Below are 144,179 nucleotides of genomic sequence, written 5' to 3' on the forward strand. Positions count from 1 at the left end.
ACGAAGAGAAGAACAGGAAGCAAAGGATACACAGGCAGGGGTAGAGGTAACAAGAGAAAACTGTGGACCTGGGCGCTGATCTCTAAGTTCCTGCTTGGTCTCTTTTGGAGACCTTTGCTACTTCGCGTATTCACCTTTGAAACTTTCTCCGGATTGCTTCTTTTAAAAAGGGCAGTCTCTTTTCAAAACAAGACATACAGACAGCCAACAATCATATGAAAAAAAGCTCAACATCACTGATCATTAGACCAATGCAAATCAAAAACCACAATGAGATACCATCTTACACCAATCAGAATGGTCATTATTAAAAAGTCCAAAAATAATAGATGCTGGTGAGGTTGTGGAGAAAAGAGAATGCTTATACACCGCTGGTGAGAGTATAAATTGTTTCAACTATTGTGGAAGACAGTGCGATGATTCCTCAAAGACCTGAAAAACAGAAACACCATTGGACCTAGCAATCCCATTACTGGGTATATACCCAAAGAAATAGAAACCGTTCTATTATAAAGACACACACACATGTATGTTCACTGCAGCACTATTCACAATAGCAAAGACATGGAATCTGCCTAAATGCTCATCAATGATAGACTGGAAAGAAAATGAGGTACATATACACAATGGAATACTATGCAGCCATAAAAAAGAACAAGATCATGTCCTTTGCAGGGACATGGATGGAGCTGGAAGCCATTATCCTCAGCAAACTAACTCAGGAACAGAAGACCAAATACCACATGTTTTCACTTGTAAGTGGGAGCTAAATGATGAGAACACATGGACACAGAGAGGGTAACAGCAGACACCAAGGCCTACTGGAGGGTGAAAGGTGAGAGAAGGGAAAAGATCAGGAAAAGTAACTAATGGGTACTAAGCTTAATACATGGGTAATGAAAAAGTGTGTACAACAAACCCCCATAATGCATGTTTACCTATACAACAAACCTGTACATGTACCCCTGAACTTAAAATAAAAGTTAAAAAAAACAAATAAATATAAACAGCAATTGTGTTGTAGATGCAGGTGGTTCTCTCTGACCTCACACAGCTCCTGTGTTTTGTTGATATTGATTCCCATAACTCAAGAACAGCCTTCAGTAGCCAGCATAAGCTCATTAGTCATCATTTCATATATTTACTCTTCCTTTCTTGTTTTCTATCAGAACCTGTACCATGATTGTCAAGTCATTTACTTTAACAAATCTTTATATATTTACCTTTGAAAAGAGCACCATCAAAAATCTTAATTTCAAGTTCCACTCAGTCACTTCACTGTATGGCTACAACCAAATCACCCAACTTCTCAGAGCCTTACCTTTTTCCTCTGTAAAACTGGAAAATTTATGCCGGATCTGCTACTCTGATGAGATAAAGGGGGAGGTGCTTGTTATTTTTTGGTAATTGTGGTAGGCAAAATTCAAAGATGGGCCCCGAGATTCCCAACCCCTGGTATATGCCCTGTGTAATCTTTTCCCTTTGAATTTGGGTGAGACCTTAAGTGAATATGATGGAATCTCACTCCTATGATTTGGTGGGTAATCAATCAGCTGACTATGAGCAAGAGGGAGAAAATCCCAGGAAGGCGTGACCTAATGAAAGGAACACTTAAAAAGGAACTGGACCTTACTTGACAAAAGACGTGAAACCAGGGAGATACTCCTGTATCTCTGAAGAAGGAAACTGCCTTCTTGTGAATTACCTACTGAGGGGTGCACCTGTGAATGAGGGACGGGTCTGAGTGTGGAGCTGAGAGTAGTCTCCAGCTGAGAGCTGGCAAGAAAGTAGGGACCTCAGACAGGTAGCTGAGCATGAATAAATTCTACGACCACTTTATGGAGCTTGGAAACAGACTCTTCCCCAGTCAAGCCTCCAGATGAGAAAATAGCCCTGCTGAGGCTGTGCTGGAATTCTGACTCACAAGAACTGTGAGATAATAAATTTGTGTTGTTTTAAGCTGCTAAGTTTGTGGCAGTTTATTATGCAGCAATATAAAACTAATACACTGAGTGCAGTGGTGGGTGCCTCTAGTCTCAGCTACTTAGGAGGCTGAAGCAGGTGGATCAGTTGAGGCCAGGAGTTGGAGGCTAGCCAGGGAGACATAGCAAGACCTCATCTCAGATAAATAAATAAATACAACTTAAAATATGCACAATAGCCTAAAAATAAACAAATAGAAATCTTATATAGTTATCCAGTACTGCATGCCAAGGCGTGAGGGGTAAAGAAAGTGTATATTCTTTCTTCTCACCTCCCAGCAACTAGAGGACAGACTTGTTCAATGAGATATGCCCAACTAGAACTATGAATCTGGAAGGAGGAACATCCAGACCCAGAGACCAGTGGCAGTGGCAGCAGTGGCAGATGCTAGTGGTGCTGGAGGTTGGGGTAGCTTTCAGGTCAGATGTGACTATGGCATGACTTTGTGCCGCACAGGACCAGGTTCCCTTAGTTCCTGAGTGTTCTCTACGCTCTTGGGCTTACATAAATTCTGTGAACTATTCATCCTTTTCCCAATACATTTATTTCTGCTGCAATTAATCAGACTTGGCTTCTCTTGTTTGACTCTAAGAACTTGGATTATTATGGACCATATATGTAAGAGTGCCTTGTAAACTGTGACATACTATACTATAAATGTAATGCACTATTTTAATTTTTTCTCTGCTCTTATTTTCCTTTATGCTCATATGTGTGACTTTAAGCCCTCTCTGAGCTGTTATAATTCTTGGTGTTATCCTGCATGCTGATATTCCCATAAATAAGTGTACCTTTATTCCAATAAATACACGAAAATAACATGTGAATTTATGTAAAAATGAAAAGCTTATTGACAGATCAGATAAGTGAGAACATTTAAGGACTCAAAGTAGAGACCACTTCCTGAAGGGCTTGTTTAGGTTTAACATACTTGCTTTCAGCTGAACTCAAAGGTCAAACAAAGCAATCTCTGTTTCTGTCTTAAACCATTGAGAAAACAAATGTCTGCTACCATGAGTGTCTCCGGGGAAGAGGTCTCCTTGACCATTCTTTAGAATGAACTGGAGTCTCAGGAGTATGTATTCTGACGGGTTTAGATTCACATCTTCACTTGCCAGGAACCAGAACAGAGGTCTGTATGTGTCTTTCCAGACCTCTTACAAATTCCTTTTATGAAAGGTACAGAACAGCGAATAAATGCAATGAAAAGTTTCATCTTTGAAACTTAATTGCAAAGCACAGTTAAAAGCAAGACAAAACAAAAACCACTGTGTTCATCAGAGCCATCTCAGGAGCCTTGCAGGTGATGGGGAAAAGAAGGAGCGAAGCTTTGGCAAGTAACTATACTTAATCCTTGCAGCTGTGCTCTTAGATTTGCATGTTGAGGTTTTGAGCCTCTAAAAACTTTGAGAGTACCTGCTAGCAGATCTATTTGTTTTGATTATCTAAACCCAGAGCCATTGAGTAAATTTACATATGGTCACTGTGGCTCTGTAAGGCAAAAGACTATAACGATGACTTCCTCCAGTCACTCCATTTGCATCTAGTCTTCAGCAAGGGAAAATACGTTGTTGCCTCTGATTCCCGGGAGGAGACCTCCAGTGAAGCAGAAGGCTGAGGTTCTGTCAGAGAACACGCATTTTCTGAAGCACAGGGAAGGAGGTAGGAAAAAGAGGAATTACAATGGCGTATGGTGCTTTGCTGAATAGCTTCCCCAGGGCAATGATATGAGGACTTCATTTAAGTTCCTAAATACAGAAAAATGCTGTCAACACAACCTCAGTAGAGAAAGATACAAAAGCTAATGAATACAGCTAATAAATACGAGCAGTTTACTTGTAGCACTTGGAACAGAAATGATGAATGCACCAGAAAGTCAGCTGCCATGTGGCAGTGGGAGGGTCAGAGTGCATTGGTAGTCAAAGCTGCTGCTGCAGAGAGGCAGAGCAAGGCCAACTGACCTCATGGGTATCAGAGCCAAACTGGAGAGGACTCCCCTGGGAGCTGTCCCTGGCCTGCCTATGTCATGGAGGAACCTGTTGCGCTGATGTTCCTTAAGTTGATTTAACTTTAATGGTATATCCTTCAACACGGAGGGCTGAGTGTGGCCAAGGGACTTGGTAGTCTTAGAGTCCTATGTCATCTATGTGGTCTGATATGGTTTGGCTCTTTGTCCCCACCCAGATCTCATGTCGAATGTAATTCACACGTGTTGGGGGAGTGGCCTTGTGGGAAGTGATTGAATCATGCAGACGGACTTCCTTCCTGCTGTTTCCTTGATCGAGGTCTCATGGGATCTAGTTGTTTGATAAGTGTCTGGCACTTTCCCCTTCTCTCTCTCTCTGTCTCTCCTGCTGCAGTGTAAGACATGCTTGCTTCCCCTTGGCCTTCCACCATGATCGTACATTTCCTGAAGCCTCCTACCCATGCTTCCTGTTAAGCCTGTGGAACTGTGAGTCAATTAAACCACTTCTCTTTATAAATTACCCAGTCTCAAGTAGTTCTTTATAGCAGTGTGAAAAGGCATTTGAGACTTTCATTTCAGAAGCACAGGCTTTGCTGGAAATAAGGATTGTGTACCACTTGATGCAGCAGAATCCACCTGGTAATCAGCTCCTTTTGGTTGATACAAGGCCAGAAAATCTGTGCCTGTGTCCCTTCAGTCTGCATTTATGAACATGGGCTGTGATTTAGTGAAACCTTGTAACTTCTAAATTCCCTGTAGACATGGTGCCTCCAGTGAAGGATAGTATCATTTCAGAATTTCAAGGCTCAAAAGATAATAAAGCAGAGCTGAACAAAGCTTAAATTATATCTCCTTGTTCATATAAAAATGAATATGGCTATCAGTGAGGCACTTGATGTGTAGAAAAATTGATCACCAATTTATACACATTGTTCACTTTATTCACATTACTGGAAAATCAGAGCTGCAACTTTTAAACTAAAAAGCTTAAAGTTATATGAGAGAATAAGGAACGCTGATATTTGGAATTTCTTTGACTTATTGCTGGAACCCAGTGTGATCAAGACATCTTCAATGGGTGTTCTAATTGGTTGCTTTGGCCAAAGTTTTGATGTGACTGAAAGAATGGGGATGATGAAGCCTAGTTAGGAGCTCTCCTACCTACCAGGGAGTGACAACGTGTCCCGGAGTGAAAATATGAACAAGAACCGTGATGTAACAGACCAAGGTCAATAGCAGTGGCAGCTCTGTATTGAACATTTATTCAGTGTTAACTATTGCGCTGGGCTTACCTTCACAAGACAGTGAGTATTACCATCACCATTTTACCAGTTAACAGTTACCTACCTAAGGTCATACTGCTAGTAAGTGGTCGAACAATAATGATGATGATATTAACAATCATCATGAGAACTTACCTGGCATTGTGCTTTTCTGTTTACAGAAGGAATTTAAATAAATACTTGCATTTGATCCTTATAGTATGTTTGTGATGTTGGCGTTGCTATTATGATTTTCATTCTTTGTGTGGAAAAACTTGGACTGAAAATTGCCTTAAAAAATAGCACATATTAAAATAGTAAGTCAAAATTCTTTCTTTATATCCATTGAAAGTATACCAACTTTCAGCTGTGTGACACTAAGCAAGTTATTTAACTTATTTAAGCCTTGTTTTCCTTGTATTGACTACTCAAGAGTAGAAAGAATGAATGCAATGATTGTCTTAAATTGTTTGGTGTTGTTGGGGCTCAATAAATATTAGCCATTTTAATATTATTATTATGAGAGTTTCAGATTTTCTTGGGAACTTTCCATGGGACTTATTTTACAAAACCATCAAAAGAACTTTTTAATAAGGTGCTCATATCCTTGAAACAGTATCCTAGTGTAACCAAGGACAAACTGGATGGAAGATGTATTGTTTACTTATGTCTTTTTCTTAAAGAATATTTTCTCCTCAATATATTGATTCAAGAAATGCATAGTTAATGCCTCTTGTGTGTCCTTTATTGTGCAAGACATTGAAGATAAGCCAATAAACCAAACCTGGTCCCTGTTTTCAAAGGGCTTTCATTCCAGTGGAGCAGCCATTTATATGGATAACACCAACACACTGTGGTGAGTGCATTTCAGTGCAAGTGTTTCACTTCTAGGTATTTCCTCTAGAGAAGAGAAAACATATATCCAGTAAAGGCCTTGTAAAGGAATATTCATAAAAGCTTTATTAATAATGAATTGAACTGAAATTTACCCAAATGTCTAAAAAGAAGGAAATGGATTTACAGATTGTGATGTATCCATACATACTAAAGCAATAAAAATGATGAAACATGAATGCCAAGATATGAATGAGTCTTTAAAACATCATGCCTATACCAAGGTAAAGAAGTCAGACTATGTTTATCCTATACAACTTATATGAAATTCTATAATGACATTAATCTGTGGTGAAAGGAATCAGAACAGAAGTTGCCTGGAGTTGGAGGTGAAACAGGGATTTACCAGGAAGTGGCATGGGAGCTTTCTGGAGTGATGAAAGTGTTTCATATCTTGACAAGGAGAAAGGGACATGGCATAGGATACAAGGTGTATGCATTTGTCAAAACTCATCAGACTGAGCACATGAGATCTGTGTATTTCACTGTATGCAAATCCTACCTTAATTAAAAAATTTCTGAATGTTTTTTGTTTTTATACTATTGTAAATTGTATTTTTGGACATTTTATTTTCCAAATCTTTGCTGTTAATATGAAGCAATACAATTGATTTTTGTATATGAACCTTGCATTTTCAGACACTGATAAATTCACTAATTATTTCTAGCAATCAGTTTTTAAAAATATAACTTTTTTTGGATGCTGCATGGTAGACTTCCTTCAATCTTTCATGTCTCTTAGCTATTCCCTTATGTTTCCCATCTTTTGTCTCTCTGTGCTACCCTTAATATAATTTCTTTTAATATTTTAGTTCTCTCTATTTTTGTCCTTTCTTCTCTCAAACACATCTGTTAGGTTTTTTATTTCTATATTTGTATTTATTTATTTAATTTATTTATTTATTTTGAGACACAGTTTCACACTTGTTGCCCAGGCTGGAGTACAATGGCACAATTTTGGCTCACCTCTGCCTCCAGGGTTCAAATGAATCTTCTGCTTTAGCATCCCAAGTAGCTGGGATTATAAGCATGCACCACCACGCTTGCCTAATTTTTGTATTTTTAGTAGAGATGGGGTTTTGCCATGTTGGTCAGGCTGGTCTCAAAAGTCCTGACTTCAGGTGATCCACCCGCCTTGGCCTCCTGAAGTGTTGGGATTACAGGCGTGAGCCACTGCTCCCCGCCTGTATTTGTATTTGTATTTCTAGAAATTTTACTTGGTTATTTTTCATATCTGCTGGGTCACTTTTTTTTTTTTTTTTTTTTTAACAATTTCCTATTTGCTGCAAATATTTTCGATCTTTATTTCTTTAAATACAGCTATTTTGTAGCTTGCATCTAATTGTTCCTATACCTGAAGTCTTTCAGGATTTGTTCATGTAGTCTATTATTGCTGCTGTTTCTTTCTCATCATAACTTACTTTCTTGTGACTTGGTTACCACGAACTGCACTGCTCATTGTCTAGAAGACATGATTTCTGGTAATTCCTGTGACTTGGGTGAAGATATCCTTCTCCAAATAGTTTTGCCTTTGCTTCTGCAAGACATTTAGGAGCACTAACTCTCTGTAACCAATTTATATTAAAGTTATGGCTTGAAGTTTTCTGGTCCACCCTTGGGTTTCAGATTTAGGCTAACAATTCTCAGAAGTTAATCTCTAGACAGACTACTCAGGGACAGGTTATGTGTTGTTGTTGTTTTTCTCCTTTATTTAGCGTTAAGACACTGCTATCTTGGGACTTTCTTAAACAAGAGGAACCGGCACTTTTTACTTACTGAAAGTTTTACCTTTGGGATTCCAGGTTAATGTAAGTGGGGGTCTAATATTAACATTCCAATTTGGGTGGGCTCTAGGCTTTTGACTTTTGTCCCTCTTACTTTGTGAGTTCTCCATATATTCTTAGGACAAAAGGCTTTGTTTGCCTGCATCCCCACCAAAATCTCATATGATATGGTTTGGCTGTGTCCCCACCCAAATCTCTTCTTGAATTCCCACGTGTTGTGGGAGGTAATTGAATCATGGGGGCAGATCTTTCCTGTGCTGTTTGCGTGGTACTGAATAAGTCTCACAAGATCTGATGATTATATAAGGATATAAGGGTGAAGGATATCTTCACCCAAGTCACAGGAATTACCAGAAATCATGTCTTTCTCTGCATAAGCTCTCTTCTCTTGTCTGCCGCCATGTGAGACCTATCTTTCACCTTACACCATGATTTTGAGGCATCCCCAGCCATGTGGAACTCTGAGTCTATTAAACCTTTTTTTCTTCCCAGTCTTGGGTATGTCTTTATCAACAGTGTGAAAATGGACTAATACAGTTTCTCTTCTAGGTAACTGGAATCTCTTAGATCTTGTCTGACAATTCTTTATTATCTTGTCAGTTTCTTGATGCTTTAAAGGATACTATAAAATTATTGTATTCATTATTTTTAGTTGATTTTGGAAGGAGAGTTGACCAAGGCGGCCTAGCTCTTTATTATTAGAAATGGACGAAAATAAAATTTGGAATTTTTTATAGTCTCTCCTTCATCATTTCTAAGTATAAAAGTAATCCCTCAAGTTGATAAATTTCACTATGTAAATTTTTTAAAAAATCTGCTTGACAAAAAAGAAAATTAAAAAAAAAAGAAAGAAAAGAAATCACAAAGAGGACTAATAGATACTCAACAAGCAAGAAAAAGCATTTAAAATTCTAATCAAGAAACTCAAACTCAAGAGAAAGAGACCGATTTTCTTTCTTTTTAAAAACTTTACCATTTTATTTATTTAATTCATTCATTCTTTTTTTTTTTTTTTTTTTTGAGATGGAGTCTCGCTCTGTCGCCCAGGCTGGAGTGCAGTGGCTGGATCTCAGCTCACTGCAAGCTCCGCCTCCCGGGTTCACGCCATTCTCCTGCCTCAGCCTCCCGAGTAGCTGGGACTACAGGCACCCGCCACCTCGCCCGGCTAGTTTTTTGTATTTTTTAGTAGAGACGGGGTTTCACCGTGTTAGCCAGGATGGTCTCGATCTCCTGACCTCGTGATCCCCCCGTCTCGGCCTCCCAAAGTGCTGGGATTACAGGCTTGAGCCACCACGCCCGGCCCATTCATTCTTAGAGATGAAGTCTCACTATGTTGCCCAGGCCAGACTCGACCTCCTGGGCTCAAGTGATCCTCCTGCCTCAGCCTCCCAAGTAGATAGGACCATAGGCACACATCACTACACTTGACTTAGTTTTCTTAATATATCAAAAACTCTATATTATTATCAAATTGTATCATTATCTACTCTATATTATCGATTTACACTATTTTATCAAGTGTAAAATATTGCCTCAAAACTTAGTACCCTAGGGCAACAAATATTTATAATCTCAAAGTTCCTGCGGGTCAAGAGTCTGGGAGCAGATTAACTGAGTGATTCCAGCTCAAGGTCTCTCAAGATGTTGCAGTGGAAACATCAGTCAGGGCTGGGTCCTTCTAAGGCTTGCCCAAGGCTGAAGAACCACGGCAAAGGTCATTCATGAGACTCTCAAAAGAGCCTCTGCTTCTCACCACGTGGTCTTCTTTATCCAGGGCTGCTCAAGACTTGGCTACTAGTGTACTCCAGAGCAAGTGAACTTGAGAGAGCCACCAAGACAGAAGCTGATTGTCTTTTATGAACTAATCTTGGGAATGACATACCATCTCTGCTGCCATATTTTATTGGTCACACAGAGCAACCGTGGGAATGTGGGAGGGGGAGGTATGTCAGCGTGTGAGTACCACGAGGTGGGGTTCATCTGGGGCCATCTTGGAAGCTGCCTGCCACAAACTCCTACAGTTCAATAAAACAAACCAAAAACAAACCCCAAGCAGAAAAATGAACAAGAGATATACGGAGACACATATAAATAAATACATGTATAGTAAAGATAAAGACAAAGGTATATCTTTATGTTAAAATATATTTTAAACATAAAAAGATGCTCGACCTCACTCAAATTAAGAATAATGTAACTTAAAACTGTATTGGGACACCATTTCTACCCACAAGATTTGTAAAGATAAAACACAAAGTTCTAACTCACCGTATAGTTGAGAATTTGGGGAAACAGAACCTCATATTTTTTCAGCGAGCGTAGACTTTGGTAAAACCTCTATGAAGAATAATTTGGCAATAACTATCAAAAGTAAAAATATACATATCCTTTGATCCAATAATTTCACTTCTAGGAATTTATTCTAAGTACATTCTGGCACATGTGCAAAAATGATGTCTGCATGAAGATATTTATTGCAGCACTGACTTGTAATAGCTAAAGATTGGAAGCCATCTGAATTTCTATCAATAGAGAATTGATTAAATAAATTATGATAATATACATATAATAGAATTCTATGCATCTCTTGAAAAAGAATGAAGCAGCTCTCTTTACACTGATTTAGAATTTTCTCCAATATGTACTGAAAGATGTAAAAGCAAGGCATGGAACTGCATGTCATCATTTGTGGGAAAAATATGTACATGCTGGTATGTGAACCGAATATCTCTACTAGTATATCCAAAGGGTTGAGACGTGTAGCAGTTTTTGTAGAAGGGAATCAGGTGGTTAGGGTGTAGGAGTGTGAGGGAGACTTACCTGTTATGCATTTGTAATTGTATATGTTGAATTCTATACTATGCACATGTATTAACCACTCAAAAATAACTTAAAAATACATTTTTAAAAAGCATACTGTAAGCCTGGGCAACACAGGGAGTACCCTGTCTCTACAAAAAATTTAAAAATTAGCCCGGTGTGGTGGCACATGCCTGTAGTCCCAGCTACGGAGGAGGCTGAGGCTAGAGGATTGTTTGAGCCCAGGAGGTTGAGGCTGCAGTGAGCTGTGATTGTTCCACTGCACTCCACAATCACTGATAGAGAAAGACCTTGTCTCAGAATAAATAAATAAATAATAAATAATAAATAAAATAAATAAAAGGATATAGTAATGTCCTGAAATTTAGGTGCCCTAATCTAAGTTGGCCTCAATAGAAATAAAGAGAAGTAGAGTCGGCAGGACATGGTGAATCATGGGATTGGAGAGTGTGTGAAGGAAGAGTTCAACTTGATGATCCAATTTCTGCTACAGGCACCCGAGAAGATGGAAGATAGGGAGACCAGGAGAATGCCTCTGATAAGAAAACTTATGTATTTGATAAAATGACTAAAGTTTATAGAAAAAAACCACATTTTTAAAAAGTCCAGGCTATTCTTTTTTGTACTCTACTATCAGCTTCTTGCAACTAGATATTATATTATAAATTTTCTTATAGCTCCTACAGTACTTAGAATGGTGTCTTACTTGTTATAGGTGCCCAATAAATATTTGTTAGATGAGTGTCTGAAAATCAAATTTCTAAAACACTGTTTTATCTTTTCAGAATGTGGATTAAATATTTGCTTAAATGCAAAATGTGAGCATCAAAGAGGTTGAAAATGTTATATCTCATTATCTCTTTACTCAAGGGTGAGGGGGCATAAGTGGAGAAAAGATGAAGTTTATGCAACAAATTACTAACTGGAACAAGGCATAGGATTTTCAAAACACAAGATAATTAGTTTTACTATCTCTTAAAAAAAAAGAAGAGCCCATTTAGCCACCAGAGGGCTCTCATCTTCCCATTAAATAGCAGGCCTAGACCCAAACGAGCTAATGTAAAAATGCAGTTGAAAACCAGAAGAGAATATATATATATATGTTCAACTGCATTTTTTCATTTTATATTTTGCATATATATATAAAATACACACACATATATAGGTATTTCCTTTCCTCCCCATGAAATGTATACTACAATTATAAAAACATCCTGCCAAGCCTTCTTATTACAACATAAGAAGATAGACATTCATCAAAAGTGCTTCAAATACTCTACCTCCAAATATCAAGGAGGGCCTCCTTGTCTTTTGTTAATTTCTAAATGAGGCCAGGTGCAGTGGCTCACGCCTACAATCCCAACAATTTGGGAGGCCTAGAAGGGTGGATCACTTGAGGTCAGGAGTTTGAAACCAGCCTGACCAACATGACGAAATCCCGTTTCTACTAAAAATACAAAAATTAGCCAGGTGTGGTGGCGAGTGCCTGTAATACCAGCTACTCTGGAGGCTGAGGCATAAGAATTGCTTGAACCCAGGAGGTAGAGGTTGCAGCGAGCTGAGATCGCGCCCAGGGTGACAGAGCAATACTCCATCTCAAATAATAAAACAAAAAAGCAAAATGAATTTGTCTCTAGGGCTCTATAAGACCATGACTGCTTGGGAGGCATTCCTATACACCCGTAGGAAGAAGGAGGGTGCTACAATGGACTGCTTTCCCTTTGCGCAAGTCTCCTGAAATTGGGTTATGTGTTGAAATGTTAATGCTTTACATAGACTTAGAGGGTTCTAAAATCTAGGATTTCTAGACTCCATTGCATTTACAATATTTCATTGCCTTCCTTTATTTTTATTGTGTTTGAACTTCAAGTTGGGGAATGGGTGCTGGAACATGGGATTTGGAACCCTCTTGTTGATGCTGTGAAGCCAAGCGGACAGTAAGTGAGCTTCCCTTCCACGAACGCCGTCTGCATCCTAGTGCTGCCATCAGCTCCTCTATACTATAATTTCACACAACATCTCCCAGGCGTTCAAATTATAACCCATAAGTAGCCTCCATTGGATTAGCAGAGCCTTTTAGTTAAGAGAACAGAGAAAGAAATGGGTGTTTATTGGATGCTGACACTGGGTTGAATGTCCTCAGCCTATTATTATTATCAACATCATCATCCTTCTTCTCAGTAGCACTAACACAAAGCAGGTATTGGGTTCTTCCTCTATATATGAGGAAACCAAGCTCTGAAAGGTTGAATGAGTCACCCAAGATGGTAAATGCTGTGGAAATGGGACTAACCGAATTTAGAGTATCTGTAAACTTTGTGTTCTTTCATTCTGATGCTGTAGTACCACCGTGATGTGAACGTATACTTTGGGCTTTCTTTGTCCCTGGGATACCACCCCCTGTCGATGGCATTCAGGGGTCTCTGGGGCCATAGCTTGTAGGTGGAGCTTTGAGGCAGAATGTCCCATGGCTCTGCAATGTCCACTGAGAATGTCACTTCATGGTGGTTGCAGCAACACGACAGGGGCCCCTCGATGTGTGTGGTAGGAGGGGAAAGATAGTGGCTCCTCAATCCTTCATCCTTCACAGGAAGAAGACATGGTGGCCCACAGCTGAGAGAACACACGCTCAGAGATTTTCCCTGACTGCTCCTTGCCTTAAGCAATGTCATAAGAACAGGGTGGTGGCATAGGGTTGGTTGTGAAATCTGTAGCCATGCAGGACAGTGGCCTTCAGTAGCTTGTTCAGGAGGCCACGCCCCAGACCACCATCTTGTAGGCATCACTAGCCACATAAGACCACGTGCCAAATGCAGACCTGTGCAGAGCAGAGGGAGCCCTGGAGTCTGTGGAACACCAAGTCCCCTCACTGTCACGCGTGGAACAGTCTCCAATATGAATTTTCAAAGGAACACTCACACAGACAGAGTTTTCTTTCTGGAATCTGCTCCACTGAATGGCTTCATCCTAGGGAGGAGAGACTGTTGTTTCCTTGATGGGATGATGTGGGATTTGGGGAGACTCTTGAATGAAGAGAGGAGAGTTTGGCAAGCCGAAGCGGAAGGATTATTACAGGCCTATGAGTCACAGACACTGCAGGCAAACGACGCAGAGAGCGGAGGGTGGGCGGATCCAGAGAAAGGAGGTGAGGCCAGGGGAGCCAAGGAAGAGGAGTGTAGCAGTCAGCGATCTCCAGAGAAGCTGGATCAATGGGATGTGTACATACCTAGAAAGAGATTTATTTTAAGGGCTTGGTTCACGTGATGATGGAGGCTGGCAAGTCCCAAATTATCAGGGCAGGCCAGCAGGCTGGAGACCGAGGGGAGAGCCCAGGCCACAGTTTAAGTCTAAAGGTCATTTGTTGGCACAGTTCCCACAAGGTGCCTTCCCGGTTCCAGTAGTCTGGGCTCTTGCTAGGGAAGTGCACTGAGGCCTCAGGGAGACAGGAGACAGCCCCACCAGAAAGCTTTGCAGAGGCATCTGAGCCGTTCCCAGAGTCTGGCTCCACCCTCCACCTCAAAGTCTGTTGCACCCAAAGGGACCAGGCAGTTGGTCAAGCCACAAAATGTGCTGGGCACTTGCATGGCTGGGCAGTAGCTTTGCAAGGAAGCTAGGAACAAAGGCAGTGGCTCTCTCAGATGATGTTCAAAACAACCTGAAGACCTCAGCTGCTGCCATAGGCGAGGAAAATGGACAAGAATTCCCATACGTCAGGAATCCAGGCGGCCTCCAACCTTGGCTGCACATGGAAATAACCTGGAGGTGCTTTTAAGATTCCCAGTGCCCAATCTGCAGCCCAGACCAATTCAGAATCTCTGGAGGAGACATCTGGGCATAAGTACTTTTAGAAGGTCCCCAGGTGGCTCCGAAACTGCAGGCAAGGCTGAATGGCTCTGCCATATACTCTTAGTAGTAATTCGTAATTTCCCTTTCCCTTTAAGGTCTCCTTCTGTCCATTTACCCACTCGTATGTCTGTTAAGGCTCAGGCTCAGGAAAGAGGGCGTTTCCACAATAACACTGGTCCCCAAGCCTGTACCCTTCCCACAGTGCCTCGGAAGATTTGAAATGAAAATGTTTAATGTTTTGACCTTGAGGAGACAGAAGGAAGGTCTGGTGTTCCAGACATTGTGAAGGGAACAGAAGCAGGATTTGGTAGAAGTTGTGTGGTTTAATGGAAAGGGGGTCGGTGTCAGAGCCAGCCAGAATGAGCTCTGTGCTGTCACTGGGTAATTCTTTGTTGACAGAAAAATCTGTCAACCTTGCTGAGCTTCAGTTTCTTTATCCTTAATATTGAGAGAATGATGCCTGAATCCCTGAGCATGGTGAGGCCTAGAGATAATGAACTGCAAACGCCTGTCCTGTAGTGGGCACTCAACAGATGGTATAAATTACTGGTAACTCCTTGAACCAGGAAAGACACGTGAGAAGAGTTAAAAGCAGGAATTTAGCATCTCAATCCCCTCATTTGTCAAATAGGGATAATGTATTGGGTTGAATATGGTCTCACCCCTTTCACCCCCAATACGCGTGTCCACCTAAAACCTCAGAATGTGACCTTATTTGGAAATAGGGTATTTGTAGATGCGATTAGTTTAGGATCCTGAAATAAATGATCCTAGACTTACAGTAGACTCTAAATCGGTGACTAGCATCCTTATAAAAGAAAGGACAGGGAGATTTGAACACAGATTCCAGATTCTCTGTAAGGTAAGAGGTGCAGAGACACACAGGGAAGAATGCTATGTGGAAACAGGCAGATATTGGAGTGATGTGGCCACAAACCAAAGATTTGTGGGAGCCACCAGGAAGAAAGATTCTTCCTCAGAAGCTTCAGAGGAAGCATAGTACTACTGACACCTTGATTTCAGACTGCTGGCTAGCAGAACGGTGAGAGGATACATTTCTATTATTTATTTATTTATTCATTCATTTATTTATTTATTTATTTTTAGACAGAGTCTAGTTCTGTCACCCAGGCTGGAGTGCAGTTGCATGATCTCAGCTCACTGCAACCTCTGCCTTCTGGGTTCAAGCGATTCTGCTGCCTCAGCCTCCCGAGTAGCTGAGATTACAGGTGCCCGCCCCTATGCTCAGCTAATTTTTGTAGTTTTAGTAGAGACGTTTCAAGGGGTTTCACTGTGTTGTCCAGGCTGGTCTCGAACTCCTGACCTCGTGATCCACCCGCCTTGGCCTCCGAAAGTGCTGGGATTACAGGCGTGAGTCACCACGCCCAGCCACATTTCTATTATTTTTAAGCCACCTAGTTTGTGATATTTGGCTGTAGTAGCTCCAGGAAACTAAAACAGATAATAATCATAACTATACTACTTCTAGGTTATTGTAACTAAAATAAATTTATATTGCAAATATAACTGAATTTAGTAATAGTGAAATTTTAGTTAAATATGAATTGGAATTATTTAGATGCTAGGTAAGCAGTCTAAGGTGATGATTTCTGTGCTAGGAACAAAGGCCACTGGCACTTGGAGGGTCTTTCAAGTGTGATGGTGTGAGGGATACAGTGAAATGGCAAGGGTTGAGTTTAGGAAGGGAGAAGGTGAGACGCAGTAAGTCAACACCAAAGAGTGCCCTCTCGGGCACCTCCACTCACCAACCAGGGAGGAGCGCCTGGCTATCCTTTGATCTCTATCTCACAAGCACCTCATACTCAAATAGCTTAGCATCTTCTTGGCTCTCATCTTGGGGATCTCCCTTAAAGTTATGCTTTCAATCCCATCCCCAATAAGCAACTGCAGAACCACGATTCATGCAGCTGTGGCATTTTCGTTAAGCCCTAGAATGAATGGGTAAGTTTACCTTTGTCATTGTGTATATAGTCATGCCAATAATCCCTGTCTTCCACGCTTAGGGTCTAAAATGGTTCCCAAGTGGACTTAGAGGTGTTCACCTGTGAATTGGAAGGACGTTTTGGAATGGTTCTTTCCTTTTCCTTGATTTGAGGATTGCATAGAAATCCACATTGCTGAGTGGGAAAACTATGAATTGGTGTCCAGCGGTTCTTTTGGCCTCTTCCTCTTAGTTTGGTGATATGTGAGGGTAACAAAAAGTCATGATGGCAGGATGAGTCTGGAAGAGGAAAAATACTGGCAGTGATAATGCAATCTATTTTACAAGAAAGAGAATTTTATTTAACTACATGATTTTAAAAATTGGCAAACTTGCTGGGTGCGGTGCCTCATGCCTTGGGAGGCCAAGGTGGGTGGATCATCTGAGGTCAGGAGTTTGAGATCAGCCTGACCAACACAGTGAAACCCCATCTGTACTAAAAATACAAAATTAGCCAGGCATGGTGGCACACGCCTGTAATCCCAGCTACTCGGGAGGCTGAGGCAGGAGAATCACTTGAACCCAGGAGGCAGAGGTTGCAGTGAGCCGAGATCATGCCATTGTACTCTAGCCTGGGAAAGAAGAGCAAAACTCCATCTCAAAAAAAGAAAAAAAAAAAAATGGCAAAGTTGAGTTAATGCATATATATAAAATGGCAACATCAGTGCATTTTAGAATATAGTTAGAAAAATTTTCATGAGGAATAAAACATGTCTAGATTTGGAGTCTTCAGAATCATGCACCAGATTCCTGGCAAGGTATTGTAAAAGTCATACAGTACATATTTTCCTAACTCTACGTCATCTAACTGCATTATTAGAATCTTAATAAAATTTAGTGTTGAGTGAAAACAAATCCCTAAAGTGTAACCAAATATATTTGCTCAGGCCAGACTTAAGCCTCAGCGGAAGGTTTTGTAAGCTCTTATGGTGGAAGGGATCCTTTTCTTCTTCCTGTTAGCATCTCAGAGGAGCTGAGTCTAGCGGAGCAGCTGCTAACAGAGGAAGCTGGGAAAGCCAGGCTTGGCTTCTCAAAGGAGAGGCAAGATGAAAGCATGCGAGCCTCCGACACAGGCCTGCAAATGCCAGGCGGATGACCACCATGTCCCTATCCTCAGGCCATGGCATGCATATGGCCAGGGACATACACATAGTAGGCACTTCATAATGATTTGTATAATGAATGAACAAATCCTACAGTATGGTGGAGTGGAGTGTTGTCCAACTTACTGAACTAAGTTGAACCCTATTATTATTATTATTGGTTTAAGAAATTCATTATTTTTGGCCAGGCGTGGTGGCTCATGCCTGTAATCCCAGCACTTTGGGAGGCTTAGGCCAGCAGATCACGAGCTCGGGAGATCGAGACCATCCTGACTAACACGGTGAAACCCCGTCTCTACTAAAAATACAAAAAACTAGCCGGGCGAGGTGGCGGGCACCTGTAGTCCCAGCTACTCCGGAGGCTGAGGCAGGAGAATGGCGTGACTCGGGAGGCGGAGCTTGCAGTGAGCTGAGATCGCGCCACTGTACTCCAGCCTGGGCGACAGAGCAAGACTCCGTCCATCTCAAAAAAGAAAAAAAAAAAAAAGAAATTCATTATTTTTAATAACACTATTATTGCATTAAGAAATCAATTTCATTGTCATGACATATTTTAATGGAATAGGAAACATCATAGAAAATAAAGTGGCATGTCACCCATATTAAAATCGAGTATGAGTTTATGAAACTTTTCACAGAAGTGTGTGTGTTGTATGTGTGTGTGTCTACTGGATTATGATGTAAAATGTATTTCTGAGCATATCAGTCAAGAAATACTTCTCTCAGAAGTATTATATGTTAAATCTGGCTCTCCATATGAAATGGGCAGCTTTATTGGTGAAATTTTTTTTTTTTTGTATATTAGCAAGATATTTAGGGTGGCAGTGAGAACAGAGGCCCTTTTCATGGCCCCGAAATAACTACACCATGTAAGAGGCTGACAACATTATGGTGATGATGATGTGCTGGTCAGACTAGACCAGGCCTTAATGATAAGCACTTGCCATCTGTCAGGAAGGGGTGAGAAGTCACCTAAGGTAAAATGAATTCTGATGTAAACAAGGTTTGTCTTCAACATCCCCCCACCTCCTGTTTAAGGATCAGTCTTCTGACTGGGACCCTAGTAGCCTGTAGGCTCGAGTCATCAGGGCCATCTAATCGTCCATTCTAGAGCTTCCCTGCATGCAAGCCATTTATCCTCCAGGCCATTCCTCATCTCTTTCTCCTTTTCATCAAATGTATCTGCTATGCGTCCTATTCTATCAATGTTCGTTCACTACCAGGTCACATGAAACTGTAATTTGCTCGTCACTGTAAATAGATTTGCGGTATGTAAGATGGAGAGAGTATCTGAAATGAAACAATGACTCTAATGTTGAGACTATCAGCTTCCAGGGAAGCCTAGGGTGGAAAATAACTGGTGATGATGCCTCTAAGGTTAAGAAGCTATAAGGAATCCCCAAGTCCATCTGTATATTTGAGTACTTTCTAATGGTGCAGAGTTAGGCTTTGTGGAGATATAAAGAGGAAGACATGGCCCCTAGTCCCAGGAGTTTGCAATCAAGCAGGTGGGATGGTGAATTAGGCCATTCTTGCATTGCTATAAAACAAATACCCAAAGCTAGGTAATTTATAAAGAAAAGAGGTTTGATTGGTTCACAGTTCTGCAGGCTTTACAGGAAGAATGGTGCTGGCATCTCCTAGGCTTCTGGGGAGGCCTCAGGAAGCTTACAATCACGGCAGAAGGTGCAGTGGGAGCAGGCACGTTATATAGTGAGAACAGGAGCAAGAGAGATGGGGGAAGGAGGTGCCACACACTTTTAGACAACCAGATCTTGCCAGAACTCACTATGACGAGGCCAGCCCTAAGAAGATGGCATTAAATCATTCATGAGAAATCCACTCCCATGACCCAAACACCTCCCACCAGGCCCCACCTCCAACACTGGGGATCATGATTCAACATGAGGTTTCGAGGAGACAACACCCAAACTATATCAGATGGAGATCTTGGGTGCCAGGCACTTGCATCCACCACTTTAAATTACCTTATTTAATTGTGGTGGTGTCATCATCTAATTTTGCAGACAAGGAACCAAGGCTCAGAGGAGTAAACTATTTTTATCCAAGGTGAGTCCCTATCCAAGGGGCTGACCAGTGCCCCTCTTAGGACAGTAGCAAGTTGGAATAAAATTGGGCATGCCTAAGGTCTTTAAGGAACAGGGGATGCTTACTTCCTTTGCATTCCTTTGGCCACCTACATAGCATACTTAAGCGCCTTCTGGATAGACTGTGTCCTCTTATTCACATGCTGAAATTGTTATACATTTTTAACCAATAAGCGAATAATATATTTTTCTAAAAAGTAACTGATTTTTCTCTAGGTTCAGTATAGATAGCCAGCCATGGGAGTCAGAATTTGAACTCAGATCTGGTCTGGTTCTGAAGGCTCTGTTCTTTCCAGCTTTGAGACAAAGGAGCAAATGTGAGAAGCGCCTTTTACTCACTTCTGCTTGCCAGCAGAATTTCACAAAAGCCCCGGACTGTGAAGATGTGCAGTTCTTTGGAAAGATGCTTTGAAGACGAAACCTTTAACAGGGTTAGTGCCTAAGCCTCTGTAATCTACAACCAGATGCACTCTTATACCCAAGCCTTGATGGGATTCTGCTGCGATGTAACTTCTGAGCAAATTTGATGTGATTGTGCAGTTCCTGAAACTCCACTTCCTGTCTGTAAGCAGTGGACTGAAATCCTGGGCTGGAGCAGTCTCATAGGATCTCTCTGAAAGGCTGTTCCCAGGCTGTAGGCCTTGGTCTGTAGTCCACAGTAAGACTTCTGAATACAACTAACTTTGATTCTTTAAAAGCTTGACTGTTTTCTTTAGTCAGTATGGCATTCCATACCATTCCAGAAACAGAAGCCAGAGGGATATGCGGAGAGAGCGATGGCGTAGTGTGTGGAGCTGCTTAGCTGTTAACTAGCGGAGTTGAGAGAAGGCAGCCGGCCAAATGCCGTGGAGGGGCAAGGAAAAGCTTTTCAGAGAGCTGGGAAGTGGCACTCCAGTGAGTTCTGAAGCCATGAAGGATGACTTATTTATCCCGCAGTAGCTAGAAGAAGAAGAAGACGGGTCTTTCCAGGGAGTGTGACCAGTTTAAGCAAAGGCTTGGGAGCAGGAATAAAAATGTGCTGGGCCGGGCACGGTGGCTCACGCCTGTAATCCCGGCACTTTGGGAGGCTGAGGCGGGCAGATCACCAGGTCAGGAGATCGAGACCATCCTGGCTAACACGGTGAAACCCCGTCTCTAGTAAAAATACAAAAAATTAGCTGGGCGTGGTGGCGGGTGCCTGTATTCCCAGCTACTCGGGAGGCTGAGAAGGGAGAATGGCGTGAACCTGAGAGGCGGAACTTGCAGTGAGCCTAGATCCTGCCACTGCACTCCAGCCTGGGCTACAGAGCAAGACTCCATCTCAAAAAAAAAAAAAAAAAAATTGTGCTGGAAGTGGGAAAGGGGAGCTGGTGAAGGGACTAAAAGTTATTCCTTGTGGACCACCTTCTCATCACACGCTCTTTGACCTCATTGTAGTTCAATGGAAGGAAAGAGAGTCAAAAGCAGGAGGGAAGTTTCTCTCCAAGCGGACAGGGGCTCAGCAAACCCAGCCTTCCCCGCAGTCTTACCTGGAGCTATTGCCTGGGGAAGAGGGTGTTCAGGGCACAGTAGCCCAAGGCTGGGGGCACCTTTGGTCAGAAGCCCCTGTGGTGCTGCTCCTCGTGAGCCTCCTGGGAGGAAAGGCCAGGGAGTCAGGCGCTTCTCCCATCCCCTTCTGGAATCCTGGCCAGTTTCCATGTACATAACCCAGCTTAATCCATAGAAACAGGAGCTGCAAGGCATGTTCTTTCTCTTTTTTTCCTCTCCAAGACACGGAAACCTTTATTTTCTCCCTACACCACAAACCGGTACTGTTAAATAATATTGGATAATTGCACCTGTCGTACTCCCCATATTGTGCTGAGGAAAAATAATTGCTGGTTTTCTGCTTTGCCGTTTAGCTGTGACTCCGTCATTTGACTCGGAGCATGTCATTTTCTCCCATTTTAGACTGTGTACAGTCAAACCCTGTGAAAGGACTCACAGACAGCGGCCCTGCGTGTGTGAGTGGGCGCGGGCCTCATTCAGCAACGATTTCTAATTTATACAGCATTGAAAATCCACAGCTATAAATAAACAGTTCTGACTGGCTTTGCTGCCTACTCAAATGCTTTATTAAAAAAAAAAAAAAAAAAGTCACCAGCAACTGCATGAGAAAGGAAAACAAGAATGTCTGGAGGTGGATTCTGGCTTCTGAATCCTGGGCTTGGGAGGGGGAACGCCCCACTTTGGGACCGGCTCAGTGCTCAGCCCCTCCAGTTTTTGGAAGGCCTGGCCTCCTCGCTCCTTGCTCAGCCCCTCACGCTCCCCACGTGTGGGTGCAATGTGTTTGGGGATTACAGTATATGAAACTGGCTTCCTGTTATGACAAGCATTGCAAGTGAGTAGGTGCGGAGGAACTGAAAATAGCTTAAGAAATGTAGGACCCTTCTGGGGAGAGAATGGGGTTAAGGCATTGTTTAGGCAACAAGACAAGTCTTCTACCCAAATTCAGAATTGGTTTCAAATATGAGACAGCAACACTGGAACAGAAGCACGAGTATAGGCCAGTCCCTGGGGTAGCGGTGGCAGTGTCCTTCCTCCTCCTGTAATGGGGACAGTTTCCACCAATTTGGGATCTCTTGACCACCTTCTTTTGTCCAGTTCTGCAAGATGTGGACATGTTTTTGTTTTGTTTTTTAAATAAAGGTTTTTGGATGACCCGGTACTGCTTTGCTCTGTAAGAAAGAGGAAGGAAACTGGGCTCAGGAGGCAACTATCTGTGTGACCTTGGAGTTGTCATTTCCCTGCTCCGAACGAGAGGTGTGCTGGAGCCAGTCTGCACAGGCTCTTGAGGACTGAGTGGTTGTGCACATCTCTTCCCAACTCTACATTCAGCAGCATGCTGCCAGCTTGAAAAAGGCCATGGTGAGAGTGTTTACACCATGGAAATGAGCACACGTTATCAATCAGAGCCTGACATCTTTTCCCCAGAGAGCTGGTTGTTAAACATTTCCCAGCACACCACCATCAGAAACTCAGTTTGCTCATTTGTAAAATGAGAACGTAACTCATCTCCTACTTACAAAGTTTCCGTGGGCTAAAATAAGTGAGAGTGGTGATAAATTACTTGACACTATACAAATATTGCTAGAATCATCATGTGGTTGCTATAGTTGTCATCTTCTATTAAGGGCCTAACATAGTGCTATGTAATTTGCAAATACCATGTGCCTTACAGTAAACGTTTAATCAGTGTGTTATTGTTTTGTTGTTGATCCTTTCTTAAGCCACTGCAGCACCCAGCATGCTCTTGTGTGCTTAGGTATGTGCTCAATGGGAAATGGTTCCGAGACATTTCTAGCATTGGAAGAGACACCGCACAATGGCCAGGCATGCTGTGATCAAGGTTTAATTTGGTCCTAGGCCCAGTAAATCCACAAATAGAAACTTGCAGGCTCGTCCCCACCAAGAGCTTACTGTGACTGCGAGTTTACACAGCCCGAGTCACCTTTGGGGTGTGGAAAATTTGGGTGATCCCCCGAGGGCCTCACGTTTGGGGAATTTCCACTGTGGCAACTGCTTCTGAGCTCCTGCTGAGACCAGGTGCTTGGAGCAGTGAAGAGGCTGCAGAGATGTGGGGAAAGAGGTGGTATTCCCAGCTCCCTCTGGAAAAGACTTGAGGCCCATATTAACAGAACAGTAGAAAAAGAAGTGGGGATTAAGCAGGTTTCTTGGTGCCTGTCCTGGTCTTCCCTTGGGCTGCCTTCCTCCCTGAGATATTCTATCCTCTTCTGTAACCCTTCAAGACCACTCTTGCTCATTTTTACCAAATTTTTCCTATATAATGTTAGGTTGGGAAGTCCAAGTGCAATTTTCTTCAGTGTCCACACCCCAACCCATATAAGCCTAGTGACATACTAGTAGACTCAAATATGTTTACCCACCAATAGACATTTGCCATTTGTGCCAGGAAAATAACACTAGGAAAATCACAGGAGGGATCATGAATCCTTGTTAAGCATCTGAAAATCAGCTTTGTTAAAACACACATTCATTCAGAAAAGTGTTTTGTAGCAAAGCAATCTCAACAGCTCTCATAATTCTATCACTTCCCATCCAGATTCTTCTGCAAGTAAAAGTATTAATACACCATTTATTTGATGAATTAATCAATGTTCAAATGGAGGAGGTTTTGACAATGTCACTAACACCTGCCCTGAATGCTTGCTTAGAAGAGAAACAGATTTCCCAGTATTTTTTATAACTTACTTTCCCATTGTCTCCAATTAATTTGCTATTATCCCAAGTTGACAGACAACTTCAGTAGTAGCCATTGCCCTACATTTTTAGATCATTGAAAAAAAATGGATGAGCAACCCATGAAAATAACTAGCTTACTGAATTGCTTGGTTTTTAAAGGAAAGTTGGGATTATTTAAAAAAAAAAAAAAAGGCCCAGGACTGGTAGCTAGGAGATCCGGGAGACAGAAGCCATTGCCCTGGTTCTGACACTAAGTAACCCTTTTGCCTTGTGCAGGTAACTTCTCATTTAGGTCCTCAGCATCCTCCTCTGTAAACTGAAGAGTTTAAATGACTCTAAGTTCCTCTCTCTCTCTCTAGATGTTCTCTAACACCAAGTTTATGTGAGTTTCTTTGGCCAGGTTTTAACCAGAGACCATCCTCCATGAAGGTCAAAAGTCATCAATTCTGAGATGGCAGGAGTTGTTTTTGGCATGTGCAGTCAACCTTTCAAAAAACCAAGAGTTCTCATGTTAAGCTCCCTTCACGAACCTCTTATTAAATTTAAGTATCACTCTCTTTCCCTCCTGATTTCCTATGTTGCTCCACCACCTCCCTCCATCAGAAAAAAAAAAAAAAAAAAAAAAGATGAGAAAAATCTCTTGTGTTTTCTTCCTTCTTGGTTCTTGGAAAACGGTGTGCAATCACTTCCTCTTCTTCTGTGGCTGCCTCATGTCACCTGTACAAACAAGAACAGAGACAGACCTCAGGCTTCAGGCTTTCCCTAATGGGTATTTTTGCTGTGGGTAAAGATTCACTCTGATTTGGGGCAGTGGAAAGTCGAACACACTTTTCCCAAGGTGACAAGATACAGTTTAGGGAGTTATGAAAAATAGCTGCCATGACGACAGGGGCAGAGAACAACTCTGCCGTCCTCCCTCCGTGCTGGGTTCACAGTTAGCCAGGCACCCGTGATGCTGTTTGCCTTCAGGTGCTCTGCATAGCTAAGAGGAGGCATATTGCTGTGGTTCTGTGTGAGTGTTTGCAGGCTACACACAATCCATCAGCAAACTTTGAGACTTTGCAGATGGAGATGAAGAGACCACATCAAATTAGAGAGGAAATAGAAGGGTGGATGTTCACCTAATTGGGGTCATTCTGTGACCTCTTAGCAAACGAATTCATCAGCCTGGTGGAAAAGTACTGGCATATGGATTAGGTCTGAGTAAGCTCATTAGAGGGGCATTATTCTACTGAAATTATAGCATTAGATTTGTAGAATGACTTCTATTCAGCCAACAAGTTGGTACTCCATATTTAATGATCATAAATCTTTGTGTAAGCTCTGCAATTTATGAAATTTCATTAGCTCATTATCCTTTGCGCTTGTTGCCAAATACTATCAATCCTACTTTAAAAACTTCTCCATTCCAGAACTTAGAGCCCTGGTAGTTCTGGCTTGATATTCCTGTAGCAAATCCATGCTCCTAATTCCACAGTTCACCCTTCAGACCTTGCCACCTTCATCAATTCTATCCTTAACAGTAAACACTAGATATCTTATACTAATTCCATTCTGCTGGAACTCCACTTCTTAAAGGCTATCGTGACTGGTGACTTTTGAAGTCCTATTTGTGGCCCCTTAATCACACTGAGTTCCTAGGATGGCCACCTCTTGATCATGCAGTCCTCATAGCTATCCTTGTATTCATCTCATGCAAGATTTTCAAGATCAAAACTCTCTCTTCTTCATCTGCTTCTCATCAATCTAGACTACCCCAGTCATCAGCCAAGTCTTATTGTTTATCAAGCTTTATGGGTTTCACATTGTTTTCATTGGTGTGTCTACTTTTTTCTCTTCTGTTTCAATTTTTTTTTTTTTGAGACAAGGTCTTTGCCCAGGCTGTAATACGGTGTTGAACTCCTGGGCTGGAGTCCTCCAACTTCAGTCTCCTGACTAGTTGGGACTATAGGTACACATCACCATGCCCAGCTTTTTTTGTTTGTTTGTTTTTTGTTTTGCTTTTTTACTAGATACAAGGTTTCGCTATGTTGCTCAGGATGATCTTGAACTCCTGGCCTCACCATGAGAGATCCTCCCATCTCAGCCTCCCAGAATGCTAGGATTACAGGCAAGAGCCACCACCCTCAGCCTTATTTTCCATTTTTGATGTGAATTCTCTCCTCCCTAGTTAGGCCTTCTTCTCTACATTAGGTCTATACGTACAAGCACAGTACCACCTCTTTCTGTAGAGTATACTCTGGGCCTTTAATGAATTCTTTTTCAATTAAATAACCAGCTTACATACAACAGGGACAACATAAACTTGGTCCATATAAACTTCTCAAATTTCAACCCCTGGAGTCACTCTGAGGGTTCCTAAAACTTTCTTTTATCCGTGTCGTTTACCATTCCTCAGGCCCTCAAGCCTAACTGTAATCATAACCTCAGTCCTTCCACCCCAGGTGTCAAGGACTGAAGTCTCCCTTCTCCATTTAAGAAACGCAACAGAACCCGAAGGTCTGGAGAAAGGCCACCCAGGAGCGGACGTGGTGGCGTGAAGCTCTGCTGGGGGAGGAGAGCAGGTGGCTCCTTCCATTGGATTAGAGTCCTCTGTCCAAAACCAAGCAGCTAGGAGGAACACTAAGAAATGCCCACATACCCATCTACATGCTAAAGAGAACGGACTGTCCCCAAATGGGTCTCTGTGGTGCTCACAAAGTCATTTTATTCTGTAGGGACTCACACGGCGTGAACATTGCAAAAATCGTGTTTCTTTTCGCTTCTAGCAGCTGGGAATGGCGAGTGGGGCCTTAGTCTTGAATTCTCACAGAGCTAAGCAGTTTCTAGGCTTCTTTAAGTCTTTGGAATTTATCCCTGATGGTGCTTTTTTTTTTTTTTTTGAGACAGGGTCTTGCTGTCACCAGGCTGGAATGCAGTGGTGTGACCTTGGCTCACTGCAACCTCCGCTTCCCAGATTCAAGCGTTTCTGCCACCTCTTAGCCTCCCGAGTAGCCGGGACTACAGATGTGCGCCACCACACCTAGTTTTTTTTTTTTTTTTTTTTTTTTTTTTGTATTTTTAGTAGAGACGGAGTTTTACCATGTTATCCAGGCTACTCTTGAACTCCTGAGCTCAAGTGATCCACCTGCCTCAGCCTCCCAAAGTGTGAGCCACTGCGCCTGGCCCTCTGACCATGCTTCTATAATACATAGCTGGAAATAAGGAAACTGTTGACTTAATAATAGATCATATATCTTACCCAAACCAAATTCGCAAAATGGATTTTAAGTTGTAATTGGAAAATTATGTTTATTATAAATATTTTCTTGATTGAGAAGCATTTTTCCCAGTCAAAAGTATCCTAGTTGGCAGACAGTAAGTTAGATTCACCCTGACTTGTTTTATTCCTTTATCCTCTATCAGATAGTACCAAGGGCTAGAAATATTTTTATAACCCTGATATTTCGCCTGATATTCTTGACCACTTGGTGCTTGGCTGGTGACTTCCAATCAGGCCACTGGAAGCAGAGATTCCAGCTGTGTCTCAGTATTTCAGAAGCAGAGATTCCAACAGATTCTAGCTTCCATCTTTGCAAGATCTGAACATTTCCTGCAGGCATGGCCAAGAAACTATTGTTTCAATCAACATCACCGTCGGTACCATATATAATTATATACCTTATTATTCCAATAGTTAGAACTCAGGATAAATAAAAACATAGTATTCCCAAAGATTTACACCTATGTATCTACAACCACAGAAATGAATGCCAGGAATTGAAAATTTGAAGAACATTGGCCTGGTTTCAGTGGCCTGACTCAGAAAAGGGCAAGAAGGTTGATTAGCAGGCGTTAGAGAAATGAGGTCTGAGCACTGATAATCCTACGTTCACACTGCAGAAGTCCAGGGAGGAGAGGGAGCTGAGGGCTGGCTGGAGAAACCCCTATGGGAAACAGACTGAGGAAGAGGGAGGAATGGTAATCCAGAGCGGGCTCTTTTTGAGTTTAGGGAGATGAAGTTAGGACAAGAAAGGCAAAATGGAGATCAATTTTTGTCATTGACTAAATGCTGCCTCAGCAGGACCATGCTTTAAAGTACCTGTGGAGTCATTGCATGATAAAATTTTTCTGTTATGGAATAAGCAGAGTTAATAAGACAAATCTCATCCAATTCCTTCGTGAATAAAACAAAGAGGTGGGCTAGATGGCCTCTAGGCAGCTTTCATCAAGAAAATCTCCCTTTTAAAAAGCTGGTATATGGCAAATAATATTAAAAGCAAGCTTCAATATCATTCTTTCCGAGACACAATACCAGCGCCACTTAGCCAGGCTGGAATTTTCAGCTTACAATCTGTCCTTAGGATGAGAAGGACCTATGGTCTTAGGGGCCCTGACAAAGGACAGCCTGACCCGTGGCATGTGTCCATCAGGGGCATAGGGAGAGGGGTCGCAGGCCCTGGGTAAGCTGACTGTCTCTCCAGCCACCCCCACATAGCAGAGGCCCTGCCATTTGGGCCTAAGGTGCTTAGCCCCTTTCTGTGCCCCATATCTCTTGTAGGATGATCTTCTCTTCCCAAGGGGCTTGTGTCCTGGTGTCAGTATCCTTGAGTGCTGTCAATCATCCAGGGGGGAAAAAAAAAAAGAAAAAGAAAATTAAGCATGTAAGGGGCAGAGAAGGGAGCCTTTGATAGGATGTCCTGATTGCCTCTTGCCCCCAGTCAATATGGAAGAGAACCTGCCCCGGGCATGCCTGGGTGTTCAGTCATAGTCATGGTGAGCCAAGCTCACAATGTCCTGCCAGAGACAGCTTCTCCTGCCTGCTTCTATCATGGTTTGAAGTTAACATTCCATCTAACTCCTCCCAAAAAGTAGAAATTGAATCTTTCTGGGGGGATGACTGGTCCCAGTAACTGACTCTGTGCTTGCCCAACCCTCTGCCTCATGACACAGAAAGGCTAGCACAGGGCAGGGAGTGAGATGGTGACAGGTCAGGCCAGGGAGCCCTGTGGAACCTCTTGTGAGCTTTTTGACCCTCAGTGCATTCTTGAAGGACCTTCCTGTGGGCCACGACAACAACTGCCTCCCTGATGCTCAAAGCCAGTTCCCTGTCACTGCGCGCCCTGGGAGGACCTCATCATACACTTTCCAAGTTAACATGTGATTCTCAGTATTGTTTCCTATTGCTGTCCTTCTTGCTCTCCTGTCCATATTCACCCACTGATGTGGTACAGGAGGAGGGAGAAAGGGAGTAGATATTCAGCTATCGTGACCATCACCACCAACACCCTTCTCAGTCCAGCAGCCCACTCAGGACAGACCACACTGCACAAGGATGCCGTAGACAGAATTATCCGCACTGGGAAGAGACCAGGGTCCTGAGATGTAATAGAGTCTTGTCCTCACACCAGCAGCATCGGTATGTCTGGAGTATGCGTTAGAAGGGCAGAATCTCAAACTGCACCCCAGATCCACTAAACCAGAATCCACACTTTAACAAGATCTCCGGGTTCCCCAAGAGCCTCATTTTGATGAGAATCAGTGGCCCAGGTTTGAGAAGCAAAGCTCTGTAACGGCGGCTCTGGATCCTGATTGCAAGTTAAAATAACTGGGAAGCTTTAAAAAATACCCATGTCAAGTCACCATCTCTAGAGATATGGATCTAATTGGTCTAAGGTGGGCCTGAGAATTATTATTTTTCAAACTCCCCTAGTGTTTCTGTGATGTAAAAAGCCAAGGTAGAGAACTACTGCTAGAGAGATCCTGTCACATTGAATGACTCTTGACTGATACTTCGCCTGATATTCTTGACCACATGGTGCTTGGCTGGTGACTTCCAATCGGGCCACTGGAAGCAGAGATTCCAATTTTGTCTCAGGATTTCAGAAGCAGAGATTCCAACAGATTCTAGCCTCCAATAGCCTGACCTCCTATTCGCTGTAAGTACCTGAGGACGTACTTCATCTCTGTCCATCTGCTGTCAGGTAGCTGTTACCTTTATTCACTTTCAGCTGGGAAACTGGTAATTTATACATCAACTCGAAGGGGAGAACGAGGGAGAATAAGAAGACCAGCAGCAGTGACTAATGCTGTATGCCAGGTCCTGCTGTAGGCGCTAGATCCTCAGCAAGTCATCTGAGGTTCTCCGTGAGCCCAGGAGGAGGTCACCAGCATTATTTCCACTAGGACAAGAGAAAGCTGGGGCACAGAGACCTTTAGTGACTTACTCAGTCTCACAGGTACAAGTGGCAGGGCCAAGATAGAAACTGAGGCAGTTTGGCACCAGAACTTTTCTTCTAACCACAGCCCCCAACTGCCTCCCTGAAGCATTCGTTTGAATTTCTGCTCTCACTGAAGGGGGCTCAGGCTATGGAAGGAGAGAAAACATAGCTTAGCTCTGGCTTTGGACAGAATATGTGGCTATCTATGTTTCCAGAACCGAAGATCTGGAGAAAGGCTCCCAGGTAGGGGAACCAGAGAGCGGAGTGCCCAAGCCAAGATGACATCAAACTTTATGAACACTGGCCCAGCAGGCACAGACAGGGACCATCTCAGGCCTCCTGGGCTTGGTGGCCACTCTACTTAGAGGCTGCCTGATCACGGAGGAATTGAAGTGCATTGCCATAGGATACGTGGTTGGTTTGCGGCCAGATGAGGGACATACCCTGGCTTTCTTGATTCCTACTCCAGTGCTCTTTCCCCTGTTTAATACTTTCTGCCCTAACATGCATGTCTTCAGCAACTCTCTAACTGGTACACCTGGTCGTCACCCTCCTATACTCCTTAAACTCCCCGCCCAATACTCTACAGTCATTAGAGTCACTCCTTATCTGCCATCTCCAGAACACCTTTGCAAAAAGTTCTACTTTACACCTTGGGAAAAAAGTCCTTGGATATCCTATTGTCTGCACTGATTGATGCAATGAGAAAGCTAATGCAAATGAGGGATTTTAAGATGAACAAGACATATCCCTAATCCGTAAGACACCTGAGGTCTAGTGGAAAAACAAATCCCTAAAGCAGTCATGATAAAGTGGTAAGTCTAGTGATTGGGAGATAAAGGGGGATGCACTGGGAAGGACATGAAGTCCAACCTGGGCTGACCAGGGAAGGCTTCCTGGAAGAGGTGAGTGTTGAAATGAATGAATATGAGCCAGGCAAAGACTGAAGGATAGGAGACACAGAATCCCATGGACATAAGAAACAACATCAATGTGGAGGGAAAACCAGCAGTTTGGTGCCACTGGGGCACAAATATAGAAGAGCAAAAGCCAAAGCAGGGACTGGGTCACAGAGGCCCTTGTGTGTCATTCCAAGGGTGTGGATTTTCTTCAGTAAATTGAGGAAAGCCTTAAAGTGTTTTCAGTAGAATAGGACATGGGGAAATGTGTTCACATAGGTTGTTTAGCTTTCAGCAATGTAAAAGTGTTCACTGCATTGCAACTTTAACAAATCTAATTTTTCTTTTAATTCTTATTAAATCATTCATAATTAATAAAGATCTGTTCAAGATTTAATACATTTATGATCTTATTCTGATGTTAAATAGGACCTTTTACTCATTCTCTTCTTTAAAAAGTTACAAATCTAGAAAGAGCTCGAGAGATGAGCACAGTCATTTACAATTGTCTCTTTCACTTACGTGAAAACTTGCATGCACAGGAGGTAATTGAGGGACTATATGTTGATGCCGGCTTATCTATTTATTGGGACTTAATTATAGTTAAAAATTGGATGCAGTCCTTAAACAATGAGGCTTGTTAAGCACTTTGTGTTGAGAATAGTAATTTCAATAATAACAAATATGATGATAATTTTGTTTTTTAGTTCAATAGATGTTTAAAATTCACCGTAGAGTAACAATTTAAAAATTAACTCAATACATTATTGAACTCAATACATTATTGAACAATTGATTTTAAAAGTTGTTGTTCTCTAAGCTCTAAGTAATCAAGTTTTTCTCTGTACTTCTAATATCTTAAAGCTTCTTTAAATATATATATATATATATAGAGAGAGAGAGAGAGAGAGAGAGAGATTTGGGGAAGGCATCAGAAATCTTTACCCAGAACTTCAAGGAGCCAAAACTAGTTAGAATTATATGTCAACACATCTGAAATGTCAACACATTTTTTTTTTTTTTGGCGATAATTTTCTGTGATTTGGAATCCTGATTGGGAAGTAATTTTTAGTATTCCATTTTTTTAAGTGTTTGCTTTCAAAGAGAATTTTGCCCTTGAGAGTTTCTTAAACTAGTCAAATTCTCCAAGAGTAGAAAACACGTGATACATCCAAGTTGCATGCTTATTTCTCCAGGGTCTCAGCTTCCTCTCAGAAACACACACTCTGGTACTGAACCTTCTGAAACTGTCAGGTTTTTTTGCATACACGGGCTTATGTTTTCACACCAGTTCATAGATTGGGCGGAAGATGGCACTTCTGCCATCTCTATTTTGATAGAACAGAATGGCATGTGGGCGAGTGATGTGGGGGATTGGGTGTGACTCTTTGCCTTCCTTATATACAGAATCAGGGTAGAGTTCCTGCGCTTCTCCTGGGGTAGGGAAATAAGTCATGGGTGTTTTGCAGCCTGACTTTCTGGTAGTTACTTTTCCAACAATAAAAAAATATTCTGGGGTGGGGTGGGGAGAGAGGAAGCAGGAAGGAGAATGAAATCTTCCATTTCAAAAGTAACTAAGATGATTTTTTTTTTCTTAGGAAGAAGCAACAGGATTCTACCCACCTATAATGAGAAAGTTTAACTTACTGACATATTCTCATGGCTGAAGACTCTGTCTGAATGAGGATTTCAGTCTCAAGTCTAGGATGTGATTTCATCTGGTAAATGTCTTATGGAAGGCTGAGGAGCAGCCTAATGAGGCACTGCTGAGGTGGGAGGAGGTGGGAGGAGCTGAGAGGACTATCTGGACTTACTTCCTTCAGAATGAAATCTTAATATTTTCAAAGCTTGTGTCCCTGGAACCCTCACTTGGATTAGGGGGAGACCCCTGATTTTATTTATTCATGCTAGGGATGGTAATACCTTGTTCTCTAGGTCCCGGGCTTTCTAAAGAAGATTTTTTTCAGCTTTAAAGTTAAATGATGCATTGTTTGGGGGAGGAGAGGAGATCCTTTGATGAGGTCCTTTAAAAGAGTACCTCACCCCCAACGCTGTCCTCTTGCCTGCCTTGGCACAAACTGTCTGAGTCCTTTGGACAAAGATAGTAAGCATCATTGCTTCTGTTTGGGGTTAGTTTTTCTTTCTGTTTCCAGGTGAAGTGGAGACGCGGGCACGGAAGAAGCGCATCTGTAGCTAAGAAAGAAATCCACTGACCCCATTTCCAGTGGTTGAGCTTCTCTCCAAGTAGGTAGATGCTGGCGATGAAGATGTGGCTGAGAGAGAAGAAAGCTGCTAGACCCACGGGGCTGAGTTTGGCAAACACAGGATACACCCAGGTACCTGTCTCAAAGTAGAGCCTCAGGATGCTGCAGGAAATAAGAAATCATGCTGATTAGAGCAGGAGGAGAAAAACAAGCCATTTTCTCATCAAGATCAATGAGGTACTGGAACCTAGGCAGGGGAAAAGAATCCATATCAGGGACATTTGTCAACAGCTGTAGTATTCCCACAAACCTAAGTAAGTGAGGCTTTTCTGGGTAAGTCAACTTGATTCCATAAGACATGCTGTTTGATGGGCTGGGCTGGGTTGTTTTACCTAACCCATTAACATTCAACATTGGTGAAAAAATAGAAGAGAACATAGGGTTGGGCACCGTGGCTCCCACCTGTAATCTGAGCACTTGGGGAGGCTGAGACAAATGGATCACCTGAAGTCAGGAGTTCAAGACAAGCCTGGCCAACATGATGAAACCCTGTCTCTACTAAAAATACAAAAAATTAACTGGGAATGGTGGCTCGGGCCTGTAGTCCCAGCTGCTTGGGAGGCTGAGGCAGGAGAATCACTTGAACCTGGGAGGAAGAGGTTGCAGTGAGCCAAGATCATGCCACTGCACTTCAGCCTGGGGGACAAGAGTGAAACTTCATCTCAAAAAAAAGAAAAAAAAAGAGAGCGAGAACATAGAACACATTGTTAGCTAAAGGGAGTATGTGGGAACATGAATGATCCCTTTCCTTGAGAGGTATGGCCTTCTGAGACATCAAACCTGCTATTAAGGAATTCATTTTGCTGGCTCTGAGCAAGAGAAGTGGGGTTTGCTTTTTTGGATCTAAGAATCAGGTGCAGCTTTCCATTAGCTCTCCAAGTCTGCTGGGTTGAGGGAGCAGAGACGGAGCGTTATTGCCCTAATACAACATGCCTAGGATTTAACTGTTGGCCCTGATTTTCACTCATGCATATAGTCATAAATAGAGTGTTAAGCAGGAATGCATGGATTTGCAGGGAGACTCAGATCTTGCTTATGTGAGGATAGGCTGTAAGTCATTTCTGGAAGCCAAGAGAAGAAAAAGAAATGCTAGGAGAAGAGCCATGATGTCTAAGTGAAGCCTAAAAATGCAGTTTGCTGGAAACCAACTGCACTGGAAGGTGCCAAAGTCTGAAATAACTTTTAAAAATTAAATGTGGGGAAGCTGATGCATCAGCTACAGTTCCTCATTGGTTAGGAGCACAGAATCTGAAACCGGGCTTCTGTGATTCAAATCCTAGCTCTGCCACCTAGTAGCTATGTTACCTCCAGCAATTTCGTCAACCTTTCTGTCCCCATCCCCTCAACGTGTAAAGTGAAGATCCAAATAGCATACACCTTCTAAGGCTGTTGTAAGGATTGCAGGAGTTAACACATGTAAAGGATACAGAACAGTGCTTGGCATATTGTAATATTTGACAAGAGTTCAAAAGCTTCCGTCTCCACTGAGGGATGGCACAATGGGAGTGCTCTCAGAAAACCTTCTTTGAAGCTGCTGATCTCTTGTAACAATTAGGATAGGCCGGGTTATGCTTCAAAAACAACTTTTAAATTTGAATCTCCCGTGTTGTCAAAGGAATTCAGATGGAAGAATGAAATTCTGTGCTTAAACTTTCAGAAACCCAAGGGTGATCTCTGTCATTTCAAATACTTGAAGTTTATGAAATGTTTTGTGGAAGAGGCAAGGGCTATATTCAGGGCCAGGAGTAGGGTGAAGCAAGAGAGGCCCTAGGGTGTAAAATTTAAGGGATTATCTCTGTGCATCAAAGGACGCAATAAACAGTGTGAAAAGGCAATCCATGGAATGGGAAACAATATTTCTAATAAGGGGTTAATATCCAAAATATGTAAAATATTCCTGTAACTCAACAATAACAACAAACCCAAATAACCCAATTAAAAATGGACAAAGGACTTGAATAGACATTTTACAGAGAAGATACATGAAAGGCCAACAAATGCATGAAAGAATGTTCAACATCACTAATAACTAGAAGAAATGCAAATCAAAATGACAGTGAGATATTGTCTTACACTCATTGGGATGGATACTATATTTTTTTTAAAAAAAAAAAGACAAGATAACAAGTGTTAGTAAGGACAGAGAGAAATTGGAACTCTTGTTCATTGTTGGTAGGAATGGAAGATGGTACATCTGCCTTGGAAAACTATATGGTGGTTCCCCCCAAAATTAAAATAGAATTACCATCTGATCCAACAATTCCACTTCTGGGTACACACCCAAAAGAACTGAAAACATGGCTAACACAGTGAATCCCCATCTCTACTAAATATACAAAAAATTAGCCAGGCATGGTGGCGGGCAACCTGTAGTCCCAGCTACTTGGGAGGCTGAGGCAGGAGAATGGTGTGAACCTGGAGGCAGAGCTTGCAGTGAGCAGAGATCACGCCACTGCACTCAAGCCACTCCAGCCTGGGCAACAGAGCGAGACTCTCTCTCAAAAAAGAAAAAAAAGAATTGAAAACAAGGATCTGAAGAGACATTTGTACACCCATGTTTATAGCAGCATTATTCACAATAGCCTAAAAGTGGAAGCTACCCACTGATAGATGAATGGATACATAAAATGTGGCCTATACATAGGCATTAAGAATGAAGAAAATTCTGATGCATTCTACCACACGGATCAACTTTGAAGACATTTTATGCTAAGTGAAATAAACCAGTTGTAAAAAGACAAATACTGCATAATTCCATTTACTTGAGAAACCTAGAAGGTCAAATTCATAGAGGGAGAAAGCAGAATGGTGCTTGCCATGTGGTTGGGGGAGGAGGCAGTGGGGAATGCAATGGTTTCAATATGGTTTGTTTGTTCCTACCGAAACTCATGTTGAAATTTGGTCCTGTGTGTGTTGGTGTCGGGAGTGGGAGCCTAGTGGGAGGTGTTTGGGTCATGAGGATGGATCTCCTGAGAATGGTTTGATGCTGTTCTTGTGACAGTAAGCTCTAGAAATGGATTTTTTCCATGAGAATGGCTTGTTATAAATCTAGGATGGCCCTCGGGTTTTGCCCTTTTCACACATGTCCATTTCCCCTTTGACCGTCTCTGCCACATTGTGAGGCAGCAGTGATGCCCTTACCAGGAGCCAGGGCCATGCCCTTGAACTTCTCAGAATATGAGCTAAATAAACTTCTTTTCTTTATAAATTACCCAATATCTGAAATTCTTTTACAGGAACACAAAATGGACTAAGCCAGGGAGCTATTGTTTAACGGGTAGACTTTCAGTTTGGGAAGATGTCAAAGTTCTGGAGACGGACGGTGGTGATGGAGGCACAACAAGGTAAATGTACAACATGCTACAGAGCTTAAAAATGATCAAAATGGTAAGTCACTTAAAATGGTTAAAATTGTAAATGTTGTGTACCTTTTACCACACTTTAAATGTGTCTAGGGAGGTGTCAATTTTAGGGTCATATAAATGTAGGGTTGGCATTGAGTTCCTCGCCTGGGCCCTGCTGGTATCACTCTGCTTTCCCAAACTTGTCTGGATGTTCCTCCCAGATTGAGAATGAGGTGACTAGAACAAACAATAATTATCATCATTATTACTAATATTAGAATTCTTTTTTTTTTTAGACGGAGTCTCGCTCTGTCCCTCAGGCTGGAGTGCAGTGGTGCAATCTCGGCTCACTGCAACCACCGCTTCCTGGGTTCAAGTATTCTCCTGCCTTGCCCACCACTTCCTGGGTTCAAGTGATTCTCCTGCCTTGCCCTCCTGAGTAGCTGGGATTACAGGCATGTGCCACCATGCCCAGCTAATTTTTGTATTTTTAGTAGAGACAGGCTTTCACCATGTTGGTAAGGATAGTCTCAAACTCCTGATCTTGTGATCCGCCCGCCTCGGCCTCCCAAAGTGCTGGGATTACAAGTGTGAGCCACTGCACCTGGCCTAGAATTCTTTAAGATATGCATTCCATGGATGCATTACAGGATACCCACAGTGATTCTTACCTGCATGGCGACTTCTCATGGCAGAACAAAGAAGGTATATAGCATAGAAAATAAATAGTTTGAAGTAGATAGGGCTAGGAGTTTGGAGTCAGTGAGGAGTTCTGAATATACCCCAAACAAGTTGCATCACTTAGTTCACTTTGTTTACTTTATATCCTTGAAGTTAGAGCTTCTAAATTCCCATGCACATTTATGTAAGATAGTCTATAAATAAGGACATCCCTCCAGAGGCTTGGAAAATTTCTGTTTACTTCATGTTTGTTTCCTTCAGCATAAGGCTTGTAAGGGAAAGTTCCCGCGGTAAGCTAATGAATTGTGTACTTTCATAGAGAAAGTGCAAGGAAAGTTATAGGTGTGGTACCTGATAGTGGGAAAGTAACAGAGATACAGAGTATGAGGCAAGATGACAGTAATTTACCAAGGGTACTCAGCAGAGAGGCACGAGTGAGGACAGAGTCACACTGTTAGTTGACATCACTTCTTTATGGCTTGCCTGAATATGAGGGGAAGGTGGGAAGAGAGAGGGGAACGAAGAAGAAAGAAAGGAAGGCAGGAAGGAAGGGAGGGAGGGAGGGAAGGAGAAAAGGAGGGAGGAGAGAAGGAGGGAGGAGGGAGGGAGGGAGGGAGGAAACTTTGCATTCAACATGTCTTCTATTTCAGTCAATGTCAGCCCTCCCTTCAATCTTGCCCCCACATTTGAGCCCATGAAATCATATCTATACTAAACTTCCTTATAAATGTTTCCTCAGTCCCCCCATTTCACAATCTTCCTTCAGCCTCCTTCATTCCATCTGGGTTTCTGTCACTGTCTACCAACTAGGCTTTCTTGCTCTTTTCAACCCACTTCCCCTACTGCAAGCCACCAATAATCCGGTAATCTTTCTAAAAGTGGTCTCTGTCCACAGCCCTTGCCTGTCTGCAGTGAATCCCAGGATCCTAGCTGCTTACCCCAGCCGACCTGCCTGGCCGTGCCCACCCTCCATCCGTAGATCTGCGGTCCCTCCATATTGAACCCCTTTGTTTCTTGAATGAACTGAGCTCTGCAGTTTCTTGGCTTTCACACCTGCTGTTGTCTTTGCTGACCTTTTTGCTTCCTGGAACCTGCTTCTCTTTGCCCTGTGTCTGGCTAAATCTTACTCATGCTTCAAATCTCAGCTTAAAAGTCTATTTCTCTAGAAAAGATTTCCTGAAGCTTTCTCCCCCAACCCTGATTCAGTTAAATGCTTAGGCCAGTTGCTTCCTCCACCCTGGAACTTATCTTTGTTACTTATTTGATTGTTTTTCTCACTAGCTTGAACACTCTGCAGGGGCAGGGACTGTGTCTGTCATGCACATTTATTTGCCAAGTGCCCAAAAATGCAACAGGTTCTTTGTATTTTGAAATGAATTGCTGTGTTGGGTGGCTCTGTAGGACGCTGCTATGGACAGCTGTCAGTTGCCTGACTCACCAAGACCACCACAGGCTCTGAAAATTTGGAAATATACCAGTGGCCTTTCAAGTTTTGGTTAATCTCACTTTTACTAATACTTTGAAGAGGCCAATGACATTGCCCCTCAGTTCAAAGAGCAATTTCACATCTTTCCTGAGCCATCTGCTATGTGAACCTTTGTGAGTTGGACCAGGTGGGCACTAAATGGCAGCCAAAAATTAATTTTTTAGGGTCTTCTTATCCTAAATCTTAGAGGATTAAAATGGCTATCAAGAAATGCATAACTTCTGCATCTTATCAGTAGGGAAATGCAGACGTCTGTGGGTGGCAGATAAGCAGATAACAGAGTTTTGTGGGCTTTGGGCATATAATTCTTTCTTTTGGTGTTAACCCTCATGTCACATCTTTCCAACCCAGGAAGAATAAATGAAATAGAAAGAGTCAGGAGAAACTGTAGAGCTAGAGTGTTAGTCAAATAGTTTACCTAGATGATGATATGTCGGCAATGATGAGAGTTATTGGGGTGGCAACCTCATCGTGGCATTTAAAGCTGTTGCCTGACCCCTCCCTGAGACACCGCCTTCCAGTTTGAAGTCTCTCCACCCTCAGGGCCCATGGTTTTCTATCTTCCTGCCCTTCTACCACCTGGTCATTCCTTGCTACCTTTGCTGCTCCTTCTCCCTCCCGTCCCTGAGAGGAGGGCCTTTCCCTGGTGTTGGCCTCTTACTTATTTATCTTCCCTCTCTTCTCTCTCTTTCCAGCAACCTTGTCACTCCATGAGGGTTCAACTAGCTGCATCTCCTCAGCCCTACCTTTCTTGAGACTGCAAGGTCTGAATTTCTGAATGCAAATTCCTCCAGGCAGGTGATTCTCAATCTTGGCTGAAAATTAGAATTGACTTGGGGGCCTTAAAAGTTCCAATGCTGAGGGCACATCCAGAACCATTTAAATCAGAATATTTTTGAAATGAGACCCGCTATGGGATATGAAACTCACTGTTTTACTTATACCCAAAACTATTTCTTTCACAATTCATTTTCATCTACCAATGGAATCACCATTTTTCTCGTCTACTAACTTAAAATTTTTAGAATTATCCTAATTTTTTCCTCTTCATTTGTGTGGTACATGTCAATCAATCCATAAAACCTATTCTGTTATTTCAACAATGTGTCTCAGGCATGTCTCTCATTTCTTATTCCACAGTTTTACTCTTTTCATGCTGTCATTATTTCTGATTTCTGTTACAGGCATTTTGGTTGAACAAGAACTAAGGTTTGAACAGGAAAGATAAGAACAGGAGATGAGATACCCTTTCCTCTCCTAGCCCTCCACCTCCATCCCTCTTCAGTTTGGATCCTGGCTGGGCTGGACCCCACATGTTGACAATAAGGGTGTGTTGTGTGGCATCTTTTTTTTAAAATTAATTTTCATATAATAATTTACAGGCAGGGTAAGGATTTCTTCTGTGGAAAATGGTGCTGAGATTCCAATCCCTGCTGACAGTTGAGGCTATAAAGCTATGGTTGACCTGGACGGTCCCAGTTGAAGATCATATTTTAGGAAAGGGTAACAGTGGCTCTGGGAGGGAGTTCACCCTAACACTCTGGAAAGAGAAAGAGAGAACTGCTGATTCTGGAAATGGCAAGGTGGCTAGTACCGGAACTGAGCTTAGTCCACCCCTTGGCAGCTTTTAATGTATTCTCAGGGTAAGATGTGTACGTGTATTTGTAAATGAGGCATGAATTTAAAGAACTGGTACTTCTGGGAACCCAGGAAGCTTTGCTCAGGGATCTTACCCTGGCGAGCACAGTATAAAAGAAAGTAATTCTCTCTCTTGCTTCATAGGAACTACTTTGGGGAAGCGACTTTCCAAACATCTGCCCCAAGGCTGGGTGATGGTTGCATATCTGTGCAGTGCTGGTACGGGGCATGTAATACCTTATACACTAGCAGAGACACCTGCAGCATCAGTAGGTTTCTGGTCTACCAAGAGCAGTGTGATGATGCACTCCAGACCAGCTGGGTTGGTTGCTGTGGCGAGTAACATTGTTAATTCTACCAACACAGGGGGTTGATGGGTAATGACAATGTTGGCACCCGCAGTGGGTACGGTGTGTTAACCCTTAACACTGTGCCAGGTGGGGATGTTGGGCCTGGTGGGGATTATGGTTCTGCCATCTGTGTGTAAGAACAATGCTCAGAACAGTGTACAGCATGGGTTGTGCAGCGCACAACAGGGGCATGTGTGAGCACTCAGCAGATTACCGGAACTCCAATTTTCCAAGACCTCCAAAGCAGAAGGGTGTTTGGGGGTATCACTGGAACTATGAAATAACCATTCATAAAAAATAAGACACTGTGATCAAACTACATAATATGCTGGCTAGTTTTTATTTTTATATTGGTTTATATTTTATTTTGTTTCCCATCTCTTGTCACTCCAAATTATTTGAAGCGCTATTGTCAAGAATGACATGTTAAAGCATAATTTGCTGGCCAAGTCACTAATACTGCTCACCCTTGCTTTCACTCCAAACAAACAAACAAACAACAGCAACAACAAATGCTCCCATTGTCTATACTACGTCCAACCTCCTGTAGTCTGCCATCTGCAAGCCTCCACGAGTGGATAGTTCCAGGGATATTTCTCATTAGTCTCTTTCACAAACAGGTCCAGCAAAAAGAGTTACTGACCCCTGCTCTCATACTTTCTGCACTCTCCTGGCCTTGGGACTGTGCTCCTGTTGTTTACTTTCTCTCACTTTTTCTAGCTCTAATCCTGCCGGTCCTTCAGGGCTCAGATCCAATGCATGCCTTCCACAGCGCCCTTCCCACACTGCTCAGCTGGATGCAAACTCTTCCTTTTTTGTCACTCCTTGTTTTTTTTTAGTTTTTTTGTTTTTTTTTTGTTTTTTTTTTAATGATGTTTTACCACTTTCTGTCTTCTGTACTTATAATTTGTATGCATGGGTTACCTCCACTTATTAAGGATAAACCCCCTGCAGGCTGAAGCTTGGCCTTATATAACATTGCTTTTCTGAGCAGGACCAACCATGTGTTAGGGAAAATATTTATTCAATAAAAGAATGATAAAAACCAGCAGAAGAAACATTTCTTTTTTTTTTGCTCCTCACCACTGCCGCAGGGAGAACTAGGTGAGGTGTTTTGGGGTAAGAGAGAAGGGAGGAATAAGCGAGCTACCATATTTAAAGGTGACTAATGCTTTCCAAAGGAAACGAAAGATTTGCAGTCATTACTATTTTGCAAAGCTTTATTTTCCCACTTAAGGGACGGCTCTTCAATTTTGCAATCTGAAAAAGAACTAAAAGCAACCACCACATGTAAGGCGGTCCCCTCGGTCTCAGGGACTATTTTTAGGTCATTGTAACATGGTTTCGGCAGTGAAATGCTTCTCCAGCTCAGCTTCAGTGCCGTTTTCCTGACTCATGTTCATTTCTCACGCTCCCTCTGGCCCGAACCCATGCTCTTTACCTCATTCGTGCTATGCCATTTCCCCATTTGACCATCTAAACTGGCACATCTGACAGCAGGCCCATAGCCACTTCCCTAAAACATCTCCATGGGTATCCGCAGTTTGTAGAACTTCATGGCCATCTGTGGCTGTGAGGAGCCAGGGGCCCTGGAACCTGCATAAGGGTGCGGATGGCAGGCACCAAAGAGTCTGAGCTCCTCTAACCGGGGCGTGGACAGAAATAGAGATGCTTCCATCAACAGGACAACATCAAAAACCCTCCTTTAAGTGTCTATATTTGATTTGTTCTAGCAAAAATGGGGCTTAATGGACCAAACACCAACTTAGTATTTCTCATGAAGGATGAAATCCCAAACCACCTCAGCTCCCCACTGGGCACTGGAGCCTACCCAGTCACATTCCTTCTGGTGACGGGTCTCCATTCCTTCCTCCACTCCCTTCATTACCAGTACTTTACTGTCTAATCCAAGAATAGAGCTGGGAACAACACGTGAAAGATTTCAGAGGCTGGGCGTGGTGGTTCACGCCTGTAATCCCAGCACTTTGGGAGGCTGAGGTGGGTGGATCACCTAAGGTTGGGAGTTCAAGACCAGCCCGACCAACAAGGAGAAACTCCATCTCCACTAAAAATACAAAATGAGCTGCGTGTGGTGGCATATGCCCGTAATCCCAGCTACTCCGGAGGTCGAGACAGGAGAATTGCTTGAACCCAGGAGGCGGAGGTTGCGGTGAGCCGAGATTGTGCCATTGCACTCTAGCCTGGGCAACAAGAGCGAAACTCCATCTCAAAAAAAAAAAAAAAGAAAAGAAAGAAAGAAAAAGAAAAAGAAAGATTTCAGAGTGCAGAGCTAGGTCAAGCTTTGTGCATGCCCATCCACCCAGCATTTAGCTGAATGGTTTTGCACACACTGGGAACTGAACAAATACCTGGCCATATAAACACAGTGGAAAGACAACTGGATTTGGAAACAGAAGACTTCAGTTTTAGTTGGCTCAAGTACCAGCTTTGCATCTCCACTGCACCTCTGCCATATGACCACGGGCGTGTCATCTACCCTACTGGAGATTTAGTTTTCCAGTGCTAAGTCATCTTTAAGTCGCCTCCCATTGCTCACACTCTCTGACTTTATTTGTGGATTGACTGATGTTTTCATCAGTTGGCTAACATCAGCTCCCCTGAGTTACCAGCAATGCCACCAACTGGTCTACCTGTCTTGTTCCTCTTCAGTCTGATGGCCACACTTCAGCCAGAATCGTCTTTCTAATCAGCTTTCTTACATAAACCACATCATTTCATTCCTCTGATTATAATACTTTTCTACAGAAAAGCACTTGGTTTAAAAGTCCAAACTCACTGATGTGGATTTACAACCTGGCTTTACCCTGTCCCCCAATTCAGCCACACCCTCAGCTCCTCTAGCCCTTTGCAGATGCTGTTTCTTCTGCCTGAAGGTCTTTTCCACATCTCTTTTGACCTATTCTTACTCATTACTTGGGCCTCAGCTTAGGCCGTGCTTCCCTTTATGAAGCCAGACCTGCACACCTCTCTGCGTGCCTGTAGCATCCTGGGCTTATGCCTATTACAGTCCTATCACCTGTCTCCCACTGTCTGATATGCTCCTCTTTCCCCGGCAGCCTCTAAAGGTAGCAGGTTTCCTGAACATCACTGTATCCTCCATATTTTAGCATAGTGCCTGGAGCTGGTGAACGACTGAATGGATAAAGGATGCACTTGTACCTGGTTCCCATCTTGTCACATTTCTTTCTTCAACCTCCTAATTAACTCATGGTGACACCTGCCCAGGTACTGACAAACCAACCTCCTGGCTACTACTTCTCATTATAGCCACTGCAATTTTCCCCAATAACAGCAGTGGCCTTAGGTGCTTTTTATCTTCTTGGTCCCCAAAAAGGAAAAGAACAACAGGGGTCAGATATGTGAACTGATAATCAACTTACAAGTCCTTAGGTAGAAGATATTAGTAAGTAAAAGGTAATAACTTATATATATGAACTACAAAATTTACACTTTGCAATAAAGAGTAAGTTAAACACCACCAAAAAAGATACAGCATACGAATTCATGTGTATAATCAGCTAGCTTCTCCTTTGCTTCTCTTCAACACACACAAGAACAACAACAAAAAAATCTTTATGTGTCTATACTCTTACCCCAATCCAGGTCCCAGATACTCTGTCTTCAGGGATATATTCCTTTGGGTGAAGCCAGATATGGCAAACACATAGCATATATCTTACCACTGTCCATTGTCATGCTATTGAAAGTCATTGCCTAATAATCAAGCCAATTTTTCTTGGTAGTGCCTCAGAATCCTTCTCAACAGAGTGCTCCAGACATCAACTATCAGTAGGTCCCAAGCTTACGCTTCGTTCTCTGAAAGTTCCTTTGTTAAAATGTAAAGGCTTCAGAGGCTGAAGAACAACATAGAGCACCGGAGTCTTGGGGTAGATTTATTGAGCAAGTGCTTTCTTCAAGATGGGAGAAGAAAGATTTGGGTACTCGGGGAAAGAGGGGCACAGAAGGGTGGGAGGGGTAGACACCACAACAGGGAAGGAAGGGTTAGGGAGAAAACAGCAGATGAGGTCTGGACACCAAGTTTGTTTGCTCTAAGAAAGAGGCTGGTTGAGTCCATAAAACAGGCACTGCTAGAGCCCAGGGTCTTTGAAATGCACTCTCTCTCGGCTTCTGTCCCTGACAGAGCACTGAACTGAACTAAACTTCCTCGCATATAGGGATCGGAGGGTTGTCCAGATTGTCACATATGAATAGCTTGTGAGTCTAGAGAAGGAACACTGATTAGCTTCCAATCTGCAGGTCTTGTGTTCAGCAAGCCTCTTTCTTTCAGTAGGAACAAAAGCATGGTACCAGATGAGAAGGTTATAGAATGGAAGAAAAGTTTCTCAGTCACTGGGTGAAAGGCCAAGCACGTTCCCTTGATTATAGACTATTGGGTAGCATTTCTGAAAATGAGTGTTGCCAGGTGGTTGAATGATGAAATCTAGGCCAGCTACTGAAATCGTCTCCCATGCATTGCCCAAATGTGTTCTAGGAGCTCTGATGCCAGCTGCTGATGCAAACAAGCCCATAATGAAACAGGCAACAGGAGTGGACAAACCTAGCCCGCTCTGCCCACTAAATGCCTTTTTAGGTAGAATATAGTTAGATGCCTCAGATCCCTCAGCCATTCGAACATGTTCACCGAAGATAGAACCAAGGAGCAACATTTCCTTGGGAAAGCAAGGTGCGTGGCTTTGCAATGATTAACCCTTCATGAGAGAGAGAGGGGAAGTTGTGACTTGCTGTGTGTGTGTGTGCACACCTACGTGTTTCTGTGCATGGGAGGTTTCCATGAGCATTAAAATCAAACAATAAGAATCCTTCTTACCTGGAAATGTAAACATGATTAAATCCTTATTAAACCAAGATAAAGGGATTCTGACAGAAGAGTACACATTTCTGGAACTTCCCTCGGGGCCTTGAATGACAAGCCTGCGTTGACTTTCTCCATGTGATTCTTACCAGATGATGTAAGTAATGCTGGCGGCAGCCAGCAAGGTGAGTCCGGTCTTCTTTGATGGATAGGAGTGAGGCCTGAGGACGACTTCAACCAATGTGATGGGGAATATGAAAGTGTGCTGGAGGAGAGAAAACGGCAAATCAGAATGGCAGGGTGTCCGGGGTGCCCATAGTGCCCATAATTCTCTGTTCCCTTCCAGTCTACCTCTTCCACACTGCTAGATGAACCTTTCCAGGCCATGCTCCCTAGATGCCCAAGGACCGACAGTGGCTCCCTCTTGCCTACCACATTAGTCCAAATTCCTCTGTCTGGGTACCAAGGTCTTTGTAATGTGTCTTACCCTCTCTCTGATCCTGCTTATTGCCCACTGCCCCCCGTCCCCACTTTTTTTTTGCAGGGTGGGGCGGAGATGCAGTCTTGCTCTGTCACTCACCCAGGCTGGAGTGCAGTGGCATGATCTCAGCTCACTGCAGCCTCTGCCTCTTAGGTTCAAGTGATTCTTCTGCCTCAGCCTCCTGAGTAGCTGGGATTATAGTCATGTGCCACCAAGGCTGGCCAATTCCTGACTTCAAGTGATCTGCCTGCCTTGGCCTCCCAAGGCGCTGGGTTTACAGGCATAAGCCACTGTGCCTGGCCCTCTCCTAAAACACACACACGCATGCACACACTCATGCATACTCTCACACACATTCACACATTCATGCACAAACATGCGCACTCACACTCCTGTATACATACATTCATGCACATCCATGCACATGCACACACAGGTTCATGCATATTCTCACAGATATTCACACATTCGTGCACAAACACGCACACTCACGCATACACTTAGGCATATTCTCACACATTTGTGCACACACATGCACATGGACACATCCATACTCTTTCATACTCTCACACACATTCATACATTTGTGCACACATACACACACCCATGTGCACACACACCCCTCCTCCGTTAGACCGAGGCCGTCTCCTTCACCCTCCGTTGTGTCTCTTTCACCCTTCGTTGTGCTCGGCATGCTCACTCACACTTCCAGCCTCCTGTGCCTGCTTCCTCTCCCTGTGTGGACTGTGCCTTCTCTCCCTGGGATTCAAATCCTCTATGTTCTTGCAGCCAGTGCAATCTTCCATGATACTGTCTCTGAATTTTCCTCTTGGTAATTTCTCTCACTCAACTCGACTGCATTTATATCCTGTGCCATGTAGTCTAGCACTTATGGTGTATATTCGTAAGCTCTGGGGGGCTGGAGAACACGTTCCACCCATCTTTGCGTTTCCTATTGCATTTAGCATGGTGTAACCGAGCTCAGTCCTGCTGAGGGTGGTAAGTGTGTGGGGTATGCGTGAGCCTCCCTCTGAAACCCCTATGTCCTCCCCCTCCTTCCCTGCATCACCCCCTCCTTATAACCATCTGTTTTCTTACATCCTCCAAACCCTTAACAGTAGATTTTTTTAAATGACATAATCAAGGAAATAACTTTAGGAATGGTGGTGTTTTCACATGCAAGGACTGCTGCAGCCTACTCCCATCTTGATTATAGAAGCTGACCTGGGAAAGGTCACTGGAGTATGTGTGCCATGTCTTTTCCTTTATTGATAACATTTTGAAGTCCTTCTGCCATCCTCTGAGCTTATTGAGAACATCTAGTAGTGCTAGTATTTTGCGTTTTTTGTAGTTCCAGCTGTCATTCCTCCTTCACTCCTGCTCGCCAATTTCCTCAGCTCGTGGCTGCCTCTTTCACCCACAGTCTCCACCTGCAAGCTCCAGCCCCATCTTGTTCCTGAGCCCCAGGGCAGCTATGTTGGCCCCTTAGTTAGGGTAGTCTCTGGAGCTTGGGAATGTCACTGTGTTTTCATGCCCAGTAGTGCAGTTGGAACTCTGGGTGCTGGCTCTGGGCAGTCCTTGTGCTGCCATTCACAAAAGTCTTGTGCTCAGGAGGCATCCCCAGGAGGCAGTAGCTTCCTCCCATCTGAGCTGAGCTGGCTACGGCAGTTGGAGATCACGATGACCCACAGATGACCAGAAATGGGTCAAGTTTTGGTGAGGCAGGAGAAGAGGGTGAGAAGGACTAAGCTATAAGTACAGGGCAGCATGGGGTGAAGAGGACCTCTCAGGGTGTCCCGGTCAAGGCCACAGTGGGGTGGCCCAGAGCACCTGGGCATCTCAAGGGCCCTGGGCACCCTGAATTTTAGTGACAACGCCTAGAGAAACAGCATTGCAGACAAGCCATAGCTTTTACATGATTTGCTCAGGGCTGCTCCTGAACACACTGACTGGTTGGAGAAACAAATGGAAAGGCTCCCAGGCCCTCATCACACCTTGCGTCTTCCTTCAGTCTGATTTTAGGCTGCAGCTTCTGTGTCTCTCCCTCTAATAAAAGAGCGTGGCGTCTCAAGGCACACAGTTTCTAATCTAACCCTGGGCTAGTGACCAAATCTCTCTGAACTTCAGATTCCCCAGTTATAAAATGGGTTCAATAAATAGTACATATCTCTGGGGAGGCTGCTATGGGGATTGAGGTGAGTGCATGGAATATGCTTGGTCTCTGGCCCTGGAGAGCTTCCGTGAGCATTTGCTAGGGTTGTCACTATTATCAGTGTGACTGCTGTCCTTCATCTCATTGGTGGGCCCAGGGTGGGGTGCAAGCAAGGGTCCGGGATATCCATGGCTTCAGGTGTTTAGATGGACTCTGGCCTGGGTCTGCAAGAGGCTATGGCGTGCCAGCTACTGGAGTATGGCTGTCCCCGGGGCTCCCTCCCCAGCCCACAGCTGGTGCCTATGTTCCCAGCCAAGGCCACCTCAGAGCCCTGCTGATGCTCAGTGACCAACAGGGATGCTCTCTTCATCCAGAGGCCACCTCAGCAGGCAGGAGATGGAGCTGTCTCCCTGCACAGCCACTTGCCTCTCTCTCCCAGCCTTCACTCTGCTGCAGCCAGGAAGATCCAACCTCTATTAAAAACCATTAACAAGCCCATTATACTGGCCATTGATCTGACGAATTTTATTAACCCTGCCCACAATCAGCAGCTCCCGTCCTCTACATTAACAATCATTTGGAACAGAATTCCTGTGGAATAATGTACTGTGTTCGCGTTAGGAGTAAATGAGTTCGCGGTGATTAATGCTTTTACAACAAACAACTCAGGAATGCATGACTGGTCACCTCTTTCAGGAGGCTGCCCTTTGCAAGTGACATTCAATTGGATTTCCAAATGAATTCTCCCTGATGGCTTCTGGGAAATTTACTTCAGTGATGTCATTAGTGATGGGCCATATACCTCGACTTCATCCTAGCTAAAAGGTCTTTGCAAGAATCACATTTTCCGGTTGGGGCTGGGAGTAGCAATGAGGAAAAGAGCCTTCTAAATATTGAACTGCAGTGAAGAGCCAAACATGATGCAATAAGCCTTCCGGTGTTTCAAATGTATGGGTAGTTCACCTCACTTTGACATAAATCATATGACCTTTGTCAGACAGCACATATTTCAATAAAAAAAGGAAGAACAAATTCAGTAAGAGAAAAATCAAATATGCTTTTTGCTTCCAAAAAAATCTAATAATTAGGCTGGGATTGACACAAATTAGAATGCTGCCAAAAATTACTGGAAACACTGACTCATTCTGTATTTCAATTAACAGTTTCTCAGTTTCCCTTATAAACAGTGAAGCTGACAAAAATTAATTATCTCAGAGGGGGTAAAATATTTCCTTCCAAAGTAAACAAAACATCATGGGCTGAAACAATAGCATGTGTAAACAGAGGGGATCTAGTGGAGCTATCTTTCCTTGTCATTAAAGTCATCATTTTGGTAGATTTTCCTTTAAATGTCTCTTTCCAAATGCAATGGTTATAAGGACAGTGTTGTTCTTCTCCCGTCCTTTTCTATTCAATTATACCTTCCCCACCATTCTCCATATAATGCCAACTTTCACCTGAATATCTTGGAGTGAGAACTACAAGCATGAAGTATCGATTTAAGTATTAGTGTAATAATCACACTAGATTTGCTGCTTACAAAATAGCCTTGCAGATAAGTACTAAGATTTACCAGCCCACAGAAAATTTTTGCAAGGTTGCATGAGTGACAACATGGAAAATAATGATAATGATTTGAGCACTTGTTTGTACTCACCCCATACAGGTAGATAAGTGGCTCTATTAAACAATTTCCCTGCATATGAGGCTAAACTTACAGTAGGATGAAGTTTGCCTGACCTTTGAGAAAGAAGCAAGCCTTAATCACTGAGATAACACATGGAGCCAACAGGTCTTTATCACTGTCATAGAGGCTCCAGAGACTGAATCTTTAAGGCTAGGTTGATCACACTCTTATCCTAAGGTTCTTACAGGGCCCAAGAGCACTTAATTTTCTCCAGTGAAAAAAATTCGGAGAGCCTACATATTATAAAATCAGATGATAACATTAAAAAATCTAATCTCCACTTCTTTCCTCTATTTCATTTCTCTTCTGGACTATCTCTTGTGTTGAGTTTGAGTTGACCAAGATAAATAAACTGACTTCTACCCTCTCAGATGGGTCATCAAGAGCTTTCTCCTGCAGATGCTGTTTCTATATCACCTGCTGCATATGTGCCTCAATACTCTCTTCCTCTCCTCTATTCAAGCCACATTCTGATCTGAGAATTAGTTCCTCATATTGGCTCTTCCCAAACTGAGGTCCTTTCCTCCAAGTCTCTACAATGATACCTTTGGTTTGCTTATGGTACTAATGGATAAATACTTTTAAGTGAAGTTTTAGTGCACTAACAAGATTTCATTTCTGGGTACATTAAGGAGGATTTCTTTTGTTTACAATATATAAAATATATCGTTTTTTAATTTTAAAAAATGGAAGCCTTCACAAAATCTCTTTGGGGAAAACACATGACCAAAATATCAATTAAAACATAAACGTAAATACAATAGACATAGAAATGGAGGCAAAACAAACCTTAATCGAATGCCATCATATCCAAGCTTATTATTACACTGCTGGATCACATTTCTTAAGCTTGAAAATTGCATGCAATAAAGGCATGCAGTAATAGTTGTTTTGTAAATTCCAGCAAGGCAATCTCTGGTTTTGATAATACCACCCATTTGCAGGCTAAAAACTTTTACCTCCCTCCTCACTAACTTCCTGTGCTACAATTTCTGCCTCTAACTCCCTACAGGTAGAGACAATGGTGATGGTCCGTGACTTTTTTTTAGGAATATTTTGTATCTGAAAGCAGAGACCATTTGTATTCTCTATGTTCCTTACATCATTAAAGGTATAGTTTTGCTTTAAGTAAATCTGATATCTGGAAATCTGGAAACGTGCACATAGGCTATAGAGCTTATATCTCTACGGGACTTAAAAAAACAACTTCCAACTATGCTACCTGTAGAAGTCTTTTCAGTCTCAAAGGCTGAAGTTTTTAAAGAGAATTGGGTTTGTAAAAATTCTCTTTTCTACTTTCTAGGAACTCAAGTGCACAGGCCAGACACCACTGTCATTAAGGGTCAACATTAAAATTTGTCAGGAGGAAGGGATTGGGGAGATAAACCACCCACAGAAAGAGCCACTGACTTCTCTTTGATCTCCACTGTCAACCTAGGTGGGCTAACACACGTTCCCCAGCCTGCAAACGCAAGTTATATGGCAAAGAGTAGTTATGTTTGCAATTTACTCTGAAATGCACCAAAAACAAGATGAATCATGCACAGGTGGAGAGATCTATGAGAAAGCAAAAAGAGCAAACTATTAACAGTGGACTCTAAGTAGTGGGTGACCCAGCTATTCATTGTAAAATTCTTTCAACCTTGATTTATGTTTGAAATTTGTCATAATAAAACGTTGGGGGAAACATGAATAGTCTTTACTGATCCGGAAAGAGAAATGAATGCCCCATTGGGCCAAGGAAGAAAAGCACACTGTTGTTTATGAACTCTTATGTGACTTGAACAGATGGTTAAATGACAACTCTATGAATCTTCTGAAGAGAATTTTTAAGGGATCTTTTACTTACTACACTGCTGTCCTTTGGGTTAATCTGTAGTTTGACCAGTATTTCAAAGCACCATTCTATTACAAAACTAGTTGGCTTTGAAGGAATCCGGCCTGGTGAAGAAGTGGCAATTTGGATTCTATCCAGTTAAGGATAAGATTTTTTTTTTTTTTTTTTTTTTTAAAGATATGGGATCTTAAGACCCTACAATCAGGAATCAGGAATATATCCGCCTCTTCCTGCCCCCATCCCCTCTCTCTCCAGCCCTCTAAAGTATCCAAATCCCTTCTTCCTACTGAGCTCTCTCTGGCAATAATAACACCCTACACACCTGCTGTCAGTGCTGACTGACTCCTTTACTCCTCACATTCAAACTTCATTCACTTTTCTACCAAAATGCTTTCCATAGCTGCTTATTCTTTTATCTTCCCAGGCATCACTTCCTTAGCTTTTCCCTATTTTGGTACATACAATCACTTAGCTTTTCCCTATTTTGGTACATACAATCACTTAGCTTTTCCCTATTTTGGTACATATAATCAGGTGCATAGTCTGGTACATTGCAATCAGGCAAACCTAAAAAACAAGTTTTAATGTTGCTACTCCCCAGCTCAAAAACCTTCGGTGGCTCTCTATTGCCTCTGTCCACTATCTATACACCTTCCCTCATCTCATCTCTTATTTCTCAGAGCATCTCAGCAGGCTCACTCTCTTCTCCTCAGTCTCCTTATTATCCTTTTGTTTCAACCCATTTTTCTTTTCTAGTATTCTTCCTTTTTTTTTCAGTTTTTAACTCTTTATTTTCTCCTCTCCCAACTAGCCCCATACATCTTTGAGATACCTTACCCAAAAAGCCCATTTATTAACATGAGAAGACAGAAATGAAAATTAGAACTCAGAAGAACACTGAAACACAAATACACCAACCAGAAAGCTTACTGGGCTTCTATTGTTGAGATTCAAGTTTAGCAATATGCTTCCAGACAGATAAAGTAAAAAGAGAAAGATGAAATGTACACACTTCCTATTTTTTGTTTTTTGGAGAAATTAAAGTTTTCCTCTAGGCATTAGGCCTGAAAGAAATTACTACCATTGTATTTTCATTTTAGCGGGACTAAGCCTCATAGTGGCCTCAACAGTGTCCTCACAACAAACAGTTCACAGGTCTAGATTCCATAAACTGATAACATCTGAAGGCAAAATAACGAAGCTCAATCAAGTGAAGGAGATGCTGCCAGTGAGGAGGTAATATTTTATATTTTCATAGCCTTATGTGATCTGAGCAGTAGATGAACTCCAGAAGTACCATTTTCCCCATGGGTGTTTTGTTTGTTTTTGTTCCAATTGTGAATCGGACACCAGCCAGGATTTTATTCTTTGTTTAAAGCCTGTAGTGCAGGCATTACCACTGTTGATAACACAGAGATCTAAACACTTGGAGAAATTAAAGGAGTCAATGCTAATGTTGAACCCTTTTACTGCAAATAAGAAGGCTCACCAAGGAAACCATCCCCATCCTTTCCATATTTGTGAGGCTGTGGCCCGTCCTGCCTTCTCATGGGATGCTAACTCTTCCGTCTGTTCTGCAGCTCCGTTGGTCTGCACTCAATGCTTCACTGCTTAACAACATTCCAATTTGTTTTTTACACTGTCAATGTCATGTGTTTTTTTCCCTTCCTTTTCTCAAAGAGATGATAAACTCTTTGAGGGCAAAGCTCTCATTTATTTTTTCAGGACTCCCCTCCAGCCTCTCCTTAACACATATTTTGACTGTTTCTCTTGTGCACCTGTCCACTGTAGAATCGAGTGCTTAATGAGGTCTGCAGAGGTCCCAGGGATCTGTCTTTCTTCCCATGCCCACCCTCTAATTACTCTGCACTCCCATGTGAAGACCAGGTTTCCCCTCTCACTGTGGATACGGCACTCATCTGTGTCTCCCTCACTCAGCCCCCTTGGCCTTCACATCACCTTACAGGGCTCAGTGACCCTCAGCTGAACCCCGAAACTCCAGCAGGTGCCCTTTCTTGGCAGAACTGAAGGCTCCTGTGCTCATTCCCATCATGATATAACACTCGTACATTCACCTAATACTGACCAAAGTCTTCCAGAGATGGAAGCAACTCAAGACTTGGGGTCACCATTTTCTCTCTAGTGCCTACAGTGTTTAACCTATTCTGGCCACTTAACATCAGTGACATTAATGAACGAGTCAATGAAACGAAGTGGGGCAGAAGAGGAAGAGAGGTCTTCTGCATAGCCTGGGAAGCCAACCCAGACTTGCTTCACTGGACTCCAGCACCCACATAGCAGGCTGCGTCCAGGATGGGAGGGTTGCAGAATCAACCCCACTTCCAGCTGGTGACCTTAAGGCTTTCTCACAGCTGTAAATGGCACCCCAAAGCTTGGAAATGGGTGTTGGGGATCAATATACTTTGGATATTTGTCCTCTCCAAATCTCATGTTGAAATTTGATCTTCAGTATTGAAGGTGGGGCCCAGTGGGAGGTTTTTGGGTCATAGGGGCGGATCCCCTATGAACAGCTTGGTGTGTTTGAGTAATGAGCGAGTTCTCACTCTTAGTTCCCATGAGATCTGATTCTTAAAAAGAGTCTGGCACCTCCTCCCCCCTCTCTTGCCTCTTCCTCTCTTGCCATGTGACATGACATCTCCCTTGCCTTCTGCCATGAGTAAAAGCTCACCAGAAGCCAAGCATGCTTCCTGTACAGCCTGCAGAACTGTCAGCCAAATAAACCTCTTTTCTTTGTAAATTACCCAGTCTCAAGTATTTCTTTACAGCAATGCAAAATGGACTAACACGGGAGCTACAGAAAAGCCTGTGAACAAGTATGACTCTTAGAAACAATCAATGAGTGCCCACTCTATAGTCACTAAATGGTAGACTCAATGAAAAGGCACCACTGAATAGGAGCTGGCAGCCCTGCAGGAAGTCAGAAGATATGGAGCCAGCAGAGACTGTCCTTTGTTCATCTTGAGACTCACTGGTCTGTGGCTCTACATTCCGAGATGGGGCCAGGTAGAAAGGCCCCCGGGTTTTGCTTGGTATCTCCTCCATGCCCCTCCTCTTCATCAATCTGTAATTCACCCTCCTCCATGCTTCTTTGCCTGGCTTCACATGGTGCACATGGAGACTTGTTTTAAAGACAGAAACAGATGGGCAGCTCTATGGAAAGCTGCTCCAAGTTGGAGGAAGGAGATTGTTCTTTTAAAGAAAGAGGAAGTTTAGGAAGCATGGGGATCTACTCTCACTTTTGGGAAACTGTGTCTCAGGGCACCATCCCTTCCTTTCCGATATCTCATCACAATGTCAAGTAAGGGCTCAGAGTGTGTAAGCAGCTGGTTTCCCTGGGAGATAATAGTGGTTCTGGAAAGCACCCTGTAAGCACAAACTCTGGGGCACAGTTCCAAACCTTCCGCATGACTGATCCCATGACAGATGTTTCCACACTTTCTCCTTCCTGCCTCTGGCCTTCCCTCCCTTGCTGACCTATCAGCGTTTTCGAAAGGGATGTGCAGGCTGTTTTGTGAGAATGGCATCTACTCATTGGTGATTTTCCTAAATGCACATAATCAGTTGATTTAGGGTTAGTCAATCTCTCTCTCTCTCTCTCTCTCTCTCTCTGTCTGTCTCTGTGTGTGTGTGTGTGTGTACCTCTTGCCAGCGGAGAAGGAAATGGCTAACAAGTAGGGCCTAAAGGTAAAAGATAAGAAGTTGTTTTCCCAGGAAATGCCTTCATTCAATACCTGTCAAATATCTCTTGAGAAGCAGGTCTGCTTCAGCATTCTAGGTAACTGAAAGGTATATAAGATATGGTCTTTGAACTAAAAAAAAATTAATGAATTTCAACTTATTAATCTATTGTAACCCTACAGTGTCAATCTAGGACTAGGCTAGTCCTAAGGCATTATGTAAAGGAGGCTCTGAAAGTGTTAGACAACAGTAGGCAGCACCACATCAAGCCTTTGGTGTCCACAATGAAAGACAATAAGTTCTTGTTTAAATCAAAGAAAGAGTTATGGCAAAATCTTCCTATTCTAAAAGACTCAAGGATTTCCCTTCAACAGCTTTTGTGACATTCCCAAGCTGTATCTAATGATCTCAGAATGTGCCACTATATTGTGTTTTGTTATTTCAAAATAAAAATTAATTTTAATTCCCTATTAATAAAAACATATAACTACATGTCAGAGGTTATTTTTTCAATTATGAACATTTTTTTCTTTCTTTCCTTTTTTTTTTTTGAGACAGAGTCTTACTCTGTCACCCAGGCTGGAGCGCAGTGACATGATCTCAGCTCACTGCAACCTCTGCTGCCTGGGTTCAAGCGATTCTCCTGCCTCAGACTCCCAGGTAGCTGGGATTACAGGTATGCGCCATCACACCTGGCTAATTTTTGTATTTTTAGTAGAGATGGGGTTTTACCATGTTGGCCAGACTGGTCTCGAATTCCTGACTTTAAGTGATCTGCCTGCCTTGGCCTCCCAAAGTGCTGGGATTATAGGCATGAGTCACCCTGCCCGTCCATGAACTTTTTTTTCTTTCTGAGAATCCAAGAGCAAAACAAAACAAAAGCAGAAGGTCATTTATAGAAGGTCAAGCTAAAGATGTCCAGTAGCTTAGTAGATTTATTAATTTGACACTCAGAGGAGAAATCTCAGAGGAGACAGAGGTTTGGGAGCCATCAGAGTATCGACATCACTGTATTAAGTGGTAGTAGTTGAGATAACTCAAAGAGTGTATGAGTTGGAGGAAGAATAAAGCATATAGGAGAAAGCACTGTGGAGATACACCAGTTGAGTCAGAGTTTCTAAACCTCTGTACTGTCGATGTTTTAGAATCCATAAGTCTTTGTAGTGGGGGGTAGGCCGACTTGCACATTGCAGGATGTTAAGCAGCATCCTTGGCTTCTACCTAGTAGCATGCCTTCCCCATCCCGCAAAGTTGTGACAATTAAAGTTGTCTCTAGACATTGCCAAATGTCCCCTGCAGGGCACAATCCATCCTGGTTGAGAATCCTTGATTTGAAAGATAGGCAAAACAAAAACATTTTGCAAGGTTGATTGACAGGAGTGGTCAGAAATTCCAGAGGTAAGGAAAAGAGGGAAAGAACTATTTCAGGAGAGATGTGTCCAATGTTTTGGAGAGGTAGTCAGGCATGAGCACCAAATCTACTGGGTTTCCAGACAAGAAGGCTGTTGGTAAGCATGCAGGCCAGGAGCTTGCCCCTTGTGTTTCCAATGAGCCTGTCCTTCCTTCCAGGCTAAGTCCTCCATTTCTTGTTGAGTGTCTGGGACTTTGAGGGTTCAACCTCCTGCTAAGCGGATTCTTGGATGTGGAGCTAGGAGCCTGAACACTGAAGGAAAGTCAGTATAGAGATGTTCCCCAGAGGCCACTGCCGTCAATTCCACAACCCTGAGGATGGCTGGGAATCTTAACAAGTTTGTAAGTGTAAAATTTAGGCATCTGCCATGCAGGACCAGTTGGCGACAAGCCCACTTGCTTAGAACCCTCTACACTCCTGAGAACACAAGCCTGGGGCATTGGGACAAACTTCCCATGGCCAAGAAATGTGGCTCACTTCCTTATCATGGTCTTCTTAGGAAAAACTGAAACAAAATTTCTCCAAAGGTCACAAAATTCCTTCTCACCACAGAATAATACAATGTGGCTTTTAGGAGTTCCTACTTGTGTTTAGAGAGAGATGCTGAAAACACACACACGCTTTTATTCGTAACCAATTTGTACCAGGCGAGCTCTCCAGAATATCCCTCTGAAATGATTGTACACTTTTTGGTTTCCAAATTCAGAAGACATAAAAAGCACAAGGGTTTGTTTTGTTTGTTTGTGTAGTGCACTTTAGCTTTCAAGCTGAATTTTCACGGGTTAATTAGTTTCTAATAAAAGGAAGAGAAATGCTGAAATCTTCTCTGCCTTTACGAGGCTTCTCTTTTTATTCTGCCCTCAACATAAGAAGAAACTTGATTACTATTGGACTGTTAAAACTTCAAGTTCCATAGCAGCCATGAAAGAACTTGTTCTGTTTCTATTTGTGGAGTTCCACAGGCATGGATTTACTTTTCACGTGGACAACGAATGAACCTCATTCCCAGCTTTTTTGCCCATCAAGAGGAACCCCTGGTTTGGTAGTATCAAGTATGTCTCCCAGGGCCAGCAGCAGCCCAGCAATAGTGATAAGGAGGGAAACTGACCTATCACAGGCTTTCACAGAGATAGAAAGGGGCTGTCCCTTTTTTCAACCGTTTCTCCTCTTCCCCTGATGGCCTCTCTTTCATCTGGTTACCGCCATGATCATGTCCTTATTCCTCTGCTTAATTTCAGACTCTGCCACCTTTTCTCTTTGATTCACTAATTCTTTGGAGACATGAATACACAGTTACCTAATTAACATCTGACCACGGTGGATGTAGAGAGGAAAGGATCAGCCTAGAAAACTTTCTGCCAGATAGTATATGCTTTGAGCTATAGCACCAATCAGAACAGACATTGTTTCTCCTCAAGCAAAATATATGTAATTATGACTCTATGCATCTCTTTGAAGATAAGTCAGTCATGATTAGACCACATGTCTCAGATATAACAACCAAAAGCCCTATAGATATTTCAAGGCATCAGTAAGCTTCCTGGCAGTGTCCTCATTTACAACTTTCTGTATAAAAGAACACTCCAAAGTTTCCAAATATACAGTGTCAGCTATAGACACTGACACTGTGGGTCGCTAAAGGCTTTCCCTCTCCCTCTAATGCTCCTTGGCCCCACCACACCCCACTCTACCCCAAAGGAAGAAGAACTCTGGGGTCAGTCAAGGTCACAGAGAAACTACTAAAGTAAGAGACGAAGTCTTCATTCATCCTCTCGTGCCATAATCATTCAGTGCCTACTACATGCCAGGCACTGTGTGGGGTGCTAAGGATCGGGAGGTGGACAGATGTGGTCCCTGGCCTTGCAGACCTTACAGTCCATGGGCAACATTTCCTATGAGCAAGTAAGCAAAGATACCAACCGCAATATGTGCTGTGAAGGAAACCAAACAGGAATCTACGTACCAGAACACAAGTGGAGGAATAAACTTCATGGAAGGCAGTCAGGGAAGGCCATTCTCAGAAGACCATGTCTAAGATGAGACCTAAAGGTGAGCCATGGGAGAGCAGCCAGGGAGTGTCTTGGGCAAGGGGGCAGTACGTGCTAAGGTGCGAGAAAGAACTTCAAGGGCTGCAGGGCACAGTAAAGCCTGGAATGGCTGGAACATGGAGTGCCAGGGGGAGAGAAGCTCAATCTGCATCTGCAGCATGAAGCAGGGCCCAGGATTACCAGGTTTTGTTGGTCATAGGAAGGAGTTCAGTTTTATTCTAAGTGAAGCAGGAAGCCACTGCTGAGTATCAAAAAGGGAAATAACATTTTCCAATTGATTTTGCCGTGGTCTGTAGAGGCCTGAAAATGAAAGCAAGAGGACCAGTTTGGTGATGTTGTATTTAGGTGAGAAATAAACGTGGCCACGAGGGTGTTGGCAGTGGAGCCAGAAAGTGAACAGATTTGCTACCTATTTTGGAGGTAGAATGGATAAGAGTAGCTAATGGAATGGATAGAGTGGAGGGAGGTGGCAGGGTCAATGCTGGTTTTTGTCTTGGGCAATTGGGAGGATGATGGTTCCATTTCCTGAGATGGAGATGCTCAGAACAGATGAGAATATAATATACTCAGTGAGATTTTATAATATAATATAATATAATATAATATATTCAGTGAGAATATAATATATTCAGCTCTGTACATGTTGATTCAGAGATACCTGTGAGATGCCTACTGATGTATACAGTAGCAAGGTCAGGTAGCAGCTGGCTATGCAAATCTGGAACTCAAGGGAGATCTGAGCTGGACACTCAGCACATTGAGAGAACAAAAGCCATGGGAATGAATGGATGCCAGTTACTGGGGAAAGGGCATTAGCAAAGCAGAGGTCCTATGGGAAGCCTGGAAGAACACCATCCTTTAGAGAGAAAGCAGGGGATGCAAGCAGAAACCGAGGTAGGAGAAGAACAAGGGAGTGTGGCATCAAAGGGTTAAGGAAGCAGAGTTTCAAGGAGAGAGAGGTGCCCAGTGCTGCTGAGAGGTGAGGAAGATGGGGGCAAAAACAGGTCCCCAGAATTTGGTGACATGGAGATAATTGGTGACTAGAATATGACGAATGAGCAGAATAAGAATAGATCCTAAGTACAGGTCTGAGGGCAACACTCTTGGGCTACGTTCCATTCCAAGAAGCGCACTTGTGTGCTCGAGTGACAGTGTCTGCCCCAAAGGAACTCCCAATTAGCCAACTCTTCTCCCACCTCTGAAAATCTTTGTAAGAAACAGTGCAGGGCTCAGGAAAATGAAGCTATGACTTGAGGTTTGCCTCTGCTTCGGGTGGTAGGAAGAAGGGTTCTTTCCACTTGCCACATCTTTACTTTCATCTTATGGAGCAGTCAGTTCCAAAGACTGAAGGCCAGAGAACAGGACTCAGAAAATTGCTCAAGCAGCAGGTGCCATTCTGCTTTCAGTAAGGCCAACAGGACAAAAGGCCCCAGTATGATTCACAAGAATAAAAGGGGTTGGAAAATTGGGGGAAAATTTAAAAACAGCCGCTATGTTGGAAGAATTTACACCTCGGTGCATTAGGCAGCCAGTGCAGGCCTGGGGCACATCTGAGAGTTTGGTTTGTGGTTAAATCCCTGATGGCAGAAAATCCCAGTTAACAAATAGGACTTGCATTTCACCTCTCCCCTCCTGGCGAGGCCCAGGTAGTCCTGCAGGCTTGTGTGCCTAACTTCCATGCTGACCCTAACAGCCAAGTAGATCAGGCAATCCTGGGTGCATTAAAACCCAATCCTGAGACTTTAATAATATGCAAACTAAATAAACAGTATGCACCAAGAAACAAATACAAACTCATCCTTCATTGTCACATTGCCTAGCCTAAGAGGCAGGCAATTTGAACACCTCAAGCAATCACGTTATGATCAAGAGCCTTTCCTTAATTGCCAGAAACCCTATGGGTCTCTCCTCCAGGAGAGGATCAGAAAGGACCACACTCCAGCAAATTCATCTATAATCACAATTTAGCATTATTACATAGCAGCCTGTCCCTAATCAAGCGATGAACAAAATGAATTCTTTAATCACTAGTTCTCTTTCTTTGCTGATGCCTGTCCCTTTAAAATGAGCGTTCTAGAAACTTTGCATTTTCCTCTGAAATGTACTCTGACCTCCTGCACATGATCCTCCCCAATCTGACTGTGTTATTTAATTAATTTATTTACTTTGAGATAAGAACCTTGCTTAATCGCCCAGGCTGGAGTGCAACGGCACGATCTTGGCTCATTACAACCTCTGCCTCTCAGGCTTAAGTAATTCTCCTGCCTCAAGCTCTCAAGTAGCTGAGACTACGGGCATGCATCACCACACCTGGCTAATTTTTGTATTTTTTGTAGAGATGGGGTTTCGCCACGTTGCCCACGCTGGTCTCGAACTTCTGGGCTCAAGCAATCCACCCGGCTCAGCCTCCCAAAGTGTTGGGATTACAGGCATGAACCACTGATCCTGGCTCTGACTACATTATTAGCTGGAATTAGCGATTAGTTGCATAGTGTAGAAATCCGTGCCTTCAAGAACAGTAGAGATGCTTCCAGCAGGAAGGAACATAAGCTTGCACAAAAGGCCTTTTCACTATGTCGTCTCCCATCTCCCACATGAATTGGTTCTAATCTACCCCATACCACTTCCAATGTATTCCTATATGTCAGGATAATTTCTCATCATGGATTCAAATTCCTATTAATATTTTTTCTAGTCAATATTTCCTCTTCTGCTGACATGGAGGTCATACCCTTCATGCGTACGTATTATAAGAGTGGTTATTTTAGAAATTATAACATGCATATTTAACCTGGTCACGGCTGACATAGGTCACTGTCTCTAGCCCCTCACCCTCCAACAGTCCAACGGGACCTTAGAATACCTCTATTCCAATCACCCCCTCTTGATTTACACTCTATTTTTGCTCAGCATTTTAGCTCATTTTGGAGGATTTTTTGTATTTTTAATCACTACACATTGGACAAATTCTTTTCCATTGCTTTTAGTATCCAAACCTCCATTCTGAGATCCTATTTCTTCTTTCTAGAGTATTCCCTTTAGCATCTCCTTCAGAGAAGATTTGTGGGTGGGGAAATCTGCTCTAGTGTGTCCGAAAATGTCTTTATGTTGCCTCTATTGTAAAAGACACTTTCAGTGAGTAAATAGGTTGACAGTTTTTTCCTTCAACACTTTGGAGCTATTATTCTATCCCTGGCTTTGCTATTGCTATTAAGAAATCAGCTATCAGTTTAACCATAGTTTCTTTTTAGGAAATCCATCCTATTACTCTGGTTAATTTTTGGATCTTCTTTTTTGTCTGCAGTTCCTGTAGTGTCACACAGTAGGTAGATGAGAGTGGTTTCAGTCCAGCCTTAGTCCTGTATGGAATTTATGTTGCACTTCTTGAATCTGAGGATTACTTTTGCATACGTTCTGGGAAATAATCAATGTTTATCTCTTCAAATATTGACTTTACCTCACTCTTCTTGGTACCTTTTATTCTGCTTTATTTTAGCTTTTGGGAATTTCCATAACTTTCTTGTTGGTAAGCCAAGCATTTTAAAAAGGTTTTTAAGAAATATTTTTATTCAATGTTTTGGGTGTCTTATGAAATTTTTTTTTTCAAGTTACTGTTTCACTATATGGCCAGAAACGAAATCATTCAGAACTTTTTTTCCTTTGAATGAATAACTTTCTCCTCATGTTAAAGATCATAGGCATGATTCAGAAGGAAGCTATTGATCCATGAATTTTAAGGTCATGGATCAACAGGGTTCACTTGGGAAAACAGAAGCCCATCCAGGGATTCCAAAGAGGAAGGGTTTCAAGGCTTAGGAAGCTGTTGAAAAGGGAAGGGCAGTGAAAAATAAAGGAAATTTCAACCAGATGGGGGTGATTCATGGGAGCTCACCAGGAAGCCGCTACAAACGTCAAAAGTCTTCATGAACTGCTACCATTGATCTCAGCTACTTGCACGATGAAATGTGTGATTCCTAGGTGCTTTTCCAGAAGCCATTACTAGCCTCATGTCTGCAATCTTCCCACATATCTATTTGAAACTGCCACTAGGGAATAATGGCTTCTCTTCCTCCACATCTCATGAGAATGCCTCTCATTGGCTGACTGTTGCCTGGAACCATATGGAGAAAGGGGTTCTAGCAACAGTGGGTGGCTCCGGGTTTATCCCCTGCAATGCAGTGGAGAATGGAGAAGAGGCGATGGTGACTCCAAGTCAGTAACAGTTTGCGTGGGTCATTAATGTATCACTGATAGCATTTTATATTGCACATGTAACATATTTGTTTCTTCTAACAATGCAGAGAATTAAGGATGATAAACATGCCTTGCCTGTTTAAAGGAACCCAATATCAAGAGAGGTTTATTAATTTTTCTGAAACCACACAGCAAGGCAATGGCAGAAATGGAATCAGAGTTGAGGTTTTCTGGTACTTAATTCTTTTCATGAAGTGAAAACAAACTTGTCAATTATTTTTACAACTTGGACATACAGCTAAGAAATTTTGCTTCTCCTCATACCAGTCTGACTTTTAGGGATCAAGCTCTAACATTTTCATTTCTAGTAGCTTATACCTTTCAACTTTTTAGCCCAAGTAGACATTTTTAAAATGTGAAGGGGCATTTGTGAATAGGATTTGAGTTATGAGATGGTCCATTTCCTGATGACCTGTACCTGAAGATCATTAGATTATATGCATTGTGCTCTAAAAGTTGCCATCTAAAAAAAAAAGAAGCCACTAAATCTAAGGGTCATTCTCATTGGACATGCAACTCAATTTTCCAGTTGTCAAATATTCAACAAATATTTCTGAAGTGCCTTTTTTTTTTTGCCAGACTTACAATTTCTGTGATCCTGATGATATTTTAAAGCTTCTGACTCTGACATTAGGTTAGTGAAGTATTATTTTAAAATATGTCAGTAAGAGTATGCATATTAATTAAAATGTTCCCATATATAAGCCTTAAATTAAACTCTCTGTGCCAATTGGAGACAAAAGACCTTTATTAAATACTGTTAGATAGGTTAAGTATTTTACTATGTCTGCCAATCACTGCTAAAAAATAATACTCATTGTCAAGCATGAAATGGGTAAAAAAGGAAATCTCATCTTATGATTGTCTCTTCGAGTCACATATCTTAAGATGATAGCAAAACCAGCATTTGCAAGCAACGGCCACATCCTACTGCCCCTGATCAGTAGGCCTGTTATCATGAGGGTTGAATTCTGTTTCAATGCCTTCATAATTCCACCGCTGGTTCTCTGAGCAGGTAGAGGCAGGATGCACCAACACACCTAGAGATTTTTAGTTAATCAAGGTGCTCTGAAATGGCATCTGGGGCCATTTTAGGTGTCAGCCACTGTTAAAAGTTTGCAAGTACACACTCTGCACTCAGCGTAGAATTCCTGAGATCAGTGATCTGAGTGAGAATCAACAGAATCCCAAATTTGAGCAGACATTTTACTCACACTTCAATAGATACTGCCGGGTGCCCCTGTCTCTCACATGGCTTAACATGCATGAGCTTCCTAGAGACAGAGCTCTTTCTTGTCCTCATTCCCGCACCCCTCTTTAGCTTTACTCCAGTGTAAAGTTTTAGAGGAAATGATAAATCCATCAAATGCATGAGAGTGACAGAAAGGGGATGAAGCCAGGGTAAGCAGGCCGATGACAGGTTGTGAGAGTTGATGAGATTCAGGAGGGAGATGGCAAAACAAGGACCTTCTATATAAATGGACTTGGATCTTGGATTGGGAGAGAAAGATAAAGGGCAGAGTTGAAAATTCAGAAACTCAAGATGAGAAATATCTAAGAGCTAAGGATCCATGTGACAGACGTGTAATACATGGGCAAGTGTAATTATCACATCAAGAAGACTACCAGGAAATGCCCTGCAGAATTATTCCACTGACTGGTAATCCAAGGACCTGGAGGTGGGAGGAAGACAGAGGAACTGGACAAATTCAAATTTCCAATTAGGCACAAGCGGCTTCTTAGCAGGCAGAGAAGATGATGAGACTAGGAACAAGGTGTGGGGGCTGGTTGAGAACCTGTCAGCAGCTCCCTATTCAAGGCAAGGACGGAACTCCACAGCCTACAGTGTGTCTGCCTCTGGGGTTATTAAGCAACTAGAAGCATGACAGGGCCTTTTCCGTGCTGGCTATTTAATCAGGAAGAGGAGTGTCGGTTCTAACCTGGCAGAGAAGGCGCTCTCATCCGCCCAGTAGGCTGCTCTTGGGGATGTTTCATGTCTGTCTTGAGATCAAGGGAGTTTGGCTCTTTCCTTCCACTTAGATTTTTAGTTTTTGCTCTTAGTATTTCAGAGAGATTTAGGATCTTCTGTTATGAGTTTCTCCAGCCTGGTTATTCTCCAGCATCAAGTCATTCTTCCCGTTGGGGTGTTACATATGGTTGCCATGGAAGTGAGCACTGGTTGATTCACACAGGAGAGGGACTCACCAGCAAGCCCTCAGGGGGTACTGAATAATTTTAATTACTAAAATTCCTAGTAACTTCTCAGAAGACATCTATACTTTTTTGGTCACTAAAAACCTTTGACCTTGAATGAGAAATTAGAATTTTTTTTTTTAGTGTTTAAAAAGCAGCCTGTTGATATGTTGATAATAGGAAATCACTGAATAATGGAATTTTTAAAATATGCTATTCTTGAGCATACATTGGAAGTTCTCTGAATTGGGATTAAAAGGAGGGAAAAAAAATCGCGCTTTCTTCATCCTGGTCCCTGCTCTCCAGAGATGAAGAAAGCAGACACAGTGAGTGCCCAGTTCTAGCTATGGAAACCCACCAATGGACTGGTTGTCCTCTGGAAGTGTTCACTATTAGACTTTCCTCTGTTTAGCTTAAGATTTCTTGAGAGGCAAAATGGCTTTATGGTGGTTATGCAGGTACCTATGCTTCCTAATCCCAGTTTAGCTTCTGATTTCACTGTGGCATTTAAGGCATTCAACGTCTCAGTGTTTCCCAGGTGAATGACAGAAAAGATTCTAACCTACTCTAGGTTAGGAAGTTAATGGAATGATTTTTGTTAAAAAGGGTGGCTAGAAAGTTGTTTCAAAACAAGGAACCACCCATCAATAACACTGTAGTGCTAAAACCTGAATTGATATTCAAGTAAATATATGGGTGTGGTTAATGATTCCACTTTATTTCTGCTGGGGAGCTTTGGTACATGTTCAGCAACGCTCTGAACAAGGGCCTTTCTCTCGGGATGCCATGGAGACATTCATACATTGGCTTAATTTATGTGTCTCCACTCTCCCTAGACTCACATGAGAAGTTATTTCCCAATACTATTTCCTGGTCATTGTTGCCAGTCATGTTTTCTCTTTTTCATATAGACCTGGTCTAGAATACGGCCAGAGCACATTTTAGAATTTAATAGTACAAGGGGGCTGGACACAGTGGCTCACGTCTGTAATCCCAACACTTTGAGAGGCTGAGGCAGGTGGATCACTTGAGCTCAGGAGTTCAACACGGTGAAACCCCATCTCTAATAAAACACAAAAAATTAGCCAGGCATGGCATGTGCCCATGTGCCTGTAAATCCAGCTACTCAGGAGGCTGAGGCTGCAGTGAGTGATTATGCCACTGCACTCCAGCCTAGGTGACAAAGCGAGACTCTGTCTCAAATAATAATAATAAATAATAATAATTTAATGGTACAAGGGATGGAAAATCACAGTTGGGTGACTTGATGTGAAACAGTTGCTTTTGAGATTGTGATTTTAAAGACATTTCATAGGCCCTACCTTGGAAAAGTGTCATTTAAAAAATGTATTGAGAGGTTACCATTGGGGGAAGCTGGGCAAAGAGTACACAGGACTGCTATGATTTCTTATACTTACATGTAAATCTACAATCATCTCAAAAAAAAAGTTTAATTAACAGTGAGTTAAGGAATAAAGTAAAGGAAAACTATGCAGATAGTAGATGCTGGATATGTGTTTATACAAAGATTACAGAGGAAGAAATTTATTTTTTTCTGACTAGGGGACTGGACTTGCCTTGAGTAATGGATGTATTAAATACATGAGTATTAGAGAAAACACAGGTTTATGACTTTGGATCATATTCTAGACCCAGCTCTATCACTAATCAGTTCTGTGGTCTTGGGAAAGTTGAATAAACTACTCAAACCTCAGTTTCCTCTTCTGCAAGGTGAGTGGTTTGTAGCGATTGAGACATTTCGGCTCTACAATTCTGGGTTGACATTTATGTCTCCAGGAAACAACACAAGGGAAGATGAATTAGGGCTCACTATTTGATAGCAACTAACACTGACTCAGATCACTACTGACACAGATTACAAGCAATTTACAAAGACAATGAATGTTGTATTAAACAACAGAACCAAAATGGGCATTTTAAGAATGTATTAGAAATATATTTTTACTCTCTTCTTTCACCTGGAAAACAGAATAAAGGAAAACTAATATACAGTATAATCCCAGTGTTTCCCTACAAAAGAAATGTAGAGTCTGAAATTCAGGGAGAGCTTTTGATTTTTTCAGTAAATCATGGAAATGATTCCAACGCTAATCCCCCCATATGACGGCAACATCTCTTAAATTCCCCCAATCTTTTACTCTCTAATCTAATTATGAGCACTTGAAGGTAGAGACTATACCAAGTTCAAAACCTTCAATCAATTTCCTTTGCCTACAGAACAGAAACAAAATCCTTAGCATTCATGCCCTTCAACATCTGACCCCACGTCTCTTTCCACACGAATCTCCTGCTTTTCCCCTCTTTGATACCTTTGTTCTTGCCAAACTAACTGTACTAAGTTAAATAGTGTCCTCAAAATTCATGTTATTCCTGAAATCTCAGAATGTTACCTTATTTGGAAACAAATGCAAATGTAATTAATTAAGATGAGGTCATACTGGAGTAGGGGGCCTTAAATCAACCTGGCTGATATCCTTGTTAAAGAGGAGAAGAGGCACATATCTGCAAGGAGAGAGAGGTAAAGACAGACACACAAACAGGGGAAACGTCATGTGATGACAAGGCAGAGACTGCAGTGATGTGTCTACAAGCCAAGGACCACTGGCAACACCAGAAACTGAGGAAGGCATGCAGCAGATTCTCCTCTGGAGCCTTCTGAGAGAGTACGGCTCTGCCAGCACCTTGATTTTGGACATCTAGCCTCCAGAATTGTGTGAGAATGCGTCTCTGTTAATTTAAATCACCCAATTTGTGGTGCTTTGTTATGGCAGCCTAGGAAACAAATACACTGATCTACTTACTCATGGTGCCCTGAGCCTGCCTTGGGCTCAGACATTTCTCTCCTTTGGCTCATTATTCCTTATACTTGGACATCACTTGCTGTCTTTTCTATCCAACCTTTGAACCCCAGCTCAAATCTCCAATTCATTCATCACCTGTTCTAACCTGTACAGTGGGAATGACTTTCCCTTTAGAAGTATGCTCATGGCATTCGTTGGACCTTATCCTGCACTCTTTGATAGCACCGTGTGGCTTATTCTTTGACTTTTTACTATTTTTATGATGGGAATATTATCTTTTATCCCCTGCTAGCCCAAATGGTGCCCACTCTATGCTCAGCACATGATGAGATTTTAATGAATATTGGCTGTTGTGTTAATGCTTTGGCAGTGATGCAGCATCACTCTTTAAAACGAGAATCCCATATGTGTAGCTACCTGAAACACACAGCCTCCAGGTTTTCTCCATGGTCTCTAAAGAGAGTGGCTTTTTAATACCCTACATGAAGCACTTCCGGGTGGTGTTGGTACATTGAGAAGGTGGGGCAAGGTGGGGCATTGATTCTGGCTGCAAAAAGGAACATCTGGTCATGATCCATTAGTCTGCTCTGTGATAGTTCAGAAAGCATGTTCTCCCACATCTTGAGGTAAATAAAGCCTTTACTCGCTTGCTTCTCTTCTTCTGATCAACTTGCCCTGCTTATGTTCTAGGCCAGTGTTGCAGAGAATGTAATTGAGGCCAATATTTCTTTAGGCAGTACAGAGGAAGGGCAATCCTGCTCACCCAGCAGGGAGTGAGATGGGGCTGGTGTAGTGACTCATATCATTGACATTTGCAAAGGGAGGCCTACTGTTCACTAGCGAGATGCCAAGCAGAGTCTCTTTGTTGGGCCCCTTGTAAGACTGACATTTAGCCAGCAATTCTCTTTGAGGGAACAGGGGCAGAGAGGGGAAGTGGAAGGAAAGAGGAAGAGAAGAACCTTTTGGAAAAACCTGATTTGACATTGTCAATATTTGGCAATGTGCTGTCACCTTTATCAATGTCCTACTCATCACTACTTATCAATATCCTTTGAGATCTGATCTCCTTCTCTGACCAGCCATTCTGAGCTTTACCTTTTCTACTGTTACCACACTTTGTCTCTGTATCATACAATCTCTATCAAATTATATATGTAGTGTCTTACTTTTTCTATTGATAGGTAACTGCACAACATTTTTTTTAAAAAAGAAAATACTTAGAATAGAGGTCACTATTACATGAGCTTAAATAATTTATTACCACTTTTATGCAACAGAACAAATGGAATCTTTTGCTGTACCTAGTATAAGATAGCCTTTTCGAAATTGGGGTGGAAAGGGTTATAATTCAGAGACCTAGGTTTGTATTCAATGGTGTTATCTTATAGCACAAGAGGCTGAATAATGGTCCCCAAAGATGTCTACATCCTAATACCTGGAACCTGTGAATATGTTAATATGTTACCTTGCATGGCAAAAGAGACATTGAAGATGTAATTAAATTAAAGATTTTAAGATTAAGAGGCTAACTTGAGTTATCTGGATGAGCCCATTGTAATCACAGGGATCCTCATAAGAAGGAGGTGGGAACAGCAGAGGCAGAAAAAAAGGTGATATGAAGATGGTGGAAGCAGAGGCTGGAGTGATGTGCTCTGGAGGAGGAGGAAAGAGCTATGAGCCAAGGAAGGTAAGTGGTCTGCTTGGAAGAAGTAAGGAAACGGAGTCTCCTCCAGAGACTCTAGAACGAATGCAACTCTGCTAGTACCTGAATTTTCTCCCATGCAACCCATTTTGAACTTCTGACCTCCAAACGTTAAGATAACACATTTGTACTGTGTTCAGCTATGAAATTTGCATTAATTTGTAATAGCAACAAGCACATCACTCTGCTCTCTCACCCTGTTTATTTATTGTGTGTTTACTGCTTATCTTCCCCACTGGGATGTGTATATAGTCCATAAGGAGAGAGCATAACCAAGGCTCTATCTTCTCCCCACACACTCTCAAAACTGCCCTTGAACAGGTCACAGCAAGTACCAAATTGCCAAGTCCAGTGGAAAGGTCTGACTCGAGTCCTCTTACAAGGTCATCATATTCACCTCTCAGCAGCTTTGGACATAAAATACTTCCTCCTTCTTGAAATATTTTTACACTGAGTTCCAGGAGACTACACTGCATTGGGTTTTTCGTCCCGGCTCACTGGCACCTCCTTCTCGGTGTCCTTCGCTGAATCCGTCTCCCTTTCCTCCCAACCACGAAGGCTGGAGTATTCCAAGACTTAGTCTCCTGTAATATCTTATCTAACCATAACTACTCCCCAGGTGATTTTATTAAATTTAACTTTAAAAACAATCTGCATAATGAAGATAATCAGATGTATGTCACCATCCCAGAAAGCTACCCTACACATGTCCAAGCTAGAGCAGTATGTCAAGCTGCCTGTTCCATATTTTGACGTCATTATCTAATAGGTGTCTCAAACTCACATGTCTAAATGGAACAATTGATTTCCTTGTTCATAATCCTTGCACCTCCCTAGCCTCTGTATCCACATTCCTTCCCTGCGGCTTAGGCTAAACATCTTCTATCTTTCTTTTTGCTATATGGATTATTAAGTATATATATGTATGTCAGGGAGGTACAAAGAAGGCGTCCCTGAAGAGGTGACTTTTTCTATCATACTCAGAATAAAATGCCAACTCCTTGCAAGTCACATGAGGCATAATCTGAACCCTGGCTACACCCTCTCATCTCCTCCCTCCTCATTCTGAACCAGCCACGCTGGCCTTCTTGTTTTCTAGAGATGCCAGTATTTCCTTGGAGGCTTTTTAAACTTGCTGCTCTGTCTGCCTGAGCCTTTCTTCTGCCAGAATGTCCTGTGGCTGTTTCCTTCACCCTATCCAAATTTTTATTAAAATATCAGCTCATCATAGAGGCATCCCTTGGCCACCATGATTTCCCTGTACCCTGTTAAACCTGCTTTTTTTCCACACATACACCCACTCACAGCGCTCTGTTCTCTCACTCTGTTTATTTATTGTGTGTTTACTGCTTATCTTCCCCACTGGGATGTGTGTATAGTCCACAAGGACAGATCTTTTCGATGGTCTTGTTCATTGCTGCATCTTCAGCTCTTAGAAGAGGGCCTTGTACATAGCAAGCATCTGATAAATACCTTTTAGCACTTCCTTATGTTAAAATCAAATGTCTTGCTTATTATTATACATCTTAGCTATATTGCATATTAGATTAGGTATGTAATATCTCTTTTAAATTTCTTAAGATTAGGGACCATATTTGATGTTTTTCTTGTCACCCACATAAGGACACAACACAAAGCAGATGAGAGTGATTTTCTTCAAATGCATGATTCTTCATTTTGTCTTTTTGATTTGAACTCAGCAATGGAAATCATCTGGGGGCCTTCTTTTCAAGTGTATGTTCAGTTATGTCAGGTGTTCTAGGTAAGAGGCCCATAAATGGAATTTGGAGGGCTCATGAGCCTCCTAAAATTGTACACAAAATTTTATGGGTATTTGTGTTTTCCTGGAAAAACAGTCTATAGATCTCTTCAGGTTCACAGAGGAGCCTCTTCCGTAAAGGTTAAAAACCACTGAGTTGGACCAAGATACGCAGACTGGGTGACCTATGCCCAGGGCTGGGGCTGAATTGAGGGTGAGGAATCAGGAAGGGTGGGAGGAGTTTGCAATGCTTGGGATGAAGGGTGGCTGACCTTACTCACCCCTACTTAGAAGCCCAACAATTTCACACCAAGCTTGTGGGTGGCAGAGAAAACTCTGTGTTTGGGTCTGAATGCTAATAACAACATCTTGCATGCTATGACTGAGGAAGAAAGTAGAAGATTTTAAGTTTTACTCCCTGGGCATTTTGACTTCCCAGCACATCCATGGGAGAGGGCTCAAAGGCCATCCAGGCCAACTAGCCATGCCTTGCTCATGAGTTACAGCCAGGCCAGGACACGTAGGGCACAGAAGCCCTCCTGTCCATGTTCTTCCTTCAGCAATAACCATGTCCCTCCGCATAACACTACCTATGCCACTGCCTTGTATTAGCATTAAGTCAGTATTTCAACTTTGTGTGTGTACATTAGACTCAACCAGATTTAAGACTGCCAGATGTCAAAACCCTCATTCAATATCAATCATAGTGTCACACATGTAGGGGTGCTTAACTACTCTTTTTCTAGTGAATAAATGACAACGTATTAAATAATTAGGTGGCTGTATTTGGGACTTTCTCCAATTTTAAGAGCCAGGGAAAGTCCTGTCTCTCAATAGCAGATTGTTTTGAAACCCCCATTAACATCAATGAAACTTTTTTAGTTCTAGGACTCTGTGATCATGGATTTAGAATAATCCAGTGGATCTTGGCTGGGAGTTCTTAAGTTTTACATGAGAATACCTTATATTCATGCAGTCCTTGACAGTTGTTAAAGTTTGCACACACATTCTCAATAATCATGTACTATTTTCAAAGATAGAAGGGGCTCTGAGGAGTTCTCTGATCTATTTCACCTCTCCTTTGGGGCAACCCGAACAATTTAGGTTGATTTCCAGAGAAATAAGTCCCCCAGCTCCCCTCCAGTTAGGATCTGATAATTTTCTCAGTTACTGGGAGTCCGCTTACTGCTATTTAAATCTGTCTGCTCTGATTCTATCTTTAGTAGGCATTTAGGTAAGACCTGAGGAGTTAATGTTTTCCTGGCAAAACCTGAAGGAATACTTTGCTGTTCTTTCCCTTGTTTTATGAAGATTGGAGAACTGTTTAGCACTAAAACAGTCAGATTGATCTACTTTAATTAAGGTGCCCTGTCCACGGTGGATGCAAATATCTCACTGATGTTTCTATTTAGTCTGAATACACAACAAAGGCAGGAAAATGTCTGTTAGAGACACAGTCCGCTTAGAATAGTCCTGCTGCAATGACAAGTTTCCAAGGAGCTACAAGGGTTGAGCTGGGAGCGGTCCAAAGACTTGATTACTTATGAAGGTCCTACAACCACACGGTGTCCGAGGGGAGAGTGGTATTTCTTACTTTGACAGATACTACTCATAACAACTGGGGCAGCATCATAAATGGCAATGGGGAAAATATTCCAAAGCTAAGGCTAAAATAGCAAACATAGGGAGTGTTGAGAAATGAAAGAAGCTTTCAGGACCGCATGGCGCTGGTGACCGAAGGCAATTGTTCTACTGTGGAAAGGAAAAAGGAGCCATACAGGGAACAGGGCCAGCCCCACGCAGAAGCACTTAGTACCAAATGTCCAGCCGGACTGCCCATCATTACTCTGGCTGCCATAGTGGCGATTTCCCAGAATTGTATTCCTTCCTTTGGACCATCATGGACAGGCACTGGCAAAATGTGGGAAGTGTTAACAAACTGACATAGTAGCAGCCATTTCTACCATGAGTTCACACTAGTATTTAAGAATTTGGCAGAGAACATTCCTTGAAGCAATAGGCCAAGAAGATTTAATAGTGAGGACAGAAAATGTCCAGAACAAGGAACACAGTCTAGAAGACAGAGATGAGATATAGTTATTAGGACACTTAATTTGGAGCAGACGTCAAAAGAAGGCAGGAAGTTTGGGGATGACTGCATTAGGGACACCCAAGGCCAGTTTTGCTGATACCAACATTTTTCCTAGAGATGGATCTGTTGAGAGTTTCTTCAATCAAATTAAGAGAAACACAGAAACGTCTGTACATGACCTAGGGTAGCTTCCTCCTCCTCTTCTCTCCTTGTCACCATTGTTCCACTTCCTTTGACCCTTGCTCCTTTTCTCTGAGGGATTCAGGTTACTTGAATGACCAAAGGGCAAAGGATAAGGTCCACGGCACCCCTCAGCTTGTGAGGCACAAAAATATTTACGGATCTCTGTTGCACAGTATTTGCCTTGCTAATTAGCTTATGGATGTGATGTATGTTATCCAGCCCTCTGCTTCCAAAATTATCACAAATCCATATGGCTGTTTACTTAGCAAGGTCACAAATATTGGGCACCATCATCATAACTATTTGAAAGAAATCCAACTTTCTATCAACCCTAAAGTGTTGCGGGGGAGATGGTAGTCATTGTGAAAAAAAAAAAAACTACAAGATAAGCACACAAACCTTGAGAAGGTGTTTGACAGGTGCATTTGGCCCCACATAAAAGATACTTACAAGATTCTGCCTTTTTATTATTTTAGTAACATTTAGCTCAGCCAGTAGTTTCAAATCCCTTCATTTTCTTAGAATTTTGGCTTAGCAGCATACAGATGAGGATTCGGGATTTTTTTTTTTTTTTTTTTTTAAGTAAGAATTCACACTTTGCTATATTGATCAAGCAAAGTGAGGTCCTTTTGACTGCCTGGTAAATTATGAAACAAAACCAAATCGAATCACAAGTTCTGGACTTACTGTAGCAAAAGGCAACAAAGGGTGCATTAGCCTCAGATTTCCATCCTAGCTGTGCTTCCTATGAATTCAGTGGCCTCAGGCACGTCACTTATCCTCTCCGAGCTTTTATTTTATTTTTTTATTTGTAAAAATCAGGATTATAGTAGTTCTCTAAAGAAGGCTGTGTGAATTAAATGAGCCCATAGCTGAGAAACATGCTTTGTACAATATAAAGTACCATTTCTTATTTAAAAAAAAAAAAAAAAGGCAGGAATATTCACAACATCAGTGTTTCAGATTAACATTCATGGGAAACTGGGAAGGTGAAGAGTTTGACAAGAAAAAGTTGAGAGGAGGAGGGTTCCTGAGAGGTCAGACTTAGTTAACGCAGTTCTGGTCCTAAACTCTGAAAGAGTTCAGAGCTGTAGTCTGTTACTCAGTCAATCATCAATAACTCACTGAGCACAAAATTTAGGCTGAAATTAGTTTTTTTCTGGAGACCGGGGCTCGTGGCAGGGGCAGTGTTAGTGGACTGAATTGTTTTTCTGAGTTGGTCATCTTGTGAGTTTTAAGACCATGGAAAGGTGGGCAAGAGTGAGGGTAGAAGAAAGTCTGTGAGTGAACCTTTGAGGAGTCTTGACATGCCACTTCCTTGTGCCTTTCCCCTGTTTTTTTTGTTTGTTTCTGGTTTTTTTTGGCGGGGGTGGAGGGGGTGGAGTTTCACTCTTGTCGCCCAGGCTGAAGTGCAATAGTGTGATCTTGGCTCACTGCAACCTTCGCCTCCCGGGTTCAAGCAATTCTCCTGCCTCAGCCTCTTGAGTAGCTGGGATTATAGGCGTCCGCCACCACGCCCGGCTATCCCCTGGATTTTTAAATGTCATTAGCTTTACAGAATCTGAGACCTTTTTATAATCTCCTGATTGATGTGGAAATACATTTGTAAGTATTGAGAAGCTGAGTTAGGTCTTTGAACAATTACTTTGTTCACATTGTGCCAATGACTCAGTTATCCTCCTGCAACCGAGACCTGGACAACCTCATGCCAACCCTGCTCGTCTGGGTCCCTGTTACTGATATTCAGGTTCTAGTGACCTAAAAATCTCAGAACAGGCTCTGTTTACTATTCAGCCTCTCCAAAACACAAGCCTGAATAAAAAACCAAATGGAAATGTATTCCTAGAAATATGTAAATGCTAATCCCATTTGTGATGCAGAATCATGACAAAGCGTGTTACTTAAGTAACTGCTGCTCAGCTATGAGATATTCTTTGGATGTTGGGGTGGGCTTTTTTTTTTAAAGCTTGCTTGATTCCATCCATACATTGGAAGTTTATGACATATTTGCAGAAATCGCTTCTCTTTCAGGCCTGCCCTCTCAGAACTGTGTGTTTTCAATGACTTCCTAAGCAACATGGCAGACTCTCGCCTGGACATCTCCTGTGTTCTCAGTAGACTCACTGTAATTATAGCACTGGCTTGTGTTCATTTTGTACCTTCAATATGCCCTTTAAATAAATAGTGATGGGGTGGAGAGAGAGGGTGAATTGGATGCTGAGAATTGAGACATTTGGAAACATAAATAAGGCACTTTGGAGTTTTCAATACAGAGGCTATTGGTGTTCTACGTTCACTGAATTTTCCCCTCACTCACCATTGCATGATTAAGCCACGCTGGGATGACAGTATCTAGGACCTTGGGGTAAATGAGATCTCGATTGTAGAGAAAGAGGATCCAGAATGCCAAAAATACAAACTGGAAAATAAAACACAAAAAATAGCATCATTAGGCTTGGCTTTCTAAGATAATCAAGGAAACACAGTTAAATAAAAACAGATAACCATTTTAAAGATATCTTACATATACCTTATAGGAATGTAGAACATATACATTATAGAAATTCTACAATAAGCATTCTTCCCTTCATTTCATTGCTATATCTGCTCTTTCTGGGGATTCCTCAATGTGCCAGAGAGTTAGAGATCAATTGTTTGTCATCGTGGCAGGCAGAGAAGATATGAATAAACAGGATTCCCAGACCATTAGTCATTTATTTTAACCAATAACTTCTTTTTCTAAACTTTCACCAGGAATGCTGAGAGTAGGCACATGGAGTGGCTTGAGTCATACATGTTCCTTGTCCACCCTCTAAATAGGCATGGCTAGGGGAAGCAGGAAGGCTGAGAACCATAAGTGCCAAGCTCCCAGGAAAATGCACAAGCTAGTTGACTAAGGGCTAGATCTCCCTGGTGCTCAGAACTTTGAATTGATCTCCTCTTGTACTCCTTGACTCTCTTGTCAAACCATCGATCCTCTATGCTACAAAGTCAACGCAAAGATAAGGAAGTTAAAAACTATTAAACTTCTGATCTTCCTATCTTCTGACATTTCAAAGGCTCCATTTCTAAGCCTTAAAAAAATAAACAGACTTCATTGTTGATTTTAAAACTTGACTGTAGCCAGACTTGGTGGTTCATGCCTGTAATCCCAGCACTTTGGGAGGTCAAGGTGGGCAGATCACTTGAACTCAGGAGTTCGAGATCAGCCTGGGCGACATGGCAAAACCATGTCTCTACCAAAAATACAAAAACGTAGCCAGGTATGATAGCACACACCTGTAGTACCAGCTACTTGGGAATGTGAGACAGGAGGATCGCTTGAGCCTGGGAGGTTGAGGTTTCAGTGAATCGAGATCACACCACTGCACTCCAGTCTGGTCAACAGAGTGAGACTGTCTCAAAACAAAACAAAACCCCCCAAAACCAAAAAGCTTGGTCATTAGAAGATTTTACATGGGCAGAGGTAGAGGTATCCTGCAAAGTAACAGGTATCCATGCTCTGTTATCAGAGAACTCATTAGTGCTTGGAGAGTTGCATTTTGCATTTAAGTTTGAAGTCTCCGTACTATAGGAAGCAGGACAGGTAGAAGAAGGTAGTCATTTCTAATTATAGACCCTGCTGGGCAGCTGGCATGCCTGATCTCTGTTTGTTTCCATTCTAGCTAATGAATGGAAAACATGAACAATGTCATAGAAATGTGGACAGCATCAGCATACAAGCTTACTGTCCCTGGCATATGTCTCACTTCTTCCTGACATCCATCCACTCAGCAACATCAATGAGGCACCCACTGTGTACCCCATACCAGGCTGTCTTTCTCTCCTCGGTTGTCTTTTCCATGTGCCACCTTTGAAGGTCTCATATCTTTTTTCAAAAAAAAAAATTACTTGATGGTTTTCCACTTGCAGAAGTAACATATGCTTATCGTAGCAAGTGAAACAAGATGTATAAAAGGGGAAAATTAGTCATCTCCTCTCCTAGGGCTCTCCATTCCCATCACCCTGATGGAACCAAGGTTGTCTCAGTTGTATTTTGATTAAGAAAGGTCTTTCAAACTTCCCCATTAGATAGCAATAATGGTGTTGTGCCAAGCCTTTGCAGAGGTACAAAAGCTAGTGATAAATCTGATCACTAATGTGCCTTATTTCCTAAAGACACTGGGCAATGTGGTGCAGTCCTCAGACAGGACATTGTTGTAAATGCAGTGGGTGTGGTTTCCTATTATGAGCTCCCAAACAGCTTGGCTGCCCAGGAGAAGCTTTTGTCCATATGTACATGTCTGTTAGATTACGCACACATCTTTGTAACTTACTGTGGATACAGGGAAAGCCAGTGTGGCGAAAAGCAGGTCTCTGAAGGCAGTTAGGAACTTAATGTCTTTTCTCCCTTTGATTCTTTTCAGCACATCATCCAGGCAGGTGACCCCGTAGAAAATGGTCTGCAAGAGCTAAATCCATTACAACAAATGAGGGCATTTTCATTTGCTTTAATTAATACCTTCTTCACTGATGGAAAACTCCATCCCTCTGGGAGTAATGTGGCTTCGAGAGGGGGTGGCTATTGAGTTGTTCTGGGGTTGAGAGCCAATTCAAGGGTTGGGCTTCCAGCTCATTGGGTCCTGACCCTGCTCGCTAAGACTGATTGAGCAAATTTGTTTAGGGGATAATAATGTGTACAGTATTTAGTGTAATGGACTTGAGCTAACATGGAAACAAAATACAGAGTCAGCCTAAAAGGGGAACATAAGGAGATAGATATCTTGGCGGCACAGAGGTTGGAAGAACCAAATAAACAGCTCAAAGGCAAAGAGGCAGATACAGGGTGGACGGAGTCGGAGTCTTCCTGGGAAAGAAAATTAGGAAAAATGCCTGGTGCTGAAATCTCCCTAGAGAAACTGGAAACAGGTCAAGAGCACCACCATGAATCTCTGCGCTCTCCCAAGAAAGACACACAAAATGGTGCCTTGCTTAGCCGAAGAAGAGCCGGTGCACTTTCTTCCTTAAATAGGGCACCTGTAGGCCTCACAAAGGCAATCTGGCCGCGGCAGCAATTTACATCCCAGGGGACAGAGCAAGCCATGAGCTCTGGTGGGTTACTAAGTGCTGTGTGGTCCCCAAAGCCAGGACAAAGAGAAGGAGGGTATTTTTCAAGAAAGTAATATGATATGGAAGGCAAACTTTGTACATTCTTACCGCTTTGTACAACTCTGTGGTTTCTCATTTAAGGACTGGTAGGTCATGAAGATATAGAGTTTGCGGGAGTTTAAGTTAGGCTTTTGACAGAATCCATCCAAATCCTTAAAAGCCCTGGACTGGTATAGAGGGGTAGTCTGGACTCTGCTTTTAGGGTATAAGTCAGGAAGGTTCTAGAGCCTGGGACGCTGGGCTGGTGATTGATCAAGGTGGCTGTTGGGGAACAGTCTCTGAGCTCTGGACTCTAGGAAAGACCTAGCAAAGTCAGCCACGTGCTGCTCCTGGGCTGAGGGGGTGGGTAGGAGAGGATATGGAGGTGGATCAGACCAGTTGCACCCATCACCCTGGAGCATGTTAGAAATGCAGGACCTCCATCCCATCCCAGACTACAGAGTCAAGATCTCTGGAAATGGGGACCAAGAGTTTGTTTTTTAATAAGTTTCTCCAGAGCTTGTTAAAGATTGTTTATCCAGGTGGGATGAGGGGAAAAATTGAAAAACTACCTACTGGGTATTAAGCTTATTAGCTGGGTCACAAAATAATCTATACTTATATGACAAACCTGCAAATGTACCCTTGAATGTAAAATAAAAATTAAAAAAAAAAAAGAAATTTTTGGCCAACCTTATTAACATACACTTTACAGAATATAAAATACAGGTTTTAAATACGGAAAAAGATTATTTAATCTTTACGTAGGCTAAAGTTCTAGAACCACTGAATGAGACACAAGTTTAGCACTCAAAAATCTTACTACTCAAAACCATGAAGCGGCCTTTTATTCATTACTTGGTATGTGCCAGGCACTGAGCCATGTGTTTAATTCTCATAAGGACCTTATGAGCCAAGTCCTATCATTAGACCCCCCGCCCACCACCATTTTACAAATGAGGAAACAAACCTGCCTAAAGCTTCCTGGCTGGTAGACGCCAAACCCAGCAGTCCTGCTCTTGAGCTAGACTTTTAAAAAATAAAAAAAAATTATCAGGCTTCTGAACATAGTTCAGATAAAGCATTGTGGGAGGTCAGAAGAGAGACAATTATCTCCAGGTGGGAGAATGAAAGACAACTTCACAAAACACGAGGCCTGATTCCCACCCCCAGAGATTCTAATTTAATCAGTCTGGGGCTAGGGCCTTGGCATTGGGATTTTTAAAATCCTCCCAGGTGATTCTAATCACGGGTGGCTGAGGCTGAGAACCACTTGCCTGGAGGAACTTCCGTTTGGAAATTCAGACCCTGCAGTCTCAAGAGAGGTGGGGCTGGGGAGATGCAGGCTGTTGAGCCCTTCTGTGGAACAAGATTGCAGGAAAGGGAGAGAGGAGAGAGGGGAGAACAGAAAAGTAGGCTGCAAACAGCAGGGCAAGGTCCTTGTCTAAGGGACAGGAGGAGAAGGGGACACGAAGGTACTAAAGAATGACCGGGGGGTAGAAGAGCAAGAAGATAGGAAATCATGGGCCCTGGGGTGGAGGAGGTTTCGAACCTGAAGAGGGTGTCTCAGGGAGGGGTGGGGCAACAGCTTTAAATGGCATGAAGAGGTTGCCACCCTAATACTTCTCATTATTGCTGGTGATTTTCACATTCACACCCTCAGGGCTGCAGAATTTGGATGTGCAGTCATTTGCACAGGGAGTTGGGAGAAGCTCCCTCCTCTCTCCCTCCCCCACCAGTAGCCTCACCTCACCCTGGTTTCACTTCCAGCTGCTCAGGTCGCAGCAGGCCAGGCCGCTGCTGTAGTTAGGAAGAGCAGGCATGGGCTTGGGCCCAGGGAAAGAGGCCTGCGCTGTTCTATCAGCAGGGCAATTAATCCTGTCCTGAGCCTGGGCCAGGTCTGCCCTCTCTGGGGAGAGGCTGCCTCCGCCTGGCGTGTGACGTCCATGTGACCCGCTTTCCTCAGGCTGGAGCTTCCTAGAGTCATCATGAGTCAAGCTCCTCCTGACTTTCTCCTGCCTCTCCCAGTCACAGGATGTGGAAATCGGATTGGGGGAAAGAACGCGTTACTCAGCTCCTCTGGGCCTTCTCTGTCAATAAAAGCTTGCTTCACACCTCCAACTCGCCAATCCCCTCTCCACCGCAACTCACGGTTACTTCTCAGGCATATGGCACACGGGCGTCTCTGGATGCCCACGGTGTGTGCCACGCTGCCCTGTCGCCATCGAGCTTACTCGACATTGAGGCATCTTTGTCCGAATTCACGAGAAGCATGTGGAACCCCCGTGTGGGGGCTCAGAGGGAGGCGCTAGGGAGCTGCCAAGGAAAAGAAATCTGCAAGAGCTGGGGTGTGAAGGGGCCTCAAGGAGCAGCTGGGGCACACGGAGAGTGAGAGGCCAGGAGCTCCACGGGGAGGCTTCCAGGAGGGCAGCAGGGACAGGTGTGCCTCAGCCCATCCCACCAGAATGGTCTGCTCATTCTCCAAGGATGATGCAATGTTTATAAAACTCAGGATGAGCTTGACTCACGATGACAGACGGAGTGATGGGGGAGGCAATGTTAGCCGTTACGGGCTAAGTTATGTCCCCCACCAACCACCACCAAATTCATATGTCGAAATCCCGACCTCTAGGACCTCAGAAGATGACTGTATTAAAGCGGTGATGAAGTTAAAATGAGGTCATGATGGTGCACCCTAATTCACTATGACTGGTGCCCTTATCAGGAAAGGAGATGAGGACTACGGACATACGCAGAGGGAAGACCTCGTGAGGACACAGGGAGAAGGTGGCCATCTGCAAGCCAAGGACAGAGGCCTCAGGAGAAACCGACCTTCCCCACATCTCCAAATTCCAGCCTCCAGAACTATGAGAAAATCAATTTCTGTTGTGTAAGCCCAGTCCGTGGTACTTTGTTATGGCAGCCCTAGGAAACTATACAGTAGCATTAAAATATGACCGCCACAACTGGTCTTCTTTTAAGACTCTTACAACAAAATTACTATCATTTACATTTCGCAACTATTTTGGCACCCAGAAAAGCCCAGACGTAACGGCATCTACTTAGTCAAAGTTTATTTCAGAGCCGCTGCTCCCTGATTTATCCTTTCTCCTGGTTCTTCCCTAATTCTGTTCCCACTGCGTGTTCCGCGCCTTTTCCTGAAATGCTGCTGCTCTGAGTTCGTTAGCTGTCTTTTGTTTGTTGCTGGCTGACAAACTAACACCTGCAACAAAGCTGAATTGACACTTTTAAATAACTAATGCAATTCAAAAAACTGCAGTTAAAGGATATTTAGTTTTTACATTCATGTGTCTTCACAAACCCACAAAAATCTTCAAATTGTGGAAGCTTAGCCTTTCTAAGTCATCAAGCTTATTCTCTTGCCTTTAAGCCAGAGCCTCCTCTCTTTAAACTACCTTAGGAAATGAGAATTTCTTCTATTTAAAAAGTAATTCCAGGGAGGGAGATTCCACAAGTTTCCTGAGCAAGACATTACAAGTCTTATTGGATGAGTCAAGTAATCCAACACTGAACTCAGGACTGTGCCTGACTCAGCCAGGCGGGACTTTCTTATTTCTCTCCTTTGAAATGACGCAAGAATTTGCAGTGGGAGATTACACCAGAAGAAAACAGCAATTGGGGGCTGCGATGAGCCCTTTATATAATGGCGGTGGTTGTGTTTGGAGCAGGTACTTTGCCAAGTATATCTGTATTCATATGGAATATACGATTTCCATCATCATTCATGTACATTTAACTTAAGAAACTGAGATTAAAGGATGAAATAAAGAACACAGGAGGAGAAAGAATGTGCAGAACATAGTTTGGAATAATGAAGAGAAAAATGAGACCAAGAGCATCGAGGGACAGGTTGGAAAGAAGGACCAGAATGCTTGGCCAGTGTTTCATAGCTGAGGACAACGGGCGTCAGTACAGCAGTCGGGTGGCAGTGGGATAAAATACCTTCATGATGGGATGGCCTCCCTAGAAAGGGGCTCACGCCTGTTAGAACCATGTTCTGGTCATTCACTCATTCAACCAACATTCACGGAATGTCAGTTAGGTACCAGAAATTGTCGGTTAGGTACCAGAACATAATACAGGCCTGGGAAAGCTCTGTGTTAATGTCTTTCTCTGGAATTAGGAAAAGAAGAAGTGGAAGAAGATGATCGAGAAGAAGGAGGAGGAAGAGGAGAGAGAGAAACCTTTTCTGTATGTTTGGTATTTTACATGATGCAGGTCAGGTTCCGTGGGAAACAATCTGAGATTCTGAGATGTGCCTGCAGGATGTTCACCGGGGAATGCTCTCGGACATCTACGAGAGGGAAAAAGGGAGCAGGATTGAAGTGGGGAGGCTAAGTGCTGTGCAGTTGCGTGGAATCAGCTGATCCCTTGAGGAGCTCTGAGCTGAGTTTCTCCTTCAGAGCTGTCCTGGAGTGCAGCCTTTGCATCCCATATTGGATGCCAGTTATCGCAGGCAGCAACCCCAGGGAGGGGCCTAAACCTTGGTCAAGGCAGCTCCTTTCTGCTGAGGGCAATTCTGGGAGGGGATCTCAGCTTTGCACCATCGGCAGCGAACACTCCTTCTGAAAGCTGGGGACTGAGTATCTCAGTGCTGGGGAGGTATGAGGATCTGGGTGCCTTATCAGAGTATCCACTACGCATGAGAAAACTGAGGCACAGAGAAGTTAGGCAACTCACTCAAAATCACACAGCATGTGAGCACAGCCAGTGTTCTGGCCTCAGAAGCCAGGCCTTCAATCACTCATCTCTATACTGTGTCCAAAGAACCTACCAAAATGCTGTCACAGTTGCTCAATAAGTTATAGCTGCTTTATTTTGGGTGCTGGTGGTGACTATCATAGTTCGATCAGTCCTTACCCTTTCAGCTATCAAAGTGCATCTTTGTGAGGCAGAAATAGTTAAGTGTATTTGACTCTATGGAACTGAAGAGTGCCATAGGGGCTGGTCGCAGTGACTCACACCTGTTATCCCAGCACTTTGGGAGGCCAAGGCAGGCAGATCACAAGGTCAGGAGTTCGAGACCAGCCTGGCCAACATGGTGCAACCCTACCTTTACTAAAATACAAAAAAAAAAAAATTAGCCAGGCGCGCTGGCACATGCCTTGTAGTCCCAGCTACTTGGGAGGCTGAGGCAAGAGAATTGCTTGAATCTGGGAGGCAGAGGTTGCAGTGAGCCGAGATCGCGCCACTGCACTCCAGCCTGGGGGAACAGAGTAAGAATCTGTCTCAAAAATAAATAAATAAATAAATAAATAAATAGTGCCATAGATTTCTTAAGGTTGGTCCCCCAAATGTTAAAGTGGGTGCCATACTGTAAATTCAATCCCATCTTCTCACTGTTCACAGGCTGCCTTGGAGTTTAGACCCATAGAGAGGCCTCCCAGGTCCTCTGTTCCCCCAGCCCTAGGCCAGCATCCCCAAGGACCTATGTGGTATTGCCACTGTTGTCATCATGAGAAGTTGAGGGTGATGACAATGGAGCTGCCTGGGGCTTGGGCAACTTATGAAAAGGGAGAGAAAGGTCATGCTTCTGTTGTTGTAGGGGGTGTTGGGGGCGTGGGGAGGGAGGGGCCCACTCAGAATCTCCCCTGGAGATCCCAGTTATGTGGCCCCACCTCTCACAATGTTTCAGAAGGAAGTTTGTCTTTAAAAAGAGGAAATCCTATTAAAGTGAATGAATTCTATGAGCCAAGTTGTGGCTACTGAGCCTTGCCCTAAACCCCCTAGTTCATATTCCTTGGGATTAGGGACAGTCCCTGGATGGAACTGGAGTGGACAGAGAGCAAGGGACACAGCATTTGTGGAGGACTCAGGCACTGGATGATCTGAGCCAACTTGAGCAGCTTGAGGCCAGCCATGGCACTGCCTTGGTCTCACGCCCAGCCTCTGGGGTTCCCCATTCTGCATGGCTGGCTGCTGGCTGCTGGAGCCTGCAGACTCTACCACCAGGACTGCCTGGTGCCTGTGGGCAGCTACAACAGGGAGGGCAGTGGCTTGACAGTGGCCTTCTCCAGCTGGGAAGACGGGGCATGCAGCTCGGGGAGGCAGAAACAGGAGCTAGGAAGGGGAAGGGGGTGGATGACTCCTGCTGGCCTCCACTCCCTGCCAACCTAGGTGCTCAGTGAGGAGACTGATGTTCTACTAAGTCACCCCCCTACATCACTTTCTCTACCCAGAGAAGTTCACCATCACCTCCCCATGTTCTCTTCCCTCTGTCCACCGCCTAACACCATGCTGATGCCATTCTGAGTGCTTCCCACCTGTCAGATCATTTCTTCCCCATGGCTACCCTATGGTTAGGTACTATTTTTATTTCTGTTTGACAGATGTGGAAATGAAAGACACAAAGAAGTGCCTAGCCCAGGGTCTCAGAGCCAGTAAGCAGCAGGACTGAGGTACCACCCAGAGATCACAATTGTAACCATTGTGAAATACCACCTCTCCCTCCCAGCAGGGAATCAGTGGCCCCTTCAGAGTTCAGTTACTCCCTTATTAGGCAGAGACTCCTATCTGTCCTCTCCTACCTTAGTCAGAGATGGGTCACCCTGACCAATTCCCAATGGCACCTTAGCTACTACCACCAACCCCAGGGGAGTCGCTCAGTGCAACTCCTGTCTGCCTCCCCTTCCAGTCCCCTGGGATAGCTTCAAGGGGAACTGGGGCAATGCTCAAAATGCCACCTGGCACCAAAGGGGGCTTTGCTCTTATGAAGGGGACACAACTGATACTCAGCCAATTAGAAATTCAAACTGTTTACGAGGAGGTGTGTAAATTTCCCGGTAAGCAGGATTGGATACTAACTTCCCCAAGCTGAGGTAAAATAAATAGAAGAATGTGAGAGCAAGTTGTGAGACCTTTATGACTTAATAAACACAACCACCAATTAATTAGTCACGAATGAACACTAATTAATCCTTAGGAAACACAACCATTAATCAGCCCTTGAGATCTCGAGAGCCAGACATTTTCAGGTCCAATATTTCACCTTAAGCAACATATTTGAAATCTACATTAAAAGGATCCTCTGAAATACACTCAACCCATCTTCACCAGTTGGGAAGCATTTCATTAGGTCGCACTTTCAAGATGACTCCTAACGGAGCTCAGAAAGAAAATCACCACAGGTAAGCCCCTCTCAGCTTATTTATGAGGGCCAGAAAATACCAGAAGAGAGGGACTGCTGGATGATGCAGAAAGGCTGAGGTCACGTCAACGTACCAAGTTGCAGCTTTATAATATGTGGGTATCCTGTGCCAGCCACTGTGCTGAATTCAAGGTAGAAATACAGACGGTTAGGGTTGGCAAGGACCTAGGAGAAAAAAACTTCTGTTTTGGAGCCAAAGTTTGATTGGAATGTGAAGACTCACATGGCGGGGAGAAAGGGAATTAGAAAACAATACTGTACAGGAATCAGCAGAGACTGACAGATGCTGTGAAAATCAGAGAAAGGAAAAGGAAATTTGGGCTGGAGTTGGTCAGCAAAGATTTGGGGGGAGTACAGGTGATTCCCAATGTTCTATGAAAGAAGCAATGTGGTGAAGAGGGGCAATAGGCCTCTCTTCTAAGGATAGAGAGAACACTGGGCAGAGAAATGACAGCAGGAAGTCCGGGACCAATACTAGTGAGATGCAGTCCCTACTGCAGAAGAGACCAGCCTCCCAGGGAGAGGGAACCTGAAGGCTGGTTGGGCAGGTGAGCTCTTGAATGGGAGTTTGACATTGGGTCCACGAGGCAGGAGGGAGCCACTGTGGTTTCCTGAGCAGCAGACCACACGCTTCAATCCAGGTCATGGTATAAAAAATAAACCAAAACCAGTGCTTTGAGAAGATTAATTTGGAATCTGAGTGGCTGGATTGGACCGTGAAAGGACAGTAAAGAGATGATATGGTCATCCAGGTAGGCTTAATATGAGCCTGGAATGAGAGAGACAGTAAGGTTGAAGAAGAAAGGATGAACTTAGTAAAAGGAAAAACTAATAGGATTTGGTAGCGGATCAATTAGGGAAGCAACATTGGGATTAACACTAGGAAATGACAGTATCATTGACAAGATAAGAGACTTTTCTCACTCTTGGAAAATGAGGGCTCTTGGAAATGTAGGTGAGCTAGAATTAAAAAGTCAGGATCAGGCCGGGCGTGGTGGTTCACACCTGTAATCCCATCACTTTGGGAGGCTGAGGCAGGGTGGATCATGAGGTCAGGAGATCAAGACCATCCTGGCTAACATGGTGAAACCCCGTCTCTACTTAAAAGAAAAAAAAATTAGCTAGGCGTGGTGGCAGGTACCTGTAGTCTCAGCTACTTGGGAGGCTAAGGCAGGAGAATGGCGTGAACCCGGGAGGCGGAGCTTGCAGTGAGCCAAGATTGCATCACTGCACTCCAGCCTGGGTGACAGAGCAAGACTCCATCTTAAAAAAAAAAAACCAAAAAAAAAGTCAGTATCAGTTGTGTATGTGTGTGTGTGTGTGTGCATACAAAGAAGTAAGGGAGGTGGTTAATGAGTGCGGTGATAAATCTATTCTTAGCCGCACATAGTGTGAGGCAGGACATTCATACTGGACATTCATACAGTCCTGACTACAGACACATGTCTCTTCTAGTTGACTGTTTTTCACAGAAAGCCAATAGAGACACAGAACTTAAGGGTGTGTGTGTGGTTTTTTGTTATTGTTGTTGTTTACTGTGGTACTCCTAGTTTTACAAAAAACATTTTTTGTTTTGTTTCTGTATTTTTTTTTTTTTTTTTTTTTTCATAAAATTCCATGATTGAAACAGGCAGTCACCTTGAAATTTTCAAACACACTAGAGCTGTGTTCAGGGTTCCAATTTTTCAGGCCAAAATCAAGAGGCCACTAACCAACCAGTGAGGAGGAAGCAGCCCCTTCGGGCCTCTTTGATTTTAACTCTCTCCACTTCCACCTCCTTAGCATTTCAGAGTGTCACAGTTTCTGACCACATACACTCTCTGCTTGTCAAATGAGGATTATGATTCTGAAAACAGATGTTTATGTGGTACCCAAGATTTTAGTCAAAAACCTCAAATATTAATTCACATCCCCAAATGATTCCCCATTCTTAGTTTTTAACTTTAAAAGTATTTTTTTTTTTTCCTATTCCTCGAATATTTTTCGTAATCCGCTTTTCTCCCATTCATTCACACTTCATCAGAATGCAGTCAGCCGGGTTAGGAAGACAAGAAAGGATTAAGTCATAAGCTTGGTTTTTAAATAGTTGAAAATGTGTATTTGCCATTCGGTTGGGTGATTTGTCCTTTAAGATGGAGCCTGAACCTATAAAAAATTGAGGTGGGAGCTGAACATGGCAAAATGTGTTTGCTTTTCTTAGATAAATCTGTTAGTCTGTGTGTGCTGTAAAATGGCATTATTCCTTCATTGGAAATTACACTTCCTACACAACATACGCCACTCTGCCTTCTCTTCACAGACTTCCCCAAGCAAAGTTCAAAATGCCTCCTGCATTTGTGGTTAATCCCACGGTGAAACCATTAGCATAGTCCCCAATTTTGAGCACATCTGAAAAGAGCTCCAAGATGATATATATATATATATATATATATTTTTTTTTTTCAAGAGAGCATTTAACAATGAGAAAGCACAGAAATGTAAGTATAGATAATTTCCAAACTGGGTTTATCAGAGTAAATTTTTAAGTAAACGAAAAACCCAAAACTCACAAATGGTGAAGAAGGAAGACAAATAACAAAATTGTGTATTTAATGAAATCCAAAGATGTTATCTGTAGCAACCCTGATATTCTAGAGAAATGGATCGGTTCCTGGTACGGCCATATGGACTTACCAGATTAAGCAGTGTCAGGTATTTCCACCTTGCATCATTTGCAAAGATTTTGGATTTCACCTTGTCTTTTCCTTCCTGTGAGATGTAATAATTGAGGAAAGTATACCAGCTCAGAACAAGGAAGTGGTATATGCATGTAGAAGTCTTCGTCATGGCTAGTGCTGACCGGCGCACGGTGAATGTCTTGAGTAGTTTCTGACGTCCTTCTGTGGGTCAGAGCTGAAGTCCAACAGCAGGCCTGTGAGCTATAAACCACGCCCCTCTGGAACTGAGAGTTCCAACACCGGCTGAATTTGGTTCTGTTTTAAGCTCCTTTCCTGAAAAACTTCAGAGACAGGATTACTGCTGTTTTTCAGATGCCTGCATTTAGATAATGATAGATAATCTGTAGATTTGCATAAAATACAACATGTGGGCTTTGAGAAGGGCAGGTAGCAATCAATGCAAGAGCTGCACATTGTACCGTTTGGCTAGGGCCCTGGGGCAGGGGCATGGTTAAATGAAGTAATCATGAAATAGTAGGAAAATCTAACAAAATACTACCATGGCTGTATTCTCTTTTCTTTTCATTTGCATATAACAAGGAAGCTGCAACCTTATCTCTTGAGAAAAGGAGGAGCAGGTTGATAAACCAGATCATGGGTGTGCTTAGGGCATGAACAGTAGAAAGGACAAGTGTGTTGTAATTTTGCTTCTGAGGTCTCTGAGATTCTAGAAAGTCTGCAACAACCTTTGATCCCCCAGGGAGCAGTTCCAACAGTTTCTTTTCTTTTCTTTCTTTCCCTTCCTTCTTTCCTTCCTTCCCTTCCCTTCCCCTTCCTTCCTTCCTTCCTTCCTTCCTTCCTTCCTTCCTTCCTTCCTTCCTTCCTTCCTTCCTTCCTTTCTTCCTTCCTTCCTTCCTCTCTCTCTTTCTCTTTCTCTCTTTCTTTCTCTTTCTTTCTCTTTCTGTTTTGTATCTATACCTGGAGAACCAAGAGTAACTTAGGGCTGTCCCAGAAACTCCATTTGGATAGGCATTTCTGTGCCCTGGGAGGGAAGAAGCAGCTTAGGAGGTGATCGTACTGTGGCTACCACACCGACATACCTGACTTTAGACGTTGCTGGGAGAGGGTAAGAGTTCCTGCTCTGCCATGATTAGGATGAGACATGGCTGGGTGAATCAGCGTGCAGGACTGGGCTCTGACTCAGGCTCCACAGAAGGGAACTTAGGAAGTGGATGCCTTGTGACATCGCCAGCTTGTTTCCCTGGGCAACTGACTCCGAGGGGTGAGCAAATCCCTCAGAGAAATGCTCCTGACACAGTTATGTAAGTCTGTAATTGGTGCTTTTTAATGACTTAACCAGGGCTTAAAAGTACTAGCAGAAAGAACTGTAGGCTGGACAAGGGGACAAAACATAAACAAACCCACCTCCTAAGAGTCAACAGACTCCCAACATCAGGAATGGGAGATGGGAGGAGAGCAAACCCGAGCCCGCCATGGAGGTCTGCATTGTAATCATGTTTTTTTTCATCTGTTGGGGCTGCTATAACAACATACTGTAAACTGGGAAGCCTGGAAACCACAGAAATTTATTTCTCAGTTCTGAAGGCTGGAAGTCCAACATTAAGGTGCTGACAGAGTGCCTGGTGTTTAATGTGGGTCGTTTTCCTGGTTCATAAATAGTGCCTTCTGTCTAAGTCCTCATGCGGTAGAAGGGGCAAACAAGCTCCTTGGCACCTGTTTTATAAGCCACTAATCCCATTCATGAAGACTTTGCCCTCATGACCTAATCACCTCCCAAAGCTCCCCTCTCCTAATGCCATCACCCTGGGCGTTAGGATTTCAACACAGGAATTTGCAGGGAACACAAACATAGACCATAGCAAACCATTCTCAAGGGACAGGGTGATCTGGGAAATGGGTACATAAAACTCTGTACAAAACTCCATAGCCTGGGCTAAATTGCAAATAATAACAAAAGCTCATACTTTTATAGTACTTACTGTTTGCTAAGCATTGTTCCAGTTGTTTTACACATATTAGCTGATTAACACTCTAAATAACACTATAAGGTCAGTACTATTATGTATTAAGTACATTTTCAGATGAGGAAATTGAAGTCCGGTCTGCTAAAAGGATGTGTTCAACACTTTGTAAGAGGCAGAGCTGCCATCTGAACTCAGTATGGTGGTTCATATTGAGTGTCGACTTGATTGGATTGAAGGATACAAAGTATTGCCCCTGGGTGTGTCCATGAGGGTGTTGCCAAAGGAGATTAACATTTGAGTCAATGGATTAGGAGAAGCAAACCCACCCTCAATCTGGGTGGGCACCATCTAATCAGCTGCCAGCGTGGCTAGGATAAAGCAGGCAGAGGAACGAACATGGAAGGACTAGACTTGCTGAGTCTTCCGGACTTCATCTTTCTCCTGTGCTCTCAGGATGCTTCCCGCCCTCGAACATCGGACTCCAAGTTCTTCAGCTTTTGGACTCCTAGACGTATACCAGTGGTTTGCCAGGGACTTTTGGGCCTTTGATCACGGACTAAAGACTGCACTGTTGGCTTCCCTAATTTTGAGGTTTTGAGACTCGGACTGATTCACCACTGGCTTTCTTGCTCCTCAACTTGTAGACGGCCTGTTGTTGTGATTGTGTGTCAATTCTCCTAAATAAATTCCCTTTCTTATATACATACATCCTTTTAGTTCTGTCCCTCTAGAGAACCCTAATACAACCAGTGTACCTGCCTACAAAGGAACAATGTTGCTCTGTACACTCTCAGACTCCCACTTTGATATTTCTCCTTCCTATGGAGTCCCTTTTATTATTCTCTCCTCCCATCAGAAAATTTCTTAATTCAACATCTGCCTTCTCTTATAAAACTTCTCACAAAATTGTGGCCAAGGAAAAATTTACATTGCAACCATATCATAATTTGTGTTCCTGGTTAAATAACCAGATCCATTTTCATGAAGCAGCCTGACCATCTGTCTTCCACCATGAGACCAGGGCTGGAGCTTTGGAGAGCAATGAATGTCATCTCTTAGCTACACATTACAAACTAATACATACCAAATGTGCTGTTTGTCCGCCTTTTCCTCTCTCCAAGTATCTGGAGGCTTCACATCATATCCAGGAGAAGCGGGAGGGAATTGTTCAAAAATTTTACTATTTTACAAAGGAAATTTTAAGCATTTAAAAATACGCATATTTCATAATTTGATTTGGATATGACACAGGCCACTTGTTACTAAGAGTGACTTTCTTTGAAACTCTCTACCCACTGGGAGTCTGCAACATGATTCTTTAATTTCACAAATACTTATTAAGCAACAACTATTTGCCAGGCACCTGCGAGGCCCTGAGGATTCCCTGAGGAAGAAGAGAGATGCAATCCCTGCCCTCGTGGAGCTTATATTCTAGCAGGAAAGACGGACATTAAGCAACAACAAAAACAGGTGTTAATCTATAATTATGGCAACTCCTGTGAAGAACAAACACAGAGCACTTATTAGAGGGGATTGCGGTGTCAGACCTGGTGTGGGTAGGGCGTCAGGGAAGCTAGCCCTGAGGAAGCCACATGTGAGCAAGGCTTATTCTCCCAATATGCTCTTACTGTCCTTCTCATTCTGTTTCATGAGCTCCTGTTCCTCCACCAGCCCCTTCTGTGTTGGCATTCCCCAGAGAGCTGGTCCGGCTCACCGTTCGTTTCCCAACACGTACTCACCCTAGTGATTTTATCCATGATCGTAATTTCTACCACTGCCTTTTAGTTTATGACCACATATTTTATACCTCTAGTCCAGGCCCTCTCCCTATCCCCACCAAGCTTCAAAGACATCTTTGACTACCTGTCGGAATCTCCTGAAGGAGACAGCCACACCTCCAACTCCGTGTGTCTAAAACGAGTTCACTGCCTTCCGCCAAGCCGGGCTTTTCTTCTCTAGTCTCTGTCTTGTGACCGTGGCCTCACCCTCGACCTGGGAGCTCGCCGTGTCCTCCCTCTTTTTTACTCCTCAAATCCAATTAACCACCAAATCCTGCCTCGTTCATTTCCCACATCAGGGTCAAATCAGTCCCTTTCTTTCCATTTCTTCTACAACTGCCCTCGTTCAAGTGGCCGCCATCTCTTGCCACCACCAAAGCAACTGTCTCCTAGCTGGTTTTCCTGAATCTAGTTTGATGCCCTAGCTCTGTTTTTCACAAGGTCAGTGAGTGATTCTCTCTGAAATGCCACATCCCCCACCAGCTCATGTCCCTTTACTACATCAGCATCACCCACAGCATCACATCCAAGTTTCATAGCTTTTAATAACCTGCCCACTCCCCGCTGTCTCTCTCCAGCCTCTTGTTGCATCCCACATTCGATGTCACTCCAACAACACTGCATTGACAGAGCTTCTCACCCACCTGGCTATGTCACATACCAGCGCCTTTACTCCTACTGTCTCCTTTCCGTGATGCCTCCTCTCAACGTATCTTTGACTGGTTACGTCATAACCTTCATTTAAAATGAGCTCAGCAGCTTCCTTCTCCAGGAACCCTTCACTGACAGCCACCGCAACCTGGCCATCTTAAACAGCCCCCTCCTGTCTTCTTTAACCTGCTATGCATCCCCGCATATTGCATAATGACTAAGAATTAGTCTGTTTTATATGTCATTATCTCCTAGGGTTCACATATAATGTGTTTGAATTCCTAGAGGTTAGCATAGTGCCAGACACACAGTAAGTACTTAATAAATATCTACTGAATAAGAAAACAAATAACCCAGTTTTAAAAATGGGCAAAACACCCAAATAGACATCAAAAGATGACATACAAATGGCCAGTAGATATATAAAAGATGTTCGACATCACTAAATATCAGGGAAATGCAAATTAAAACCACAATGAGGTATATCGCCTTACACCTGTCAGAATCGCTGTTATAAAAAAGAAAGAGAAAGAAAGAAAGAAAGAAAGAAAGAAAGAAAGAAAGAAAGAAAGAAAGAAAGAAAGAAAGAAAGAAAGAAAGAAAGAAAGAAAGAAAGAGAAAGAAAGAAGAAAACAAGCGTTGGCAAAGACGTGGAGAAAAGAAAACTGATATACTGATGGTGGGAAATAAATTAGCACAGATATTATGGAAAATAGTATGAAACTTCCTCAGTAAATTAAAAATAGACATATAATATCATCCAGCAATCCCACCACTGGGTACATATCCAAAGGAAAATGAATCCGTATGTCAAAGAAACACCTGCACTACCACAGTCATTGCAACACTCTTATTTACAACAATCATGACAGGGACTCACCGTAAGTGTTCATCCATGGATAATTGAGTGAAGAAAGTATGGTACAGATATACAGTGGAATAATACTTAGTCTTCAGAGAGAGGAAGCTTCTATTTGTGACAACATAGATGGACCTGGAGGGTATTATGTTAAGTGAAATAGGCCAGGTACAGAAAGATAAATACTACTTGACCTCACTTATATGTGCAATTTAAAGAAGCAGAGAGTAGAATGGAGGTCACCAGGAGCCTGGGGCGGAGGTGGGAGTGGAGGTTGGGAAAAGTTGGTCAAAGGATATACAATTTCAGTTAGACAGGAGGAGTAAGTGTAAGAGATGTATTGTACAACATGGTGACTATAATGAATAACAATGTATTGTATGCTTGAAAATTGCTAACAGAGTAGAATAAGTATTCTCGGCCAGGCATGGTGGCTCACATCTGTAATCTCAGCACTTTGAGAGGCCGAGATGGGCAGATCACTTGAACCCAGGAGCTTGAGACCAGCCTGGGCAACATAGCAAGACCCCCATCTCTACTAAAAACACAAAAATTAGCTGGGTGTGGTGATGTGCACCTGTAGTCCCAGCTACTTGGGAGGCTGAGTGTGGGAGGTGGAGGTTGCAGTGAGCCGGCATCACACCACTGCACTCCAGCCTGGACAATAGAACCAGACCTTGTGGGGAAAAAAAAAAAGTATTATCACTGCAAAAAGAGGATAAGTATGTGAGGTCATGCACGTGTTAATTAGCTTGAGTTAGCCATTCAACAATGCATGCAGATTTCAAAACATCATGTTGTACACCACAAATGTATACAATTTTTACTTGGCAATTTAAAAAATAGTAACAGTTATGAAAATATTTGCTGAATAAATGAATATGTGGAATACCAGGTATACCAGTCTACCGAGTCTTACCCTAAAGCCGGCTCATTCATTAAAAACCTACTGTGTTCAACGTGTTCAGCTGCTGGGTTGTGGGGAGGAGGTGGAATACAGAAATAAGTAAGACAGGCTGAGCCCCGGAGGAACTCACTGCCAAGTGGCAGAGACAGGTATGTAAACAAAAAATTAGTGCACGATGTGATAAGTACTATAATAGAGGTATGCATAAAGTACTAATGGAGCTTAAATTATCCTGCACATTATTCTGTCATTCTAAATATATGGAAGATTGAGCTAACGATTAATGCATTGAGTAAGTCATGGGAAGCTCCAGACACCATGTAGGAGAAGATAAGGATGAAGGGAGTCCCACAGTAAAGTAGTCATGGCCACCAGCACGAATAACAGTTTTTCCTGGTAGAGATATAACCCATTTCTTATCCAGTCACCAAGGGATGAGGTACAAAACACAGAGATACAGGGCACGTGGGCTTGAGTCCAAGCTTGTACATGCTTCAAGACCTGGAGCTGACCAACCATCAGCCTCATTGGGGTGTTAATTTCCTTCAGTATGAAATGGGGTTCAGGGAACCTGCAACAGTGACTATCTCACTTCCGAAAGCTGAGACACCAACTGAACTAAGGGAGCAACTGACCAGGGCTGGCCTCTGAAGAAATGCCCCAACCCCACACAGATTCACACACACCCACACATACCATGGCGCCAGCTGCAGTGGGAGGGGTTGGACGACACTCCTAGGTGACGTCTGCAGGTCGAGCAGTGATGAGCAGGAAATAGGGACACAGGGCACAGAGTTCTTGAGATGATGGTGAACAAGCCTGCTGATGTGTGGTTTCATTTTGACACAAGAGAGGGGTTCTCCAGCTGCTGTTGCTAAACAAACAGCTAACCAATATAGCTCTCAAATGTTAAGCTTGAAGACAAGGTAAGTTGGCGGGACTTGGATTTGTTCCACCTACCCTCATAATCTGCAGAGTCCATCTGAGATGGCTCATTACCCTTACAGCTGATCTGTACGTCCAAGTTCTTACAGAACTGTCTTACCTTTGCCCATCCTTGGGGTAATAGTCCCATCATTAAACTCTCAGCTGAGGGAACTGCCTTTTCCTGTTGGAACCCTCACTGATGCAGCCAATCACTACGAGCTCCTCCAGGGGTGTCTGATACATCGATGTGCCCTCAGCACTATTCATGGTAGAAGGTAAATTCTGAATGCTAATAGAGATTTGTTGTTTGCCAAACTGTGTACCCCAACAGTAACATACGTAGGAGTCCAACTCTCCCCTGGGGCCCGAGCCATGACCCCAGCATGAGCAACCTTAAGAAACAGCTTGCCTCTGCCTTCCTCAAAAAATGAAATTCTCTCTTTCTTAGGACTGGCAGGTTTCTTTAGGATATGGATTCCCAACTTTGCCCTCCTGGCTCGGCCCCTCTATGAAGCAGCCAGAGGCCCTCTCAATGAACCCCTAAGCCCCACACACAACATATTTCCCAATTTTCGTAGACTCCAAACTGCTCTCATCACTGCACCTGCCCTATCCTTACCAGATATCTCCCAACCCTTCATTCTCTATACTGCTGAAAACCAAGGAATAGCTCTCGGGGTCTTAGGGCAACAGAAGGGAAGTCCTTCTTCCTTTGCCACTGTGGCATATCTCCCTAAACAGTTAGACAACACTGTCAGAGGGTGGCCAACCTGTCTTAGAGCATTAGCAGCAGCAGCTGTTTTAGCTCTGGAAAGTAAAAAACTAACATTCGGCCAAAGCACCACCGTCCACAGCTCTCACAACTTACAGGATCTTCTCTCCTCCCGGGCATTAAGCTCCCTCTCTCCTTCCCGAATTCAGTCACTCCATGCCCTCTTTATCGAAAATCCCAAATTCAGCCTTGCCAAAAGAGCCCCCCTCAAGCCGGCATCCCTAGTTCCAATATCCTCTTCCCCTCTTACTCATTCTTGCACTGACATTCTGGATCACCTGCAGTCACACTTCCCTAACGTCTCCTCTGAGCCTCTCACTAACCCAGATGACCAACTATTTGCAGACGGTTCATCTTCCGGAGCCCCTGGCTCTCCCTAAATTGCTGGGTATGCAGTAGTTACCTTAAACCATGTAATTGAGGCTAAATTCCTACTCCCAAGGAACCTCCTCCCAGAAGGCAGAACTCATAGCTCTCACCAGAGCCTTAACCCTCTCCAAAGACAAACAGGTCAACATATACACAGACTCCAAGTATGCCTATCACATTCTTCATTCCCATGCCACCATCTGGCAAGAGACAGGATTCCTTATCGCCAAAAGAACCCCCACTACTCACGGCCCCTTATTTACCAACTCCTTCAGGCCGCACACCTGCCCACTGAAGCAGGAGTCATACACTGTGGAGGACATCAAGCAGGATCAGACGAAATCTCAAAAGGAAATAGGAAGGCTGATGAGGCAGCAAAACAGGCCTCCCTTTCTCCTCTCCCTGTGCCCATCCTGCTTGTCACCCCAGCAGTCCCACCCAAATACCCTCCCACCGAAAAGGCTTCGATAATACAGCAAGGAACCTCCCTTCAAGGGGACTAGATAACCAAACATCAAAAGCTCGTTCTTCCCCGAGAGCAAAGCAAGGAAATTCTAACATCTCTTCACCAGTCCTTCCATATTGGTGCACACCCTCTGTACCTACCCCTTCGCCCTTATTTCTCCTCCCCCCATCTATTCATCTCACTAAAGGACATAACCTCAAACTGTCATATATTCCTCCCAAGGGATCCTCTGCCCTCTCCTCATCCCTACACACCAGCTCAGAGGAACACTCCCAGGGGAGCACTGGCAAGTCAACTTCACCCACATGCCTCCCGTCAAAAAAACTAAATACCCTCTTACCCTCGTAGACACTTTCAGTTGAGTAGAAGCATTTCCTACCCTTCAGAAAAAGCTGCAGAAGTCTCCCAAATTCTCATAACAGAAATCATCCCTAGATTTGGTCTCCCTCGCTCCATACAATCAGACAATGGGCCTAGCTTCATCTCCCAAATTACCCAACAAGTCTCCCAATCCCTTGGCGTTCAGTGGTGCCTCCATATCCCATACCAGCCCCAGTCATCTGGAAAAGTCGAGGGGGCAAATGGAATTCTCAAAACTCAGTTAACCAAACTCACACCTGAGGTCAAAAAACCTTGGACCTCCCTTTTACCTATAGCACTGGCTCACATCAGAGCCAGTCCAAAAGTTCCCTCCTTCCACAGTCCATTTGAGTTAATGTATGGATGCCCTTTCCTCTTACAAAACAGATCCCCTCCTAACTCTCAATTAGGAGAGTACCTCGCAACACTCTCCCTCATTTGTCATATTCTCCATGAACAAGCTGAGCAGGCCTTCCCAAAACCCCAGCAAGGCCCCACCGACCAAACACTCCTTCCAGGAGAATATGTCTTTCTAAAAACTCTTACTCCAACGAGTCTCAAACCGAAGAGGGGAAGGCCCTTCCTTCTCACTACCCCCATCGCAGCCAAACTTTCAGGACACAACTTTTGGTACCATCTTTCCAGCTTAAAAAGGGTCCCTGGAGCTGACCCGCCACCAACTAACCAACCAGCTGTTCCTTGCAAATACTCCAGCATCCTTCTCAGACCAACTCGACTCCGTCTAACACCCATCCCAGAAGACCCCACTCTTCCCCCATGAACCATAACAGATAAGTCGTCACCCCTTACCATTAAGTATCCAAACCCTTATTAATGGAAATCATCCATTACGCTGCCCTTGCAGGAATCACCCTACTTACTCTACTCTTTGCCATAGGACTTTATACTGTCTTGCCTCCTGGGTGGAGTTTCAAACAAAAAATCTCAATATCCGTAACCTTTTGCCTCATAATCCTGCTTATAGCAGGTGTAACAGCCACCAACAAACAGTTGCCCCTCCTAAATGTCCTGTCTTTGCCCGTCCTGCCGTTTCACCCTCTTCCTTCACTGCATCACAGAAAACATCTCATGGTCCTACGCAGAACATCCCACCCTCATGACATTCCTTGATTGGATCACCGATCTTCTGTTTCAAGGGGATTTACAGGAATTCACTCCAGATGAAGCCGAATTCTTTACCTTTACACTTGCTCTCTGTCTATCTACTCCTTCTCCCCTCCCCCTTCTCACTACCACTCCACCTTCAGCGCACCATTCAACAGGCACATACGATACTCAATCAAACTAACCCCTCCCTGGCCAAGGCCTGCTGGTTCTGTGTACACACCTCAGAAACCACATCAAAGGATGCCTTCCCAGCTCCCCTCAAACACTGGGTTCTCACCAGTATAACCCTCCACCCCCGCTACCAAAGTTTCAGAGGAGTAAATGCACTCAAAGGTCACAAACTCAATCCTCCCGCACATACTTCAAAACACAAGGTTATCTTAGGAGCACTTATTAAAACTCAGCCAACACGCATCCCTATGCATAAAATGCGAACTTTCCTCAGGAGTCCCCCTAGGCACCCTCTCCTCTAGCTTATGCAACTATAGCCTAACACTCACTCCCCCGACAGGCATCCAAACAACAGTAACAAACCCCACACAAATTCTCAAACTTTCCAACCCCCCTCAGACCCAAGTCACGGGAAAAACATCAGGATTCTGCAATAACCGACACAGGCCCTGCTCAGAAATCGTAGGGTGGAGCGCTTGTCTAGACCCCGTCCCCACTTCCGAATGCATGGAAATCCCACTGCCTAACACACCCTCAAACGAACTACTTATTAACACAAAACGCTTCTTTCTACACTTAGAAAACTCAGCAGTAGGAGCCAGCCAGCTCACCTCAACACACCCTCTTCAACCCCTAACCGGAGTGGCTCTAGCCTCCTCCCTCCGTGCCTGGCACTCAGAGAACAACCTTTTACACTCCCTTTTTGCCATACATTTCCAATTCAGCCTCCCTAGCCAGGGTGTATTCTTTCTATGCAGCACCTCCACCTACCTCTGTCTCCCGACCAACTGGACAGGCACCTGTACATTGGTCTTCCTCAGCCCTAAAACAGGCATAGCTCCAGGAGAAAACCTGCCCCTCCAAACCCTAAATACTCAACTCTGACACCACAGGTGCCGGGTCAAATAGCTTATCCCACTACTTGTAGGCCTAGGCATCACAGTGGCTGCAGGCACAGGAGTAGCAGGAATCACAACCTCCTCTTATCACCATGAAACCTTATCAAAAGGCCTTTCAGATGGTATAGATGACCTTGCAACTTCCATATCCACCTTCCGAGCTCCGCTAGACTCCCTAGCAGCAGTCGCCTTACAAAATCACAGAGGTCTCGACCTACTGACCGCTGACAAAGGAGGACTCTGCATTTTCCTAGATGAAGAATGCTGCTTTTATTTTAACCAGTCAGGCTTAGTTCAGGATGCAGTAAAAAAAACTCAAAGATCGAGCCCAAAAGATCAGGGAAAGCAGCTCCTCTACCCGGCCTTCTTGGCCCTCTTGGTGTCTTAGCACCTGGGCCCCCTGGCTACTCCCTCTCCTTGTACCCACTATAATCCTTTTTCTCCTCCTAATCTTCATGCCTTGCTTAATATGCCTCTTCACCCAGTTTTTGCAGAATCATATCCAAGCCTTTACCCATGGAACCATATACGACATGATGTTACTCCAGGAGTATCAACAATTTCAAAACCAAAACCAACACCACCTTTCAGCCTTTCCCCTAGTTACCGCCCCCTCTCAGCCTGAAGCAGCCAGGGCGCCCGAAGCGCCCCCTTTCCTATCATCTATTAAAAGGCTGGAAAGTTAGGGTCACCCCGACCAGACTCTTTCCCCTCCCTTCCCATGGGTCTTACAGTGTAGTCCTTTGTGACCTCCGCACAACTCTCCCTGGGCTAAAGACAATCCCCCACTTCACTGGCCCCTCCAGTAACTGTCCAGGCAGTTACGGGATGCAGTTAACATGTCTGTTCACCTTCAGTTTTTGCCAGTTTTGCATAACAAAACTGGCAAAAAACATCTCCAGGATGCGGTCAAGACACCTGCACCCCCGACTCAGCCCCCTCACCCCGACTCAGCCCTCCTGCACACCCAGCTCAGCTCCCCCACCCTGACTTAGCCCTCCCGCACACCCAGCTCAGCTCCCCTACCCTGACTTAGCCCTCCTACACACCCAACTCAGCTCCCCCACCCTGACCCAGTTCCTTGCCCTATAAAGCCCTGCGGTACTCTGTAAGCAGAGCTGCCTCCTCTGCTTTTGTCAGGAGATAGCCTGGCAGGACTGACAACAAATCAGCTTGCCTGAACTTGGGTCTATGGGCCTCATTCCTTTCTCGGTTGTCCTTCTAATTATCCCTTAGAGTGGGTTGATTCTTTTATTATTATGTAACATTGCTCTTTGTTTCTAGAAGTTTCTTTGCTTGGATAAAATCTACTTTATCTGATATTAATATAGCTATTCCTTCTTTTATAAAAAATAATTAATGCTTACACAGTATTTTTAGTCCTTTGATTAACCTATTTATTTCACTGAAATTAAAATGAGTTACTTGTATATAGCATACAGTTGAGTCACGGTTTGTTTGGGTTTGTTTTGTTTTTTATCCACTGTGCTAATATTTGCCTTATAATTGGTGTATTTAAACCATTTACATTTAAAGTAGTTGTTATTAGGGCTCAAGTCTTCTGTTTAATTATTGGTTTTCTCTTTGTTTCCTCTGTTTCTTATGCCTCTGGTCCTTTCTTCTTCCTGTGTGTTACATGAACACTTTTTGGGATTCCATCTTGATTTACTTATAGTATTTTTGAATGTACCTTTTTGTGTAATTTTCTTAGCAGTTGCTCTGGGTGTGACAATATACAAATGTAACTTATTACAGTCTACTGGCATTGATATTTTACCACTTCAAATTAAGTATGGAATCTTTACTTCTGTTTTAATCCCTTTATCTTTTCCCACTTTTAAACATCATAGTCTTGACTCTCAGATGCTGTTATAATTTTTTGTTCTAATCATTAAATATGATTTTTAAAATTCCTGAGAAGAGCTAGTCTATTGCCTGTCTGTATTCCTGACTTCTACATTGTTCTTTCATCTTTCCCAATGCTTCAGGTTTCCTTCTTTGATCATTGTCATTCAGTTTGAGTTGCTTCTTTTCCACTTCCTTTAGGTAGGTCTGCTTGCAACAAATCCTTTAAATTTACCTTCGTCAGAGAATGTCTTTATTTCCCCTGTATTCCTGAAGAATCGTTTTGTAAGAGATAGAATTCACTGTTGACAGTCCTTCTTTCAGCACTTAAGAAATGCTGTGCCACTTATTGTAGCCTCTGTGGTTTCAGAGGAGGAATGTGCTAGGATTTGAATTTGTATTCCCCCGCGGTAAATGTGTCATTATGCTCTGGCTGCCGTCAAGATTTTATCTTTAGTTTTCAGAAGTTTAATTATGGTGTGTCAAGGCATGGATTTCTTTCGGCTTTCCTATTTTAAGATTGTTCCACTTCTTAAATCTATAGGTCTATGTATTTTACCAAATTTGGGGAGGTTTCAACTTTCTTTTTTTCTTTTTTTCAAATACACTTTCAATACCACTCATTTCCTGCTCTCCTTCTGGGACGCTAAGGATATGAAGTTTTGATCTTTTGTTACTGTCCTACAGTTCCTTGAAGATCCGTTCATTTTTTTTTCAGGATATTTTCTCTCTTTTTCAGATTGGGTAAATTGTATTCATCTATTTTGAAGTTCTTTGATTCTATCCTCTGTCATCTCCATTCTATTATTGAGCTCATCCAGTGAATTTTTATTTCTGTTATTGTATTTTTCAGTTCTATAATTTCCATTGGTTCTTTTTAAATAACTTCAATTTCTTTGCTGGCATTTTCTATTTTTGTTTCAATAATTCATAATTGTTCATTAAAGCATTTTTATAATAACTGCCTTAAAATCTGTATCAGATAATTCCAGTATCTGATTAACCTCTGTGTCAGTGATTATCTTGTTTTCATTAAAGTTGTGATATCCCTGATTCTTGGTATAACTATTACTTTTTAGTTGTATCCAGAATAATTCCTTTTAACCAAATGAGTGTGAGCAACACTGCAATGAGTAATCTGCCAACTTCATTATTTATTCTGCTTTTAACCTGGACATTTTGTATTTTGATTATTAGGAGAGTCTAAGTCATATTTAAATATTTTACTTTTGTAGTCAGACACCCTGCTGCAGTTTGGCACATGGGTCCTGGCCTGACTTTTGTACACTATGATTCTGATGACAATTTAATTTTCTGGACCTTTGTGATGCTAGATTCATCTGTTTGGTTTATCTAGTACCATGGGGGCTCCCAGTGTGGCAACCAAAAATGTCTCTAGACATTACTACAAGTTGTCTTGGGGAGAAAATCACCTCCAGTGGAGGACCACTGCTCTCAAAACGAGAAAAACTCAGTGTCCCCAGTGTGGGGCATGGCATGATCCTGTGAGGCGAGGCAGATAGAAACTCTTCTAAAGCCTTATAGAAACACATTAGGACCTTATCCAGTGTTTTTATGAACCAACTCCTTTCCCTGGCAAGAGGAAAAGGCTTTATTTGCTTCTTTCTCTATCTGCCCATGTTTGCACTCATGGAAGATGTCAATGATGGCTCCTATAATAGACCAGGATTTGATTTCCTGTATAACACAGCTCAAAGATTAATCTAGCCCTTGATGAACAAGTGGCCTTTATTAAGGCATTACAGTGATCAAATTTCAAAGTGAAATCCTTTCAGAATTACACATGTATGTGTACATACTTCTATTCTGCTTTAAAACATGCTGTCAGGCTGGGCATGGTGGCTGACGCCTGTAACCCCAGCACTTTGGGAGGCTGAGGAAGGTGGGTCATGAGGTCAGGAGTTGGAGACCAGGCTGGCCAATATGGTGAAACCCCCATCTCTACTAAAAATACAAAATTTAGCTGGGCATGGTGGCGAGCGCCTGTAGTCCTAGCTACTCAGGAGGCTGAGGCAGAAGAATCACTTGAACTCGGGAAGCAGAGGTGGCAGTGAGCCAAGATTGCACCACTGCACTCCAGCCTAGGCAACAGAGCGAGCATTCTATCTACAAAGAAACACACACACACACACAAAACATGCTGTCAAAGTTCGTTATTTTCTTTGGTTGTTAGTTGATTCTTTTTTTTTTTTTTTCTACATTGCTGAAATGACATCACATGACCTTTCGAAAGTTTTTGCTTTTCTGCCTGGAAACCTAGGACAGTGTTTCATAAAAGCAAGAAAAAGGTTGCTGTGCTTTTTAAAATCTCCTTATCTTGGGGAAAAAAAAAAAAAAGCTGCCAGATTGCTCACCACAGAGTTCCTCACACTCATTTGGTTAAAAGGAGCTCTTTTGGTTAATCGTTTACTACCCTGTGGATAGAAAGCCATCCTCAAACTGTGTGAAAATAAAATGAAACCTCATAGAACACTTGTTTACAAAACGACTGAAGTTGAAGGTCACACCCATTGGCTTCCGTGGTATTTTCTCCTTGCCAAACAAGTCTGCATTATTGCATATTAATAAATCATCTGGGATCGCTTCACATTATCTAGTTGGTTGAGGTTCATGGACACTAACCATTTTCCACCAATCTCCTCTAGAATGTTTATGGTGTTTTAGGCTACTCAGCACGAGTCCAATTTGTTTTGTGGGAGCCCAAAATAAATGACACGCCAGTCTAAAATAAAATTAGCTTCTCCTTTTTACTTTCAGAGAAAGATTTATTTGAACCCTGGTCTGCTGAGGATAAGAATGCTTTATAGACGTGAGCTCCGTGGACAGAAGTACAGCTGATTATCGGCTGGTGAGAGCAACCGTCTCCTGACCGTAGACTCCAGTAACTGTTCCCTTGTATACTTTCACTTGAACGATGTCGAAATCTCTTTCCGCCATGTTTTGCCCTTTCCCTTCCTGTGTTTGCCTTCTAAGATTCAGAGGGAGTGATGTCAAAATGATTTGGAAAAGGCCTACATAGGTTGTAGATGGAGTACAGCCATTTATCTTCAAGGCTATCCTCAAACCATGAGGCTGCTTTCTCAATGAACTTGCTTGAAGTGCTGGGGAGGTAGTTTTTTTGTTTTTTTTTTTTCTGTTCTGGAAAGCAATAATTACTGCACTTCATCTAGTAACCTCATTTCAGGGATTCATTGCATGACAATACCCTCCCCAGCGCTGTGGTAACATAGAACAGTTTTTATGTAGTCCTTAGCCCTTTAATGGGGCAAGTGTGACAATCCCTGTTTTCATCAATCTGGCTGTAACTGTCAAAAGGAGCACTGGATCAGGAGCAAAAAGAGAACACAGAGTCCAGAAGCCATCAGGCTACGTGGCCAAGTAGGAAAGTCTAACCTGCAGCCTGGGCTGTTGCTGTTCAAGGATCTGTTGTCTACCACTAGAGTCATCCTTAGGATGCCACGAATGAGAGGATGCCTGAGGAAATGTCTGACAGCCACCAGTTGACTTGAGGGGCTCTCAAATCGCTTTCTGTTATTGTCATGAGGCTTCTATCCTGCAGTGAAAGGCTGGCTTCTGGAGAAGTGTGAATTCCAAAGCTAATCGAGGCAAAAGATTTTCACATAGTGGCTGAGAGTGTGAGTCCTAAATGCTAAGTTACCTACCTCAGATCCTGGCTTCGGCTGGGCGTGGTGGCTCATGCCTATAATCGTAGCACTTTGGGAGGCCAAGGTGGGTGGATTGCCTGAGCTCAGGAGTTCGAGACCAGCCTGGGCAACACGGTGAAACCCCGTCTCTATCAAAATACAAAATAAATTAGCTGGGTGTGGCGGTGCGCACCTGTAGTCCCAGCTGTTTGGGAGGCTGAGACAGGAGAATTGCTTGAACCCGGGAGGCGGAGGTTGCGGTGAGCCGAGATCATGTTACTGCACTCCAGCCTGGGTGACAGAGCAAGACTCCGTCTCTACAAAAACGAACAAACAAACAAAAACCCTGGCTTCATTTGTTCCCAACCCTGTGGCCATGGGCATGTTCATGAAACTCTCTGTGTCTCAGTTTCCTCAACTATGAAACCGGGATGATGATAATAATACCCAACTTACAGCATTGCTGTGTGGATTGGAGGAGACAGTGCTTGTGGAGTACTAAGGACAGAGCCTCTGAGGTCATAAGCTCTCAGTAAGCATTAGCTTTTAGGATTGGAAGCCCTTGGAGAATGTGTCCTCACAGCCAAAACCTGGCCAGAATACCCATGTGGCCCACGACAAGTACCCCATTGCTAGAAAATGTGTTTGCCGGAACTACTTTTGCAGTGTTTCTTCAGCATGGCCGAGGTGCTAAATCTATCACTGGGCTTTCAATTGCTAGCAGCCAGAATTCTTTCCAGAAAACATTTGGTTGGAACAATTTCCAAACATATTTCACAGTTGTCTTAAGGCCAACATTAGTTTTTAAACTGAAGAAGAGTCTTCACTTTTGACCTGGGGCTTTCCATGAAGACTGTAACAACTCAGAATTTCCCACTGGCCCCTGCAGTTTCTTAGGAATTGAAAAGAGCAACTGCAATTGACCTGAAGTCGCAAGTTGGTGAATAACCATTACCTCTCTTTTTGAGGCAGGGTGGTGAAGAGAGAAGGAATGTTTGTGTGTGATTAGTAGACATCGGCCCATTTAAAATTATTGTAACGTATTATTTTCTTTATTTTTTAATAACGAATATACTTTCTATATAAATAAAAATAAGTGCTAATGTTTATTAGGCACGTCAATGGCTTAAGCACGTGCACACACTTCACACACATTCTCTCATTTTTTGTTTCCTACAACCCTCTAAAGCAAGTGTTATTGTGCTATATTACAACCAAGGAAGCCACATTTGAGGATATGAGTGTTTAAATAACTGGTCCAAGGACACACAGTGCATAAACAGCAGAACTGGGACTTGAGGCCATGGCTGTCTGACTCAAAAATCCATCATCATATGGGGACTCTCTGTACTATCTTTGCAACAGTTCTGTAAATCTAAAATTATTCCAAAATAAAAAGGTCATTTAAAAAAATAAAATGTATTGCCGAAATGGCTCTACTACGCTATTTCTCTAAATGACTTATAAAAGGATTTTGCTTTGTTTATATACTACATTTCGGAGAAATCTTGAAAAACAGAATGCTATATTTTTACCTGAGGATCCTTCCAGCAACTGTATTCCCAGAGTATTGTCTTGTACTCCTTCATGTAAAGCACTTAGAATAGAGCTTGACACCTGGAAAGCTCCCAATACATGTTACTCATTATCATCATCACCATCACTATCATCATCATCACTATCATTGCCATCTTCATAAATCGTCCTTTGTTACATTAAATCTTATAGTTTTAAAATTAGGAAATACTTTAGAGTCCCCACTAGACTATGAATGACTGAAGAGCAAGGACAGACTTCTGCAGGTCTTCAATAAAATGTTATGAAACAGATAACCCCTGTGCTCACAACTAGATTCTTCAGCACTGAATCTTTAAACAGACAAGCAGTTTGTCTCTGTCTCTGTTTCTAACTTGCCTTTGCCCTGGGGGAGGACAGATGTTGCCAAACATCTCCCTATGACTCTGACCACTTTGTAGCTCCCATCCAACTTTATAGCCCATTGCTTGGGTTAGGGATGAAATGGACTTAAAAGCTCTTCATTCCAAAGGCGGTTTTCCTTGTGCCTGAGCTCCTTTAGCTCTAACTCAATTTGACCCAGCTATCCTCTCTGCTGTGCTGCATGTCAAGGAAAAAAATCTATAAATGGGAACAAAATTAGCATGACCCTCATGCTTCATGCCCAATTTAAAAGAGCCAAATTATCTTTTCTTGCTGTCATGTTAAATGTTTCTCCTGCCATGTCCCCGATTTCCACTAAATGCCAACAACTGTTTATAAATTCCTGGGCTCTAAGAAGATGAGGACATAGTCCCAGAAGCCTGATGCATCAGCATATGCAAACTCTAAAAAACAAAAGTTTTCACTGCAGCTTTGCTGACCCAGTACACTCTGCGCATTCACTGAGGTGCCAGCCACGTCACATGAGATTGCTTAACACTTGACTGGGGCACTGTTTTAAAGGATGTTGGTTCTAGGCGATTGCAGGAAATACCCTCCAGCTCAGCACTATCCGACAGAACTGTCTGCAATGATGGAAATTTCTGTCTCTGCGTTGTCCCGTGAGGTTCTCATGGGTAGTCACAGAGCCCTTGAAATGTGGCTAATGCAACAGAGAAACCAAATTTTTAATTTTATTCTATTTTAAATTTTGGAGACTTAAACAGTCCCATGGGGCTAGTGGCTACCTCAGCCATCCTGGTTTACCCAGGACAGAAGGTTTCCTTGGAATGTGAGAGTTTTAGTACTAAAACCAGAACTGTTCTGGGCAAACTAAGACATTTGATCACCCTAAACTGGATCCCTTTTCAAAATACGTTTGGCGTTTTGGGAAGCATGAAATAGACATGTACCAGCTACAGTGTAGATTCAAAAAGAAATGAGGAGATAGGTAAATAACTGAGCTTTCCTTCCCAAGCAAAGCACAAATAAATGTTTTCTGAAAATTATTGAATTGGTGAGACCACAGGGTTGACCCTTACAAGTGAAGCAGTCTATATAAAATCTCAGTAAAAAGCTGAGCTGGGCCAGGCGTGGTGCCTCACGCCTGAAATCCCAACACTTTGGGAGACCGAGGTGGGTGGATCACTTGAGACCAGGAGTTCAAGACAAGCCTGGCTGACATGGTGAAACCCCATCTCTACTAAAAGACTACAAAAAGTTAGCTGGGTGTGGTGGTGGGCACCTGTAATCCCAGCTACTCAGGAGTCTGAGGCAGGAGAATTGCTTGAACCTGGGAGGCGGAGGCTGCAGTGAGCTCAGATCACACCACTGCACTCCAGGCTGGGCAACGAGAGAAACTCTGTCTCCAAAATATATATACATATATTTTATACATATAAAATATGTATATAAAAAATATACTCATATATATGAATGCCAAAAACCACACATAACAGTGTAGAAAAATAACCTGACTTTGTTAGAGAACAACATTATTTCCATTAACTCAGAAAATTCTTCTCGGGGGGTTAAGAAAGTCACTGATATGTTCTGCTGGGTTGCACTTTATCCTGTGTGTATATGTATATTTAGATTAATACAAGTCATGTGCTGTATTCCTTATGTAATTTATAAAGTTACACAAGATATAAAGAGGAATAAACCTGTCTGAAAGTTTTTGGCGAAGGAAGTTAACCTAAATGTAATAGTTTTACAGTGTACATGAAAATTTGCATTCTATAATGAACTGGATTCATTCTACAATAATGCATTCTATAATAAACTTGTCCTCAAACTACCTGCAGAACCCGCCAGTAACTGACTTGACTGCATTTTGAATTCCACTGGAGAAGGAAAGGTGATTGGGTGACCATGGAAAAATCATGACTGCCTTGAATTCCTGATCCCAGCCAAGGGTCTGGTTAAGAACCACTAGAAGTTTTTTATTTAATGTAATTATCCTGGTAAAAGCTTCACTGCCTCATAACTCATCTACCTGCCAACCAGAAAGCCCAAAATTCACCATCAAAGAGGGAGTCCTTTGGACTAAGCCTCATCTTCTATTAAAACACAGATATCTTCTAAGATTGGTCATATATGACCATATATTAGCACCATATTATAATTAATTTTTTTATCTTTCAAATCGATCTCCACTATCAAGGTCCTGAACACTTTTGACTATGCATCCTTATCAGTAACAAATTTTGAGCTGTGTCCCCAATATATGTATATTTAATGGTAATTACTGTCAATCCATACATTAATATAGCGTATTTATTTGAAGAAGAATCCCACTGTTACTTTTTAGTTTGCTTCATTTTGCTGTTCTCATGGTTCGTTTGATTTAAGTCAGCATCCACATTAGATTATATATGTATGTCAATACTACTGGCTACCCAAACCACAATTGCTCTGCAAGTAATGATGGCTTGGATGTTTTTGAGTCACTGAGGACAGTTAAAAACCATTCTACTTTCAGCAGTCTAGCATTTGTTAATTGGATTTTTCTCTCGCCTATTCTGTTGCTTCCTATTTAATCACATGTTTGTGCATTTCTTTTTCTTGTCATTGGGCTGTTGGAGGATGGTGGTAGAGACTACAGCCCAGTTGCTGAGATATATATGAGCCTGAAGTCAAGGCCTTGGGTCCAGTTCCTTTACAAACCAATTTTTTTGCAATCTTCTGGAAGTGGTTACCAAACATTATTGTGCAGAAGAATTACTTGGGGATCTTGTTAAAAAAACAGGATTCCGGCCGGGCGCGGTGGCTCACGCCTGTAATCCCAGCACTCTGGGAGGCTGAGGTGGACAGATCACGAGGTCAGGAGATGGAGAGCATCCTGGTGAAGATGGTGAAATCCCGTCTATACTAAAAATACAAAAAAATTAGCCGGGCATGGTGGCAGGCTCCTGTAGTCCCAGCTATGCAGGAGGCTGAGGCAGGAGAATGGCATGAACCCAGGAGGTGGCGGAGCTTGCAGTGAGCGGAGATCGTGCCACTACACTCCAGCCTGGGCAACAGAGTGAGACTCTGTCTCAAAAAAAAAAAAAACAAAAAAAAAACAAGATTCCTAGCCAGGTGCAGTGGCTCACACCTATAATCCCAGCACTTTGGAGGCCTAGGCAGGAGGATCACTTGAGGATGGGAGTTCAAGACTAGCCTGAGCAATATAGTGAGATCCCATCTTTGCAAAAAAAAAAAAAAAAAGAAAAATTAATTTTTAAAATTAGCCGAGCATGATGGTACACAGCTGGAGTCCCAGCTACTCAGGAGGCTCAGGTAAGAAGATCACTTGAGCCCAGGAACTTGAAACTGTAGTGAGCTGTGATGACACCACTGTACACCAGCCTGGGTGACAGAGCAAGACTCTGTCTCAACAGTAATAACAATAATAAAAAACACAAAATGAGATTTCTGATCCCTCTCCAAGAGATTCTGATTGAATAGGTCAAAGGACCTATTAATAATCGCCATTTGTAATAAGACCCCCTGTCCCCCAGTGCCACCCGCACAGGCAGTCCGGGGTCAGGCTGTGCTTATACCCCAGGAAATATTGGAGGAGTGAGAATGGTGGCAAAGCAAACCTGGCATTGGGTGAAATAGTCCAGACTTTATTACATGGTGACCATGCTCAAAAGCTTGACCTTTGTCACAGAATTGGTAGGGATAGGGCAATGGAAGGAGGGTGTGTGGGTGTGGGAGTGGGTGTGTGCAAACATGAGGTCAGGTTTCTATCAAAGGTGCCAAACAGAATTGGTTTTCCTTTTCTCTCTCTCAAAGTGGAAGCTTGTTTTGAATGTACATATGTTAATAAACTAAATGACACTTTATAAATTACACCTTTTCTATCTTACACCTCCAAAGAATTATTTCTAAATTCATGTCTTGTTAACAAATGTGCCATTTGTGCCCCCTCAAAAGAGAATGTTTTAAATTGCACGTCTTGGTTCCTGGTTCACAATGAGATTTAGGTCAAGTGTGAATTACAATCAAAAGGTAAACATATTACTGTGGCACCGAAAGAATGCAGGGATCACATGACCGACTTCCAGGTGTACGTTTTGCTACTTGCTACAGATGAGTTTCTTAATTTGGGTTGCGGGGCGAGGTTGGATAATTTATTTACTAAAAAGCTCTTAAGCCCCAGCAAATAGACCCCAAATCAGTAAGCCTATTCCTCAGATCCTAAACATACCCAGATCTGTCCGTATCCCAGTGTGAACACACAACACACCTTCTACCTAAAAGTGAGACTCTGGATCTACTCATAGATAAAGTGAGTGACAGTTATTGCTGAAGTAGATGTAAAACCATATTTCAAATACAATTTCTTCATAAAGTCCTATGGCAATTTTCACTCTTTCTGCATTTTTCTTTGAGGCCTGACCTTGAAAAATCCATAAGCATAATTGGTTAGAAAATTGAATTTCTTTCTCTTTGCTTCCAGGAATTAATTTGGCAAGCTGTAGTTAATTTAGTGAGCATGTTTGCACTAACCATATTTTGCATGTCTAACACAAGGTATACAACTGTGCACTGTGATCATTGTGAAATGCTGCCTGTGGCCCACGTTACAGAAGTTCAGATCTGCAGCAAAGCTTTAAGAAGACTTGCACGATGTGAGTGGGGGGCGGTTCTAGCTTCTTGGTTTCTTGTAGGGCATACCCTCAAGCGTAAATCTATTCTTTGCTGCCGGTTGAAATCTTTTTAGTCCTCAGGGAACCGTTTTCTGGAGATCATTCTAAATCAAATCCATGGGATTTCTAGCCCAGGATCCCTGAGATTTGTCAGTTTGGTTCAACAGGAAGACCTAACAGCTAGGACATTCCCAAAAATCATGATATAGATGGTTTACTTTCAGTGCTTTGACCTACTGTCATGGACCGCTCTGCCACTTCACCCTACTGTCTCTACCTTCTGGGACTTCCATGTACCCCCAGGAAAACTCATTTTCCCCCTTTCTTGTGTCTGGGGATGGTTTTCGGTGTTTGTCAGTGTGAAAGGAAAATAAATCTCGGGATCCCACAATCACTAAGCCAAAAGGGAAGTCAAGCTGCTACAATGAGATAGCTGCTTCATGATTAGCTAACAAGAAAATTCCTTATGGACAAAGGACAGACAGACCTCGAAGTCATCCCTCTGCCCATGTGAGACAAATGCATATCTGATGGCTTCCTTTGCCCTGTTGTTTCCAGACTAAGGCATAGTGATTATTCCTCTCTTCTCCTCTCACAGGTACATTGTGTATTCAGTGAAAGGCTAATCAGAGACTCAAAAGAATGCAACTGTTTGTCTTGTAGCTACCTGTGCCCTGGAAGCCCCCTCCCCTGCTTCAACTTGTCCTGCCCTTCTGGACCAAACCAATGTACAACTTACACATATTGATTGATGTCTCATGTCTCCCCAAAATGTATAAAACCAGGTGTGGGTGCCCTGACTACGTTGGGCACACGTTGTCAGGACCTTCTGAGGCTGTGTCACAGGTGCATCCTTAAACTTGGCAAAATAAACTTTCCAAATTGATTGAGATCTGTCTCAGATACGTTTGGGTTCACACCAGGTACCTATGGGCTGATTTCATCCCTAGTGAGTGAAGAGGAGCTGTGGTGAGGGTAGCAGAGAGATGTCAGGCTTTGCTGAGTGGCAGGGGGAGCAGCCAAAAGTGTGGGGATGTCGGGGTGGGGGAGATGTCCTCCTCTCCCCTCCTCCACCACTCCCTGCTGGATCATGCCACCAAAAGACTAGACACCACTACATGTATAAATATCTGAGATGCTGGGAAACCATGCAGGCTGGGCTGAGCTAAAACCCTTCGCTCCTTCGCTTTATTCTGTATCAGGGGATAGGGAAAACTTTTCCTGATTGTAAAGAAAAAACTCAATTACAATTTGACCCCTAGGCTTCTAAAGGAAAATAGGTGAGAGAGGGAAAGAGGCGTTTCCTCAACTTCATGGCATCCAGTGTTCCACAGCTGTGGAACACTGCAAGTGGCCTGTGCCTGGGGCTGCCGCTGCTCATCTGGATAGGTGAGTTGGGTGTAGCCAGGCGTGGGTGTGTGCACCAAGACAGCACAAGGCAGGACAAAGCCCGGCTTGCTCTCATCTGTGTCGCATTGGATTTGCATTATCTAGGTCTTCAGAGGGGAGATCTCTCAGCCTCTGAGCCTGCAATGCTGTCCGTATCTTACCAGTGGCCTGTGGTAGCAGGAGCCCCATATTGGGTGGTGAATCTACTAGTGACTTCAGTGGTTGGAAACTTGGGAAAGTTTAGGAAATTAGAGAAGGAGTGGTTCATAGGCAAGCCACTAGGGGGTTAAGAGATGAGAAGCACCTGCCAATGCTTTGGAAAACACAACTTGCTGGCACCCGCCTGCTCAGCAGTTTCTTCCTGCAGGTTGCAAGCCCCTTTTGTCACCGTCAGTGCCTAAGGATCCAGGAAGCACTGTCTACACTAGGAGTTTGTTAATATATCGCCATGGTGAGTTGGGTAATGTTTGAGAGCAAAAGAAAATAAAATATCCTATATGTGTTTAAGTTGTAGAAAACTAGGAATGGAAGATAAAAAGGCTTTCTGCCCTTGGATCCCAATTTACCTAGTGAGCAGGAAGCCTCCCCAGCACCCCTTCCTCATTTCTGACTAAAGCAGTTAATGGCATTAAATATCTTCATGTGATCTCACGCTAGAACTGTATTGGAGCAGACATCTGGCAACAATTTACTGGCACACAGGATAAATGTTCAGAAAACCAAGTTGCAGTTCTGAGAAACTTCACAAATTCACCTTCCTGCCCACCCACTTCAAAGCCCCTCACCCTCTCGGGAACTGTTCACCCTCCCACGCTGGCACCTCAGACGCCTGCGATAACCTCCGACAAACTCGTCGGACAGCCCTAATCTCCTAACAAGGGAAATGCAGAGAGCTCGAGACAGAGATCAACACTCTGGACGGGGATTTCCAGGCCCAGATCAGCACCCTGCTGAGATATGCTGTCTGGAAAATCAGAAATGTCATGTGGGAGTGCGCAGCCCCGTGGCCCCCTCACCTGGTCACGCAGCCGCCTCTCCATCCAAGCCAGTGGTACAGGCAGGGAGGAAGGACACTCACCTGTTAGCTAGTTAGATGTGGCCTCACCTTGTGGGGTTTCCACAGAATGGATCTCTTCCTGAGTATCATCATCATCATGACTGGCGATGAGGAGGAGCTAAAGATCTCCTTCTTGGGTGGGTGGGAACTCATTTTGCAAGAAAGGTGGCTCAGTTTGGAGACTCTCTGGGCTGGCTGGCAGATGGGAAGGCTGTCAAAGGTGAGCAGGCAGCATCATACCTGACCAATGAATGGCAACAGCCAGGGCTGCTGGGAAGTGTGGGTGCAATTGCTGGCAAGAGCCACCTTTTTTTTTTTTTTTTTTTGTGAGTGGGCGTTCAGAGGCAACTTCCCCTAGAGCTGGCATCCTCTGTCTGGAGTAGGGAATAGGAATGCGCAGGAATTGGGGAGTGGAGGGAGGTTGTGTGTGTGTGTGTGTGCGCGCGCACACACATGTGTGACCGCAGGTGTGTACAAATGCAATACCACATTTCTATCTATAAGGTTTAGAAAAAGCCTTCCTTTAATGAAACCTCTATTTTACAAGAGGCTACAAGAGCTTTGGGATTTTCTTCCATGAAGTAACATGATTTCGCAGTGGATTTCAAACACGTTTTAAGGCACCAGAAACCTCTCTCTCTCTCTCTCTTTTTTCCTCCCCAAACACAATCATATACAAAAGTCACAGATTAGAAAAGAGATCAAAGCAGAGTTGCCCTGATTAAAGTGTACGCTGGCCCCAGAGACCCAAAACCTCTGCTGGTCCTCCTCTCTATGGCCAGAAAGGCCCCAAATGAACTCATGGGGGCCCTAAGCGCCCCAGAGCAAAATGTACCAAACTGGTGAGTGAGTAGGATAAGTTCTAGCTTTCAAATCAGACAGACCTGACTTTGGGTCCTGACTCTGCCACTTGTGAGCAGTGAGGTCTTTGTCCACTCATTAACATATCTGCTTCTCAGTTTCCTCATCTATGCAATAGAAATAATAACCCTTATATTGCAAGAACAGGAGAGAAATACATGTAAGGCATGTGTTACTAAATCCCCATACCTATGTGCTGTGGCTGGCACACAGAGTCTTTACACAATGTATTGTTGCCATATGACATAGTTTGGATGTGTGTCCCTGCCTAAATCTCATGTTGAAATGTGATCCGCAATATTGGTTGTGGGGCCTGGCCAGGGAGGTGACTGGATCATGGGGGTGGATGTCTCATGAATGGTTTAGCACCATCCCCTTGGTACTGCCTTGCAAGTGTAACTGAGTTATCGTGAGATCTGATCGTTTAAACATGTGTGGCACCTTCCTGCTCTTGCTCTTGCTCCTTCTTCTCCTTCCACCATGATTGTAAGCTTCCAGAGGCCTCCCCGAAGCCAGGTGACATCAGCGCCATTCTTGTACAGCCTGCAGAACCATAAGCCAATTAAACTTTGTTTCTTTATAAATTGCCCAGCCTCCAGTATTTATCTATAGCAGTGCAAGAATGACCTAATACACTGTGGTTAGTTCAAGGAAACTTTGGATATGAGCCATCTATTGATAGCCAGGAGAGAAAACAAATGACAGTGAGGAGACTTCCCTTAACTCAAAACTTTTGTGCCTGTTACTATCCTATTTGGTATTCTTTTCCTAATGGCACCTAAGTGCTTTGTTCAGTATCTTTTCTTTAAAAACAGGACAATCAAGACAGTAAATACATAACCTACAGAATGAGACAGAATATTTATAAATCTCATGTCTGGTAAGGTTCCAGTATCCAGAATATACAAAAAGAACTCAGCCAGGTGAGGTGTCTCATGCCTGTAATCCCAGCACTTTGGGAGTCCGAGGTGGGCGGATCATGAGATCAAGACATCAAGACCATCCTGGCCAAAATGGTGAAATCCCATCTCTACTAAAAATACAAGAATTAACTGGGCATGGTGGTGCACGCCTGTAGTCCCATCTCCTTGGGAGGCTGAGGCAGAAGAATTGCTTGAACCCAGGAGGCAGAGGTTGCAGTGAGCCAAGATCGTGCCATTGCACTCCAGCCTGGCAACAGAGGGAGACTCCGTCTAAAAAACAAACAAACGAACAAAAACATCTCTGACGACGACAACAACAACAACAAATCCAATTTAAGAATGGGCAAAGGACTTGAAAAGTCATTTCTCCAAAGAAGATATACAAGTGGCCAACAAGCATGTGAAAAGATGCTCAGCATCCTTAGTCATTAGAGAAATGCAAATCAAACCCACAACGGACACCACTTCATATTCACTGGGATGGCAATAATAATTAAGAATGCAGAAAACACCAAGTGTTGGCAAGGATTTGGGGAAATTGGAATCCTCTTGTACTGCTGGTGAGTGTGTACAATAGTACAGCCTCTATGGAAAACAGTTTGGGAGTTCATTAATAAGTTGAACACCAAATTATCATACAACCCAGCAATTCTACTCCTAGCTATATACTCAAAATAACTGAAAACAAACAAACAAAAATCTTTACATGAATGTTTACAACAACACTATTCACAATTTCCAAAAGGCATAAACAACTCAAATGTCCATTAACTGATGACTGGGTAAACCAAATGAGTTATCTACATAAAAAGAAATATTATTCAACCATTAAAGGAATGAAGTACTGATACATGCTGCATTTTCTGTGACTCTTAGAAACATGCTAAATGAAAGAAGTCAGACACAAAGGGCTACATACTGTATGATTTCACTTAAATGAAATATCCAAAACAGGCAAATCCATAGAGACAGAAAGTAGATTCATGGTTACTGGGGGCTAGGGGGCTGTGGGAATGGAAAGTGACTGCTAATGGATAATAAGTTCTTTTTTAGGTTAATGCAAGTGTCCTGGAATTGGATGACGGCGATTCGTATACAATATTATGGATTTACTTGTTGCCACTGAACTGCACACCCTAGAATGATTAAAACATGTTTTATGTTGTGTGTATTTTATTGCAACAAATAAAAGGCAGAACAAGTATCTATCTAGCCAAAATATAGCCTGTGCCTTTTTAAAGCAGTTTTAAAGGTTTGGTTTCCTCTTTGACCATCTTGCATGGATGCAATAAAACACAGTTCTGAAATGCCAGAACATCTGTCTGTACTAAAGAAGTCTCATTCCGATTTCAAGGGCTCACTTGCCTCTGGAACTGGCCTTGAGAATGGGAGTGCCTACTCCTACCTCAACAGCTGACGTAAAAGGAAGAACTTCCAGGAGGCCAGCCAAGAGCCTACTGGGGCATAACCAGGCTGCCCAACTTGTTGGCTTGGACATGGCTCCTCTCCGTTTAGGAGGCTCTGCCCACTCACACTTCAGGCCTCGGCTTGCCATGTTTTCCTGTTAAGCCCAGAACCCTTCCCCTGGGTCCTTTCCTCAGAGGGCACATGTCCGGAGTCATAGTCTCAGAGATACTTGGGATTTTAAATATGATGCAACTGTAGGGTAGACTTTGGAATTCTATGGGTTGTGCTTGGCCCACACCCCACCTTTGGGCCACTTTTGCTGCTACTATTAATTTTAGTTGGTGGGGCAATCATTGTGTGCCTTTGTACGGTTTTCATTTGGGAAACTTTAGAGTTCTTTAACTCCACTCCATCCTATCACATCCTTGTTTAGCAATGATCATCCTTTTGCATTACAAACTACAAAAGCAACTGAGTAAGGCTAACAAATACCCTTCAACCAAGTAAAGGAGACTCCTTGGGGAGGATAGCCCCTGTCTGCTCACCTGGATGACCATGCCTCATATCTGCTGATCACATGCAAATACTTGTCCTGTTCTGACACATCCGTCTAGGTCCCAGCTTCTTCTCTTGAAGAGAGAGTTTGATTTGATTTTGTATTTCTGTCTTGAGCTACTTCCTGCTTTATCATTCAACAGCCTAAATTTAGTTCAACACTCCATCTTTACAGTACAGATTTCCAGTGCACCATCAGAAGCCGAAGTAACTGTGAGTGGGAGGCATTGGAGCCGGCTGGGAGGTAAGCATTCGGGCCAGCAGGGAGGAGGAGTCGCCCATGTAGCAGAGCTGGATGACAACATTCCCACACTGCCCTCAGACACATCACAGACCCTGGTACCACAGGATCTCTCTGATTCAACTGAAGAGAGATACAGAGCAGCATGCCACCAAGTAACTAATCCGTTCTTTTCTTCTTACATCCATTGAGCAGTGTGCAGTGTTGGCACAATGCACAGTGCTTGTTAACCACTCCAGGAAAAGAAAGAACCACTCATTCTGATTAGCCGTCAGAACTAATTTTAAGCTATGTTATCATATGGTAAAGAGGAAAAAGGAAATACAAGGAAACTGTACTTAAGGCCGGTGCCTAATCAGGTTTTTTCCCCTTCATCTGTTTCATACAAAAACTCCCTGGGATCACTGGTGTCAGCCATTTCATTCCCCTCTTCCAGTGTTAATTACATGTGATATTTTAAAATACACACTCCTCTCTCCAAGTAGACCAAACTGAGCCCTTTGTAAATTGCTCACTGCCCATGTATTTTCCCCAGCGGCTCCATCTCATTCCCTTGTACCTCCTGTTCCCCCATGGGGCCACAACTCCAGCAGCAATAAGTATAGAGTAATTATTTCTGCCAGAAACATTCCCCCTAGAAAGGGCTGGGTTGACTTTGGTGTGTGTATGTGTGTACTTGAAAGAAAGGCATATAATAATATCAGACCTCTTTGCTTTCCCTCTTTTAATACCCATTGGTTCTCCAAGATGTCATTGGCAAACACAACAGCATTTGCTTTTGTTCCCTTTACAAATATTTTCCTCTCAAGGCCTATTTCTTTCTTAAAACTGCTGCGTGTCTCACTATGGAAAGCAATAGTTCTCAATTAGTAGACTGAATGAACTCTGCCTGTGTGGTTTTGATTTAGGAAATATTTACAGAGCTTTTGGTCTGAAACGCCCCAAAATCTGGAACAGCTGATAGTCTCTTGGGTAAGTGAAAACAACTCAAATGGTAGGTATTTGTGTTTAAGGTGGGAGTGGGGGCAGATGAGGGGCCTTGGGAAATCCAGTTAATCTATCTATCACTTCTTTTCCAATCATGTCATTATTCATTCAACAAATAATTGCTGAATATGTGCTTGCTGCACTTGGGTGAGTTGGGACCACCAAGCGTGACCATTCGACCCGAGGAGAACTCTTATTACAATGAATTCTTGCAAAAACAGAGCTGGGCATTCTGTAACAACCTAGAAATTTTACCGGATTAAGGGACAATCATGTGATTTGTCTTTTGGCATAATACAAATTATATTCATTTTTTAAAATAAAAAAAATGTACTTATGTTTGTATCTTATGGTAAGCATTCTTCCAATAGAGGGAAATGCTAAATGTCTCCAGATTTCTGCATAGGGCTTACATGTTGCATAGATGTGTGACAATCTTGAGATTTGGTTCCTCAAATGGAGTCTCTAATACAAGCTTTCTACTTGGATTGAATGGTCAGCCTTGATGGTCCCAACTTGCCCAGGAGTAGCAAGCACATAGTAGACATTTGGAGAGAACTCATCTTTTTTCCAACATAGATTTGGACTAGAAGGTGTCAATGGAAGACCCAGAGATTTAGAATGGAGAATCCAAGTGGTAGAATGAGTTATGAAGAGTGGAATAGGATTCATTAGATTTAGATTCTTAAAGAGGTCAAGTTGGACTAGATTCTAGAAAGACTGTGGTTAGAGGTACTATTTTTGTTCAAGAACAGAAAAAGGTGAAATAATACATACTTGTGTACAATGGATCAAATTAAACATCTACCATATAAGAAAGATGATGTGAAAAATAATCACATACTTCTATTAATAGAGTTATCCAAGTGGACTGAATCATGCTTGTGAGCCCCACATGTGGTACCCAGCACAGAAGAGAAGAATCACACCTGTACACTGGGCCACATTTCACTTAGGTCCAGGGCACTCCCAATAGGAGGTAGAGACAGTTCCCCCCCGAGTCATTTTGTCATGAAGTGTCTGGATTTCAGAGTTCCAATGCCCAAATTAAACAGCTTAAGCTTGGGGGGTCCAAAATTTTTTCACAAAGGTGTCACCTATGTGCAATAGGACCTGTGGCTCTTAATCAACCACCTGAGGTTTCCAGAGTATCGGTGAGTATTCCTCGAGCAGAAACATGACCTTAATGGAATTCTTGGCATGGAGTGGCAGTGTGTGGGTGCATTCTGGATAACTGGACTTTCCCAATGTTTGAAATTGCACCATTTGGTTTCCTGACAACTGCTATGGAAATTTGGGAACGACAGAAGGTGAAAAGAATCCACACATATTGTTATCTAAATAACAACATCTTAAAGACAGGCACTGAATGGCCTATGCAGCCCTCACTGGTAGAGGATGTGCAAAGAACAGCAGAATGAAGTCGGAGGCAACTTTCTTTCCTGTTCCCCTTGGGGCCTTTACAGCTGTCTCCTCTCCAGCCCTTCCCTATCCCCTGCAACTACCAATTATCTTGAAAATCAAAAGCAGCTTTTGTTCAAGCAAAAAATCAATATGTTTTATCTATGAATATCTCCAAGAATATTCAAGCTAAATGGGCTTTCTCAAAAGACACATCAGCCAGGACTCCAGAATTAATAGAAATGATGAGCCTGTGTTTATTAGGGAGCTTCAAAAAGATTAACATGAAAACAATGCCCATTTCCCCCCTCAAGAGATACTGGACAGATATCCAGGTATCCGTCTGCCATAGAGATTGAGATTTTGTTTCACTCAACTTGGAAGAATTGGGGGATTTAAATCTTGAAACTAACTGCAGATGAATAATATAAAATTAGAGCTTGCCTTGATGTTCCCACCAGGGACACATCCATCACATTAGCTCACTCTGCATTTGGGGCCTCAGCTGAACTTCCGTTTGGCTGGAGATAGTTACACTGTAGAGCAGTATTTCTCACACTTTAGTGTGTACACATATCACTTGGGATCTTATTAAAATGCAGATTCAGTAGGTCTGAGGAGCACTCAAGGATCACAGGTAACACTGACGATCCACTGAGCACACTTTGAATAGCAAGGATGTTGTAAATGTACTCCATTGTAAATGATCCAAAAGATATGGATTCAATCCAAGTAACTTGACTTTGTGCAAGTTACTTAATCTCACTAAAATTCTGATTTTTTTTTTTCTCTACAAAATGACAAGTAAAGACATTTGCCTCACAGTATTAAGAGTTCAATGAGATAATCAGTAAAGAATTTTATAACTCTACATTGGTTAGTGATCTTGAAGCTTTCTAAGGGGAAATAAGTGCTTGCTTGGATTATCCACCAAGCATGTATTGGGCAGCTGGTATCCTATGGGCTTTTCCCAGCAGAACTGAGAAGAGGAAGGTGGGGGAACCCAGCCTCTTTGTGACTGACAGTCCCCACAGCTGCTGTCTTGGGGAGTGGAAGGGTGAGCAAAAGTTAAACTGATTATAGTGCTGCTATCAGGGGCTGGTTGAGAGACCCCCAGAGAATCCAACAGCTAGCTGTGTTCCCTCTTCATTTCTGAAGAAAAGCCAACGATACCTATTTCTCTTTTGATTCTGTTTCTTATTAAAGACAAAGGATGGTATATAGAAAAAGTTGCTTTAACTGAGATGTTAGAATGAATGAATTTTAGAGACATATGGAGCGATTCTCTCCTAAAATTAAGAGTGATAACTCAAGGAAAAGGCCTTTGAGACCGAAGGCCCTATTATTGTGGAGGTTTATTGTTGAAAAAGACCAACTGGGCCACACGCTGATCATGTTGAATTGGCAAAAAGCTTATAATTCATCCAAATGAAAGTGGCTTCCCTGGGTCTTGGCTGGTTATGCGGAGTTAGATTTAGTGTGAGAGCTATGAGAAATGGCTAGGGTAAAGGTCAAACAAAAACGCCATTCCCTTGAATAATCATTAAACTTCTGAAGCAAATGATGAAGCCCCCATGATGTTCTGTAATGTTTCTCTAAATCCCTTTTTGCTTTGGTTTTCTGCCAGAAATGGATGCAGATGCATCAGCTACCTCACAAGGAAAACCTGTTCTCACAAGTTTTATCGCACCACTTGGCAGAGAAAAAGGCTTGGGTAGAGGCTGAGAACTTTCACATATAACCAGAAAGCTCGGGAATTCAGCCATCTTGACTTACCGCCCACCGCTGAAAAGAAACTTAGGCAAACTCTCAGAGCCAGGATCTAAGAGTCTCCTCCTAATCAGAAAAGGATAAAACTTTACCAGGTCCAGCTTTCTCTTTAGAGGAAATTCTGTAGACGGCTACAAAGCCAGGCCATTTTAGAATTTCTCAGGGTAATGAGGAGCTCAAAGACCTGTTGGCATGGTTCTCTCACCTCAATCCTTCTGGTCTCTTTCCTCCCAGCCTGCATTGGCCCAGAGCAAGTTCCCTCAGAAGACTCCCAGGAAAATGCCAAGCTGGGGCTGCGAGGGATGAGAGCTGGTACAAAAAAAGGAGCAGGAAGAGCAGTTCTTTTTATTTGGGCCATTCTAGGTATTTGGGAGTCCATGAGAAATTTAAGAAGGGCTCACTCTAAAGAGTAAACAATGTAGATGGCAGGATATGTGACTGGGAATCTGCTGAGAATGTCTTCACATTACTCACAAGTTAATAATTTCCCTAAGAGTGGGAGTTTCTTGAGGATGTTTAGGATTTATTTTTAAGCCTTTTAGAGCTTTGGAATAACACTCACAGTTTCTCTTTTACTATTTTCATGGTGTTCAGAGATTTCAAGCCCACATTTTAGAACCCACCCACCTTCAACAGATGTAGACAAATTAGAAATACGCAGGGACCTCTCAAACTCATTACAGAGCTTATTTGGAACAAGTGAATTATATATGCATTCTCTACCTCATTATCTTCATGGGACGCTGTATGTTGATTTCCTTGTAAATCTGCAATGGTAGCATCTCACTGTATATAACCTGCAACTATGTCCCCAGGTCATTATCATTTATGCTAATGACAATGCTACGTCCTTTTCACAATTAGTGCTGTAGAGTATGTAAGTCAAGGGGCATTTGCTGTGAACCTACTAGGTAGATACCAATGCATTAGGGACTGGGAGGGAAATATGCCATCAGAAGATTTGCCCCTCCCTGCCTGGTAAAACAGGCTTCTGAAAAATTATAAAGGGAGGGAAAATCAGTGAGGAATCTGCATTCCAATCAGATCTGCCCGTGTTTCCAGGTTACCCAATGGTAAAACAAGCCATCGAACTTGCTTACCATTTGTTGATTTCACAGATAATTTTATTCCAAGTGTGAGTAGACCTAAAAGACATGCAAAGATCAATGCAATGTGATTAAATGAGTCTCAATCAATAAATTCCAAAAGGTATGGCACACAGTAAGAGCATAATACATGTTGACTCTTATTGTTATCATCATCACACTTATCATTATTTCTGTCATCAAAGACCTCTAAATCTAGTAGAATACATGTCATGTATTTGTAATAAAATGAAGAAAATATACAGATTATATTGTTGGCACAGATAAAATTCTGTAAGAATTTAGAAAAAAGAAAAAATAATTTCAGACTGAGGATAAGAATTGAAGACATATAATAATAAAGAAGTCCAATACCCTTATTCCCTCAGTATGATGTGTCTGAGAAGTATGGTAATTCACCCCTCATACAAGCACTCCAAATATTCCTGATTTCCTTAATAATATACTATGGCTCTATGCACCATTAATTGATTCCAATCCTTTCAATATCTGTTTATACCTTTAGTCATTTGATCAATTAATAAGGGGGTCTCCAAGCCTGTTGTTTGCCGAGTGTCTTTTTTTTTTTTTTTTTTGAGATGGAGTTTCACTCTTGTTGCCTAGGCTGGAGTGCAATGGCGTGACCTCTGCTCACCACAACCTCTGCCTCCTGGGTTCAAGCGATTCTCCTGCCTCAGCCTCCTGAGTATCTGGGATTGCAGGCATGCACCACCATGCCCAGCTAATTTTTTTGTATTTTTAGTAAAGACGGGGCTTCTCCATGTTGGTCAGGCTGATCTCAAACTCCCGACCTCAGGTGATCCACCTGCCTCAGCCTCCCAAAGTGCTGAGAATACAGGCATGAGCAACTGTACCTGGCCGCCGAGTGTCTTTAGGTGGTAGAATTATAGTACTTGTTTGGTAATTCTGTGTCACTGTATTTTTATCTTCATGATTTTATAATTTTTAAATCTCTTATCAGCCTTTCAGTAGTCTAAGTAGGGAATTTTAATGTATCAACTAATTGGCCCAAAATAATTCATCCAATCACTTTACTCTTTGAAATGCTTCCTGGCAGGTCTCTAAAGCTCTCGGTTATCATTTTAAGGTATGATAACAGAATGGTACATAGAAGTTCTTGTGTAGATGTACCTTCATTAAGTTCAAGAAGGTGATGATATTTCCACCCTGTTGTCAAAAACCCCGAGCAAAGGGACCAGCTTCAGGTTGCCAGGAAGATGTTCACGTCATGGACCTTGGAGCATTGCTTGTTATCTAGGTTACAAATAAAAATAATAATATAATGCTCAATTATAAATTGGTAATGGCTTTTTATGAAGTTGCCTAAAAGGAAATTGATGTAATATGATTCATGTCTCACACATTCTTTTCACTCCTTGTGCTTGTGACTGTATCAGTCAGATTACTCATTGAGCACCATTTACATACTCTGCTTTGGGCTGGGCCCCACAGAGATGACTAAAAAAGTATATGATAGGCCCCCTGTCCTCGAGAAGTTTTAAATCTACCAGAAATGACTTGAAATATAAGAAGACAGCACATGAGCTCATATGATATCTATAATGAATGTTCCGCAGTAAGTTTCAGGAAAAAAGAGCTTTGATGAGTTCAGAGAGGAGAGAGATCCATGTTGACCAGAGTAGTTAGGGTAGGGGGGTATTTAGGGGGCTGAGGAGAGCTTTTTTGGTCTACATTGTGGAGCAGAAATGGCCTCTTGTCACAGCCCTTAGTACTCAAGAGCCTTTAGAAGTAAAAATCCCAAGTGGGCTCCTCATCTAATGAAGACTATGCTGTGAGTTCCCGCATGTTTTCAAAGGAGGCAGCTCTAAAGAACGGAGTTCTGTGAGCCCTTTCATTCACTCCACGTTATTCTCCAGCCGGACCCAATGATCAATCGCCTTTCCCCGAGGAAAATGTCTGAGCTATCTTGTCAGGGAAGATGAAAGTTGACTGCCATCCTCCTACTTGCCTCAGAGGAGAGGGGATTGTTTCTCAGCTGAAAGGAAGCAGGTCTGCTCATATCCTCAACATTATGGGATGTCAAAAAAAATCACATCCGCCCCCTTTTGAGAACATGCCTCGATGTGATGGCATGGAGCGATTCACAGTGCAAACGCCTGTTTCCCATAATGGGTAAGTGTATGTTTTCTCTTTTCACAGATTAGCCTACACTCCAGGGAAAACTAGTCAGAATAACAGAGCCAGGGTGAATTTGGGTCAGGCCGATCTAAGGGCTGGCATCTTGGATTTAAATTCGATCTGCCAGGGGCTTCCTTGGTCACAGTCACACCCTCCCAGCTTACTGCTACCTATGGAAGAGGTTTAATGACTCAAAAGGTATGACCTGTGCAATGAGCATTCCTAAAAAGTCTTTCCTTTGTTTGCAGTGGTGAACCGTGGGCCATGGGACTGCCTGTAACCGGCATGAACATCCAGATAAAGAAACCTGGATCAAAGCCTCTCAAAGCCAAGCAGAAACCTCTCTGCCACTCACTCCATAGGCTCATACATCCAACTGCCATTAGCTTAACACCTATGATTGTCTGGGCATCTCTCTAGGAATCACCCATACAAAGATGAGCTCTAAGTCTGGGGAGAGATAGGCTATTTCTCCCAAGGAGAAGAGTTAATGGCAGAAGAGGGTATAGCTCTCCAAAGTCTAAAGGCTTGCGTAGTGCTTCTCCTGTTGAGGCTTCTGGAGACTCCAGAGGCCATCTCAGACACTCCATCTGCCATCCGATCTGGTAGACCTAAGTGCTCAAGTTGCAGAGCAGCTTAAGTACTAGCTTGGATCTGCTCTGCAGAATATTTATTTATTTATTTATTTTTTTTTTGATGGAGTCTTGCTCTGTCACCCAGGCTGGAGTGCAATGCCACGATCTCAGTTCACTGCAACCTCCGCCTCCTGGGTTAAAGCAATTCTCCTGCCTCAGCTTCCTGAGTAGCTGGTATTGCAGGTGAGTGACACCATGCCTGGCTAATTTTTGTATTTTTAGTAGAGACAGAGTATCACCATTTGGCCAGGCTGGTTTCAAACTCCTGACCCCAAGTGATCTGCCCGCCTCAGCCTCCCAATGTGTTCAGATTACAGGCATGAGCCACCACGCCCAGCCTGCAGATCTTTCTCTTGCTCTCAACTCTTTGCAGAATTGTGTGGGTCAAAGATAACTTGGAACATAGACGAGAACAGCACACCTAACGATGACATCCACTGCCTCTGAGCTCAAAAACTCACCAGCTATTGTGCCTCTTTCTTGGTGGTAGAAGGTTCAAGATATCACAAATTTGGCTTCATTTCACAGGGAATACCTCCAATCACTGTGCCCCTATAAACTTTGCCATAAGTTTGTTTTCTACTGTCTGCCACAAGAGAAGTATATGGCAGATAGGGGCTGTTCCTTCAGCCTGGGTCCAGGAGTAAAAAGACACTTGGAATGGGGCAGGCAGAGCGGCAGACAAGAAGTAGAGTGAGCAAGATGCAAATGGATGTGGTTACAAGCCTCTGAGATGTGTGAGTTATTTGTTATCACAGCAAGAGCTAACTGATACACCTTCCCATACCTGTCATTTCAGCCTAAAGACATTCGTATCCTGATAGATGCCCCATTCTTTCTGATTGTCATTTCTTGATTGACAAATTAAAGTGCTCTTTTTCATTTTTTTTTTTGTGCCTAAATCCAGTCTTCAATTCACAAGTGAGTTATTTCTTATAATCCTTAGTTGGAAATAATTTCTTCAGGTTTAACACCCAAAGTGCTTTAGTTGTGCCTTTTTTTTTTTTTTTTACAATTTATCACCTTCCATCTCTCACTTTATGATTTCTTTGCATGCCTATTGTAGCTACCATGGTTGATTTCCTAACATCTACTCCATCTGAATCTGTTAGTCTAAACCAAATATTGTAATCCCATCTTTTTATTTGTGATTGTTTTTGCAGTGGTATTAGAACCAAATCCTGGTCAATGAAAAAACAGAAGAAAACTCTGGGGGACTTCCAGGAAAAGTTTCCCTGCTTCCCACCCGCCCCCAACCCCCAAAAAAGAGCAAAGAAAGAGATGGAGGCAGCCCTTCTCCCATGCTAACAGTGTGAAGATTAAGCAAATCTAAGGGAAGAGAGCCAGAGCCAAGCCAAAACAAGCACAGAGGAATGCCCGGCACAGCTCCAGATATATGTCCACTGCAAGCATTCTCCATGGCACCAGTGTGGGCCTTGACCAACAGAGACTCAATGAATTTATTTCATGAATAAGTAAAAGGAAAGCCTTTCAGATATTTTCGTTATGGATGTAAGATCTTTCAACAAAGTATAAAACAACGACAATTATTGCAGCCTGGAAAGTTGGTAGAGAAACTACTTAATCAAATTCCTCATGTATACATAGTTTTTGAAGCAAATAAACAAACAGATAAAATTATTGAGGAAAAACCCCTGCAAAGAAAAAAAATAGGGAAAGAACTTTCTGGAACAGCTATTGAGTAATCCAACTTTCTGAAGTCTCTCTAAACTAGGATAAAGATTATATAGATTTTCACCTGTACAGGATTCTGCCATGGAATTCCAGTGAGTGCAGCCAAACTAAACAAGGATGGGAACTAGAATTTTTGATCAAAGACCACACATAAAAATATAGTAGTTTATTATATGAAATAAAATCAACAGATATTTCTGTATTCATATATATACGTGTGTAGTAGTTTCACATCTACACACAGGAAACATCTACACAATACCATGAAAGAACATGGTATTTCATTTCATTACCACAATTTAAAGGGGCCATTCTCCTGTTGCCTCTAAGGGTTGCACTGTTTCTCTATTAAACAGAAGAGTAGGTGACTTTTCTTTGGGACCTTTCCACAGCTATGATCTTGAAGCTCCAAAATGGGAAGTCATCTTTTGGAAGTCTGAAAAAGTTGTGTTAACCCCTTGAATTGCCCAACTTCCTAGCATGGAATATATTAATATAAAGCTCCCAGTAAATGAATATTTTAAGTAAAGTGAATGAGGTTCTATAGAGTTTTTGTTTTGTCTTATAAACAGTAGAAGATGTTGGTCAACTGGTCGACAGGGCGGTTGAGGTTTCAATCCTTATGAGAAAGAGGACAATTACAAAATCCATTATATAATTATTAATTTCTGGTTTCCTTCAGCCTGGAAAACAAAAACTCAGTTTTCCCTTGATCTGTGATTCTCTTTTCTCCCCTACTTTAAATCCTAAATGCATGGATATGACTGGAGAGAGTAACAAAAGCAAGAGAGACATGGTTACTGGCAAATTTAAAATTGAAACTCCATTTATGCAACCAATATATTAGGAGGCATGAAATTCTGTCCTATAGCTATTATTTTTTCCCCTTGCAATACTGAAAAAAATAAAATTGCTTCATTCAACTGAAATGGTATGTCTAACATGACAGAATGCTGAAGAATCAATATTCAGTTGCAAAAGTACAGTTATTTATTCTCTCAGACACACAATGAATGATTCTCAGGCATTGATGTGCTCAGCTTGTAAAGGGAGTGCAATCTCAAGGTAGTCGTTCCAGTATGGTACAGGATTTGAAAATTTTATGTGACATTTCTGTCTTTGGTATCGACTCACAAGGAAGTGTAAAAATAAAATCATTATTTATTCTGCGATTCAGTTTACTGTTTTTACAAATGAGCACATTATATGGCAACAGTCTTAGCACACAGCCTTGAGAAAAACAGGCCGGTTTTTCTCGTTTGCTTATTTCCTTTAGAAAATCATCAGTCGTTGGCTCATTGAATCCCCATCCTACAGAAAGCAAGTTCTCAGCACATGGTTGTTGCATCAAATACATGGAGAGCAAGCGGCTTTGTGTTTGACCTTTTGAGATAAATGCTAAGTGGGAATCCACGGAGCAACTTTGACAGGAGCTAGTATGGGAAAAGGGCTAGAGCATGAAGGAAGAGACGGCAAGCTGGGGTCTGGGCTTATCCAAGGCTGGTAGCTAAACAGATCATAGGGAAGAAGAAGAGAGTTTTCTTTGCCTTTTTCTTTGTCTTGTCTTGTCTATTTAAAGATATAAAATTGACATTTTATGAGACACTGATAATATTTTAAACATTTATGTCAAAGATTCATCTCATACCAATTCTAAGTTGCCTGATAGTGTGTTGCTGTTGGTTGACTTATTTAACTGAGTAGTATTATGAATATTTAGGTAGTTAACTAGAGACTGAAAAGGACCACTTTTTGGAAAGATTTCCTTAGTACTTTTATTTCCATTCACTAATTTATATAAAATAATTTTATTGAGTAGGAAACTAAAAATGAACATGGGTTATGAGGTGGCTGTGATAATGGAACTTGCAGATCTTGGCTGTAGATGGCATAATTGACCCAGAGCTCCACGATTACACTTTGAAATATACCACCACATTGTGCCAAGGATGTATGACAGTAGGCAGCCCACATCTCAAAGCCCAAGGCTATGCTTCCCCTGGGCTGCCCCTGGCCAATGGCTGAGTGTGGCAGGGGCATAAGGCAGGCTCTTTCCTGAAAGACAAGGACTTCCTGTGATGGACATCATGGTCCAAGGACTGCCCTTTGAGAATCCAAGGATACTCAAATCTCTTCTCTACAACGGCATAGTATTTGCATATAACCTCATCCTATACATCATCCTGTATACCTTAAATAATCTCTAGATTACTTATAATACCTAATACAATGTAAATGCTATGTAAATAGTTGTTTCACTGTATTGTTTTATATTTGTATTTTTTTCCAAATATTCAATCCGTGGTCAGTTGAATCTGTGCATGCATAACCCATGGATATGGAGGGCCAACAGTACTTTCTTAGAACCATACTGCAGTCTAAGACACTTGCTCCCAACCACCCTTCCCTCCTTCCATCTCATCTCACCTCTGAGTTCTAATGGCCCTCAGCCTCCTCTGCCTTTCTGCCTTTCTCCCAAATGTCTTTCCCCTCTAAATCTGTGTCTCCCCCTCTTGGAGAGTCCAAATTAGCACAGAGTAGGGGAAGAAAACTAGTCATTTATCATCTTGCTGAGTTCTTACAGAGGCCTATAGGATCTACAATCTGGCCCCCAACTCCTAGGCGGAAATTAGTGTTAGAATAATCCTAATCACTAGACTAAAGCTTTCTGTACCTTTTTCCAGGAGATGGTTTGACTCTCCAAGGTCAATGGTATTGCTGACCTGGTACCCTTTGTCCTGGGTGGCAATATGAAAGTCTTCTTAGCTTTAGCCTTTCTGATCTCTTTTAACTTTGACTTAGGGCATTTTCCTTTTGACACATCTTTACTTTAGCTGTATCATCACTTTGGAGCCATATAAACCTGGAATAAGTTACTTAAACTACAGGAATCTTAATGTCTCCATATATAACTTGGGAACAATAATAATACCTACATTGTCTGGTCATTCATTATTTGTTCAGTAAATAAGTATTGAATACCTAGTAGGCTCCAGGCATTATGCTGTAAGGAGAAAATTAGTTAAAATATATAAAGCATGAAGCTCACAAGTTGGCTTATATTTGTTGTTCAATAAATGATATTATTACTGATTTGTTGTTATTTTTATTATTGGCATGATGATTGAATTGTAATTCTGCTCTTTAATCTAAGAAATATAATTTTTGCATAGATGATCTTATTCATTATTTGCTATTTTTCAAGTTTAATGCTTAGAATCTTAAAACCCCACTTCTCCCGGTTTATCACTCTCTCTTTACATTCAAATTTCTTGAAAGAATTGTCTATACAGCCTGACTCCATTTATTAACTTACCTTCAGTTAGTCCTCAGCATGCTTCAATCCAGTTTTCCACCTTCATCCTTCCCCAAAACAACTTTATCGTAGGTCATCTACGGGCTTCTTGTTGTTTATATGCATTAGCTTGGGCTGCCATACTAAAGTGCCAGAGATCGGGGGGTCGGACAACAGAAACGTACCATCTCACAGTTCTGCAGGCTGGAAGTCCCAGATCGAGGTGTCAGCAGGGTTGGTTTCTTCTGAGACCTCTGTCCTCATTTTTGTCTTCACATGGTGTTCCCTCTGTCTGTGTGTGTCCTGATTTCCACAGGACACATAGACCTTTTATAATGACACCAGTCATATTAAATTGGAGCCCACCCTTCCGACCTACTTAATCTGAATTATCTCTTTAAAAGCCCCATCTTGGCCAGGCACGGTGGCTCACGCCTGTAATCCCAGCACTTTGGGAGGCTGAGGCGGGTGGAACATGAAGTCAGGAGTTTGAGACCAGCCTGGCCAACATGGTGAAACTCTGTCTCTACTGAAAATATAAAAATTAGCCAGGCGTGGTGGCGCGAGCCTGTAGTCCCAGGTAGTAGGGAGGTTGAGGCAGGGGAATCGCTTGAACACAGGAAGCAGAGGTTGCAGTGGGCGGAGATTGCGCCACTGCACTCCAGCCTGGCGACAGAGAGAGACTCCATCAAAAAAAAAAAAAAAAAAAAGGCTCCATCTCCAAATACAGTCACATCAGGAGTTAGGGCTTCAATGTAAGAATTTTACGAGAAACAGTTTGGTTCACAACACGCTACTTACTTTTTTCCTTTGCTTGTTTTACTTGACCTTACAGGGTAATTCAAGAGTATTGTCCACACTTACTTTCTTAACCTCTGTTCTCTGGATTTCTGCAACCCTGACATGCTCCCAATTTGTCTCTTATTCCTCTGGAAAAGGAGACCCTTTTTCAAAATTATCTTTCACTTTCTGACAATTAAATATTGAAGTTCTTCAAGACTTTGACCTTAACTTCTTCCCTTCCACTCCTTCTAGGTATTCACGTCCATCCACACGGCTTCAGCCTATGTAGAAAACTCTTGTTTTTTATGTGGAGACTAGAAATGTTGTTTTGACCTTTCTATGCATTTTCCCCTGTCTGGAATGTAACAGACATTGAGAAAAACAGAGGGTTTTTTTCCTGTTCAGAATGATTGTTGTATTGAAACATATTTACCCCATAAAATCACCTCTTATTCCATCATACCAATACATTCATAGGAGGGAATTTCCAGACTAATCTCAGATGAACTTGTGTGCCCCTTTACAGAGCTGACCCACACGTGTGGCTGTTCTTGACATGAAGGTGCTGGGGCAAGAGGGGAAATTCCAAGCTGCAGAGTGCATGAAAACAGTTTTTTAAAGCTGACTGATAACCATCTCCATTGCAGCTATTCTGTGGCTCTGTCATTTTATGACTAAGGACTCTGATGCTGCTGCCACACACTGCCAATGGGGAATTTCTGTAGTCTGAGCTGAGTTATTTCATTTGCTAGGCTGTGGTGAACAGTTTCAAGATATTGTAACTCTCTTGATGGTAGATGTAATTATACAGTTCCTGAGATGATGCATTGCTATTACCAATTAGAGATGAAAAACCAGGAAGGGGTGTGAGGATGCAGGGGGAGTGAGGGATGAGAAATTGCTTAATGGAAACCGTATACCCTGCTCGAGTGATGGTGACACTAAACACTCAGACTTCACTACAATACATCCATGAAACAAAACTACACTTGTACCTCTTAAATGTATACAAATTAAAAAAAAAAAATGAAAGGGGTAAAATTCAATCATTCACCAAGACTGGGTGTGTTGACTGGCTATACTAGGTATCAAGTATAGTGCTAGTGAGTGGAAAGGCAAGGAAAATGGAGGATGGGAGGGTCCCAAATGCAAGCTCCTCAACTTCATCAATGTCATGATTGTGCCTGGACCAGCCCTGTTCATTACAGTCAGAATCCCTCCTGCGCATCTTGGACACAAGCCTTAGCTGGCCAACCTCAGAACAGACCCTGCCCGTGTTTGCCCCAAGGCAGCCTAACTCCATTTTTGACTTAGATATGCAATTCTGGCCATACAAGCTTCTTTCACCACGAATTATTTAATTATATGCATTCCATGTTTGTCCTGAGGTAAATTAGCCTAAGTGATTATTGTATCAAAACCTACAACTAAATTGTGATCAAGGGCATCTAACCTAGTCAATGTTATATAAATGAACATAACTGGACTTACATAATTTTTAAAGAATACATGATATTTGTAACTATTTGGGGGGTACATGTGATTTTTTTATATGTGCATATAATGTGTAACGATCAAATCAGGGTATTTAAGATTTCCATCACCTCAAACATTATCATTTATTTTCAAATCTTCTCTTCTAGCTATTCTGAAATACACAATAAATTATTGTTAACTACAGCTACCCTATCATGCTATGGAACCCTGAAACTTATTCCTTTATCTAGATATATATATGTATATATATATTTTTTAATCTATTAACCAACCTCTCTTCATTCCCCCAAAACATACCCTTCCCAGCCTCTGGTAACTATCATTCTAATTTCTACCTCCATGAGATCAACTTCTAGAGCTCCCACATGTGAGTGAGAACATTGGATATTTGTCTTTCTATGCTGGATTTATTTCACTTAACATAATGACCTCTGGTTCTACCTATGTTGCTGCAAATGACAGGATTTCATTCTGTTTTGTGGCTGAATAGTACTCCATTGTATGTATTTACCACATTCTCTTTATCCATTCATCTGCCCATGGACACTTAGGTTGATTCTGTACATTGGCTATTGTGAATAGTGCTTTAGTAGAGATACAAATTCTGCCCAGCTCATACCTGTAATCCCAGCACTTTGGGAAGCTGAGGCAGGCATGGATTGCTTGAGGCCAGGTCCAGGGCAACATAGATAATGATAATACTTGAGATCAGCCAGGGCAACATAGAGAGACTCCATCTCTCCAAAAAAACCCAAAAATAACCAGTTGTAGTGACATGCCTCTGTGGTCCCAGCTACTCAGGAGGTTGACAAGGGAGGATCACGTGAGCCCAGGAGTTCAAGGCTGCAGTGAAACTGTGATCGCACCACTGAACTCCAGCCTGGGTGACACAGTGAGACCCTATCTAAAAACAGAAAGAAAAAAACAAGGTGTAGGTATCCCTTTGATGTTCTGATTTCCTTTCCTTTGGATAAATACCCAGTGGTGGGATTGCGGGATCCTGTGGTAGTTCTGTAGCACTCCCGGGTGGATATGGGGTATGTCAGTGGTACTCCAGGCATGTAGGGTGCAGGGGCTGTGAGGCCCCAAGGCAGGGTGTAGTCTAGTGGGGGATGGGCTCCCAAAATGCCACTGCACTGCCACTGCTTGGGTCCCAGGGGTGTGTAGGACCCAGTGTGAACCCCATCTTTGGAACAATGCCTACTGCAGATGGCTGTCTGTACTAGTCTCAGAGCCCCCAAAGGCCAAGCGGCTCCACTGTGCCTAGGAATGTAGGGGTCCGCTGTGCTTGTGTGGAGCACTGGGGTCTCCCACTTACCTTCTCCCCCAGCCAATCCTGGTTACCTGGCTGCTTTGCTGCCCTCTCTTTCCCTGCCCCTGAGGTCCCCTGTCACTTTCCTGCTGAATTCTAGGGTGATCTCCGAGAGGCTCTATTCAACGTGCGTTTCTCTACTCGCTGTTTTGGTTCTTCTTTGTGGAGGAGGCAAGTGCTGGGCGCCTCGGGCGTCTTGAAGCCTCGTCTGCACTGATGTATTTATATTTTTTCCATGGCTCTAACTCAAAATAGTTCCAGGAGATATTGGTTATTTCTTGGATTTTTCGTTTTTTTCTTTTTGCCTAACAAGTTTAATTTTGTTTAAGAACAAAAAGGGCCAGGATCCGTGGCTCATGCCTGTCATCCCAGCTTTTTGGGAGGCCAAGGCAGGAAGATCACTTAGGCCTAGGAATTCAAGACCGGTCTGGATAACACAGAAAGACCCCATCTCTACCAAAAAAAAATAAATAAATAAAAGTAAAAGAAGAAAAAACAAAAACCAAAAAAATAACTCCACAAAACTTAGAAATCTCCCTCTCCTTAGGTGACAGAGTTCCCTTGTGTTAGCTTTACCCGGTATGCGTGAGGGAACCTCATCTCACCTTATCTAAAGCCTTAGGATAGGGACAAATGGGATTTCCAGACATGTGCCCAAATCAGTGCAAAGGGAAAACCTCTAACCAGTAAGAATAATGGAAACACAGATACCTTATGTGACTTTTCTTTGAAGAAAAAAGTAAACAGAACAGGTTCACCTATTTCAAGTGCAGTTAAGTGTGATCCAGGAAAATGGAGGTGATCCCTATGCTAGAATGTTCATCCTTCCCATCTCTGTCCCTTTTCCCACAAATACCTACGTATGTTTTCTGTATATGGGGCTACCACTGAATTTATAAGGCACTTAGAGAAGTGAAGACTTCCACAAAAGAGGAAATGAGAGAGGGATAAAAATGAACTTCTGATTTCAGCTGAACTCACCCAGATGGCAAAAAGAAAAAAAAAAAGTGACAATTTTGACCTTAGAAAGCAGTATAATAGTAAGAAAATTCAACTTGAGCTCAACTCTAATTTCCTATTTGACGGCTAAATAAATGTTAAATGACTTTGTAAATATTTTTAAATGAGCGGCTTTTGGAGTGAGGGTGGTGAAGAAAAAAGGGAAAAGAGGTTAACTACCACACATAAAACAACCAGTTCGTGCAGCCTATGGCCAATTTTTACAGCTGGATTTTTATAAACTGCTTGAAGAGTTGAGCAAGGGATGGGTTTATGATGTTACCATGGCAGTCCTGCAGGTTTTTGACAAAATATTGTGACACTAAAGCAGATGTACTGTGGGAGGTAGACATAGCGGTTGGGACAAGTATGAAGGAATTTAAGACCCTCACTAAATATTTCAGCGAAGAATTTCTCACTGAACTGCCCCTGGATTTAATTAGCTGCGGAGTGAGAGGTGAAGGGTTAATCCAAGGTCAGTGTGGAGGACACGGAAGCCCCTGACACATGCAGCTATTTGATACTTGCTGAATGCCACATTGCATTCAACTGGAATAGTAAATTAGCCCAGCAGGAGAAAGAATAGGCCCTTCGTTTCTTTAAATCAATTGGATATGACGGTGTTCAATTATTTAATTTCCATACGCGTTTCTCTGAGCTTCTTTCTGTCAATCCAGTAATTTCTTCCGAGTGTTAAAAGTGCCTGCCAAGCAAGGAAGACGTATTCTCCAACTTTCAAAGTGAGAAACAATTTGATTGAGCCCAATTAAGAACAATTGAATTGTGTTTAATAGTGTTTGGTGCCTATATTTGCTTCTTTATACTACTTCAAATGTTTCGTTTTGTTTTGTTTTTCTCGTTCATGGGGGGGAAAAAGTTGTCGGGCTGACATTTTTTCCTACCCACAGAATTCAGAGCAAGCTTGTTTGCTTGAATAGAACAAACTCCAAAAGTCTGTCTAGAATAAAGGAAAATTTCTCAGGCACACGGAGCACCTCAATCATTCAATAATTGAGTCAACAAATATTCCTTGAGCATCTGTTATGGACCAGGCATTGTGCAATGCACTGTCTTCCCACCAATCAACCACAGAAACTCGATAGGTTGGGACACAGAACAATGGCATCTCTTCAAAGGAAAGCTCTCAGGTAGGCAAAAGGTATACTCAGTCTACTAACTCAGAGTGATTACATCGTTGGTCACCTCTGTAACAAACCCAAATTGCAAAGAGGTTAACTGATTTGTCAAAGATAACCAGCTACTTTAGTATGTGCAAACGAAGTAAATAATTTTCTGATTTATATTCTCTGGTTTAACCACTAGATAGATTTTTCCATGGTATTTCTCTAATAAATTCTTTGTCTACATACTTACAGAATTTTTACTAATAGTAAACTCACATACACACTCAAAAGTGAATATTTAATCTGACTTGAGCGGTGTGAATGAGCAAATATCTTCTATTCCAAATTAATGTGGTAAGGAAGAGAGAAGAAAAATCAACTAACTTTAGCAAAGTTACAGAAGAGTAAATTCCCAAAAGAGTCCTCAGTCATGTTAAGGTGGAAAGAAAATGTGAGCCACCATTTAACCATGTTATCACATTAGGGATCAACCGTGCATCCAAGCCAAGTTACACCAAGGTACAGTGTTAGCCAAGAAATGCTAGCCTTAGCAGAAAGCACTGGGCAATTCTAACCACACTGATGTCTGCAGAAGTGCTTTCAGGAGCTCCATTCAGCAACAGGCCTAGAGGGAATGGTTGAAGATTAGGCCTAAGGCTGGATGAATGCTGCCACCTTTACCAGCGGCCCTTCAGGGCTGACCTTGGAGTTGAAGCACCTGACAGCTGTGAACCAACGTCAGCAGTTGTGGAAACAAGATACCGCAGCTTCTTTACCCCTACCCCAACAGCTCATGCAATTTGCTCAGTTGAAATCTGTTTCCTGAATGCCGGCATTCAGGCACTGGACTGCCTGCTAGGAATACAGTTCTGGACAAGACAGACGGCACACTGTCCTTGTATCGTCCAGTAGAATCCATGGCATAGGAGTGTGAGTTAGTGATCCGGGTATTTCAGTCAACTGATTTTTTAATTATATGGAGTTGAGTGCCCTTTGCTCTGGTCCCACCAGAGATCTCCTGTCCTAGTAGGACCAAGGACAGGATCTCTTCTTCATGGAGGTCCTTGACAGGAGATGTGCCTGCCTACCCAGCACCTACATGTGGCAGAATGTCACCGAAGGATGTGGTCAGAGTCCCCAGCGCCTTCTTTGGACTTGCAGTGCCCACATGACTCTCACAGCAGCCACTGGGAGCTGTGAAATGCATGCAGCCGAACTGGCAATGGTACTCACATTCTACCCCTCTTAGATGCTCAGTCCCTCCTTGGGAGCGCTCTTCTTCTGCAAGTGACTCCTGCAGAAACCCATCAACATGTGTGTCTGTGTCTGGAAGAAACATTAGGAAAAACAAGACCCAGGAACATGGTGTTCAGGGTTCAATGACATATTTTCACGAGATTCTTAGTTGGCTGCATCATAAATGTTCAAACTAAACTAACATAAATTACTCTTATTGCTTCATGAATCTTGATCTTTATAAAGGAAGAGGCTTATTTATAAAGAAAAGAGGCTTATTTGGCTCACGGTTCTGCAGGCCGTACAAGGAGCACGGCACCAGCATCTGCTTCTGGTGAGTGCTGCCCGGAGCTTCCTCTCACTGAAGGCAAAGGAGAGCAGGCATCGCACAGCAAGAGGAAGACAGCAAGAGAGAGAGAGAGAGGAGTACCAGGTTCTTTAGACAACCAAGGAACAGATCTACTTAAACTAGTTGAAGCAAAGCAGTATCAAAACTTCTGCCCAAACAATGACTCTCATTGTTAAATACTGAAACAGGAAAGGTTCCCTTGTCCGCCTAGCAGGGTGTACGACAGGGGAGTGGCTGGCTTCTTCAACGCCCAGCTGCTCAAATCTCCAGGGGAGCATACAAATGGGTAGGCTGTGGGACTCCGACCCCACAGGCTCGTGTCTAGGGGTGAATGTTTACAGCTCCTGAAGCCCCAGTGGGCGTATGTTGCAGGGTGCTCTTTTAGTTTGCTGTCTACAGGCAACTTGTGTTAGTCAGCTCAATGAGACCCTCTACCTTGTCGCAAGGACAGAGGAATTTCTGTGTCCCGGAGTGTCTACCCTTAGTGGATCTGAAGAATGGATTACATGTGGCCTTGAAGAATAGAGTGAGTGCGAGGTTTTATGGAGTGGTTCTCAGCAGCTGGGGGAGCCAGAAGGGTGACGGTTTTCCCCTGGAGTCGGCCGCAGGCCCCGGCCCTCTTCAGACTGCCCCGGCAAACCCCATGTCGTTCTGCTGTTCAGTGGCCTATTGGCATGCCAGGGCTGGGGCCAGTGCGTTCCTTTGGACGTCCAGCCGCTTCTGTCTCTGCCTTGCTAGCGTCTCGGGTTTTTATAGGCCCAGGATGGGGGCGTGGCAGGTCAGGGTGGTCTTGGAAAACGCAACATTTGGGCGCCAAGGCAGAAGTGCCCGTCCTCACCTAGGTCTGTGGGGGTGGAGCCCTAGCCAGGGGCCACGCCCTTCCTCTACCCAGCAGTTCTCTTCCCCCACTTCCCTATCGTTTGTAGGGACCACACTCTTCTCTTCCCAGCACTTACATATCAGTACTACTTAAAGCTAGCTTTGAAAATTAGTTGTTTGTTCCTAGAAAGGGTGAAGGACACCAGCTCAGAAGTATTCCTGTTGAGAAGATGTGAGATGTTGATGTCAGTTAATCTGTTCCACTGACCCTCAGATAGCCAGACAATTATCAGAAAATTCTTCCTTTTTCCCTGGTAGTAGGAAAAACATTTCCATGAACACAACTCTCTTCTTATAAAATAGGATGATTATTTGGATATGCTTAGAATCGTTTAAAACCGTAGATTAATATACAGCATAGAAGAAAAGCAATTTAAGAAAAGACTGGCTCTGAAACTCCGAAACTCTTAAGACCTTCTCGAAATCCATGGAAGAAAACAAAGGTGAGGCTGAATGTATTGCATATTTGGAAGTCAAATAATAGGTAAGGATTCCCACTAAGGTCTGCTATATTTATAATCACTTAGATTTTTTTGTGAGCTAAATCTTCTATGGTTGCTACAGCAAACATTTATTGAGTACCTTCTAAGTATGAGACCCTGTACTAGGATGTTTTAAAGATTATACAATTCTTGTTTAAGATGTGATATATAGTGATTAAATCTCATTCACAAAAGTGGGGTATTAGTTGTGCTTGAGCTTATACGTAAAGGTTTGTACATATACATGTATGCGGTTTGGTCTTCTTATCTGCAAATGTCCATATTGGGAGAAAATGCCAGTGCCAGTCAAAGGCAACTGAATTGTTGTACATTGATACACACTGTGAAAAAAAGGGAACAGCAACAAAAATACTCCAGTCCCAATCAAGTGATAAACAAAAGATATTCAAATCAACTTTAAAGAACCTGTTTTTGCTGAGTTTTGGAAGAACCATTAAGACAGTGGCTCAAGTTCCCACTTGAACATGAGTGTTTGTTGTTTTTAATGCTAGTGTTAAGGTTGAATTCATTAATGTCATGGTTTTGAATAACTTGAATTTTATTTACCTCTGGGCAAGTGGGCCTCCCTACAAATGACCATGATGTAGGAAACATTTACACACATAGACGTATGTGTCACAAGGATGTGTAATACACTTTTTTTTTTTTTAGACGGAGTCTTGCTCTGTCGCCAGGCTGGAGTGCAGGGGCGCTATCTTGGCTCACTGCAACCTCCGCCTCCCAGGTTCAAGCGATTCTCCTGCCTCAGCCTCCCAAATAGCTGGGACTACAGGTGTGTGCCACTACGCCTGGATAATTTTTGTATTTTTAGTAGAGACAGTGTTTCACCATGTTGGCCAGGATGGTCTCAATCTCTTGACCTCGTGATCTGCCTGCCTCGGCCTCCCAAAGTGCTGGGATCACAGGCGTGAGCCACTGCACCCAGCCGAGATTTTTTCAGTTCACATGAGAGGGAGGCCTTTGGGGAGATGGGTGGACACTGAGCTCTTCTTGGTAACAGGAAAGCCATTAGAATAGGAAGCAGTGAATCAGGTGAAGAATCAGATAGAGTCAGGAAGGAGCCAGTGAAGCTGCAGTGGGTCAGAAGCATAGTCACGGGGAGGTTGGGAGTTGTCTCAGTGCATTTGCTATAAAGGAACACCTGAGGAATGGGTCATTTATAAATAAAAGAGCCTTATTTGGCTCACAGTTCTGCAGACTGTACAAAAAGCATGGTGGCAACATCTGCTTCTGGTGAGGGCTGCAGGGAGCATCCACTCATAACAGAAGATAAGGAGAGCAGGCATCACTTAGCAAGAGGAAGGGAGCAAGAGAGAGAGGGGAGAGGTACCATGCCCTTTCAAACAACCAACTCTCAGGTAAGCGAATAGAGCAAAAACTCCTGCATTACTACAGGTTGGTACCAAGCCATTCATGAGGGATCTGCCCCCGTGACCCAAACACCTCCCACCAGGCCCCACCTCCAGCAAGGTATCAAACGTCAACATGAGATTTGGAGGAGACAGATATTCAAAGTAATCAGGAGCTCTGGCAGAACTTCAGATGCCAAGAGTGGAATTTTGAGGTTAAAATTAATGGCCATGGTAGTTACTAGAAGCTTTTGAAATATGAGTGGGTTTAATTATTTGACTGAGTTGATGTCAACAGCCTGAGATGGTAACAATGATGATCGTGTGCTGTTGCTGGTCTTCAGCCCTCCCCACTAAGAAAGTTCTTCGAAGCCCATAGCCAGCTTGCAGGTGGAGAGGGTGGATGAAAAGAAAATGGTCATGAACATAAGCATGATTCTGACATTTTCTGTGGCTCTGGACAGACCGGTCACCAAAGATACCTCCAAAATTCATTTAGAAAGATGTGACAAGAAGGTTTCAGTGTTAGAACATTGTTGTCTAAGTTATTTATGGCAGAGTCCCAGCTGCTGCCAGAATTCCCCTTCTTAAAATAACCAACAGGTGGGTGACCTGGTCTTGGAGAACATTGTGTCAGAGTGTGCACGGGATACAATACGGCCCTCTTTCTTTTCTTGCTTAGGTAGTACTACCTTTAGCTAGTAATAAGACCCCTTGAATTTTGGAATTCAGATATCAGAAAAAAGCTGCTAACTCAGTGCCTTTTGTATACACTTAGGTATTTAATACATGTTTTTGCTTATTGATTGGTAAAAACTCCTAAAGATAGGTGCATGCTTGTGTGTGTGTATGTGTGTGTAATGATTTTTAGAGGTTGTGGGTTTGGAACTGTCTTTGTTCTATTTAGATCAATATGATCATCCATTTATCTTGCTCTTCTTGTTTCCTATTGACTTTTTTCCTGTAATGTATGTACCGAAAGTATTTGCTGTTGCATCTTCTTAAGAGAATGCAAACATTACCGTGTTTCCTTTCTCTCCGAAAAAAATGACAGTTCATTTTCCAGAAATCATTTAAATTAAAATTGATATTCTTTGGACATGAAAAAAAAAAGGGTGGGGCAGCATGAATTTTTTTCTTCTTGTGGTTTGACTGCTCACTGGCAAGAGGAGAAAGCTGGTCCTGAAGCCTGGGGTTGCTGGACTGGCCACCTTTCCCTCCTGTCTTTCAGCATGCCCTTTCAAGAGCAGGAAACGTGAAAGGGTTTGGCCACACCCCAATTCCACTAAAGGCGTTACCCAGTTGGCACTGAGGTCTGTCTCTGGCCTTGGTGGCTTCCCTGACGGCTCTAGCATTTGTTCCACAGCAATGACATTCAAATCCCAAGAGATGCATGAAAACACAAAAATAATGTGTGGTGAATAAACAAGTCTGCTAACTGGTTCTTCAACAATCCTCCTTTGTGTCAAACCCAGATTGCATTTGGTTGGATGCAAGGACAATGTTAGGCCATGAAGAAAACAGAGATCAAAGGAAATGGGATTTCCAGAGGCTAGGAACAGAGGCCTTCCAAGCAAGAGAGGCACCCACAAAGTCAGTGAAGCTGTGGTGTGGTGGTAACCTCGGTTACAGGTGAGGAATCAGAACAGACCCCAAGAGTGGCAAGGGTCATTTTGGAAATGTACAGCTTAAAGAACAAAGCTAAAATCTAGGGTCGATAGCGAGGTGAAACAGAGACCCAGAGCCTGGGAATCAGAAAATCAGAATTCTGGTCTTAGTCTGTCTCCAAGCAGCTGTGAGTTCTTGGCTAGATATTTTATCCCATCTAAGCCTCAATTTCCTCGTCTCTGAAGTGTAGGGTTTGGATCAAATGACCTCTTAAGTGCCTTTAATTTTTTATAATTATATGCCTGAGAGAAGTTGTCATTGTAATTTGGCCCTATTGGGGTTATGTTTTTTAAAGCTTGATAACAAGGAAAGTTTGCATGACAAAGTATACTTATCTGATTTAGAATTATTATTTCCTTTAATGTTTTCACATTACCCCCTTGGCGAGGTTCATTAAATTTGCCGTGTGCAACAGATCTAAGGATTCTAATCCTGATATTATAAGATGTCCATTGAGCATCTCAAGTTGGTTATCAGCCCATTCTTCATTGCCTGTGGGTGGCAACACAGAACACATGTTTATCATTCATCTGACCAGGATCCTGGCATCAGATTTTCAAGAAAGTTACAGGAGCAGCCATGGTCAGTGGTAAAGAAAGTGTTTCACTGAAAAATAGGCAATGAGACATCCTTTGGATAGAACCAAGCAAAACTGCATTTTTGGACCTTAGATTTAGAATGTAATCCCTCAGTTTGGAAGGG

The 144,179-nt window shown here is 42.8% G+C and overlaps 1 protein-coding gene and 1 non-coding gene across 3 annotated transcripts; one reads left to right on the forward strand and one right to left on the reverse strand.

Annotated features, from left to right (window-relative positions):
- Window positions 1-19,723: 19,723 nt before the first annotated feature.
- LOC119626869 (small nucleolar RNA SNORA67) lies at window positions 19,724-19,865 on the forward strand. The gene has a single exon (XR_005243062.1). It is a non-coding gene; the product is annotated as a small nucleolar RNA SNORA67 (small nucleolar RNA).
- A 1,973-nt stretch (window positions 19,866-21,838) lies between these two features.
- Window positions 21,839-90,176, reverse strand: ADTRP (androgen dependent TFPI regulating protein). Of its 2 annotated transcripts, XM_007973685.3 has the most exons (8): window positions 90,058-90,176; window positions 88,974-89,298; window positions 80,103-80,156; window positions 78,322-78,456; window positions 76,323-76,424; window positions 45,835-45,950; window positions 33,303-33,454; window positions 21,839-24,706 (listed from the first exon to the last, which is right to left on the reverse strand). In XM_007973685.3, exons 2-8 carry the CDS (start codon window positions 89,124-89,126, stop codon window positions 24,672-24,674), a joined length of 747 nt encoding a protein of 248 aa, XP_007971876.3. In that variant the 5' UTR covers window positions 89,127-89,298; window positions 90,058-90,176; the 3' UTR covers window positions 21,839-24,671. The 2 variants fall into 2 exon arrangements, with proteins under 2 accessions (XP_007971876.3, XP_007971875.3); XM_007973684.3 differs by lacking the exon at window positions 80,103-80,156 and having other exon boundaries at window positions 90,058-90,175.
- Window positions 90,177-144,179: the final 54,003 nt, after the last annotated feature.

Source organism: Chlorocebus sabaeus, chromosome 17 (genome assembly GCF_047675955.1).
Source record: "Chlorocebus sabaeus isolate Y175 chromosome 17, mChlSab1.0.hap1, whole genome shotgun sequence".
Classification (NCBI taxonomy): domain Eukaryota; kingdom Metazoa; phylum Chordata; class Mammalia; order Primates; family Cercopithecidae; genus Chlorocebus; species Chlorocebus sabaeus.

Bases quoted from the DNA above. Each gene is read 5' to 3' on its own strand.
- ADTRP (XM_007973685.3), bottom strand. From the start codon at position 89,126: ATGACGAAGACTTCTACATGCATATACCACTTCCTTGTTCTGAGCTGG. The intron at 80,157-88,973 runs GTAAGTCCATAT...TTAAAAGTCTAG, and splicing joins ACCTGACACTGCTTAATCTG to CTCAAGAGCAGGACTGCTGG. The intron at 76,425-78,321 runs GTAAGTTACAAA...TTTATTTTCCAG, and splicing joins TGGCTTTCCCTGTATCCACA to TTTGTATTTTTGGCATTCTG.